The sequence below is a fragment of the Schistocerca nitens genome, chromosome 1 (genome assembly GCF_023898315.1).
Source record: "Schistocerca nitens isolate TAMUIC-IGC-003100 chromosome 1, iqSchNite1.1, whole genome shotgun sequence".
NCBI classification, from domain to species: Eukaryota; Metazoa; Arthropoda; class Insecta; order Orthoptera; family Acrididae; genus Schistocerca; species Schistocerca nitens.
This window is the reverse complement of record NC_064614.1, coordinates 1,192,303,624-1,192,447,802: the sequence shown is the minus strand read 5'-3', so window position 1 is coordinate 1,192,447,802 and position 144,179 is coordinate 1,192,303,624. Positions and strand designations below refer to the sequence as shown.

Genomic DNA, 144,179 nt, shown 5'->3' with positions numbered 1-144,179 from the left:
AAGGAGAAGTTCGTTCGCATATTTGTGGCGACGAACACGCTGAAATCGTTTCTTCAATTTCCTCAGGGTGGCACAACAAACTTCAGAGTTGATCGTTGCACCATCAGGGAGGAAAAACAAAATAACACCTTCAGAGCTGTGCAGCGAAGTGTTAGATTGTATTCCGTCGATCACCGCGAATGAGAGTGTCCACACGTTCCAACAGGAGTCACAGCTGTGTGTGGCCAGCCGGCACACGGGAAATCGGACACGTTTGCGCGGCCTTGTTGTGATCATTACAGACGCCTCGCCCAACGACTCGCCGTGCTTTTGTTCACTGCCGGGTCTCAGCAGACAGTCTGTAAGCGCCTATTAATATCTGCGATGCTCAGGTTTTCCGCCGAAAGAAAGTCAATGACAGCTCTCTGGTTGGGACCATGTACATTACAGACGCCATTTTGAGTGCTACGTATAACGCCGCCACCTATCGGAATTTGGTGAAACTATTCCGGCTGAAGTGGAATATTCCACCATCTCCGACAAGAAATTCCGCATTTATTCAACTGAAATTGGCAGAGGAAAAAAATGTTGCATTTCTTATTGAGTCTACCGTGAAAGTCTAACACGTCTTGAAAGATTTTAAGTGAGTGTTCAAACGAAGATCTGAACATTTTTCAACGTGATCCGTATACCAACTTTTCAAGTATGGAACTCTGGAAACGCAAGCTGCAACGGAAAATTTAGTTACTGACGTGTAAGAACCTTATCGACAGCCACTGGGGTTTTGTGAAGCATTTCTAACTTCCTGTAATGAACTTGGAGTTATAAGTTTGGTTCGTGCATCTGAAATGTATTTACCATGTTTTACGGTTATCACATGAAATATTACTAGACAATGAGCTGTCGTTGATCTGATATCAAATTACTGCCCCAGATTGCATCCCCGGAACTGCATCAAAAATGGTTCAAATGGCTCTGAGCACTATGGGACTTAACATCTGAGGTCATCAGTCCCCTCAAACTTAGAACTAATTAAACCTAACTAACCTAAGGACATCACACACATCCATGCCCGAGGCAGGATTCGAACGTGCGACCGTAGTGGTAGCGCGGTTCCAAACTAAAGTGCCTAGAACCGCTCGGCCACACCGGCCGGCCGGAACTGCATCATTTCACCTTATCCGGTCGCTGAAAAATACTATAAATACAGCTGCCACATGCACTGCAAAGTGAATAGGCGCCTTTCTTTCTAAACAAATCGCACAGGAAAATTTGACCAGGTGCCATGAAGCCACCTAGTATTAACGTGAACTGGCAAGGCCACGTGGCTGGATGTAAGGGCAAATAAAATGCTCTAATACAAGAAATGTGTGTACATAAAAAGTGAGAAAAATACTAGTGTGTTCAAAGCAATTGTAAGGAAAAAGACAATGTAAATCGTCAGTACAAGAGATGCACAAATTCACAGATTATATGACCAGGTAACGAGATCTGTAATGAAAGCTACAAAATGTTCCGTCGCTTTTTAAGAGAATGATAATGAAAGCTATTTATATTCACAGATGGAGTAATTATAAACGGATATTGCCACCAGCGTGTGCAAATTGCTTTGAATGGATCTCAAAGGATGACTAAATTCCTTTGCAAACGAACAAACACGCGGCACGAGAAGTTATTCCGAATAAATATGGCGTAAAACTACTCTTGAAATGCAAGAAATGTAAGGGAAGAAATGAACAGTTGAAGTCTACAGAATGCAGCAATGTCATCCAGAGGTACCACGCAGCATTCTGAAACCCTGAAAGAGCCACCACCATCCCCCAGAAGCTGGGCCCTTCAATAGAAGCTTCCCACTTCATATCATGTTGGTGCAACAAAATTTTGACGGGCTGCACTCTAATTAAAGGACACCAGTCGAAGTTCTGAAGTGACTCCCATCGATTCAGGAGTGAACCACCAAATGGCAGGTTTGTCTCACCGTAACTTATTGTTCCATGAAAGTTCGTCTCAGCAGGTCACGCCAGAGGAGAGAAAATGAGGTAAATATGTTTGTACTACCTACGTGTAACTTTGCCAATGTTTTACTTGAACATTGCATAATGTAGGATTTCAAAAGAGGAATCAACGAATTTTTCGTTGCCACTACTGCATTTAAGCTTTACTTTCGCATGGATGTAATTGTTCCAGTTGGTTCCCAAAATCAACAATGGCACATTTATCAGAAAATGGCGAAATGGAGCAAATCCCCGCAGGTGTTTCGCGGTAAATCCCTGACGACGATTCTTCAGTGATAACCCTCGTGAAAGATGACAATCAGCACGCACTGCGTGAGATTATCTCGCCCGAAAATATTATTCCGCTGTTTAAAACAAACATTTAGAAGAACCTTACTGGCGAAGCATTGAAATCTGTGCTTCTAACATCGACACCCAACAAAGAACGAATGGGAGAAGAATGCATGGGAAAAGAAAAGCTTGTTACTGAGAAAGAAAGACGTGCAAAAGAAAGAAAAGAGCGGGCTATTGGAACAAAACGACGTAAGCTGGATTTCATTGCATCAATGCCAAAAAATGGAAGAAAAGAGATCAAACAGCCAGTTAACTATTCTTCAGAGTCAGGTTCAGACTCCTCAAATATCGACAGTGGCTCAGATACAGATATGGACTTACTGTTTCGCGAAGAAGTATCCTAAGAAGAAGAAAAAGAGCCTGGGACTTCGAGGAATAATCTGAGCATCTAACAAAGCACACTACTTGCTAGTTGCCTAGATAAATTAACCTCAGTATCTGAACTCTTTCAGGCTACCCTACTAATCCTCCTTTCATGGAGAAGAAAGTATTTTTTGTGCAAGTGTTTCTAAGCATTATGTTCAAATTTACGAGACATTTCAGTTCAATATTGTGCTGGATAACTTAGCTGGAATACAACTATGTTACAAAAGGTTCTTTCAAGCGTTTTTATTATGTAATCGTCCATTTTTGTGTTTATCTCAAATGAGGCAAAGGCCCACATTGCTGGGCCTTACCCCATTTTCTGGTGTGTAACCCTCCAGTTTTTGTTTTAGCTACATTGTAAATACCTACGTAATTAAAATTCAGACAGAGCTTTAATTTGGAGAGGTTATAGGTAACAACCGAACCTATGAATTCAATTTGAAATCGCGGGAAAATTGACGAGAATATCAGAAAACTTAAAATTGCGGGGCTGCTCTATGTGTTACACTAAGTGGCGCATGGATAGCACCGCTGGCTGATCGTAATCGCTAAGCAGGCAACACTGTCAAAACAGACGACTGGCGTTCGGTGTACTTGTGTACAAAGTATGAAACATTGCACCTACGTGTTTCAGCCTGAAAAACCATCACAGATAGAACCACTGCGCCTTTATCACTCTTCCTGTGGTAGTCTCACAGGACAAAAATTAGTAACCCCCTCGAAGCCCGCCCGGTTAGCCGTGCGGTCTAACGCACGGCTTTCCGGATTGGGAAGGAGTGCCTGGTCCCCGGCACGAATCCGCCCGGCGGACTTGGGTCGAGGTCCGGTGAGCCGGCCAGTCTGTGGATGGTTTTTGGGCGGTTTTCTATCTGCCTCGGCGAATGCGGGCTGGTTCCCCTTATTCCACCTCAGCTACACTATGTCGGCGATTGCTGCGCAAACAAGTTCTCCACTTACGCGTACACCACCACTACTCTACCAAACATAGGGGTTACACTCGTCTGGTGTGAGACGTTCCCTGGGGGTCACCGGGGACCGAACAGCACAATAACCCTGAAAGGGTGGTTCGGTGTGGGGCAGCGGACGGGCGAAGTGAACTGCAGTAGTCGTCGTGGGGTTGTGGACCACTGCTGCTGCGGCGGGGACGGAGCCTCTCCCCTAGACCCCCGGCTAACATACAATATAATACAACCCCCTCAAAGGAGTACACTGATCGCTTTGCACTGATCTACATGGTGCAGAACTGGAACCAGGTGGCTAGGTGACACTCCATTGCAGTCATGAGTCATGGCACAGACGCCGATTGTATGGAATCAGCTCAGTAATTCATAAATACAGTTCCGCATATTTGCAACAAGATTACAATGCTGCCACGGAAAAAAAATCGCAACACCACGAAGGAGTTGTGCAACATAAACGAAAGTTGGTAGGCGTGTTTCTGAATCTGAAAGATGATATCTGTTCAAATGAGGTTTGCCTTAAATACACGCTGTAACGGCCGTGAGCGTCAGTTACCTTTAAGAATGGGCGTGGTGATTTGATGCTAGTCAAGAATGCCGTTAAGGCGAGGAAGACGCCATTATCAACACCTTACTGAGTTTGAACGAGGTCGTGTAATAGGGCTATCGGCAGCTCCATGTTCCTTCTGCCGATACTGCAGAAAGATTTGGGAGGAATGTAACTACTGTACATCATTACTGGCAGCGGTGGTCATGAGAATGTGCGGTCGTAAGAAGACAAGGCTCCGGACGGCCGCATGACACTACCGAGAGGGAAGACCATCGTGTTCGGCGAGTGACTCTGGCGCATCGTACTGCACCTGCAGCAGCAATCTGAGCAGCAGTTGGCACCACTGTGTCACAACGAGCTGTTGCAAATCGGTTCCTTCAAGAACAGCTCCAACCGAGACGCCCTGTAACGTGCATTCCACTGATCCCCAACTACTCCCATTTACGAGTACAGTTGTGTCAATCGAGAATCCATTGGAGGTCAGAGTGAACGTCTGTGGCATTTCCTGATGAAAGCTGATTCTACCTCGGTGCCAGTGATGGCCGTATGTTGGTTAGAAGAAAGCCAGTTAAGGGCCTGCAACCAACGTGTCTGCACGCTACACACACTGGACGTACACCTAGAGTTGTAGTCTGGCGTGTGATTTCGTATGACAGCAGGAGCACAGTCGTGACTGCAAATTTGTACGTGAGTCCGGTGATCCGATCTGTTGAGCTGCCATTCATGAATAGCACTCTAAGAGGGTGCTTTCCAACAATGTAACGCCCGCCCATATACCTCTGTTGTAACCCAAAACTCTCCACGGACTGTCGAAATGTTGCCTTGGCCTGCTCGATCACCAGATCTGTCTCCAATCGAGCACGTATGGGACATCATCGGATGACAACTCCAACGTCATCCACAAACAGCATTAACAAACCCCGTATTGACTGACCAAGTGCCGACCGCAGTCGACGAGCGGTTCTAGGCGCTTCAGTCTGGAACGGCGCGACCGCTACGCTCGCAGGTTCGACTCCTGCCTCGGGCATGGATGTGTGTGAAGTCCTTAGGTTAGTTAGGTTTAAGTATTTCTAAGTTTTAGGAGACTGATGACCTCAGATGTTAAGTCCCATAGTGGTCAGATCCATTTGAACCAGGCATGGAACTCGACGCCATAGACTGACATCCGTATCCTGTACGACACAATGAATGCACGTTTAGATACTTCCGTTCAACATCCTGCCGGTTGCATCGGTTTATTAATCCGCCAACATTTCACAGACGCAACAGCTTAGAATGTTAATCGCTTATGTATGTTACCTACACATACACCACTGGCCATTAAAATTGCTACACCAAGAAGAAATGCAGATGATAAACGGGTATTCATTGGACAAATATATTATACTAGAACTAACATGTGATTACATTTTCGCGCAATTTGGGTGCATAGATCTTGAGAAATCAGTACCCAGAACAACGACCTCAGGCCGTAATAACGGCCTTGATACGCCTCGGCATTGAGTCAATCAGAGCTTGGATGGCGTATACAGGTACAGCTGCCCATGCAGCTTCAACACGATACCACAGTTCATCAAGAGTAGTGACTGGCGTATTGTGACGAGCCAGTTGCTCGGCCATTGACCATTGACCAGACGTTTTCAATTGGTGAGAGATCTAGAGAATGTGCTGGCCAGGGCAGCAGTCGAACATTTTCTGTATCCAGAAAGGCCCGTACAGGACCTACAACATGCGGTCGTGCATTATCCTGCTGAAATGTAGGGTTTCGCGGGGATCGAATGAAGGGTAGAGCCACGGGTCGTAACACATCTTAAATGTTACGTCCGCTGTTCAAAGTGCCGTCAATGCGAACAAGACGTGACCGAGACATGTAACCAATGCCACGCCAAACCATCACGCCGGGTGGTACGCCAGTATGGCGATGACGAATACACACTTCCAATGTGTGTTCAACGCGATGTCGCCAAACACGGATGCGTCCATCATGATGCTGTAAACAGAACCTGGATTCATCTGAAAAAATGACGTTTTGCCATTCATGCACCCAGGTTCGTCGTTGAGTACACCATCGTAGGCGCTCCTGTCTGTGATGCAGCGTCAAGGGTAACCGCAGAAATGATCTACGAGCAGATAGACAATGCTGCTGCAAACGTCGTCGAACTGTTCGTGCAGATGGTTGTTGTCTTGCAAACGTTCCCATCTGTTGACTGAGGGATCGAGACGTGGTTGCACGATCCGTTACAGCCATGCGGATAAGATGCCTGTCATCTCGACTGCTAGTGATACGAGGCCGTTGGGATCCAGCACGGCGTTCCGTATTACCCTCCTGCACCCACCGATTCCATATTCTGCTAACAGTCATTGGATCTCGAGCAACGCGAGCAGCAATGTCGCGATACGATAAACCGCAATCGCGATAGGCTACAGTCCGACCTTTATCAAAGTCGGTAACGTGATGGTACGTATTTCTCCTCCTTACACGAGGCGTCACAACAACGTTTCACCAGGCAACGCCGGTCAACTGCTGTTTGTGTATGAGAAATCGGTTGTAAACTTTCCTCATGTCAGCACATTGTAGATGTCGCCACCGGCGCCAACCTTGTGTGAATGCTCTGAAAAGCAAATCATTTGCATATCACAGCATCTTCTTCCTGTCGGTTAAATATCGCGTCGGTAGTACGTCATCTTCGTGGTGTAGCAATTTTAATGGCCAGTAGAGTATGTATTTCCGAAATTTCATTCCTTTACGTTTATTTATTTATTTTTTGGTGTTGCGATTTTTTCTGCCAGTGTATTCTGAAAACTTTTGGAATAACAAAATAAATAGTTCCATGCATTAAAAACACATTTTCGTTTATGGTAAAGCTTTGTGTCTCCATGTGAGCCACAACACCATATGTTAAGTAAACTTTACGGAACAAATCAGGTATATACTGTATAAGGCAGTAACTGTCGGTAATAATCGTCTTATTTGAGACTTCACACCCGTTTGAAATCAAAACTGGCCTCAAACAAAATGATGGAATCTGTCCAGTTCTTTTTAACGGTGTCTTGGAAAAGGTCCTTTGAGAATGGGGTAAGAGAATGGAGGAAGCGAAGAAGAGGGAAATAAAGAACGGTCAGCCTGAAACTGTTATTCGTACATTGTTTGCTTGGCCCTTGCAAGTGACGTAGACATTTTTTCAGCAATATTAACTCAGCATTTGTAAAGACTGATCGATTGATAGATGAGAAAGTAGGATTACAGATCCCACTTGAGAAGACAAAATACATGGCCAAAATCAGCGGTAGATCAGAATGGATGGTTGGAAGACTAATCGTATACCCAGCAATGGTAATCCAACAGAATGGATAAGAACAGGAAGCGATCTACCTTAGGTTCCGCAAACTGCATCGAGCATATCACCTACCGAAAAACTTCAAGATTAAGAAGTCACTGAGCTCTGGGGCCAAGTTGCGACACTACGGTGCAGTTGTCAAACCAGAGGGATTGCATGTCTTCGGAGACTTTGACTGATAATAGACTAGGCCTGACGATACATGACTCAAAAGAGAACGCAGGCTATTACGGATGATTTTAGGCGACAGACAGATTAATGGGCACATGTGAGAACAAATAAAGAACTGTACAGAAATATAGAACCAGTACAATCATCGATTAAGAAGAAAAGGTTGTTGTTCTGTGGGCGCATCTTCAGAATGTCCAGTGTTCATCAAATAAAGAAAATCTGGAATATCATAAAGGTAAAGGCAAAAAAGATTGGGATAGTTCCAAGAATGTGATAAAGATCGTAAAGAGATCGGTATCCCAAATTCATGAATAGGAATGAATTTAGACAAATGGTAAAAACCTGCCGAAGTTTTGAGAGAAGAACTAAAAAGATTAAAGGGAACTCCTGGCAGACGACCGGAAGAAAGCACTGAGTGCTGGGATCAAGAGATACTGGCATGACATCAAAGCTGGCAGAAGAACAAGAGCTAAAAATGGAAAACGATATTGACTGTTAACTAATAGTTCATAGTGACTCAAATCAAATGTAAATAATAATAATAGTCTTTCATTTAACGCAGATTCCTATCCTTCATTGTGGTTCATTCGAAATGTCGTAAGTGTTTAGAAAAATATGCCAACTTCTGTATTAATTTTTATTATTTATTATTTTAAGCTTTTCCGCATTACAGAGGCTTAACTCCAATATAATAATTTACTCGAAAATTACAATACAAAGAATAGACGTTTTTAAACTATATTTTCAAAATATTCCTCCAGGTGTTTCGATCTTGTGTGTCCTTTCCCTCTGCGCCCATTCTCCTCATTATGTGCTGTACATTTTGGAGGCAGGTGGTCATAGGTCGTCCTCTTCTTCTTCTCCCCTCCGGTTCCCACTACAGTATCAATTTTGGTATTCTGGCTTTCTCCATTCGTCGTACATGCCCGTACCACTGTAATTTCTTCCTATCCATTACGTCATATATTCTGTATATTAATTTTTTAGTTCTGTCCATTACATTCCTGCTCCATAAGACTGAGTTAAGCATCCTAATGACCTTCCGTCCGCTGCTAATTCTTTTATTGATTTCTGACTCTGATTTTCCCTCGATTTCTAAAATGGATCTCAAATAACAGAAAGTGTTTTTGATTTTCTTTCCTTCAATGTATACCTCATCTGAATCATTAGTCAAGTATTCTGTTTTTTGGTAATCAATCTTCAAACCCCAAGTTTTGTATGATATTGCTAGTTGATTGCACATATAGGTAGCATCCTCCCCATCTTGTGCTACGACTACTTGATCATCAGCAAACAATAGATGATGTAAGTAAACTCCATCTCTTATTTCTAATCCCATACTATTACATTTACGAGACCATGTTCTAAGGCTAATATCTATATAGGTTTTAAATAATGATGGCGACATGGGACAGCTCTGTGAAAGGCCTTTGCTTGTTCTAAATTTCTGTGAAAGTTTATTACCAACTTTCACTTGGCAAATGTTATCTTTATACATCTGTTGTATTATTGTAATCAAGGAAGGGTTTATGTTTGCCATATGTAGTGCTCTACAAAGTAATTTTTTTGGAGCAATATCATACGCTTTTTCTAGAGCTATGAAAATTAATCCTATATTTTTTTTTTATTTTTCCCTATGTTTCTCCAAAATCTGTCATAATGTGAGAATATGGTCTACACATAATCTCCCAGCCGTGAGTCCAGATTGTTCTTCTTGGGTTCTCAAATTTTTTTCCAGTTTGTTTTTAATTGCTTTCGCAAAAATTCTCATTAATGTGTTTGCAACACAAATTCCTCGATAATTTGAACAAATTTTACGATACCCTTTCTTAGATATTGTATTAATGCAACCTAGCTTCATCTCGTTGTGTATTGAATCTCCATGTATCATTTTGTTGAAGAGCTGTGTTATGAGTTTCACAATTTTGTCACCACCATATTTAAGACACTCTAGATTGATATTTCCTGGTCCCGGTGATTTACCATTCTTTCCTGTTCTCAAAGCCTGAAGTACTTCACTTTCTAAAATCTGGATCTCATCATCTTCATGTCCTTTTTCTCCCACTGTTCCTTCTTCTAGATGTTCTTCTCTGTCCTCATTTAATAATTTTTGGAAATACTCTTCCCATTCATTTTGTGCTATCAGTTGGAGATTGGGACCTTTGCCTTTCGCGGGCAAGTGCTGTACCATCTGAGCTACCGAAGCACGACTCACGCCCGGTACTCACAGCTTTACTTCTGCCAGTACCTCGTCTCCTACCTTCCAAACTTTACAGAAGCTCTCCTGCGAACCTTGCAGAACTAGCACTCCTGAAAGAAAGGATATTGCGGAGACATGGCTTAGCCACAGCCTGGGGATGTTTCCAGAATTAGATTTTCACTCTGCAGCGGAGTGTGCGCTGATACGAAACTGCCTGGCAGATTAAAACTGTGTGCCCGACCGAGACTCGAACTCGGGGCCTTTGCCTTTCGCGGGCAAGTGCTCTACCATCTGAGCTACCAAAGCACGAATCACGCCCGGTACTCACAGCTTTACTTCTGCCAGTACCTCGTCTCCTACCTTCCAAACTTTACAGAAGCTCTCCTGCGAACCTTGCAGAACTAGCACTCCTGAAAGAAAGGATATTGCGGAGACATGGCTTAGCCACAGCCTGGGGGTGTTTCCAGAATGAGATTTTCACTCTGCAGCGGAGTGTGCGCTGATATGAAACTTCCTGGCAGTGCTAGTTCTGCAAGGTTCACAGGAGAGCTTCTGTAAAGTTTGGAAGGTAGGAGACGAGGTACTGGCAGAAGTAAAGCTGTGAGTACCGGGCGTGAGTCATGCTTCGGTAGCTCAGATGGTAGAGCACTTGCCCGCGAAAGGCAAAGGTCCCAAGTTCGAGTCTCTGTCGGGCACACAGTTTTAATCTGCCAGGAAGTTTCATATCAGCGCACACTCCGCTGCAGAGTGAAAATCTCATTCTGGAGTTGGAGATTGGTTTTACCTTTTGTATCCTGTCGAAGCCTTTTTAATACTGACCATGCTTCTTTTGCTCTCCCAAATCCTAGTTTGTTATTCACCTTGGCACATGTTCTTTACGATGCTTCATTTTTTGCCATTCTTATTTTTTTCATCACTTCATACTTCTTTTCCTTGTATATTGATCTTGTTTCTTCTGATTTATCATTCAACCATTGAAGGAACACATTTCGTTTTTCTCGAAAAAGGACCTCTATTTCCTGTGACCACCACTCTGCTACGCGGTTGTGGTTGCTATATTTTTTACCCAACGCCTCTGTTGCTATGATTTTCACATTAGTTTTTATGTATCCATATATTTCCTCTGTACTTCCTTCAAATGATTCAACCAGTTTCCTTTCCATCCTGGCCGCAAAGAATGTTCTGATACTTTCGTCTTGTAGGCTGTCAATATTAAAAGGTAAATTTTCATCTTTCTCAGTCTGGTTCGTTTTATTTATGTTACTTGTATCATTCCTTGCATTCTTCCATGGCCAAAAAGACTTAATTTTTACTAGATAGTGGTCTGATCCACACTGGGCTCCTTTATAATATCTCACGTCTACTGCCTTGAAACTACTTGTTTGCCTAATATTAATATAATCTACTATAGAACGAAGTTCTTTAGTGTTCCGTTGCAAATTTATTAATGAATGTCCTTATGTTTGAAAAATGTGTTGGTAATTTTTAGATCAAATTGTTCACAAATTGCAATCAATCGTTCCCCACTGTCATTATATTCGTCCTCTCCATGTTTTCCTACTATTCTACAGGATTCTCTAGTTTCTACCTTTCCATTCATATCTCCCATGATAATCACTTCCTTTCTTCTTGGGATTTTTTCAATAGTCTCCCTGAGGGTGGCCCAGAATGTATCTTTCTCCTTATCTTTTGTGTCGTTCGTGGGTGCATATACGCCAATAATCACAACTTCCCTACCAAATAATGTCATTTCAACAGTTATAATACGTTGATTAATGAATGTCCAATTTGTGATTCTTTGTTCCATGATTTCTTTATCATAATGGAGACTCCTGCTTTGGTTCTTACTGCTTTTGGCACCCCACTCCAGATATGTACATAATTACTCCAGATATGTACATAATTACTCCAGATATGTACATAATTATCCTGTTCTTCTTCTCCTTGGCCTTTCTTCTTTGTTTCAGAGAGTACGACAACATCCATGTTAAACATGTCAAGTTCTGCAGGTAGTAAATTTATTTTAGAGGAAATACCTTGCACATTCCAGCAACCAAACATCATTTTCCGTTTCTCATCGCCAGTTCGTCGTCGAAAGTCCCAATCTTTCCGAGGCATATTATTAGGTTTTTTAGCATTTCTATGTTTTTATGTGAGTGAGGAGCTGGCCCACTGCACAACACCCAATGTCGATCTAATCACACTGTCTAAGAAACTAGTAATAGTCTGTCATCTGAGTTGCTACCATTGTACAGGGTGAAACATACCCTTTGAAAAAATAGTACATGACTGTCCTTAAACTGACACACAATATTTTTAGCGCAACGCAATCTGACTTTCAAAAACCCCTACAAAAGAATGGCCCTGACTAACATTAACCTATACCTTTCACAAATCACTTACCTCACAAAAATCTTCGCTACTCAAGCTACTGCAATACAGCAAGCGCCACTACTGCCAGCTAAATAAAAGACTCAAAGTACTGAAGGCACTAACTACTGATAGGCATAGTTAGAAAATGAAAGATTTTTATAGAGAACAACCAATGTATTTACCTCAATAGTCATAATATATATAGCAGTTCATGACAAATTTCAAATCTCCACTATCTCTCTCCCCACATCCACCACTGCTGGCGGCTCACCTCCAACTGCACAACGCTACGCGCTGTTCACAGCCAGCTGCCTAACACTACAATGGCGAGTATTACAACAATGCAAAGCAGCCACAGACTGCACACAGCGCAGCCAGTGATTTTCATACAGAGGTGGCGTTACCAATAAAAAAACCTAAACAGCCTACTTACATAGCCCCCATGCTCCCCACAAAAAATTTTACAAATTGTTTTGGGCACTGGGCAATACATACTTGTTAAAAATTTTTCATAATCGTAATTACAATAACAAAGAAATCAAATGCACACACTTATTGATACAATGTTGGTCAAAAGCTAAAATTTTCTCACAGTCCATAAAGATAGTTCTGATCATTCATCATAATAGTAATTACAGTTTTTTTTTCACAAAGTCTCATTAGTAAAAGAAATTGCACACAGAAGTAGTGGATTTCCATGCAGTCTTGAAGAAGTAGTGTTGTCCTTCCAACGGAAAGACAGTGCTGACTCTTGACATGCTGACAGGTAATGGGCCACAACAGAGCAAACCCACGGCAGAGTCAGTCGAAGTTTTGAAGAGTATTGGTAGGTAGGTCATCACAGAGCAGACCCAATGTAGTCCTGGTAGAGATTACGGTACTGGTGGGCCACCAGAGGGGCAGACCCAGTGCAGTCCTTGTGGAAATAATGGTACTGGTGAGTCAGCAAAGGTGTAGACCCACTGTAGTCCTTGTAGAAATGGCCAGCAGCCATCTGTTGTGACTGTGCAGGTGCACAATCACCATTGAAGAGTCTTGCGGATAATATAGCAAGTCCATAAACCACCACTTGTGCACTCACAAAGTTTTTGGAATTGTCCTTAGAACCAGCAATGCTGTTATCCAGTCCCTTGCTGAATTATTAACACACATGCAAGCACTAACAGTCCCTACTTCTCACATATTGTCCCTATACTATGACCAACAGAAATGTGTGCAGTGAAATGTAACTTACAAGTTGCTTAATTTGATGAACTGGTGTCAATTACAATTTTATAACATGAGAATACAATAACAATGGTACAAAATACATCATTAAAGAACATAATAATACAGATAACATTTGTAGTACAGGCTTTACAAAAGAATAGAAGTAACATATACATCAGTGTTACAAAAATTATGACATAAGTAAATACATAAAAGATCAGAATAACTTTCGAAACAGCAACTTCACACATGAGCAGTAAAACAAAACAGAATACATAATGTCTAAACATCTTTACAAAGAAAATAACATATTATCAGAAAAATTCTACAACATAACTCTTATTAGCTAAACACATAAAGACAGGAAAAACACAAATATACAAGAGTACACAAACACATACCAGAATAACACAGGGGGAAAGGACAGGGTTTGTTTTACTGCAGTATTTTGCAAACAAAACTTTCTTTACTTCTTGGAGATCTCCCTTCATTCATCATTATTCCCAAAAAGTCCTATCTATACCTGCTTTCTGTATTCTAGTCATATTTTTTTTTTCAAAATAATTATTTCTCAGTGTACAATACTCATTTTGGCCCAAATATTTTTCATATAACTTCTCAATGCATTTTTTCCTATTGTCCATAGTCAGTTTCTTATGTAGTCTACCCCCTCTTAAGCTAACTTAAATCTACTGAGCTCAGATGCTAAACTAAGGGACGAGGCAATGCAGCAGCACAAAACAATTAACACAAACAGCAAGACAAAATATTCAAATTCGCAAAGCAAGCAGCAATATTACAACTAATATAAGGCAATGTGCAGCAAACAATAAAAATAAATCATTAGTAAAACTGGCTTAACAGAATAATACAAAGTCAAATTCAGTAACACTATGCCTGGCAAACAGCAGATATCTAAACATGACATAGCTCAAGCAGAAAAAATATTACACTAAAAATGGCCATGTCTAATACCTATGTCACATCTTAACACTAGAGTGATGCATCACGGGAAATTACACTAGCAGATAAGTTACCAAATCGTAAAGAAATTATTTATGCAATTCCTGTGAAGGGAAATGTCTATTTATGTGCCCTCGTTTTCTTGGAAGTAGATCATAAATTTCTTATTGACTGGATCTGTAGGCATAAAATAACTATATTAGTACATATTATTAAATTTTATTTTAACCAATGCTGCAGTGCAGCTAGAAACTAGATATTAAAGAAAATGAGCAAATAAGGACGGCATGAAACATCATTCATTAGCCATATGGCATTTCATAAGTTAGTAGCTCTCAACTCTCGTAGAAAGACACTTGTCATTATCAGGTTTGCAGATGTAAGAATATTTCCCATCAATTCATAAGCATTTCAGTAAGTAGCACAAAGTACGAGTAATCGTATGTTTTCAAGTAACGAGCATGTCATATTTGCAATGCTTTCTACAAAGGAACGTCAATAGCGAGGTTAATGGCCTCTTTTTTTCTCCACCTAATGGCTGTTTCTCCAGGTGGCTGGCACAGGTGGCCGCTCAAGACGCATTACGTCAAGGTCACTTACCTTTCTTAACGAAATATTTACGACAGCAGTTTCTGCTACAGTGACAGTCTCATATAAAATATTTTAACAGGTTGAGAATTTGCGTTACAAATCTGTAGAAACAAAATCCTGTAAATATAACAGTGTCCAAAAAATTTTCGGCGGCATTGTGATACATTAACGCATATACACACATTTCATAACTCTTAAAGTACGATTCTTGGTTTCCAACATCCTTTTCGTAAATCAGAGTCCCTAACCACTACTCATTATTCCTTTCCTTATTACACATATACATATTCGTCGACATTCTTCAATATTTCATCATTATAAATATGTAGCATAATCAAATTCCTCATGTAGCATCAGCTTATTGATCATAAATATACCTCAACAGCATAATACACATCGTCGTCGTAAAAACAACATCATAACACCTCAGTCAAATCTCAAAAACGTCGTGACTTTCTGCAATAATGTCAAAACCTAAAAAATATTCTCTGCTCATGTCAAAAGTGTCAGCTGCCTCAAACGTACTTTAAAATCATGCTCCCTTACCAAATACATCATTCAAAGCTCTTATAGTATCACAATGGTTCCGAAAAAATATGAACAGTTCACACAGTGCAAACAAAATACAATTTCATAAGTGTGAAATTATCCACCTGTGTAATTGCGTAAACATCTGTCACTGATGTAGTAAAAAAAATGTTTGTTTCTCTGTTAAATAATCAGGTAGCTGTGTATTTTGTGTTGGAGAAATATGGTACCGATGTGTAAAGTTGTATAAGCAAATACCATATTAGCTAGGGCTCCTTGTGCTTGCCAAACACATGGTACACAAAGTAGGCGTGTACCCCCCTGAGGATTAATGTAATTATACCCTCAGGTGTGACAGATTACAGCAATGGAATGAAATGTATCACGGAAAACCCTTGTATCATTGCACTTCAAATATCTTTAAAAAAATAAATGTTTTAAGTGCGAAATTAATCACTCAAATACGTGTCCTGTAGCGCTAAATGTGCGTCTTGTTGCAACATAATCTCTGTGGAAGTGTCGTAGTTATCGTCCTCCGAAAGCTATGTTCTGCAGAAGTCAATGTACTTACCTCACGATAAACAAAAGTGAAATGCTTTGAGTATAGATATCTTAGTTATTACGCTTATTGCCGTGATGAAGAAAGTACTGTGCTGTAACGTATTGTTGTGCTACAGAAAAGGCTGTCTCCTTGTAGCTATACCACAAAAGTTACTACTAAAATATGTTTTACTTTCCAGAAGAATTCAGAAAAACTGTGCAGATATAAAACAGATACACCGCAAAAGCAACAAGGTAAATTGTGTCACACATTAGTAGCATCGTGATATAGTCGTGTAGCTGTCAAATAAACTAACCACTGTGTCATCTAGTATCTCTCAGAAAGCACCTTGAATCCATAATGTATTTTCAAGTAAACCAAAATGTTGCATTAAAATCTCATTAGCAGTACTGGTAAATGTTCTAAGTATGTACGCCTTATAGTCGTTACGTAATCGTGCAACTAACATGCAAGAATGTACAAATAACAACACTGTGTCGTCTGTTCATTATAACAATGCAATCGTAATTTCTGTTTAAAAATGTTCCCTAGGTTCTAGACTGGATATTTAACTTCAAACATTGTTGCATGTTAACAGTGTCTCAGTGTGACAAATTGTACTAGTAGCGTGTAGTGAAAAATTTTATGGCAAAGACTAAGTTAAAAAACAGATTATCTCTCAGTAAGCGGTTTTACATGTGAAGTGTGGTGCAATCCTTTACTCTTCATAGTACTCAGAGTTTGAACTTGAATGCAATTATCATGCGGTATGCATCGGTAAAGAATACTGGAATTTTTCTGAAGGTTAGCATCTGTGTTATTTTTCTCTGAGCCAGCCGGCGCAGGTGGCTGCCTGCGGTGCGAGTCATTGTCTGCCACTTTGTTGGCGCGCGTCGTTATTGGGATTAGGAGACCTAACTTCTACAAATTCACCTTGCCGAGAGGGCCCTGCCCTGTTTAAATCCCGCCAGTTCTGATGCAATTCAGGTCTGTCGTTATGATCATATCGACTGTCGTCATGTCGGTAGATTCCATAGTTTCTTTCTTGTCGGTCATGTGGTGGAGAATTTCTCGTGGAATCGTAACTGCGCGCTGAACAGTTGCGTCTGAAGTTATTCTGTCTCCCTTGATAATAATTGTTTTGGTTCCCATATTGTCTGTTTCTAAGGTAATCTCTGTCATATTCATTACTACGGAAATGCGATCTTTCTCTGTAACTACACTCCTGGAAATTGAAATAAGAACACCGTGAATTCATTGTCCCAGGAAGGGGAAACTTTATTGACACATTCCTGGGGTCAGATACATCACATGATCACACTGACAGAACCACAGGCACATAGACACAGGCAACAGAGCATGCACAATGTCGGCACTAGTACAGTGTATATCCACCTTTCGCAGCAATGCAGGCTGCTATTCTCCCATGGAGACGATCGTAGAGAAGCTGGATGTAGTCCTGTGGAACGGCTTGCCATGCCATTTCCACCTGGCGCCTCAGTTGGACCAGCGTTCGTGCTGGACGTGCAGACCGCGTGAGACGACACTTCATCCAGTCCCAAACATGCTCAATGGGGGACAGATCCGGAGATCTTGCTGGCCAGGCTAGTTGACTTACACCTTCTAGAGCACGTTGGGTGGCACGGGATACATGCGAACGTGCATTGTCCTGTTGGAACAGCAAGTTCCCTTGCCGTTCTAGGAATGGTAGAACGATGGGTTCGATGACGGTTTGGATGTACCGTGCACTATTCAGTGTCCCCTCGACGATCACCAGTGGTGTACGGCCAGTGTAGGAGATCGCTCCCCACACCATGATGCCGGGTGTTGGCCCTGTGTGCCTCGGTCGTATGCAGTCCTGATTGTGGCGCTCACCTGCACAGCGCCAAACACGCATACGACCATCATTGGCACCGAGGCAGAAGCGACTCTCATCGCTGAAGACGACACGTCTCCATTCGTCCCTCCATTCACGCCTGTCGCGACACCACTGGAGGCGGGCTGCACGATGTTGGGGCGTGAGCGGAAGACGGCCTAACGGTGTGCGGGACCGTAGCCCAGCTTCATGGAGACGGTTGCTAATGGTCCTCGCCGATACCCCAGGAGCAACAGTGTCCCTAATTTGCTGGGAAGTGGCGGTGCGGTCCCCTACGGCACTGCGTAGGATCCTACGGTCTTGGCGTGCATCCGTGCGTCGCTGCGGTCCGGTCCCAGGTCGACGGGCACGTGCACCTTCCGCCGACCACTGGCGACAACATCGATGTACTGTGGAGACCTCACGCCCCACGTGTTGAGCAATTCGGCGGTACGTCCACCCGGCCTCCCGCATGCCCACTATACGCCCTCGCTCAAAGTCCGTCAACTGCACATACGGTTCACGTCCACGCTGTCGCGGCATGCTACCAGTGTTAAAGACTGCGATGGAGCTCCGTATGCTACGGCAAACTGGCTGCCACTGACGGCGGCGGTGCACAAATGCTGCGCAGCTAGCGCCATTCGACGGCCAACACCGCGGTTCCTGGTGTGTCCGCTGTGCCGTGCGTGTGATCATTGCTTGTACAGCCCTCTCGCAGTGTCCGGAGCAAGTATGGTGGGTCCGACACACCGGTGTCAATGTGTTCTTTTTTCCATTTCCAGGAGTGTATTATTACTCTGCCAGTGGTTGTCATATGGGTGGAGTGTGTTTTGGTCACGGTTTGCGTTGTAAGAATAGCCTTGTCGTGTCCAGTTATTGTTTCTGTCGTCACGGAATTGTGACGTATGAGACCTGTAGTGATTGTTTTCCTGTTTTCGCAACCGGCGACTGTCTGTGTCAATTTCTAATTCTTGTAGGAGTCCCTGAAAAGCTTCAATGTCGTCTTTGCAACGTCCTGCTAAAATAATGTGTCGTAAATGTTCAGGTAATTTGAGTAAGCAAATGCGGATGAGTTCTGAGGGGCTGTATGGGTTTGACAGGTACTGATTCTTATGCAACATGTCTTCAAAATATTTGACAAGACTGGAAAATTCTGATTGTTCAAAGTGTTTCATCATCATGATGCTATGTTTTACTCGGTCTTGTGTAGCTTGAGACCAATATGCTGAGAGGAAGGCATGGTAAAATTCTCCTTCACTGTGACAATCGTGAATGATCGACCGCATTCTTACAGCTGGTTCATTCTCTAAGTAGCCACACATAAATTCTAATCTGTGTTCTAACGACCAGTTGGGAGGAAAACAATGAGAGAATTGATGGAGCCACGCTTGTGGATGAATGTCGTTGGCAGAATTCTTAAACGCTTTGAATTTACGTGTAGTAATGAACAGCTTATAGTCAAAATCATCGTGTCGGCGAGTAGCATATCGGTCATTGTTACGTCGTGTCGGCGGTTCCATCTCAAAATTCGGTGTGCCTTGCCAATTTCTTTCATAATTTCCGAAGTGTCCTGTTGTGGTTGTTCCGTATTTCTATGTCCCTCTTCCCGTATTGGGGCGCGAGTGTCCTCTGAAATACGTAATTCTTGTATTACCTGTGTCAGCTGATCATGTACTTCGCGGATTTCTCTTTTGTACTGTGTATTGATTTGATTTTGATTTTGTTTGAATTTTCTAATTTCTTCATACTCTTCAGTGTCAGTGAAGGCTACAGGTGTTGTGTCATTCAGATCATCATCTACCTTTGTAGATAAGTTAGTGAACTGATCTGAAAGTTCGGCTACTTTATCCGATAGTTTATTTATTTCCTCAGTGTGTTTTTCTGAACCAAGTTTCAGAGTATCTACTGTGTCCTTTAAGTTTTCCTGAGTTTTTGCAAGTTGCGTAACCGAATCGGTAGATGCAACTGAGTCAAATTTAGCTTGCAAGGTCTCATGATTTTCATGAACAATAGTTTGCAGTTCTTTTATGGCTGCTTCGCGATTCTGTAATGCATTTTCAGGCCGCGAAAAAATAGGTTGAAAATGCTCACAAATTTGTGTTTTTACGTCATTACAGGCTTTTTGACATTTCGATTCAATGTTATGTAACTCAGTAGTTAAATCCTCACGTGTTTGTTCAAGAGTTTGCTCCAATGAGTCTAACTTTTGAAGCTGTTGCTGTGTTTGTCTCCGATTTAGTTCCATTGTGTCTAACTTTTGAAGCTTTTGCTGTGTTTGTCTCTGATTTTGTTCCATTGTGTCTAACTGTTGCTGTGTTTGTCTCTGGTGTTGTTCCATTGTGTCTAATTTTTCAAGTTTTTGTCCCATTTGTTGCATTAATTGTAATAACAATGCACTGGTGTCTGAAACATGTTCCTCAGTGCTTTTTGGCAGTGAATTTGCACCGGCAACATTCACATTTTGACAAGCGGAAAATGTGTCTTGACTCATTTGAGAAAACGGTGAGAACCCAAAACCTGAGCCTACAGTATTTGCAATATTGTGTTCTGTCATTCCCGATTCCTGAGGCGAGCTGTTGCCGACCGATCGATCGATAATGCTTCCCTCTTCACTAATTGTTTCACTGTCCACGTGATTGTTTGCCGCCCGCTCCATTTCCCTATGCACAATTACCAAATTACTACTTTGAACATCAGTTAATTCATTACTCGGTGACGCTAACACACTGCTTTCGTTTTCACTGTCATTTCTCAGTTTACTTTGGAGCCTAGTATTACGTTTTTCACACGCCATTATTGTCACAGTATTTCACACGACAACACAGAAAAACACAATTTGAAGAGCATAAATAAGAGAACACATTAACATAACACTGAAAATAATATCTAGTTAGTTGCAAGCGCAGCTGCGAAATACTTGGTGCAAATTTACATGCGTGCCATACCTGTTTTACTGTACAACAATGAAAGACTGCAACTACAAAGGAGATTATCTCTACAATTACGCGCTAGCAATAAACAAAATCTACACTAATTACACAAACTACAAGAAAAAATCAGAAGATTCCAGTGAGGCATCCCCGGCTAAGGGTCGACATATGAAACATACCCTTTGAAAAAATAGTACATGACTGTCCTTAAACTGACACACAATATTTTTAGCGCAACGCAATCTGACTTACAAAAATCCCTACAAAAGAATGGCCCTGACTAACATTAACCTATACCTTTCACAAATCACTTACCTCACAAAAATCTTCGCTACTCAAGCTACTGCAATACAGCGAGCGCCACTACTGCCAGCTAAATAAAAGACTCAAAGTACTGAAGGCACTAACTACTGATAGGCATAGTTAGCAAATGAAAGATTTTTATAGAGAACAACCAATGTATTTACCTCAATAGTCATAATATGTATAGCAGTTCATGACCAATTTCAAAACTCCGCCATCTCTCTCCCCACATCCACCACTGCTGGCGGCTCACCTCCAACTGCGCAATGCTACGCGCTGTTCACAGCCAGCTGCCTAACACTACAATGGCGAGTATTACAACAATGCAAAGCAGCCACAGACTGCACACAGCACAGCCAGTGATTTTCATACAGAGGTGGCGTTACCAATAAAAAAACATAAACAGCCTACTTACAAGGGTGCATCGGCTATAAGTGCAGATATTTCTGTTAGTGACAGAGGACGGTGTACTGAACAACATTGCATCAGTATTTACGTCATCTGCAGGCTATAATTATAGCTATAACAAATCGTGTGTTACAAAATTGTTAAGGCTTTCGTGGCCACTTGTTGACAAACTGCCTATTGGCTTCTGTCTCGGGTTCTTCGGCCGACGTTCATCTAATGATTTTTCTGACGTTTCGCCAGCACGAGTGGCTGGCATTGTCAAAGCTTCACCCTCCATTGCCGGTGGTGAACTGGAGGCGAGCTCGCGGCCGCAGACTATATGTACCTGGCGCGCCAACGTCCGAGGGCTTCTCCGCGGTCATTTCCGGTGCGGTTCTCCTCTTGCTACCTGCGACGGTCGTTCGCTGCAGTACGGGAAGCCAGGATCCGTTTACCTTAAGGCTTTCCTCTTTCTTGTTGAAACTGTTCGCGTGTTTTTGGATTTCTACAGCTTCTCTGAACAAGCGCGTGTGATAGTGCTTCTCTACAGCCAGAACTTCCGTGTCGGCGAATTTTATTACGTGGTCGGTCTCATTCAGTGCGTGCTCTGCCACGGCCGATTTCTCCACCTGCCCCAACCTGCAATGTCGCTTATGCTCTTTGATCCTGGTGTTAATGGATCGTCCAGTCATTCCGACATAAACTTTTCCGCATGTGCAAGGTATACGGTATATTCCCGACATTGCAAGTGGGTCTCTTTTCTCCTTCGCCGATCTAAGACACTCTTTGATCTTCCTTGTCGGTTTGAAAATCGTCTTTACGCCGTGTTTGCGCAATATACGGCCGATTCTGTCCGTCACTCTGGGAATGTATGGCAGAAAGGCCGTACCCGACATTTCTTTTTCTGGTTCCTTACTTCGCCGAGTGTTTAGCTCTGTTACACTTCTAATGTAATTTGTGGAGTACCCATTGCTCCTCAGAACAGTTTCCAGGTGTTGCATTTCTCGTTTGAGGTGTTGAGGCTCACATATTCGTCCTGCTCTCGTTACGAGCGTACTAATCATGCCTCTTTTCTGGCTCGGGTGGTGGTTTGACAGTTTGTGCAGGTATCGGTCCGTGTGTGTCGGTTTTCGATACACGCTGTGTCCCAGGTTTTCGCCGTCCCTTGTGACCAGCACATCTAGAAATGGCAGTTTCCTGTCCTTTTCTACCTCCATAGTAAATGTTATGTTGGCATGGAGGCTGTTCAAGTGTCTCAGGAATTCACCGAGCTGTTCTTCACCATGGCTCCACACCACGAAAGTATCATCGACGTACCTGTACCACACCTTAGGTTTGCAAGTCGCCGAGTCCAGTGCCTGTGCTTCGAATTGTTCCATGAAGAAGTTGGCCACCACTGGACTGAGAGGACTACCCATGGCGACGCCTTCCAGCTGTTCGTAGAAATCGCCATTCCACGTGAAATAGCTCGTGGTGAGACATGCATGGAAGAGCTTTTTGATGTCTTGCGGGAACATGGAACCGATGTGCTCCAGAGCGTCGCTGAGTGGCACTTTCGTAAATAACGAAACAACATCAAAACTGACCAGGATGTCGTTTGGCGCAAGTTTCAGTTTCTTCAGCTTCTCAATGAAATGTCCTGAGTCCTTAATGTATGTGTCGGTCTTTCCCACGTGTGGCTGGAGCAGAGAGGCCAAGTGTTTCGCCAGTTTATACGTTGGTGAGCCAGGAGCGCTAACGATCGGTCTCAGTGGAACGTTGTTCTTATGGATCTTGGGTAATCCATACAGCCGAGGTGGTAGGGCTTCTGTGTTGCGCAGGTTTCTCTGTATGTCCGCCGGCAGAGAAGACGCCTTGATTAATCGATTCGTATTCCGAGTGATACGCTGCGTCGGATCTGCGCTTAGTTTTCGGTACGTCGTCGGATCTAATAGGTCTCGGATCTTTTGCTCATAATCTTCGGTCTTCATTACGACGGTCGCATTCCCCTTATCGGCAGGCAGTACCAATATACTCTTGTCGGCGTTGAGATTCTTAATGGCTTGTACCTCTTCTTTCTTCAGGTTGCAAGCTGGTGGTTTTGCTCGGCGCAGTATCCTGGCTGTTTCAGTGCGTATTTCCTCTGCCCTTTCACAAGGAAGGGTCCGAATGGCTGCTTCGGTGTTGGCAATGATGTCCTCCATAGGTATAGTTCTCGGGATGATAGCGAAATTCCCTCCTTTTTGAAGGACTGACACTTCCTCTTCGGTCAATTGTCGTTCAGTGAGGTTGACCACTGTGTGTGACATGTCGGGAATCGCCTTGTCGGTCTGCTTCCGGCATCTTTCAAACTTTTTCTTTTGCCGCTCGGTGCAGCGCTCGAGTTCGTTCTGCATGCTCCTGTGAGTGATGCTGTCGATCTTGTCCCAGTCGTCTCGATGCATTCTGCTACTTAGTTGATAGAAAATGTCCAGAAGTTCCTGATCCGTTCTTGCCAAGTCTCTCCGTGTTGTATGTATTCGCTCACGAAGAAAAGCTCGTTCCATTCTGTCGTAGATACGATGTGCTTGGGCGGTGGTGAATAGGCGCTTGCATCTCAAGAACTTCGGTGTAGCACATTCATCTCGGCACCGTGACAGAAAGGCGAGAGAGGACATCAGTCGCGCTTTCTTCTTCCGTCGTTGGTCAAGGCGTCGGTACAATCTGCAAATCTCCTCCCCGTAGAGGCGTAATACAAAATTGTTAAGGCTTTCGTGGCCACTTGTTGACAAACTGCCTATTGGCTTCTGTCTCGGGTTCTTCGGCCGACGTTCATCTAATGATTTTTCTGACGTTTCGCCAGCACGAGTGGCTGGCATTGTCAAAGCTTCACCCTCCATTGCCGGTGGTGAACTGGAGGCGAGCTCGCGGCCGCAGACTATATGTACCTGGCGCGCCAACGTCCGAGGGCTTCTCCGCGGTCATTTCCGGTGCGGTTCTCCTCTTGCTACCTGCGACGGTCGTTCGCTGCAGTACGGGAAGCCAGGATCCGTTTACCTTAAGGCTTTCCTCTTTCTTGTTGAAACTGTTCGCGTGTTTTTGGATTTCTACAGCTTCTCTGAACAAGCGCGTGTGATAGTGCTTCTCTACAGCCAGAACTTCCGTGTCGGCGAATTTTATTACGTGGTCGGTCTCATTCAGTGCGTGCTCTGCCACGGCCGATTTCTCCACCTGCCCCAACCTGCAATGTCGCTTATGCTCTTTGATCCTGGTGTTAATGGATCGTCCAGTCATTCCGACATAAACTTTTCCGCATGTGCAAGGTATACGGTATATTCCCGACATTGCAAGTGGGTCTCTTTTCTCCTTCGCCGATCTAAGACACTCTTTGATCTTCCTTGTCGGTTTGAAAATCGTCTTTACGCCGTGTTTGCGCAATATACGGCCGATTCTGTCCGTCACTCTGGGAATGTATGGCAGAAAGGCCGTACCCGACATTTCTTTTTCTGGTTCCTTACTTCGCCGAGTGTTTAGCTCTGTTACACTTCTAATGTAATTTGTGGAGTACCCATTGCTCCTCAGAACAGTTTCCAGGTGTTGCATTTCTCGTTTGAGGTGTTGAGGCTCACATATTCGTCCTGCTCTCGTTACGAGCGTACTAATCATGCCTCTTTTCTGGCTCGGGTGGTGGTTTGACAGTTTGTGCAGGTATCGGTCCGTGTGTGTCGGTTTTCGATACACGCTGTGTCCCAGGTTTTCGCCGTCCCTTGTGACCAGCACATCTAGAAATGGCAGTTTCCTGTCCTTTTCTACCTCCATAGTAAATGTTATGTTGGCATGGAGGCTGTTCAAGTGTCTCAGGAATTCACCGAGCTGTTCTTCACCATGGCTCCACACCACGAAAGTATCATCGACGTACCTGTACCACACCTTAGGTTTGCAAGTCGCCGAGTCCAGTGCCTGTGCTTCGAATTGTTCCATGAAGAAGTTGGCCACCACTGGACTGAGAGGACTACCCATGGCGACGCCTTCCAGCTGTTCGTAGAAATCGCCATTCCACGTGAAATAGCTCGTGGTGAGACATGCATGGAAGAGCTTTTTGATGTCTTGCGGGAACATGGAACCGATGTGCTCCAGAGCGTCGCTGAGTGGCACTTTCGTAAATAACGAAACAACATCAAAACTGACCAGGATGTCGTTTGGCGCAAGTTTCAGTTTCTTCAGCTTCTCAATGAAATGTCCTGAGTCCTTAATGTATGTGTCGGTCTTTCCCACGTGTGGCTGGAGCAGAGAGGCCAAGTGTTTCGCCAGTTTATACGTTGGTGAGCCAGGGGCGCTAACGATCGGTCTCAGTGGAACGTTGTTCTTATGGATCTTGGGTAATCCATACAGCCGAGGTGGTAGGGCTTCTGTGTTGCGCAGGTTTCTCTGTATGTCCGCCGGCAGAGAAGACGCCTTGATTAATCGATTCGTATTCCGAGTGATACGCTGCGTCGGATCTGCGCTTAGTTTTCGGTACGTCGTCGGATCTAATAGGTCTCGGATCTTTTGCTCATAATCTTCGGTCTTCATTACGACGGTCGCATTCCCCTTATCGGCAGGCAGTACCAATATACTCTTGTCGGCGTTGAGATTCTTAATGGCTTGTACCTCTTCTTTCTTCAGGTTGCAAGCTGGTGGTTTTGCTCGGCGCAGTATCCTGGCTGTTTCAGTGCGTATTTCCTCTGCCCTTTCACAAGGAAGGGTCCGAATGGCTGCTTCGGTGTTGGCAATGATGTCCTCCATAGGTATAGTTCTCGGGATGATAGCGAAATTCCCTCCTTTTTGAAGGACTGACACTTCCTCTTCGGTCAATTGTCGTTCAGTGAGGTTGACCACTGTGTGTGACATGTCGGGAATCGCCTTGTCGGTCTGCTTCCGGCATCTTTCAAACTTTTTCTTTTGCCGCTCGGTGCAGCGCTCGAGTTCGTTCTGCATGCTCCTGTGAGTGATGCTGTCGATCTTGTCCCAGTCGTCTCGATGCATTCTGCTACTTAGTTGATAGAAAATGTCCAGAAGTTCCTGATCCGTTCTTGCCAAGTCTCTCCGTGTTGTATGTATTCGCTCACGAAGAAAAGCTCGTTCCATTCTGTCGTAGATACGATGTGCTTGGGCGGTGGTGAATAGGCGCTTGCATCTCAAGAACTTCGGTGTAGCACATTCATCTCGGCACCGTGACAGAAAGGCGAGAGAGGACATCAGTCGCGCTTTCTTCTTCCGTCGTTGGTCAAGGCGTCGGTACAATCTGCAAATCTCCTCCCCGTAGAGGCGTAATACAAAATTGTTAAGGCTTTCGTGGCCACTTGTTGACAAACTGCCTATTGGCTTCTGTCTCGGGTTCTTCGGCCGACGTTCATCTAATGATTTTTCTGACGTTTCGCCAGCACGAGTGGCTGGCATTGTCAAAGCTTCACCCTCCATTGCCGGTGGTGAACTGGAGGCGAGCTCGCGGCCGCAGACTATATGTACCTGGCGCGCCAACGTCCGAGGGCTTCTCCGCGGTCATTTCCGGTGCGGTTCTCCTCTTGCTACCTGCGACGGTCGTTCGCTGCAGTACGGGAAGCCAGGATCCGTTTACCTTAAGGCTTTCCTCTTTCTTGTTGAAACTGTTCGCGTGTTTTTGGATTTCTACAGCTTCTCTGAACAAGCGCGTGTGATAGTGCTTCTCTACAGCCAGAACTTCCGTGTCGGCGAATTTTATTACGTGGTCGGTCTCATTCAGTGCGTGCTCTGCCACGGCCGATTTCTCCACCTGCCCCAACCTGCAATGTCGCTTATGCTCTTTGATCCTGGTGTTAATGGATCGTCCAGTCATTCCGACATAAACTTTTCCGCATGTGCAAGGTATACGGTATATTCCCGACATTGCAAGTGGGTCTCTTTTCTCCTTCGCCGATCTAAGACACTCTTTGATCTTCCTTGTCGGTTTGAAAATCGTCTTTACGCCGTGTTTGCGCAATATACGGCCGATTCTGTCCGTCACTCTGGGAATGTATGGCAGAAAGGCCGTACCCGACATTTCTTTTTCTGGTTCCTTACTTCGCCGAGTGTTTAGCTCTGTTACACTTCTAATGTAATTTGTGGAGTACCCATTGCTCCTCAGAACAGTTTCCAGGTGTTGCATTTCTCGTTTGAGGTGTTGAGGCTCACATATTCGTCCTGCTCTCGTTACGAGCGTACTAATCATGCCTCTTTTCTGGCTCGGGTGGTGGTTTGACAGTTTGTGCAGGTATCGGTCCGTGTGTGTCGGTTTTCGATACACGCTGTGTCCCAGGTTTTCGCCGTCCCTTGTGACCAGCACATCTAGAAATGGCAGTTTCCTGTCCTTTTCTACCTCCATAGTAAATGTTATGTTGGCATGGAGGCTGTTCAAGTGTCTCAGGAATTCACCGAGCTGTTCTTCACCATGGCTCCACACCACGAAAGTATCATCGACGTACCTGTACCACACCTTAGGTTTGCAAGTCGCCGAGTCCAGTGCCTGTGCTTCGAATTGTTCCATGAAGAAGTTGGCCACCACTGGACTGAGAGGACTACCCATGGCGACGCCTTCCAGCTGTTCGTAGAAATCGCCATTCCACGTGAAATAGCTCGTGGTGAGACATGCATGGAAGAGCTTTTTGATGTCTTGCGGGAACATGGAACCGATGTGCTCCAGAGCGTCGCTGAGTGGCACTTTCGTAAATAACGAAACAACGTATAAACTGGCGAAACACTTGGCCTCTCTGCTCCAGCCACACGTGGGAAAGACCGACACATACATTAAGGACTCAGGACATGTCATTGAGAAGCTGAAGAAACTGAAACTTGCGCCAAACGACATCCTGGTCAGTTTTGATGTTGTTTCGTTATTTACGAAAGTGCCACTCAGCGACGCTCTGGAGCACATCGGTTCCATGTTCCCGCAAGACATCAAAAAGCTCTTCCATGCATGTCTCACCACGAGCTATTTCACGTGGAATGGCGATTTCTACGAACAGCTGGAAGGCGTCGCCATGGGTAGTCCTCTCAGTCCAGTGGTGGCCAACTTCTTCATGGAACAATTCGAAGCACAGGCACTGGACTCGGCGACTTGCAAACCTAAGGTGTGGTACAGGTACTTCGATGATACTTTCGTGGTGTGGAGCCATGGTGAAGAACAGCTCGGTGAATTCCTGAGACACTTGAACAGCCTCCATGCCAACATAACATTTACTATGGAGGTAGAAAAGGACAGGAAACTGCCATTTCTAGATGTGCTGGTCACAAGGGACGGCGAAAACCTGGGACACAGCGTGTATCGAAAACCGACACACACGGACCGATACCTGCACAAACTGTCAAACCACCACCCGAGCCAGAAAAGAGGCATGATTAGTACGCTCGTAACGAGAGCAGGACGAATATGTGAGCCTCAACACCTCAAACGAGAAATGCAACACCTGGAAACTGTTCTGAGGAGCAATGGGTACTCCACAAATTACATTAGAAGTGTAACAGAGCTAAACACTCGGCGAAGTAAGGAACCAGAAAAAGAAATGTCGGGTACGGCCTTTCTGCCATACATTCCCAGAGTGACGGACAGAATCGGCCGTATATTGCGCAAACACGGCGTAAAGACGATTTTCAAACCGACAAGGAAGATCAAAGAGTGTCTTAGATCGGCGAAGGAGAAAAGAGACCCACTTGCAATGTCGGGAATATACCGTATACCTTGCACATGCGGAAAAGTTTATGTCGGAATGACTGGACGATCCATTAACACCAGGATCAAAGAGCATAAGCGACATTGCAGGTTGGGGCAGGTGGAGAAATCGGCCGTGGCAGAGCACGCACTGAATGAGACCGACCACGTAATAAAATTCGCCGACACGGAAGTTCTGGCTGTAGAGAAGCACTATCACACGCGCTTGTTCAGAGAAGCTGTAGAAATCCAAAAACACGCGAACAGTTTCAACAAGAAAGAGGAAAGCCTTAAGGTAAACGGATCCTGGCTTCCCGTACTGCAGCGAACGACCGTCGCAGGTAGCAAGAGGAGAACCGCACCGGAAATGACCGCGGAGAAGCCCTCGGACGTTGGCGCGCCAGGTACATATAGTCTGCGGCCGCGAGCTCGCCTCCAGTTCACCACCGGCAATGGAGGGTGAAGCTTTGACAATGCCAGCCACTCGTGCTGGCGAAACGTCAGAAAAATCATTAGATGAACGTCGGCCGAAGAACCCGAGACAGAAGCCAATAGGCAGTTTGTCAACAAGTGGCCACGAAAGCCTTAACAATTTTGTATTACGCCTCTACGGGGAGGAGATTTGCAGATTGTACCGACGCCTTGACCAACGACGGAAGAAGAAAGCGCGACTGATGTCCTCTCTCGCCTTTCTGTCACGGTGCCGAGATGAATGTGCTACACCGAAGTTCTTGAGATGCAAGCGCCTATTCACCACCGCCCAAGCACATCGTATCTACGACAGAATGGAACGAGCTTTTCTTCGTGAGCGAATACATACAACACGGAGAGACTTGGCAAGAACGGATCAGGAACTTCTGGACATTTTCTATCAACTAAGTAGCAGAATGCATCGAGACGACTGGGACAAGATCGACAGCATCACTCACAGGAGCATGCAGAACGAACTCGAGCGCTGCACCGAGCGGCAAAAGAAAAAGTTTGAAAGATGCCGGAAGCAGACCGACAAGGCGATTCCCGACATGTCACACACAGTGGTCAACCTCACTGAACGACAATTGACCGAAGAGGAAGTGTCAGTCCTTCAAAAAGGAGGGAATTTCGCTATCATCCCGAGAACTATACCTATGGAGGACATCATTGCCAACACCGAAGCAGCCATTCGGACCCTTCCTTGTGAAAGGGCAGAGGAAATACGCACTGAAACAGCCAGGATACTGCGCCGAGCAAAACCACCAGCTTGCAGCCTGAAGAAAGAAGAGGTACAAGCCATTAAGAATCTCAACGCCGACAAGAGTATATTGGTACTGCCTGCCGATAAGGGGAATGCGACCGTCGTAATGAAGACCGAAGATTATGAGCAAAAGATCCGAGACCTATTAGATCCGACGACGTACCGAAAACTAAGCGCAGATCCGACGCAGCGTATCACTCGGAATACGAATCGATTAATCAAGGCGTCTTCTCTGCCGGCGGACATACAGAGAAACCTGCGCAACACAGAAGCCCTACCACCTCGGCTGTATGGATTACCCAAGATCCATAAGAACAACGTTCCACTGAGACCGATCGTTAGCGCTCCTGGCTCACCAACGTATAAACTGGCGAAACACTTGGCCTCTCTGCTCCAGCCACACGTGGGAAAGACCGACACATACATTAAGGACTCAGGACATTTCATTGAGAAGCTGAAGAAACTGAAACTTGCGCCAAACGACATCCTGGTCAGTTTTGATGTTGTTTCGTTATTTACGAAAGTGCCACTCAGCGACGCTCTGGAGCACATCGGTTCCATGTTCCCGCAAGACATCAAAAAGCTCTTCCATGCATGTCTCACCACGAGCTATTTCACGTGGAATGGCGATTTCTACGAACAGCTGGAAGGCGTCGCCATGGGTAGTCCTCTCAGTCCAGTGGTGGCCAACTTCTTCATGGAACAATTCGAAGCACAGGCACTGGACTCGGCGACTTGCAAACCTAAGGTGTGGTACAGGTACGTCGATGATACTTTCGTGGTGTGGAGCCATGGTGAAGAACAGCTCGGTGAATTCCTGAGACACTTGAACAGCCTCCATGCCAACATAACATTTACTATGGAGGTAGAAAAGGACAGGAAACTGCCATTTCTAGATGTGCTGGTCACAAGGGACGGCGAAAACCTGGGACACAGCGTGTATCGAAAACCGACACACACGGACCGATACCTGCACAAACTGTCAAACCACCACCCGAGCCAGAAAAGAGGCATGATTAGTACGCTCGTAACGAGAGCAGGACGAATATGTGAGCCTCAACACCTCAAACGAGAAATGCAACACCTGGAAACTGTTCTGAGGAGCAATGGGTACTCCACAAATTACATTAGAAGTGTAACAGAGCTAAACACTCGGCGAAGTAAGGAACCAGAAAAAGAAATGTCGGGTACGGCCTTTCTGCCATACATTCCCAGAGTGACGGACAGAATCGGCCGTATATTGCGCAAACACGGCGTAAAGACGATTTTCAAACCGACAAGGAAGATCAAAGAGTGTCTTAGATCGGCGAAGGAGAAAAGAGACCCACTTGCAATGTCGGGAATATACCGTATACCTTGCACATGCGGAAAAGTTTATGTCGGAATGACTGGACGATCCATTAACACCAGGATCAAAGAGCATAAGCGACATTGCAGGTTGGGGCAGGTGGAGAAATCGGCCGTGGCAGAGCACGCACTGAATGAGACCGACCACGTAATAAAATTCGCCGACACGGAAGTTCTGGCTGTAGAGAAGCACTATCACACGCGCTTGTTCAGAGAAGCTGTAGAAATCCAAAAACACGCGAACAGTTTCAACAAGAAAGAGGAAAGCCTTAAGGTAAACGGATCCTGGCTTCCCGTACTGCAGCGAACGACCGTCGCAGGTAGCAAGAGGAGAACCGCACCGGAAATGACCGCGGAGAAGCCCTCGGACGTTGGCGCGCCAGGTACATATAGTCTGCGGCCGCGAGCTCGCCTCCAGTTCACCACCGGCAATGGAGGGTGAAGCTTTGACAATGCCAGCCACTCGTGCTGGCGAAACGTCAGAAAAATCATTAGATGAACGTCGGCCGAAGAACCCGAGACAGAAGCCAATAGGCAGTTTGTCAAATCGTGTGTTGTTAGGTTGGTTAGTACCTCCAAGTACACGTGGCAAAAGTAAGCCAGTAAGGCTTATTTTTATCCTGGGCAGCAGGTCAGTTGTTGCAGTATGGACGCGTGGACACAATACGCTTAGTCTATACTGACTAGTGCAGCCCATTTAGTGGTTCAGTTGCAAACACGCAGAAACACATCAGGTCGTCAATCTTGTGACGTGTCTGTGGGAAGATTGCTCGACGCAGAAAAAAAACAACCTGCTCACTCATATGTGTACATACTGAGGTACCAAATCAAATAAATCTGCAGTTGTACCCGTTACGTCGTGTATATCCACTTACATCAGTTTTCATAAGAAAAGCACGAAGGCTTCTTCAACATAGACTTCAGAATCACGAACGTAGATTTCAGCAACGGGTTTGGGAAAGCGGACTGTGGATACTGTACTGCGTGGGGAAGAATAAATTCCTTGCGAGTGTGCACAGATGCAGAACACATCATCTCTCTGTTTTGTTGCACAAATGTCCTTCTGCGTATCTTTTGTCTCTAAATACGACAAGTAATGATTAAAAACGTACAAGTGGATGTAAAAACGTTGAACTTTTTCTGCGCAATAGTATTATTGTCTAAATGCCTTTTTAGCATATTATCTATGATTGTGTAAAGCGAATCTGTGGCGCGCAGGTTTACCGAGCACTCAACTGCCTAGATGAGAGCGCCTAACCGGCTAAATATGAGACCGAGGTTGAGAAGAAGCACTAAGTCTGAACGATCTGCGCTCCCCCTCAATCGCCTTCACTATCCAAATGATATGGCAAACAGCGGATGAGCTACTGCATTTCCTTACTGCGAAGGGACGCAAAACACGGAGTCCTATTTAGCTATTAACTTGTTTAAACAGTGATTTTCATTAATATGTGAAAATAGTAAATAAAATTCAGTTATAGCAGGTAGTATTTGCGTCTTGACTAATGTCTTTTGGTCAGTTAATGCCAAAAAAGTCGACAGTTCGTACCGCCTAAAATATCCATTATGGTCATTCGTTTGCATAGTTTTTGTTGTGAATTGGCAGGAGCCAATTCACGGGGTTTGGAGGAAGCCGAAAGGCACGCGTTTAAGCTCACGCAGGCTGGCGTGAGGTCTGGAACAGGTAAAGTAATTATACTATCAAGAAAAGTACGTAGCTTCAGGAATACTTAACTTTAATCCATAATTGGTGAACATCGGTCTGACTGTACATGCATCACAAGATAAATAGGAATTGACAATGGCGCCTTGCTAGGTCGTAGCAAATGACGTAGCTGAAGGCTATGCTAGCTATCGTCTCGGCTAATGAGAGCGTAATTGTCAGTGAACCATCACTAGCAAAGTCGGCTGTACAACAGGGTCGAGTGCTAGGACGTCTCTCTAGACCTGTCGCGGGTCCGACGTATACTAACGGACCGCGGCCGATTTAAAGGCTACCACCTAGCAAGTGTGGTGTCTGGCGGTGACACCACAGTTTTAACCCTAAGGATTTGGGACATCCTTTAGGTTGAAAACAAAAAGATTAGATCCAAACTGACTGAAGAACAGATCTACTGTTTCAACTGTTAATTCATACAGTACTAACAGTTCATATAGAAGATCGTTCTTCAGTCAGCTTTATGAACAGGATTTTCAGAGACCACAACTAGTCAAAGTGGATGTTATTAATGATAACATAAAAAGTCGAGATATGGAATCCTGGAGTAAACGAAAGCTTTCAAGAACTAAACCGATACTGTTAAGAGCCAACTGCGTTGCCGCAGTGGTAACACCGGTTCCCGTCAGATCACGGAAGTTATGCGCTGTCGGACTGGGCCAGAACTTGGATGGGTGACCGTCCGATATGCTGAGCGTTGTTGCCAAGCGGGATGCACTCAGCCTTGTGAGGCAAACTGAGGAGCTACTTGATCGAGAAGCAGCGGCTCCGTCTCCTAGACTGACATATGGCCGAGAGAGCGGTGTGCTGATCGCATGCCCATCCGCATCCAGTGACGCCTGTGTGCCGAGGATGACACGGCGTACGGTCGGTACCGTTGGGCCATCATGGCCTGCTAGGGCGGAGTTTAGTTTACTTTTTAGTCGATGCTGTCACACTAGAAAATCCGTAATTGTCAGTAGTATGTATAAATCTGACTGTTCGGTAGCTATGTCTTCGCAGTTTTACACTACTGGTCATTACAATTGCTACTCTACGAAGATGACGTGCTACAGACGCGATATTTAACCGACAGCAAGAAGATGCTGTGATCTGCAAATGATTAGCTTTTCAGGGCATTTACACAAGGTTGGCGCCGGTGGCGACACATACAACGTGCTGACATGAGGAAAGTTTACAACCGATTTCTCATACACAAACAGCAGTTGACCGGCGTTGCCTGGTGAAACGTTGTTGTGACGCCTCGTGTAAGGAGGAGAAAAACGTACCATCACGTTTCCGACTTTGATAAAGGTCGGATTGTAGCCTATCGCGATTGCGGTTTATCGTATCGCGACATTGCTGCTCGCGTTGCTCGAGATCCAATGACTGTTAGCAGAATATGGAATCGGTGGGTTCAGGAGGGTAATACGGAACGCCGTGCTGGATCCCAACGGCCTCGTATCACTAGCAGTCGAGGTGACAGGCATCTTATCCGCATGGCTGTAACGGAATGTGCAACCACGTCTCGATCCCTGAGTCAACAAATGGGGACGTTTGCAAGACAACAACCATCTGCACGAACAGTTCGATGACGTTTGCAGCAGCATGGTCTATCTGCTCGTAGACCATGGCTGCGGTTACCCTTGACGCTACATCACAGACAGGAGCGCCTACGATGGTGTACTTAACGACGAACCTGGGTGCACGAATGGCAAAACGTCATTTTTTCGGATGAATATAGGTTCTGTTTACAGCATCATGATGGTTGCATCCGTGTTTGGCGACATCGCGGTGAACGCACGTTGGAAGCGTGTATTCGTCATCGCCATCACCCTGCGTGATGGTACGGCGTGCCATTGGTTACACGTCTCGTTCACCTCTTGTTCGCATCGACGGCACTTTGAACAGTGGACGTTGCATTTCAGATGTTACGACCCGTGGCTCTACCCTTCATTCGATCCCTGCGAAACCCTACATTTCAGCAAGATAATGCACGCCGCATGTTGCAGGTCCTGTACGGGCCTTACTGGATACAGAAAATGTTCGACTGCTGCCCTGGCCAGCAAATTCTCTAGATCTCTCACCAACTGAAAACATCTGGTCAATGGTGGCCTAGAAACTGGCTCGTCACAATACGCCAGTTACTACTCTTGATGAACTGTGGTATGGTGTTGAAGCTGCATGGGCAGCTGTAGCTGTACACGCCATCCAAGCTCTGCTTGACTCAATGCCCAGGCTTATCAAGGCCGTTATTACGGCCAGAGGTGGTTGTTCTGGGTACTGATTTCTCAAGATCTATGCACCCAAAATGCGCGAAAATGTAATCGCATGTCAGTTCTAGTATAATATATTTGTCCAATGAATACCCGTTTATCATCTGCATTTCTTCTTGGTGTAGCAATTTTAATGGCCAGTAGTGTATGTTGTCATTAGCATCATCAAATAATTATATTCCCATATTGTTACAAATTTCGTCTGTTAACATCAAAGACTCACCCAGAGAAACTTCGTGCGTCCCAGACTGAATTTCCGGGAAGGTACGTTCCGAGAAGAATCGGGCAGCATTTACATCCTAGTACATACATTTCGCGGAATGACCACGACGCAACAATCAGGGAAATTGGAATTCATACGGAGGTTTACTTGAAAGTCGTTCCTACCACGCACAATTCGCGAATGGAACAGGGAATGGGGAGGTGGTATTGCTACCAGAAGTACCTTGCGTTACACGTCTCAGGGTGACTTGCAGGGTACAGATGTAGATGGAGAGCTGGTACATCACACACGGGCGACGATCTACATTATACACTATCTCATCAAAAGTATCCGGACTGCACCACGTAATGCGGAACTGACCACTATGTCTCGCAAGAGCCGGACCCGCCAGCAAAAAGGGAGGCATGGTGTATAGTCTTCTCAGATGAGAAGCGGTAACAGCAGAATGAGTCAATTAGGAAAGCTCAGTGATTTCTAACGTGGACTGGTCCCTAGCTGTCACCTAAGTAAAAAAACCATCATAGAATTTTCCAAAATCTGTGAATGAGGGCAAATAACTGTATTATGTATGATGTTTATTTTATGCTGTGCACTTGCGGGAAAATATTCTCCATTCAGTAATGTATTTGGGGATTTCATTTAAGTAGTCGACTAAAAGCTACGTACTTCGTAAGGACCTTTGGGTCAGTCCCTTCGTGGTACATTTACTCGTAGATATAGGTAGTGCTTTCCTTACAGAAGACATCCAGTGCCAGCTGTATAAATTAAAAGCCCTTGTGTACAGATATTCTAGGAAGAGAAACATTCTGCATGACGTCAATACACTGAGATATTACTTTTGCCCTTCTAAGAGCGTTCATATTTCATTCATTGTAAATTTATTTTACTTTTCCGTATGTGATCCATTAATTCAGTTGAAGCAGTTACACTGGGCTATATTTTCCAGATGCGGAAACTTCAATTTTGCATTCAGCGTTTCTCAAGTACAACGTGTGTCTGCCTGAGAACTCCCAAACTCGAGTAGTTTCAGTGGTCCCAGCCCGAGTGCTTCCAATAACTGACGTTAACACCTGGCTCTCTTGGACAAAAACACTTCCCCGTTCGCTTTATCGATAGTTTGCCACTCAAGTACTAGGTGGTTATAATTAAATAGCAGCTACTCACAGAAGTCCATTGTGGGCTGTAATTACCGAAAGTGGATAGACATTCTTATGTGTTGATGTGGAACTGATTTACACTAGAAAAAAATTAGTTCAATCTCGTCGGTGCTCGTATTGGACAAACTGTGTAAGCGGCAGTTAATAATAACACCAACATTATGCCTTTCGCATATGTTTGACCTTTTCTGCCCAAGTCCCGTACCTAATCCATTACATACGGAAACATTTCAGTACATCTTTCTTGCATTCAAAGCGCCAGATTTGCACATGGTGACCAAAATTGGAACTAATTCTTTTCCAGCGTAGATCGGTTATTCATTAACGCATTAGAATATCTGACGAGTTTCGCTGCCACACGGGGATGACAGCCGACACTGGACCTCTGTAAGTGCACTTTAATTACACTGAAGAGCCAAAGAAACTGGTACACCTGACTAATATTGTGTAGGGGCCCCGCGAGCACGCATAAGTGCCACAACACGACATGACATGGACTCGACTAATGTTTGAAGTAGTGCTGGGGGGAACTGACACCATGAATCCTGCAGGGCTGTCCATAAATCCGTAAGAGTACGAGGGGGTGGAGATCTCTTCCGGACAGCACGTTGCAAGGCATCACAGATATGTTCAATAATGTTCATGTCCGGGGAGTTTGGTGGTCCACGGAAGAGTTTAAACTCAGAAAAGTTTCCTGGAGCCACTCTGTAGCAATTCTGGATGCGTGGGGTGTCGCATTGTCCTGATGGAATTGCCGAAGTCCGTTGGAATGCACACTGGACTAAATGAACGCACGTGATCAGACAGGGCGCTTGCGTACGTGTCACCTGTCAGAATCGTATCTAATCGTATCAGGGGTCCCAACTGCACACACCCCACACCATTATAGAGCGTCCATCAGTTTGAACAGTCCCCTGCCGATATTCAGGGTCCATCGATTGATATGGTTGTCTTCATACTCGTACACGTCCATCCGCTCAATTTGAAACGAGACTCGTCCGACCAGGCAACATGTTTCTTGTCACCAACGGTCCAATGTAGGTGTGATGGACGTAGGCGAGGGGTAAAGCTTTGTGCCTTGGAGTCATCAAGGGTACACGAGTAAGCCTTCGCCTCCGAAAGCCCATATCGATGATGCTTCGTTGAATGGCTAGCACGCTGACACTTGTTCTTGGCCCAGCATTGAAATCTGCAGCAATTTGCGGAAGGTTATCACTTCTGTCACATTGAGTGATTCTCTTCAGTCATCGTTGGTCCCGGTCTTGCAGGATCTTTTTCCGGCTGCAGCGATGTCGAAGATTTGATGTTTTATCGGATTTCTGATATTCCCGGTACACTCGTGAAACGGTTATGCGGGAAAATGTCCACTTCATCGCTACCTCGGAGACGCTGTGTCCCATTGCTCGTGCGCCGACTATAACACCACGTTCAAACTCACTTAAATTTTGATAACCCGCCATTGTAGCAGCAGTAACCGATCTAACAACTGCGCCCGACACTGTTTGTCTTATATAGGCTTTACCGACCGCAGGGCCGTATTCTGCCTGTTTACATATCTCTGTATTTGCATACGCATGCCTATACCAGTTTCTTTGGCACTTCGGTGTATAACCACGGTGTATTTGGGCACTGAACGAGGTGGCGCAGGGATGAGCACACTGGACTTGCATTCGGGAGGACGACGGTTCAGATCCCCATCTGGACAACAGATTTGTGTTTCCCGTGATTTTTTTAATCGCTCCACACAAATGCCGGGATGATTCCTTTGAAAGCGCGTGGCTGACTCCTTCCCCATCCTTCTAAATACGAGCTTGTACCATTCTCTAGTAACTGCGCCGACATTGAACTCTAATCTTCCTTCCTTTTTAAGTACTGGGGCGTCTTCACACAATAATGGGACTCCTTTACAGGGAACGAATCGCTGTACTGTCTTATTTTCATCTGAACAGCTTATGGTGTGCTGTTTGAACTGACCCATCTAATTTTGTCTCTATGAAGTCAGTGCAACAGATTCGAAACTTGATTAATAAAAAATAGGGAAACGCTAAGATGGTGGTTTCAATACTTCATGTGTTGTACATTGTCTCCCGCCACTTGAGCACAACGCACAGGACGCTCATACAACCACGTGAATCTGCCAGGAAATGCCTCCTTTGGGTTGTCAACTCGCGCTTCACATTCACACCTTCCGTCTTGGTGAACCATCAGAGACCCATTCGGCACTTCGTCGTTTTGTGTGGGTTGGTACTAATAATACCAAGTCTCGTAACCTGTGATGATCTTTTCTGATGATTTTTTCCGAAAAGAATTGTCTGTGTTATATATTTCAGACAAGTTATTTTTGTTCAGAAGTCAAAGTGTGCGGGACAAACTTTGTACACAGGTCTCTATTCTTCAAAACATTCCTGAACACTTCAGTTAGAGACGTTGCTACATTGCGACTTGCGACACGACATCGATGCCACACTATGGCAGCACATCCACAACTTAGCATTGGCGGTTCACTAATGACTGACTGAATACACATCTGTTTTTACAGTTGTTTATCCAAGCTGCCACCGTAGTTACTGCGCTGATGAACATAATCAGTCTCGGAACTTTTTGGACAGGCGGTGTAGACGGTTGGTTGGTTGATTTGGGGGAGGGGACAAAAAGCGAGGTCATCGGGCCCATTGGCACGGGGAAGGACGGGGAAGGAAGTCGGCCGTGCCCTTCCAAAGGAACCATCCCGGTATTTGCCTGAAACGGTTTAGGGAAATTTCGGAAAACCTAAATCAAGATGGCCGGACGCGGGTTTGAACCGTCGTCCTCCCGAGTGCGAGTCCATTGTGCTAACGACTGCGGAACTTCGCTCGGTCGGTGTAGAAGTATCGCTAGGTATCTTCAAATAGCATAACATCCATATTCGCTTAATGGTTATAGCAAGAGATGAGATAAATGCACCGAGACATACCTCCTCTTTGTTCGTCCCGCTGCACAAATTATACTTGAAAGAGTCTAAGTATGATCAGCTTTCCTCGCCCCGTGGACACCTTTGCTTTACTTCACGTATATAAATTAGTAGCTAAAGATATATTTCTTGCGCAGTTTTGGGTAATAGCATAAAATTTGTTGAAAATTTCAAAGTAATTTTCCTCTCCAAACGACTCTAAGCATTTCTTCTTGTTTCTAAGACGATAAACGTGGGTTGATCACTTACATCTCTGTCAACTGGATTAAAATTAAGGTTGCCTGTAGTTTCGTTAAGTCGGGTATTTTGAGACTGAGCTGTTATCAGACATGCACATGAAATGAACATTGAAGAGAGAAGCACACCTGCACTTGTATTAATCCCAATCGTTTTGCTCGAATCTCTTTTGCACTTCAGTTTACGTACTTCACACCTTTACGCCTCGCTGTCGTGATTATGTTGCTTTTGTATGTGTCGCGATATATTTTTCTTTTACATAGAACATTGTGCACTTCACTCTATCTCTCTGTCCACCTCCTCCACCACACACTTCCCGTCCATCTGCTCCTCCCTCTCTCTCTGTCTATGCACGGGGTCCCGGGTTCGATTCCTGGCGGGGTCAGGGATTTTCACCTGCCTCGAGATGACTGGATGTTTGTGTTGTCCTCATCATTTCATCATCATTCACGAGAGTAAATTGGACTGAGCAAAGGTTGGGAATTTGTACGGGCGCTGATAACCGCGCAGTTGAGCACCCCACAAACCAATCACCATCATCATCATCATCATCATCATCATCATCTCTCTGTTTATCTCCTTCTTCCCCTCTAAGTCCATCCACTCCTACCCTTCATCTACTCCTCCCCCTCTCCCTATGGTCCATCAGCTCTTCACTTCCTCTCTCTGACCATGTACTCCTCCTGCTCTGCCCTTCTCTTCGTCCCTCTAGCCGGCCGAAGTGGCCGTGCGGTTAAAGGCGCTGCAGTCTGGAACCGCAGGACCGCTACGGTCGCAGGTTCGAATCCTGCCTCGGGCATGGATGTTTGTGATGTCCTTAGGTTAGTTAGGTTTAACTAGTTCTAAGTTCTAGGGGACTAATGACCTCAGAAGTTGAGTCCCATAGTGCTCAGAGCCATTTGAACCATTTGAACCATCTTCGTCCCTCTGCCGCAGTCCATCTTCTCCTTTCTCCTTACTCTGCCCGTCGCCTCTTTTCTGTCCTCCTCCCCCCTCCCCCGTTTTGTCCATCTCTTCCCTTTTTCTGTCCATTTCCTCCTCCCCTCTCTCTATACCTCTTCCCCCCGTTTTTTTTTCCATCTACTTCCCCTCTCTGTCTCTCCACCTACTCCTCTTCTCTTCTCTCCCCAAATTAGCACCCCACCCCAATAGGAAGTTGTTGGTTCTTGTACCCATACTATTTCTTTTCAGATAGTAAGTCATATGTGTTGGTTGAAATCGATCCAGGGGTTTGGTTCAAATGGCTCTGAGCACTATGGGATTTAACTTCTGAGGTCATCAGTCCCCTAGAACTTAGAAGTACTTAAACCTAACTAAACTAAGGACATCACACATATCCATGCCCGAGGCAGGATTCGAACCTGCGACCGTAGCGGTCGACCGGTTCCAGACTGTAGCGCCTAGAACCGCTCAGCCACCCTGGCCGGCCCAGGGGTTTAAGAGGAGCTTTTTAGACGTGGCTTTGCCTGCATGCGCACATGTCTCATATATTTCTCATATAACGAACATATTTCACCCATATTTGTATACACATTTCCCCTCTATCTGGATCGAAATTCGCCCTGCTGTTTCGTTTTCACGCAGCTCAGTATTTATTACGTCATAACTCCTAAACTATGTGCCGTGCAGCAATTTGCGATAGAGTTAGCAGCAAAGAAGCTATAGATTAAAACGTCATGCAAGATGCGGCAGTTTTTCAAGCATCTCAGTGTTTATGACGTCACATCTCCCCAACTATGCTTTGTATAGTCACATAATTTTCGTAATATATTGTCTGCAAAATGTGTCCACAATACTGTTAGTAATAAAGAAATAATGAATTAAAATGGCATATCTGATGGGGCAGTTTTATTGCATGAACAGCGAACATGTAGTAAGCGATAAACTTTTTTCCTTTCATCATTTTGTGGGGGTGTCAAATACTGGATGAATATAGTCTGACGATTTGCGCGTCGTGAGATACGCTACTTTTTCACCCTCCCCCCCCCCCCCCTCCTTTAACAGGAAGGTGGTTCTTAACCTCACAGCGATTCTTTCAAGACAGTAAATGATACGTGTACCCAGTATGGTTGAAATCGGTCCCGGGTTGTTTTTTTTATTTTTTTTAATTTTTTATTTTTATTTTTATTTTTTTAGGAGACGTAGAACATACACACATACAGGGGGCCAGTTATCGAACTATATTAAATAAAATCGTCATAACTTCTGAACGGTTTGCGTTAGGACGTTCAAACTGTACGGCTGGCCGTGAGTCATGATGGGAATTTTTATACGAATATGGTTTGGTTTAGCAACGAAGCCCACTTTCATTTGGATGGGTTCCTCAATAAGCAAAATTGGCGCATTTGGGGGACAGAGAGGATCCGGATTTCGTGATCGAGAGGTTTCTTCACCCTCAACGAGTGACTGTGTGGTGTGCAATGTCCAGTCACGGAAAGATGATTTCATCCGCATTATCCAAAGTGACCCCAGTTTCGACAAGATGTGGCTCATGCAAGACTGAACTCGACATCATCGAAGCAGGAGAGTGTTTGAAATCGTGGAGGAGCACTTCAGGGACCGCATTCTGGCTGTGGGGTATCCAGAGGCCACTGGCATGGGCCTCGATTGGCCGCCATATTCTCCGGATCTGAATACATCCGACTCCTTTTTGTGGGGCTACATTAAAGACAAGCTGTACCGCAATAACCCCAAAACTATTGCTGAGCTGAAAACATCCCTTCAGGAGGTCATCGACAGCATCGATGTTCTGACAGTTCAGCCGTTCTGCAGAATTTCGATATTCGTGTGCGCTACATCATCAACAATGATGGCAGGCATGTCGAACATGTCATAAGCTAAATCCGAATATCTGTAGTGACGTTTACACGTTGAATAAAGTCTGTGTGGGCCGTGATCTATAACTAATTTACGTTTTTTCATATAGTTCATTAATTGTCACCCTTTACATACGTACATCCATCTTCGTAATTTGTAAAGTTGCGTATGGAGAACACAAAACAGGAAACTAGTAGGAATTGGAACAAAACTTGACTGGTGCCCTTAAAAAAAAAGAACTATTAATTTGTCGATGGTTCTCCATCCCAGAAAACATGCTGAATACTCCTTATCAAGAATACTTCTATCCTGTCGCAAATTTCGCATGACACATGATATGATCGAGCTTTCGAGAGTAAGCAGTGGTGTGCTGAGTGCAATGCTTTTTGGAAGTCACGAATTGCTGCGTCTCTCTGGCTGCCTAGATCCATGGCTTTCAAGATGTAAATGACGATAGCGCGAGTTGAGTTTCGCATGATCGTTGTTTTCTGAATCCATGCTGGTTGGCATGGAGAAGATCATTCTGTTCGAGATACGTCACTAAGTCTGGACACAAGAGTATGGTCTAAGATTGTGCAACAGATTTGTGTCAACGATATCGGACGAAAGTTCAGTATTTTGTCTACTTTTTGGTCAACATTTGTGTGTCAATGAAGGTCAGTTGAAAAAAAAATTAGGTGGTGTAAATCGACATTTAAGAAAACTGAAAAGTAACAGAATACTGGACTGCTGGTGAAAGAAGACAGCCCGCAGAGCGAAATGACCATCTGCGGGAAGCTGTCGGGGCATCCCAGCGCCTGCAGGCGTCCGTAACCTTGATGGCGCTTGCCATTGACCGCAGCTCGTAATGACGTCACGGGCCCTGACCCGGCCGGTGGGAGCCGAGCGCCCGCAGGTAAACTAACTGTCTTCCGAGTCCAGCTCTCCGCCAGGCGCCGCAGTGGGAGGTGAAGACGATTGGCGGCTCGCAGTTGTGCATCAGAGATGGGCTCCGGAACGATTGCCTTCGTAGTGCTGGCAGCGTGCGCCACGGCCAGCGCTATCGTGTTCAGCGAAGACGCCAAGCCCTCCGTATACAACGGTGAGTGTTGTTCCGGAACATTTGTTGCTGCTACGGAACATTTCACTGTTCGCTATTGAGACTGCGGCCAATGACCTTGAAACTATGTAGATGACGAACGAATCAGTTCCTTATTTAAACGCCACGCGGCGCTGTAACCGGCATCTCTGCCGTACACAACGTCTAAATGACATGCGTTAGAATACTATGGAACACGTAAGCGTGTTTCGCTAAAAAGGCTGTTTAATGTGACGCTGAAACAGATGAACGGGCCAGTGCGTGTAGCTACGTACCAAGTGCCGCAATCTAAACAGATATTTCGTACGAAGAACGTAATTAGCGAAACTGCATCGGTATTCATAGCTTCCTAGCTCTACACGTCAATGCAGAAATCGAATTCAGCGATTGAAATGTTCGGAGACATTCGCCATCATGCGCTGTGCACGCTATAATCAGGTGTAAGAGGACAGAATTAGTAATTTGAAATAAAATAGTTCAGACATGTGGTCTACTTCTCGTGGTGTCCGAGATTGTTGTTGTGGTCCTCAGTCCTGAGACTGGTCTGATGCAGCCCTCCATGCCACTCTATCCAGTGCAAGCCTCTTCATCTCCCAGTACCCACCGCAACCTACATCCTTCTGAATCTGCTTAGTGTATTGATCTCTTGGTCTCCCTCTATGATTTTTACCCTCCATTCTGCCCTCCAATGCTAAATTTGTGATCCCTTGATGCCTCAAAACATGTCCTACCAACCGATCCTTTCTTCTAGTCAAGTTGTGCCACAAACTTCTCTTCTCCCCAATCCTATTTAATACCTCCTCATTAGTTACGTGATCTACCCACCTTATCTTCAGCATTCTTCTGTAGCACCACATTTCGAAAGCTTCTATTCTCTTCTTGTCCAAACTGGTTATCGTCCATGTTTCACATCCATACATGGCTACACTCCATACAAATACTTTCAGACACGACTTCCTGACACTTAAATCTATACTCGATGTTAACAAAATTCTCTTCTTCAGAAACGATTTCCTTGCCATTGCCAGTCTACATTTTATATCCTCTCTACCTCGACCATCATCAGTTATTTTGCTCCCTAAATAGCAAAACATCCTTTACTACTTTAAGTGTCTCATTTCCTAATCTAATCCCCTCAGCATCACCCGATTTAATTTGACTACATTCCATTATCCTCGTTTTGCTTTTGTTGATGTTCATCTTATATCCTCCTTTCAAGACACTGTCCATTCCGTTCAACTGCTCTTCCAAGTCCTTTGCTGTCTCTGACAGAATTACAATGTCATCGGCGAACCTCAAAGTTTTTACTTCCTTTCCATGAATTTTAATACCTACTCGGAATTTTTCTTTTGTTTCCTTTACTGCTTGCTCAATATACAGATTGAATAACATCGGGGAGAGGCTATAACCCTGTCTCACTCCTTTCCCAACCACTGCTTCCCTTTCATGCCCCTCGACTCTTATAACTGCCATCTGGTTTCTGTACAAATTGTAAATAGCCTTTCGCTCCCTATATTTTACCCCTGCCACCTTTATAATTTGAAAGAGAATATTCCAGTCAACATTGTCAAAAGCTTTCTCTAAGTCTACAAATGCTATAAACGTAGGTTTGCCTTTTCTTAATCTTTCTTCTAAGATAAGTCGTAAGGTTAGTATTGCCTCACGTGTTCCAACATTTCTACGGAATCCAAACTGATCTTCCCCGAGGTCCGCTTCTACCAGTTTTTCCATTCGTCTGTAAAGAATTCGCGTTAGTATTTTGCAGCTGTGACTTATTAAACTGATAGTTCGGTAATTTTCACATCTGTCAACACCTGCTTTCTTTGGGATTGGAATTATTATATTCTTCTTGAAGTCTGAGGGTATTTCGCCTGTCTCATACATCTTGCTCACCAGATGGTAGAGTTTTGTCATGACTGGCTCTCCCAAGGCCATCAGTAGTTCTGATGGAATGTTGTCTACTCCCGGGGCCTTGTTTCGACTCAGGTCTTTCAGTGCTCTGTCAAACTCTTCACGCAGTATCTTATCTCCCATTTCATTTTCATCTACATCCTCTTCCATTTCCATAATATTGTCCTCAAGTGCATCGCCCTTGTATAAACCCTCTATATACTCCTTCCACCTTTCTGCCTTCCCTTCTTTGCTTAGAACTGGGTTGCCATCTGAGCTCTTGATTTTCATACAAGTGGTTCTCTTCTCTCCAAAGGTCTCTTTAATTTTCCTGTAGGCAGTATCTATCTTACCCCTAGTGAGACAAGCCTCTACATCCTTACATTTGTCCTCTAGCCATCCCTGCTTAGCCATTTTGCACTTCCTGTCGATCTCATTTTTGAGACGTATGTATTCCTTTTTGCCTGCTTCATTTACTGCATTTTTATATTTTCTCCTTTCATCAATTAAATTCAATATTTCTTCTGTTACCCAAGGATTTCTATTAGCCCTCGTCTTTTTACCTACTTGATCCTCTGCTGCCTTCACTACTTCATCCCTCAGAGCTACCCATTCTTCTTCTACTGTATTTCTATCCCCCATTCCTGTCAATTGTTCCCTTATGCTCTCCCTGAAACTCTCTACAACCTCTGGTTCTTTCAGTTTATCCAGGTCCCATCTCCTTAAATTCCCACCTTTTTGCAGTTTCTTCAGTTTCAATCTGCAGTTCATAACCAATAGATTGTGGTCAGAATCCACATCTGCCCCTGGAAATGACTTACAATTTAAAACCTGGTTCCTAAATCTCTGTCTTACCATTATATAATCTATCTGATACCTTTTAGTATCTCCAGGATTCTTCCAGGTATACAACCTTCTTTTATGATTCTTGAACCAAGTGTTAGCTATGATTAAGTTATGCTCTGTGCAAAATTCTACAAGGCGGCTTCCTCTTTCATTTCTTCCCCCCAATCCATATTCACCTACTATGTTTCCTTCTCTCCCTTTTCCTACTGACGAATTCCAGTCACCCATGACTATTAAATTTTCGTCTCCCTTCACTACCTGAATAATTTCTTTTATCTCGTCATACATTTCATCAATTTCTTCATCATCTGCAGAGCTAGTTGGCATATAAACCTGTACTACTGTAGTAGGCATGGGCTTTGTGTCTATCTTGGCCACAATAATGCGTTCACTATGCTGTTTGTAGTAGCTAACCCGCACTCCTATTTTTTTATTCATTATTAAACCTACTCCTGCATTACCCCTATTTGATTTTGTATTTATAACCCTGTAATCACCTGACCAAAAGTCTTGTTCCCCATGCCACCGAACTTCACTAATTCCCACTATATCTAACTTTAACCTATCCATTTCCCTTTTTAAATTTTCTAACCTACCTGCCCGATTAAGGGATCTGACATTCCACGCTCCGATCCGTAGAATGCCAGTTTTCTTTCTCCTGATAACGACGTCCTCTTTGAGTAGTCCCCGCCCGGAGATCCGAATGGGGGACTATTTTGCCTCCGGAATATTTTACCCAAGAGGACGCCATCATCATTTAATCATACAGTACGAGATTAACGCACCCAATTGTTTACTAGTTCTCGTTTTTTATTCCTCATGATACAAATTTTTCGTAATACGTGCGTGAAAATGCAGGTCACCTCGGTGAATTTCACACATTGTATCTTCTCGTGTTAGCCATGTTGCAGCGTCCTCTTGAAGCAACATTGCAACGACTTTCCTGCTTTTTTATCTTCAGGTACAGCGTCATAGTTTACACACCATTTTGAAGCTTCGTTGGATTTCCCCCACCCCCAACCGTAAGGGGAAAGTAGGCTTTCTCGGCAAATAGACTACTTCTGAAGGTGACTAGCAGGAAGTTCGAAGGAGTGCTTCCAATCGTTAGGTTGGCATATGACAAGATTCGTCAGGTTATAATGCATTTTAAACAGTTGACAGTCAGTGTTCGGAAAAACTACAATCAACTTGTCTTATTTAATACTTGTGTTCGTTTATGAGGGCAGCTGTGACCATGTTGCGGCCTGCATCACGGTACTGGGAATTCATCGCAGTCAAAGCTGCATTTTAAGCGCATATGCAGACGCAGAAACCCACTTTAGAAAATTTACACACTATATTCTACACATCGCGACAGGCACCGTTACTTCATACATAACCGCGACGTTTTAACGTTAGCACTCAGAGTCCTATTTATTACGACAGACTTATATTGTTCTCGCTAAAATTATACCTCAAGTGCACCAAAAGATTCGTTCTTTCATGAAGTTTCAGCATTTAAATGCCGTACTATTTGTTCTGCCGCAGTTTTAATATATTTTTAAAACATATAAATGACGGACATCTAACCGATTGCTTTGGATACGGCGAATTGCAAGCTCCAAACGTACAATTTAAGGGTTTCGTCCCTCTGTCTGTAAAAATGCTCTGAGGGTTCCACACAAACTTGATTAAGTATATATACCCATAGGTGTCCTAAACCTCGACAATTTTTGCCGTTTATCGATAACGATTCTGGCAAGATATCGGTCCCGGAAATTTTAAGATTTTTGAAAATGTTTTAATTTTAAGTTAACATTTCTGGTTTATTTTAGCATTTGATACTGTAATTGTATAGCCACGAATTAACAATTCTCGGATTTATTCTTTTACTTGCTCTGTAAAACCTTGCTTCTTGCAAAATTTCACAGTTCTAGGTCAACAGGAAGTGCTCTATAGGTTTTAATGAGTGGGTTTGTGAATATCAAAATAAGTGACATATAGGGTCGTATCTTTTAATTGCATTGACTTGGAAGCTTAAATTTTCACACGGCCTAAGCGGCTTCGGCATAGATATGGAAATAAAAAGCTGAATTCAAAGGGAAAATTTATACGACACTGACGATGCGCTGGCATTGTTTCTCAATGGGATGTCACGCGGTTGTTGAGATCCTAACCAGACGATCAGGCACATCAGAAAAGACTGCATCTTCCAATACTATTAAGGCAACTTGATATATTTCCTGAACGCATAACCAGCAGTCGTGAATCAGATTGAAAAACTGAATATTGAGATGTATTTATTCTGTCACTGTTTATCTACTAAATTACTTGGGGCTTTTAAACATTGAATTCGTAACTGCTCTGTTATATTTTGAAGCACTTCGCGTTTGGCCAAAGAAAGAAGAATGTGTATATATGTCAGGAAATACACTATGTGATCAAAAGTATCCGGAAACCTGGCTGAAAATGACTTAAAAGTTCGTGGCGCCCTCCATCGGTAATGCTGGAATTCAATATTGTGTTGGCCCACCCTTATCCTTGATGATACCTTCCACTCTCGCAGACATACGTTCAATCAGGTGCTGGAAGGTTTCTTGGGGAATGGCAGCCCATTCTTCACGGAGTGCTGCACTGAGGAGAGGTATCGATGTCGATCTGTGAGGCCTGGTACTTAGGCGGCGTTCCAAAACATCCGAAAGGGGATCTATAGGGTTCAGGTCAGGACTCTGTGCAGGCCAGTACATTACACGCATGTTATTGTCGTGTAATCACTCCGGTACAGACCGTGCATTATTAACAGGTCCTCGATCGTGTTGAACGATGCAATAGCCATCCTCGAATTGCTCTTCAACAAAGCAAGAAGGTGCTTAAAACATTAATGTAGGGCTGTGCTATGATAGTGCCACGCAAAACAACAAGGGCTGCAAGCCCCCTCCATGAAAAACACGACCACACCATAACACCATCGCCTCCGAATTTTACTGTTGGCACTACGCACGCTGGCATATGACGTTCACCAGGCATTAGCCATACCCACACCCTGCCATCTGATCGCCACGTTGTGTAGCGTGATTCGTCACTCCAAACAACATTTTTGCACTGTTCAATCGTCCAATGTTTACGCTCCTTACACCAAGCATGGCGTCGTTTGGTATTTTATCGGCGTGATATGTGGCTTATGAGAAGCCGCTCGACCATGAATTCCAAGTATTCTCACCTCCCGCCTAACTGTCATAGTACTTGCAGTGGATCCTGATGCAGTTTGGAATTCCTGTGTGATGGTCTGGATAGATGTCTGCCTATTACACATTACGACCCTCTTCAACTGTCGGTGGTCTCTGTCAGTCAACAGACGAAGTCGGCCTGTACGCTTTTGTGCTTTACGTGTCCCTTCACGTTTGCACTTCACTATCACATCGGCAACAGTGGAACTAGGTATGTTAAGGAGTGTGGAAATCTCGCGTACAGACGTACGACACAAGTGACACCCAATCACCTGACTAAGTTCGAAGTCCGTGAGTTCCGCGAAGAAGCGCTCCATTCTGCTCTCTCGCGATATCTAATGACTACTGAGGTCGCTGATATGGAGTACCTGGCAGTAGTTGGCAGCACGGTACCCCTGGTATGAAAAAAGTATACCTTATCCGCAGATATAATTTCACGGAAACAGAATTGTTCAACGCAGTCAAATTCAGAAAGCCATTGTGGTTACTGAATAAGATGGCAATCAAGAAACTACTACTGTCCACCAAGGTAGAAGCAACGGAGTTATGACAGGCTTGGTACATGTTCACTTTCAAGAAGACAGGATAAGAAACTTTCCGTGGCCTTGCTAAAGAAGCCGTTCTGACTTTTGAATAAGCAATTTAAGGAAACAGTGAGAGATCGAAATTTGTTTGGTCGGTAGGGTAGAAGATTAATTATGCTATCCACGAAACATACAAGTGTTTACCAATAAGTAAGTGGCGGAAAATTATGGGCATAGGACGGCTTAAACATGTGGAAAATGAGATTTTTATTATTCACTGACTGTATTTGACATTTATTATTCCTTTAAAATCGCACAACAACTTCAATAAAACACAGTTTAATCATTCACACGCTTATTTCACAATTATTTCACTTTTAAACTGCAAATCCTCTAAGAGCTGTTTTGAATCTTCACGAGTCTCTCTCAACAGCCTTGATGTGGATAGATACGTACAGCAACCAGTAATCAGAGTCAGAACTGTGTCTGCAAAAACACAAGGATTACTAAACAATTGTTGCTGTCATTAATTACTAACAATATAATTGACAGAGTAGATTGCTAATATTTGCTATAATGAATATCACATTTGCAAGAACGATCTCACTGAAGTAATTAAGTCCATCGAAACGCTTAGAAACTAACCTCTCGTCTGACGAAAACGGTCTAAAGACGCAGTGGCAATTTCTTCAGATCTGTTGACAATGATATTTTGAGTTACCACTTTACTGAGTGACTGAAATGTAGTTCAGGTACCTATGAACATAACAATATGTTAGAATTCATTTTCTAAATACGAACTATTACGGTACTATACGGCTACTTACATATTAATTACACTATTAATATTTTCACAGTTGTTTCTTTAATACAAAATTAAAGCCAACGGAAGAAAAAACGTAAAACATACTTGCCAATGACAGGTTTGTTGAGATGCAATTTTCTGTGTTGACAGATGTAACTTTTTCATACGGTGGTAAGTCGCAGAAATCGCAGAAGTCACAGAAATCGCAGAAATCGCGGAAGTAGCAGAAATAGCAGTGACGGAGGGATACACGACCTATGTTCCTTAACTGCGACTCTTAACTGCGACAAATCACAGTTAAGAATAACAGATACTGAAAAGTAGCATTCACAGAAATCACAGATATCGGAAAATCGCAGTTCAGCCCATCACTACAGCTTACACCAGCCATTTTCCAGTGGCATTGTTGGAGCAGTGAAGTATTGTTTATTTTCGGCGTGTCTCATGTAAATTTGGTCAGCTTTGTTTTGCAAGGTAAGTGCTACTATAAGTTGCTTTAATGTAATTCTTGCATATCAACTACTAACCCTAGATGAAACCTTTAATTTAATTGTAGATTTGGCCCGCTATTTGAATTAGGTGCCGAGTTATGCTTAGGTTAGTCATCAAACTTACAGTGGGGTAATGCCACGCAGCTGTTGAAGTGCGTGGTATTCCCCCTTGCACGCTATATTTTCGATACTAACGAGGTCTTTTTTTTTTTAATTTCAGATGGGTAGATGTTATAAAAGAAAAACCCAGAAAGCAAAATGGACGCAAGAGGAACTTTGTAAGGCTCTTGATGTCATCAAATCTGGAAGAAAAATAAGAGAAGTATCAAGAGCTTTCGGGATTCATGAACGAGAATGGACGTTAAAAATACCGAGGGTCCAAAACTTGGAAGAAACTCAACATTTTCGACAGAACAGGAAAATGAGATTAGGGATCATGTTATTACAATGTCCAAGCTGTTCTATGGCTTTACATGCATCCAGCTGCGAAACATTGCATTTGAATATGCAGAGGCTAACAACATTGCAAACAATTTTGATAAGTCATATAGGTTAGCAGGAAAGGATTGGCTAGCTATATTTTTAAAAAGAAACCCAAGTGTTAGCATGAGAAAACCTGGAGCAACCAGCATTAACAGAATACAGGCATTTAATGAAGAAGAGGTTAATGCATATTTTAAAAACTTAGAAGATGTCTTTGAAAAATATAAATTTAAAGAGGGGCGAGTGTTCAACGTCGATGAAAGGGGCATAAATACTGTACAAAAGTCCGAGAGAATTTTGGCTCCTAAATGTGTTAACAAATAGATGGGGCCACGTCTTGGGAAAGGGGGAAAAAGGTGACTGTGATATGTTGTTTCAGTGTTGCTGGTACCTACATCCCCCCTATGTTTATCTTCCCCAGGAAGAGGATGTCAAATCTCTTAAGTAAAGGTGGACCAGTTGGAGCGATATATTATTGTTCCGTCAATGGCTGGTCCAATGAGTCATTATTTTTCAAATGGATCCAACATTTTCAGAACAGTGTAAAATCAACTATTGATTACCCTGTGCTGCTGATTTTAGATAATCACAGCAGCCACATTTCACTTGAAAATTTTGAATTTTGTAAAAAAACATTCTATTGTCATGGTAACCATACCTTCACACACTTCTCACAAGCTTCAACCAATAGATGTTACATTCTTTTCTTCTTTGAAATCAGCCTTCAATCGTGAATGTGACATGTATATGGTCACAGGTGTATCAAAAAATTACACCATTTGAGTTAGCAGAACTTTTTAATAAGGCATTTATTAAGGTCGCTACCATGGACAAAGGGCAGTCAGGGTTTAAGGCAGGTGGGATTTGCTCTTTCAATCCAAACAAATTTCAGCATGATGACTTACAACAATGTGAGATCTTCAGAGATGTTGTCCTTGAAGATGAACAAGTTCCGAATGCTACAAATGGAAATGAAGTGGTTGCATCTGCAAACGAGCCACATATCCCCGAAAGGAGTCAAGAACAGATTCCTGGATCTCCAGCAGATGATGTTCCACTTCTAGTAGGCCTAGAAGAGGTCACAACATCAACTAAGAGGGCATGTGTTAAGCACGTTGGTGTATTTGACATATCTTCTGTTCCTAAACAAAAACAACTTCTTCCTAAGACGAAAAAAGCCAAGGGAAAGTCAGTGATCCTTACAGCAACTCCAGAGAAGAATAAACTGCTAACAGAGTTATCAATAAGGAGCAAAAAGAAGCCATGAAAAAGAAAGCTGAAGGAAACAAGAAAGGAAATATTAAGGATAAAGCAGATAAGAGCAGAAATCTGCAACTTACAAAAGTCTCGAAAAAGAAACAGACATGTAAGAAGAGAGACCACCAAGAAAGTGAAAGTATCAGCGAGGATGACCTAAATCTGGACTTGCAGAACATTTGTGATGACGATGAAATGGACGATATTGATCCATTGGCGACTTCAAAAGATGTCTGTTTAGTTTGTGGAGAGTTTGGTATCGATGTATTTCTTGCAGCAGATGATGAAGAATGTAGTGGCTGGAAGACTCCAAAAGGTTACAAGTGCGATCTTTGCTGTATGAGAAAATGAACTCTTTTTCACAACAATAAAAATGTAAAAAAATAAAATTATAAGAGATGTTTGTAGAATTACATTATTTCGTTCTTAAATATACTGTTTCCTATTGGGGTGGGGAATACCACGCATTTGCACTTTTTTTTATTTTAATGTTCAAAATTAAGGTACTGTTTATAACTATTTACAGACGATTGGAATATGTGGAGAAATGTCCATTGTATGGTATGTACTTATTTTCGTAGATTTAATGACGTAACGAATGGTTCACATCGATTTTTCCTTAGGTGCGTGTATTTCCCCCGCTCTCCCCTAACACTCAGGCCTTTTAAAGAGGGCATTATGGCGACTTTTCTTTTTCTTGTGTGAGTGATAGGCCTACACTACGGCAACGGGTCAAAATTGGTCTACAATAAACTGGCCTCCTAGTAAATTGTTGAATCGTGGAGAAAAAGTTTTGCGCCGCAAGAAACTCGTGGATCTGAAAACATTTCTACTACCACCTTCTAACTTTGGACTAATGAAAAATATGATGAGTGGCCCAAAGATGGAGAATTACGCACGTATCTCTGGGAGGTTACCTCACCTATCAGAAGCGAAATTCAAAGATGGCGTGTTTGTTGTACCTGACGTTCGAAAAATGTTAGATTCCAGCTTTGAATAAAAAATGAATATGAATGAGAACAAGGACTAGGTATCAATCAAGGATGTCGTTACTGTGTTTTTAGCCTGCAAAAAGGGTCCATACTATTTTTCTGTGCAGGCAACTAATTGGAAAAATCCAAGAAGTTACACTGAATCACGAGGCTCAAGATCCATCCTTGGAACAGTAACCTTGACTTTTTCCGAAAACTGGGGCGATGCCTGTGAGGAGGGGACATCAAAGCGATCTAAAGACAATACCAGGGTCTCCGGAATACCAGTATGATGGGAGACGGCTGTTGATCATTTCACTTGCAAAACAAATTCATGGGAGAAAAAGCTACATCTGATGCTTTAAAAAGAGAGAAAAGAAATATAAGCCAGTGAAAACACAATTCCTGTTTAATGAAGGTGTTTTCACCTTTGTTGTTGTTCTGGTCCGGTCCTATGCAGCTTTTCGCACCACTCTATCCTGTGCAAGCCTCTTCATCTCCGAAAAACTACAGCACCCTGCATCCATTTGAGCCTGCTGACAATATTCACGCCTTGGTCTGTTCCACAATTTTTACCCCCCCCCCCCCCCCCACTTCCCTCCATTATCAAACTGATGATTCCTTGATGGCTCAGGATGCGTCCCGTCAAACGATTCGTTGTTTTAGTCAGTTTTGCCATAAATCTTTTTCTCCCAATTCGATTCAGTACCTCAGCATTAGTTACTCGATCTATCCATGTAATCCTAAACATTCAGCTATAGCACCACATTTGAAAAGCTTCTATTTTCTATTTATCTCAACTATTTATTTCCCACTTTTCACCTCTGTCATGGCTACACTTCACATAAATACCTGCAGAAGAGACTTCCTTGTGTTTGATATTTATCTTTTCAGGAAAGGCTTTCTTGCTATTGTCAGTATGCATTTTATACCTTCTCTACTGTGGCCATCACTAAGGTATTTTACTAACCAAATAGCAAAACTCATCCATTCCTTTTAGTGTCCCCTCTCCTACTGTCATTCCTTCAGCATTACCTGAGTTAATTCGACTACATTTCATTAGACTTGCTTTGCCTCTGTCGATGTCCATCTTATAACCCTTTTTAAAGACACTATCCATTCCATCCAAGTGCTCTTCAGATTACTTTTGTGCCTCTGATAGGATTACAATTTCGTCAGCAAACTTTATGCTTCTTCTTCTCCTTGAACCTTAATCTTCTTTCCAAATTTCTTCTTGAATTTTTTAATCTTCTTCAATATCCAGATTGAATAACATTGGGTACATGCTAAAACCCTGTCCCACTCCCTTGTGAACCATTGCTTCCCTTTCATATCCTTAGACTTTCATGTTCATACCTCAATGAAAACTTTGTTCATATTGACAATTCCACAGTAGGACATTTAAGCCCTGATATGGAAGCTGTATGAGAGGTAGTCATAAAATTTCTAATCTGGAAAAATCAAGCTGTGACCCTGAAACTTGGTGGTGGTGTTAATCCTTCTCTGCACATTCACCCTTCAGTGAGTCATTTTTTCCCAAAGATTGACGGTTTGTTGGAGACCTTTGTTGTATAAAGCATGGATCAGAATATCAAAGTGATTGATAGTTGAGCATGGGAAGGAGGGATATTGTCAGTTGGCTATTAAGCGTAAGCGCAATATGGTAGCAGCATCTGTGATCTCCGAACTGAGTACGTTCATATGTTCGTTGTTAACGTGAAGTATGGAGTTTGCTTTGCCTGGTCATAATAGTGTTCCCTAAGCAATTTCTCAGTTAGCTTCACACATTCCGTAAAAGAAAGAAACCGCACAAAGAAACAAAGGAAAGAACAATCACAACAGTTATGTTAATACACCGTAATTATTGTCCACAGTTGAGTAGCAGAGCGATGTGACAATTGTGCGCAGGACAGAGGATGTGACCAAACAGTGCTCTGCTTGTTGCTATGACAGCTGTCCTGTAAACACATAGCTGTCAGTCACTTTGTTATTCTGATCCTGGTTATAGAAGTCTGCATTTCGACTGTTCAACTCAGTTGTCAACCTGGAAATGTCTGTCGTGCAATTGTTTCTTCATCTGAGGGAACAGGGACAAGTCATTGAGTGCCTTATCAGGAGAAACGGGATTAGGCAACAAAATGATAGCTCAAGATGCAGCATGTGTGACTCCTGTACAGAATGAGGAGGAAAAGCACACCCTCGGACAATTCTCTGCCACGTTACATCATTACATCCTCCTGTAACTTCAGGAGATTGGGACAGTAACCTCCCGTGACAGTTTACCTCTAAAGAGCAATATGTTTTAGCATCACATCATAGTGTCCCAAAAAATTAATGAATAACCACTCCACTTACTACAATGTTTGCTGGGCGTGGTGGCCGAGCGGTTCTAGGCACTTCAGTCCGAAACCACGCGACTGCTACGGTCGCAGGTTCGAATCCTGCCTCTGGCATGGATGTGTGTGATGTCCTTAGGTTAGTTAGGTTTGCTTAGTTCTAAGTCTAGGGGACTGATGACCTCAGATTTTAAGTCCCATAGTGCTCATAGCCATTTGAACCCTTTTACTACAATGTTGTTTGTCTTGGTCCACGACTGGTTGTGGCGACTATGGCGAAACAAATTTCTAGTGGATCTCAGAGCAACAAATAATGCTTTACCATACCACAATTTTCGCCAACGGCCTTGCCGCAGTGATAACACCGGTTCCCGTCAGATCACCGAAGTTAAGCGCTGTCGGGCTGGTCTAGCACTTGGATGGGTGTCCATCCTGTCTGCTGAGCGCTGTTGGCAAGCGGGGTGCACTCAGCCCTTGTGAGGCAAACTGAGGAGCTACTTCACTGAGAAGAAGCGGCTGCGGTCTCGGAAACTGACGTACGGCAGGGAGAGCGGTGTGCTGGCCACATGCCCCTCCATATCCGCACCCATTGACGCCTGTGGGGTGAGGATGACACGGCGGCCGGTCGGTACCATTGGGTCTTCATGGCCTATGACCTGTTCGGGAGGAGTTTTATACCACAATTTTCAGATCCATTAGAAAATGGCTGCAATATGAACGCTGCAACCAGTCTTGGACCAAAATAAACATTGTAGCAACTGGGCCAGTTATTCATTAATTCAAAATACAGTTGCAGAGCGCCAGCGCTTCCCAAACATGGGTAAATTGACGATAATACTCCCAAAGGACACTCAGCATCGTTTGCCAGTTGAGTCCACATGGTTCCATTGCTATCTTTGCTGTAGAGTCTTCCATTCTTACACTCAGTACTCGTTCATGGCCAAAGGTGGATAAAGACGTTACCTGATCTGGACTGACACAGCTGCAACATTTCTGCTGCTGGTTGGTTCAGAGGGCAATTTGAACGGGTGTGAGCTGGTGCCGTACTTTATATTCAAAATGTGCAAAATGTTACAAACTGATTCTTACCTGATTCTCGCTTTTTTCCGATATCGTCTCAATTATGATACACAGATCTTAGACCAGCTAGGCTTCCATTTCTCTTACGATTACTGTATCTTCGGAGGTGGTCTGAAAGTTGGTCACTGCGCATGAGCCACCTTATCCCCTGTGGACAGAATAAGGTGGCTGATGCGCAGTGACCAACTTTCGTCCAGAGCTCTGGGCGAGTACCTTCGTTTGTTTGGAAGAGGAGGCCCACAGTGTTCGCCATCTTTCGGTCAGTCAGCGATGACAGACTCAAGGTGCACCTTCTCTAATCTTTCTCAAATGATTTTACAGAAACTATCGTAAAAAAACATCTTAGCGTTACTTATAGCCTTATATGTCGGCCTCATGATGATGCACCCATCATTTCCTTAATGGCCATAGTTATTGTGATATTTACATGGAAGTAACAAACTGCCCGAAATTTGAAAAAGTATCCAATGAAAAATGGGGGCCGCTGTTATTTTATATTTGGTGCATATTACATAATATGTTGCTGCATATGAAATTTAGATAACATATCGAATTTTTTTCAGACTTGTGTAGCGGTCTCTGTCACCAATCTCGAGAAAATTGATCTGATGTAGCACACTGATGCTATTGCGTGTGCCAGCGATAAAGCCATAATGAAATATCCGCAACATTCCTCATATTTCGTAAACGGTTTCAGGTATCGAGATGAGATTTTGGCAAAGTATAGCACACAAAGAAGAGAGTATTTTACCATACGGTTATTATTCAAAACTTAATTATCTGCCATGTTATTACACTATCATCATACTTTTTTGATGGTAGAACGTAATTTTTGGGGGTCATTGATAGTTCGTGAGTTGACAAATGCTATGGGTTTTCGAACAACATAACTGAAGAGATTACATGTTTATTTTGTACTGAGGATGTGCTTTTTTTAATAAGCTACTGATCTTACTTTTTCTCAGTTCCTCACTTAATAAACCACTGTTTGAAAATTCTCTCGCAGTTGCGTCTGCACAACATGTAAGCTCCGCTGTGTTCTGGCAAAAAGAATCAAATTTTAACGTGGCAGCAAGAGAAATGTCTAGGTTTTACTCAAAATTCGCCACTCATGGCTCTTCTCTGGAAGTTAAAAATTGTTAAGAAGCCGAGAGAAAATGGATCGCTGCATTTTCAGCGGAATTCTTTTTAGATGTTAATCAAAGCAGTGCAAGTGCAAGTGCGGGCGCATCGGAGCTCCACTTAATATTTAAAATGTGAGCGCAAGCTTCAGTTCAGAGCGGCACCTCCCCTCCAGCTCTCGTCTTTTCCCTTACAGCGTCTGCCCGTAACCCTCACAACTACTGCTCTCCACACGCGACCTGCGGACTGCGCATCTATCGGCCACGGTATTCTGCGTGGACTCTGCTTTGATCTTCGTCGTCAGACTTGTCTGACAACACTGGAAGCGTCCACGCCACAGAATTAACACATATTCACGACACAGCTGCTCATTTTTGTTATACTATGCGACTGCAGCGCTCCAAGTGGCCAGCGAGCTTCACTTCTGAACACGATATCACATAAGTGCAAGTAGTATCGCTTATATTGATTCGTAACATACAGCATCATCATCGTGTTTGGACCTAGGGCAGGTCTTGTAGCTCTCCATGCACTCCTGCCTTCGTTTTCTCGTAATTGCTTTCCACCCTCATACTATCCACCACCTAATATCATCTATGTTTCCCATTTATCGTTCCTTCCACAGCATCGCCAGTAAACACTCTTCTCATCTAATGTCCAAGCCAGTCGTATTTCCTCTTCCTGTATCTAGTTCTGGTACTGATACTGAGTAAGAACCCCTTCTAGCTGGACAGATATTGCCCAATCAGCCTTACTTGCTCAAATGCATGATGAGCAAGCAGTTGTGTTGGCTCTTGAGTCTCGGGGCCCTTTGGCTGCATCTCAGGGCAGTTTTTGTAGAGGCCGCTACACTACTGATAATTGGTTCACCTGGAGTCCACCATCCAGCTGCCCTTTGCACTTCATTGCTGCCTTTTTTCACCCACAGAAGGCTTATAACACTACATGGTGTCACCACATCATAACTACGTTACCTGAATGGGATCTCAGGGGTCCACTCCCTATTTTTGTCCAGGACTTCCTGTCACACCATACATTCCATGTTCAAGTGGGCGCTTCACTCGGTACCCCCTATATCCAAGAGAAAGAGGTCCTGCAGGGCTCTGTTCTGAGTGTACCCCTCTTTCTGGTGGCCATCAATAGTCTAGTGGCAGCTGTAGTGTCTTCGGTATTGCCCTCCTCATAAGCTGACGATTTTTGCTTTTATTGTTGCTCTTATAGTACGGTTGTCGCTGAGAGTCATGGGCCCTCACCCATGGCTTTCAGTTTTCAGCTGCCAAGACTCATGTCATGCACTTCTGTCACTGCTCTGCTGCCCACCTATACCTAGAGCTTTTCCTAGACAGTCATTTACTTCCTGTAGTTGAGACACACCACTTTTCTGAATGGTCTTCAATTCCCAGCTGACATGGCTTCCCCGCCTTCGCCAACTTCAGCAAAAGTGCTGGCGACATCTCAATACATGTCGCTGCCTCAGTAGCCCTAGCTAGGCTGCAGACCACTCTGCCCTTTTGCAGCTCTATAAAGCCCTGATTCAGTCCCTTCTTGACTACGGGAGTCTTGCATATGATTCAGCATCACTCTCAGCATTGCTGCTACTGGACCCCATTCATCATTCGGGGGTCCCAATTGCGACATGAGTCTTCCATACTAGTCCTGTGAACAACCAACTAATCGAGAATGGAGTCCCTTCATTACTTCTCAGGCGCCAACAACAGCTGCTGAATTATGCTACATGCATTTGTAGCTTCCTTGAAGATCCCAACTACCATGTCCTTATCCCTGGAAGGGAGCTTCACCTCCTGCAGCAGCGACCCAGAAAAGGGTTTGCAATTGCTGCATGCCTCCATTGTCTCTGTTTGGCACTGCAATGTCCTCTACTGTCCCTTTTGGTCAGGGAGACATAGCTCTACCCCAAAGGCTTGTGCCCCGATCTTGGATTTGCCTTGAAGTCTCCTTTGGTCAAAAAGATTCCGTTAACCCCACGATTTATCGCCGCCTGTTGTCGGCGTTCTTGAGAAGTGACTGGGTTTGGGATTCACTGATAGCTCAACAGTCGATGGATGAACAGGCTTTGCATACACACATGCACAATGCAGTGAACTCCACTCTTTGCCAAACAGCTGCAGTGTCTTCACTGCTGAATTGATGGCCATTAAATTAGCCCTTAACTTCAGCAGCCTTCACCCACTGGTTACAGTTATCCAGGATGTTGTCTCTGACCACCATCAGACTAGGCACCCAGTAGATTTCGTTGGAGCCCTGGTTATGTTGGGATTTCAGGAAATGAACGAGCTCACCAGTTGGCCAAGCGGGCCACCAGGGGGTTGATTCTGGAAATGCGGCTCCTATAACTAGACTTTTAGTTGTTTATATCCCATTGATTTCTGGAAGTGTGGAACTGGTGATGGTCTGCCCTGATCTCCCAAATAAACTCAGGACAATTAAGGAAACTATTACCACGTGGCAGTCTTCCCTGTGTGCTTCTTGCAATGAATCCTCTGTCCTCTGTCCTCTGTAGACTCCACAATGGCAATACTTGGCTGACCTAAGACCACATTCTCAGACATGCGGATCGCCCTCACTGCAGATGCGGAGCCCACCTGGCTGTGAATCATATACTGCCCTAATTCGGTTGCTTTGAGGTGGCACCTTAATCTTCCTGACACGATTCCTCTGGTGCTAACTCAGCCGAGGTGTTACGTTTTGCCAGCGAAGATGGTTTCTATTCATCCCTGTAAGGTAGGGCTTTTTGGGATCATTGACAGCCTATGGTCATCCCTCTCTGGCTCCCCCCCCCCCATCCCCACCCCCTACGGGTCACTTAGTGGCCCTTGCTAGTTGGCCCAGACTGACCTCTACCTTTCCATCTTTTTCTTCTATTTATTCCTTATCATTTGTTGGTTTTAATGCCTTGTCTTGGCTTGTCTGTGTTGTCTTTTCTCTGGGATTTTTCTCTGCTTTTTATTGTACAGTCTTAGTTACACTTAGTTTTTCCAGGATTTGCCTTTCGCTTCCTTCCTTTGACTACTACTCCTAGTTTGTCAGTTACTGGATGAAGGGACTGATGATCTTGCCATTTAGTCCTTTCACTCCAGACCAACCAACCACATGTTTTTCATTTTAAATAACTTTAAAACTTGAACACTTTCTAGCAAAATTCATACAACTGCTAATCTAATGCATTAAAATTGTTTGCAGAGCGGCACTTCATAAAATCAAATCAAATAATGCGCAGTTAACTTACTCTAGTCAAGGGAACATTGTGCATGACTAAGAGACGGAAATAAAAACATTTCTACTACAAATAACTTAAAACTTATATTACAACATCCCATTATAACACTTTCTAATAAATTCAAACAACAAATGAGCAAAATACTCTGGCTGACAAATAAAGTGAGCCTAAAATAATAATTAGCCTATCAAACACACTGCCCGACACGGTTATAGGCTCTATTGTATTTATAATCTTTCAGTAATCAACACGTTTCTTACCTAATCACAGCACGCCGAGACATTTAATCAGTTATTCTTCTTGCTCCTCACACGCAAATGGAACAAAGAAACGCTAACACATAATGCAACAATAAGTACCGTCAGCCATGCACCTGACAGCATTAAGAGTTTAGATGTAAATGTAGAATATGGAAACTCGTAACGTATGGTTAAATTAATGATGTCACATAAGTCGTATTTTCATTCCGCCAATACCGACCTAAGTTCCCTTTGATTTTCCTTAATCTTCCTCTGAGAACGCAGAAATCTGACTTCGCGTGGAAAACTGCAAGGACTCCATCTTTTGTGACATTTCTATGGATTAGGGATGGCGGTTATCGCTCATACAACCAACATTCGGTTATATCGTTTTTTTTTTCAACGCCAGTTTAACGTGACTGTTAAAATAGCCCGAAATAACCGTTTTCTGAAATAAACTATTTTCTGTTTTTTTTATTATTATTTCCTATTATAAACGCAGAACTCCAACAAAGATTGAAAAATTTTGGGTCCTTCACTTTCAAGATATATAGAATAAAAATATTAAATTAAATACGCATATAAAAGAGCAGTCCGTTCACTGTTCGATTCTCGAAAGGTGATAAGTGGATGAATACTGCAAAAAAACCACAAGTATTCTCCTATTGATTCTAACTTTTTGAAACTCCTCTCAAGAACAATACTGTAATCGAGGATCATACCACTGTTTGGGGGTTATGAATAATCATGCACGAGGATGACAATGAGTGTGCAGACCTATAATTTTCATGTTAATTTGACAGTTTTCAAAGAGTATAACCAGATAAAAGTATATTATGTAGACACAGGCTGCAGATGAGCTACTTTCTATTTGTATCGTAAAGTACGAATAAATTGTAAAATTTTAAGTTTTATTCTCGCATGATGTCGCAAGTTTGTCGTGGCTCCTCCTGTTTTTAATCTATTAAAGCAAATTGAGCATTGTACTTCACCGATACCGCACTTTGCAAAATACTTCCAGATTAGGTATAGTGCCATTCCGATGTCCGACGATGGCAGTCAGAGCATATGGGGGCAAATCTTGCACACCCCATGTACACGCGTATCATCTAATAGGCTATGCCACAAGGTACCCGATATACTCTCAGCGACGCTGTACCAATTCTTATCCCATGTGTTTGTCGGCATCATTGTTAAAATAGCATTGGTTGCTTTTCCCATTTTCTATTATAACGCAATATTTCAAAGGAATGTAAATTGTACGAATCAAAATTACACCTTTTCTTTAAAAAAAAAGGTTTATTTAAAAACAAAAAAGTTAAGCACTGCTGTTATTGCTTATTGATACTTCGGTTTTATCCACAGTTATTAGTAAAAAAAAGGAAAAACACCCATTATACAAGAGACCACACAAATACCGAAAATACCGGTTATTCAGACCTAAAATATCGGTTTTAAGCGGTCGGTTTTTCCCATACTTACTGTGGATTCGGTCCCTCTGAAAAGTGTTGTTCTCTATCCACACTTCGAAAGGGCTAAAACAGTATTCTGGTAACAGTTGCTCTCGCCTATCTAACAGCTTCCAAGGACAACAAAAATTACATTATCAGTGTTTCATTTAACTAATGACCGAAATTCAAAAATTTAAAACGGTGTCATAATCAGCTCATTTCTAGCTGCAAGTACGCTACAGGCCGTTAAAATTGCTACACCAAGAAGAAATGCAAATGATAAACGGTTATTCATTGGATAAATATGTTCTACTAGAACTGACATGTGATTACATTTTCACGCAATTTGGGTGCTTAGATCCTGAGAAATCAGTACCAAGAACACCCACTTCTGGCCGTAATAACAGCCTTGATACGCCTGGGCATTGAGTCAAACAGAGCTTGGATGGCGTGTGCAGGTACAGCTGCCCACGCAGCTTCAACACGATACCATAGTTCATCAAGAGTAGTGACTGGCGTATTGTGACGAGCTAGTTGCTCGGCCACCATTGACCAGACGTTTTCAATTGGTGAGAGATCCGGAGAATGTACTGGCCAGGGCAGCAGTCGAACATTTTCTGTATCCAGAAAGGCCCGTACAGGACCTGCAACATGCGGTCGTGCATTATCTTACTGAAATGTAGGGTTTCGCAGGTATCGAATGAAGGATAGAGCCACGGGTCGTAACACATCTGAAATGTAACGTCCACTGTTCAAAGAGCCGTCAATGTGAACAAGAGGTGACAGAGACGTGTAACCATTGGCACCCCATACCATCACGCCGGGTGATAACGCCAGTATGGCGATGACGAATACACGCTTCCAATGTGCATTCACCGCCATGTCGCCAAACACGGATGCGACCATCATGATGCTGTAAACAGAACCTGGATTCATCCGAAAAAATTACGTTTTGCCATTCGTGCACCCAGGTTCGTCGTTGAGTACACCATCATAGGCGATCCGTTACAGCCATGCGGATAAGACGCCTGTCAATTTGATTGATAGTGATGCGAGGCCGTCGGCCTGGGTGGCCGAGCGGTTCTATGCTCGCAGGTTCGAATCCTGCTTTGGGCATGGATGTATGTGATGTCCTTAGGTTAGTTAGGTTTAAGTAGTTCCAAGTTCTAGGGTACTGATGACCTCAGAAGTTAAGTCCCACAGTGCTCAGAGCCATTTGAACCATTTTGATACGAGGCCGTTGGGATCCAGCACAGCGTTCCGTATTACCCTCGTGAACCCACCGATTCCATATTCTGGTGAGAGTCATTGCATCTCGACCAACGCGAGCAGCAATGTCGCGATACGATAAACCGCAATTGTGATAGGCTACCTTCCGACCGTTATCGAAGTCGGAAACGTGATGGTACGCATTTCTCCTCCTTACACGAGGCATCACAACGACGTTTCACCAGGCAACGCCGGTCAACTGATGTTTGACTATGAGAAATCGGTTGGAAACTTTCCTCATGTCAGCACGTTGTAGGTGTCGCCACCGGCGCCAACCTTGTGTGAATGCTCTGAAAAGCTAATCATTTGCATATCAGAGCATCTCCTTCCTGTCGGTTAAATTTCGCGTCTGTAGCACGTCATCTTCGTGGTGTAGCAATTTTAATCGCCAGTAGTGTATAGAATTACGTTAAATTTATAAGATTAAGCCAAATATTAAAGCTAGAAACGGGGTGTACGCATTGAGATAGCATTAATTACAGCGCGCGAATGCCCTGTCGACATTCATCCAGTAGCTGAGAGTGAGAGAGCCCTTAGCAACTTCCAAAAAACGGTAAACATAATTTCAAACCCGTTCTATAATTTTTCTCGTCTACACGCGTAACGTCACATATTTGACACATTAACTCATTTGTGAAGTTATCAGACGCCTGAAGGTATTAAACACATCGCAGCATTCGTCAAAGAAACGGGGGGTGCATGTTTACTGGTAGTATACTGTCATCAGACAGCGAGGTCAACAAGGGAAATTCCGATGTAGACTAGCCGTTAGGCGGCTTCACACAACTTTCGATCACACCTCCCCGTAGTCCACGAAATTGCCAGACGTCCAGAATATCAGAATCTGTCGCAGCGCACTGGGGTCGGGAATTCCAGAAGTGTGTCTCCTTATAGTGGTGTCGAGCGCGCCCGGTTCTCCTGGTCGTTAGCGAGTGACGCACGCGATACCATAACGGCTCCTGCTTTCCTGTGTTTCTTCACACGTGTGCCACCAGAGTTACTCTGTCCACAGTTCAGAAGCTCCACAACCTGGAGAGTGTCTCGTGCCAGTAAAACGCCTGGCTTCGTTCACGTTTCGGACCGGAACCCCCGGAAATCGGTATCACGTGACTAGCTGCTGTACGCGCCTGCCTGTAATGACAGAACACATGACGCGAAACTATGCTCGCGTGGAATATGACTGTATACCAGTAGCTTTAAAATTCGTTTACTTTTTCTCGTTTTGACCCCTCAGTTGTCTATATGCACTAAACAAATTAGCGAGGATACTGTAATGGCTAGCTCCTTTTAAAAGGAAAAGTATGGTGCCAGTTACATTTCAGTTGTGCTTAAGGATTTTCGCCTGACAGGCAGAAAGCATGTGATTGCTACTTTTGTAACACATGTGTGACCCCGCTGTTGAAGTAGACTCAATATTGAACAGTAGTCAACATTTGTCGTAACGTTTGTGGTAAAGTTAATTATCACTGTGCAGTAAATATTGAGAAATGTGTTACTCTATTGAAGCTTTTCCCGAAAAATTAATACAAGAAGACCATACCACACGCTACTAATACACTCCTGGAAATTGAAATAAGAACACCGTGAATTCATTGTCCCAGGAAGGGGAAACTTTATTGACACATTCCTGGGGTCAGATACATCACATGATCACACTGACAGAACCACAGGCACATAGACACAGACAACAGAGCATGCACAATGTCGGCACTAGTACAGTGTATATCCACCTTTCGCAGCAATGCAGGCTGCTATTCTCCCATGGAGACGATCGTAGAGATGCTGGATGTAGTCCTGTGGAACGGCTTGCCATGCCATTTCCACCTGACGCCTCAGTTGGACCAGCGTTCGTGCTGGACGTGCAGACCGCGTGAGACGACGCTTCATCCAGTCCCAAACATGCTCAATGGGGGACAGATCCGGAGATCTTGCTGGCCTGGGTAGTTGACTTACACCTTCTAGAGCACGTTGGGTGGCACGGGATACATGCGGACGTGCATTGTCCTGTTGGAACAGCAAGTTCCCTTGCCGGTCTAGGAATGGTAGAACGATGGGTTCGATGACGGTTTGGATGTACCGTGCACTATTCAGTGTCCCCTCGACGATCACCAGTGGTGTACGGCCAGTGTAGGAGATCGCTCCCCACACCATGATGCCGGGTGTTGGCCCTGTGTGCCTCGGTCGTATGCTGTCCTGATTGTGGCGCTCACCTGCACGGCGCCAAACACGCATACGACCATCATTGGCACCAAGGCAGAAGCGACTCTCATCGCTGAAGACGACACGTCTCCATTCGTCCCTCCATTCACGCCTGTCGCGACACCACTGGAGGCGGGCTGCACGATGTTGGGGCGTGAGCGGAAGACGGCCTAACGGTGTGCGGGACCGTAGCCCAGCTTCATGGAGACGGTTGCGAATGGTCCTCGCCGATACCCCAGGAGCAACAGTGTCCCTAATTTGCTGGGAAGTGGCGGTGCGGTCCCCTACGGCACTGCGTAGGATCCTACGGTCTTGGCGTGCATCCGTGCGTCGCTGCGGTCTGGTCCCAGGTCGACGGGCACGTGCACCTTCCGCCGACCACTGGCGACAACATCGATGTACTGTGGAGACCTCACGCCCCACGTGTTGAGCAATTCGGCGGTACGTCCACCCGGCCTCCCGCATGCCCACTATACGCCCTCGCTCAAAGTCCGTCAACTGCACATACGGTTCACGTCCACGCTGTCGCGGCATGCTACCAGTGTTAAAGACTGCGATGGAGCTCCGTATGCCACGGCAAACTGGCTGACACTGACGGCGGCGGTGCACAAATGCTGCGCAGCTAGCGCCATTCGACGGCCAACACCGCGGTTCCTGGTGTGTCCGCTGTGCCGTGCGTGTGATCATTGCTTGTACAGCCCTCTCGCAGTGTCCGGAGCTAGTATGGTGGGTCTGACACACCGGTGTCAATGTGTTCTTTTTTCCATTTCCAGGAGTGTACATTGAAGATTGCTTTACATACATTTATACAGATATTTTAAACGCAGTTATTATTTTGAGCCCATAAATTACTGTAACGTTGAATGATAGTCCATTTAAATCAAGTACAAAAGCCTTCAAATTTCATAAACACTTCTCTGTTAACGCTTTGGGTAGGACACGAAACTATCATATTGTTTTAGGCGTTTGTATCACTGGTAAGGGTAGTCCATTGACATCTTCATCCCAGCGAAGTTAAAACTTAAAACTTTCAGTCTAAAACAGAAATCCAGATTAGTACCACATGTAAGGACATGTGTGTGTATCTCACGCCTTTGTGATAATGACTCGTCCAACTTTTGTTCACTTTTGGAATAAGACATCTTTTTAGCGAACAATGATAATATAGTTAATGTTCTAAATCATTGAGTGGCCTTTATGATTGTCATATGCAGTGCCGAATACTCCTTTGAGAGAAATATTAGTGTACAGAATAGTTTCCGCATAGATAATACAAACAAGAAAATGTCAATAGAATAAAGTGTATGTAAGCAACTGTTTTTCACTTATAACACAGTCACTACTCCCTCTGGTGTGAAAGTTGTTGACAGCTGGAGCGACACTAGCGCTCCAAGCGGCGAGAAAGCAGTCACATGTGTCATAAGGATACTGCTCGTTTTTAAAAATCTTCTGCTTCATTAACGGAATAATGGTTTTTGCATTCCATGCGTTAGTAAGTTATAAAGAGACGTAAGTTATTGTAAAATACATGAAAAAAAGAATCACACTGATTCAGTGACAAAAGAAGAAATCATTTCGAATATGTCTGTATCTGCAGTTTATTCCGCTGAGGGCAACAGAATATAAACACATATCATGCGTGAGAAACATATTTCTGTTGTCTGTTGTTAATATCATTGGCTTTTTCCTCGACACGTAAACTTTTTATGGAGTCCATTTATTCGCCTTTTTTTTACACTTCACTTGATTTTGTGCTACACGAACATTGTTGTAACTGTAATTGCTTTTGCTTCGAAAGGGAATGTGTTGAAGATTCTTGCCCTTTGTGCCTCAGACTTTGCGGCAACTGTAGAATTGTTTTCCCCTATGTAGGGAAACAGTTTTATTGCTTTTAACGATTTATTATCACGTCTATGTCGTTTTCCCTTAAGCTATAGTTGTGATGGCGTATTTAATACATTAAATAATGTAGGTATTACATTGATATAGGTTTCCTTCGTTCCACATTCACTGACTTGGCTGAAAGTGTAGGAAACAAAACTCTACTTTGTTGGATGGATATATGACGTCTTTCTTTAAAAGGCCAGATTTTTTGGCGTTTACTAGCAATTTTTTGTTATTAAGGGAAAACTACATTATTCAGTAGATGTTTGTACGTTACAAGGGAATCGCAAAGAAACTGTCCTTTATGCACCGTTTCGTATCACCCAGGGTCCTTAGAAAACTAAATAATCAGAAACGTGCTGTAATTTTTTATTTATTGTCGACTTTTATGGCACTAAATACACTCGCTATTATAAAAATTGTGATACAAATCAATATAAACGTTAGTACTCTCACTCTTCCAATATCGTATTCAGAAATGTTGCTTTCTGGTTGCTTGGGTCACTGCTATCGCTAGTGGTAACAAAACAACACGTAGTGACGCGACTCTTACGTTACACTGCGATTCCTGATTCTGTTAATAGCGTGTTACATACTTTGTGTGTGTGTGTGTGTGTGTGTGTGTGTGCGCGCTCGCTTACCATGTCAGTTTGAGATCTGTGTGTATGACCACCGTTTGACTCAGCATACTTATTCGGTCACTGAGTTTGTCATGGAATATGTAAATAGCAGCAGCCTCGATGTTATTTAAAATATGGATGTCGTATGAAAAACAATTAAGAGTACCTGTTATGCCTACTTTCTTTCCCACCTTAAATATGGAGTCATATTCTGGGCTAATTTGGCAGCAGCTAAAATGAGTTTCCGGAGTACAAAAAAGGCCATTAGTATTACAAAGGCCGGCCGGAGTGGCCGTGCGGTTCTAGGCGCTACAATCTGGAGCCGAGCGACCGCAACGGTCGCAGGGTCGAATCCCGCCTCGGGCGTGGATGTGTGTGATGTCCTTAGGTTAGTTAGGTTTAATTAGTTCTAAGTTCTAGGCGACTGATGACCTCAGAAGTTAAGTCGCATAGTGCTCAGAGTCATTTTATTCTACCTTTATCTCGTATTTATGTTTTGGAGACCTTCGTTCTTTTAAACTAACGTCATGGGTAACAAATTGCAGGATATTTCAACAATCACAATCCTCACCATAGGAACGTTGCTATTCTAATCGTTATCTTCAGTCCAAAGACAGATGTGATGCAGCTCTCCGCGGTATTGTATCCGATGCAGGCCTCTTCATCTCCGAATAATTACTGCAATGTTTGTAAGCTATTTCCTTTGCTGAAAGACTGCATCGCTTCAGGATTCTACCAATAAACCGCAATCTAGAGTTCGCCTGACCCGTTACTTGAGTAATCTGATCATTCCATTTGAGATCATCTCGAATAGTCACACCCAGATGCTTGACGGATGTTACCGCTTCCAAAGACTGGGCATTTATTCTGTACTCGTACATTAATGGGGATTTTCGCCTTGTTATATGCAGTAGGTTACACTTACTAATATTGAGAGATAACTGCCAGTCATTACACCACACATTTATTTTCTGCAAATCCTCATTGATTTGTTCATTGATTTCGTGTGACACTACCTTCCCTACTTTCCTGTAGACTACAGGAACATCGGCAAGCAATCTAAGGCCGCTGTCAATGCCACCAACCAGATCGTTTATGTAAAACGTAAAAAGCAGAGGACCTATTACGGTGCCCTGGGGCACACCTGATGTTACGCATGTTTCTGTTTAAGTCATCCCGTTCAGGACGACATACTGCTCCTTGTCTGTTGGAAAAGTTTCTATCCAACCACATATGTCATCAGATAGACCGTAATAATAATAATAATAATGGAGGCCCGGGATCCCCGTGGAGGCCCGGGAAAAGAATAGGCCTCCGGTATGTTCTGCCAGTTGTAAAAGGCGACGAAAAGAACAAACCACTAATAGGGCTAACCCCCCTTTTAGTGTGATTACTTGGTTCAGGACAGAACTAAAGAAGCCTCGGACAAGCGCCGTCATGGTCTGGGACGATGCTTCAACCCTATGCCCGCCCACAATGGTAACGACACTGCTAGCCAACTGGAAAATGATTTAAATCCAAATAGAGGTGTTTTGCAGGATATGCTTCCTGCAACCACTCTAGAAGGAAAACAAAGACAGAGGATGAGATGGTCAAATTAAGTTAATTGACACCTCATGTTCTGTTATTACCAAGCAACAAACCCAGGAACCAACACAACTGGATACAGATCACAAGTATACACAACATTTATTACCAGATACCCGGAATTAAAATTTTTAACACAACATCGACTAGCTGATTAGATCCGTGTAATAATAAAAAATAACAGGATACCCCAGTCAGAATTAGAAAACATCAAACAACAAGTACAACAAATACTGGAACAAAATTATGTGCAATCAGAAGAAGAAGAAAATACAGTAATGGACTCAAACATCCCAGAGAAAACAAACAAAGAACAAAACGCGTCAATTAAACAATCTGGTTCTGCCTTGCTCTGAACCCACTATCCAACATGCTAAATAATATATTGGACAACGAAGTGACACACATATTAGATATAGAAGAGAAATTTCAGCTGACATATATAGAATACAAAGACACAAATACAGACATTAGACCAATCTTGCATAGACCACCAAATAACCCACAAGTCGAAACAACAATAACAACTATCAACACAATCATACACAACAAAATAAATGAAAATACAACTATGGGAGAGTTACAACTACTGGTTTATGTAGGAGCACTCACTACACTAAATATACACTCTAGGCAGAGATCAGTACCAACCAACACACAGAAGAAACCCACAAAACCAGCATGGCAACACAGGCTACAGATCAGAATAGAAAAACTGAGAAAAGACATCGGACAGCTAACACAATTTATAAGAAATGAAATATCAGACAAAAAACGAAAAAGGTTAGGTAAAATCTCACAACATGAAGCAATAGAGCAATTAGATGAAAAGAAGCAGAAATTACAAGCATTGGCCAAACGACTTAAAAGGTACAAAAAAAGTGAAAATAGAAGGAAACAAAACCAAACATTCAACACAAACCAAAAGAGATTTTACCAAACAATAGATAACACACACATTAAAATAGACAATCCACCAAACATAACAGACATGGAACACTTCTGGAGCAACATATGGTCAAACCCGGTACAACATAACAGGCATTAACGGTGGATACAAACAGAAACAGACTCATACAAGATGATACCACAGTTGCCTGAAGTGATAATTTTGCAACATGAAGTCACCCAAGCAATTAATTCTACGCACAATTGGAAAGCCCCTGGAAAAGATAAAATAGCAAATTTCTGGCTAAAGAAGTTCACCTCAACACATTCACATCTAACTAAATTATTTAACAGTTACATTGCAGACCCATACACATTCCCTGATACACTTACACATGGAATAACTTATCTGAAACCTATAGATGAAGCAGACACAGCAAACGCAGCTAAATATCGCCCCATAACATGCCTACCAACAATATACAAAATATTAACTTCAGTTGTTACACAGAAATTAATGACACGTACAACACATAACAAAATTATAAATGAAGAACAAAAAGGCTGCTGCAAAGGAGCACGAGGATGTAAAGAGCAACTGATAATAGATGCAGAGGTGACATATCAAGCTAAAACTAAACAAAGGTCGCTACACTATGCATACATTGATTACCAAAAAGCTTTTGATAGTGTACCCCACTCATGGTTACTACAAATATTGGAAATATACAAAGTAGATCCTAAATTGATACAGTTCCTAAACATAGTAATGAAAAGTTGGAAAACCACACTTAATATCCAAACAAATTCAAATAATATCACATCAAAGCCAATACAGATTAAGCGTGGAATATACCAAGGAGACTCATTAAGTCCTTTCTGGTTCTGCCTTGCTCTGAACCTACTATCCAACATGCTAAATAATACAAATTATGGATACAATATTACTGGAACATACCCACACAAAATCACACATCTGCTATACATGGATGATCTAAAACTACTGGCAGCAACAAATCAACAACTCAACCAATTACTAAAGATAACAGAAGTATTCAGCAATGATATAAATATGGCTTTTGGAACAGACAAATGTAAGAAAAATATCATAGTCAAGGGAAAACACACTAAACAAGAAGATTACATATTGGATAACCACAGTGACTGCATAGAAGCAATGGAAAAAACAGATGCCTGTAAATATCTAGGATACAGACAAAAAACAGGAATAGATAATACAAATATTAAAGGAGAACTAAAAGAAAAATATAGACAAAGACTAAAAAAAATACTGAAAACAGAATTGACAGCAAGAAACAAGACAAAAGCTATAAATACTTACTCTATACCAATATTGACCTACTCATTCAGAGTAGTGAAATGGAGTAACACAGACCTAGAAGCACTCAATACACTTACACGATCACAATGCCACAAATATAGAATACATCACATACATTCAGCAACTGAAAGATTCACATTAAGCAGAAAGGAAGGAGGAAGGGGATTCATCGACATAAAAAACCTACATTATGGTCAGGTAGACAATTTAAGAAAATTCTTTCTAGAACGAGCAGAAACTAGCAAAATACACAAAGCAATCACTCATATAAATACATCGGCTACACCACTGCAATTTCATAACCACTTCTACAACCCTTTAGATCACATAACATCAACAGATACGAAGAAAGTAAATTGGAAAAAGAAAACACTACATGGCAAGCACCCATATCATCTAACACAGCCACACATCGATCAAGACGCATCCAACACATGGCTAAGAAAAGGCAATATATACAGTGAGACGGAAGGATTCATGATTGCAATACAGGATAAAACAATAAACACCAGATATTACAGTAAGCATATTATTAAAGATCCCAATACCACAACAGATAAATGCAGACTTTGCAAACAACAAATAGAAACAGTAGATCATATCACAAGTGGATGTACAATACTAGCAAATACAGAATACCCCAGAAGACATGATAATGTAGCAAAAATAATACGTCAACAGCTTGCCTTACAACATAAACTTATAAAACAACATGTTCCCACATACAAGTATGCACCACAAAATGTACTGGAGAACGATAAATACAAATTATACTGGAACAGAACCATTATAACAGAAAAAACAACACCACATAACAAACCTGACATCATACTCACCAATAAAAAGAAGAAATTAACACAACTAATCGAAATATCCATACCCAATACAAAAAATATACAAAAGAAAACAGGAGAAAAAATTGAAAAATACATCCAACTGGCTGAGGAAGTCAAGGACATGTGGTATCAGGATAAAGTTGACATTATACCAATTATACTATCAATTACAGGTGTCATACCACACAATATCCACCAGTACATCAATGCAATACGGCTACATCCAAACTTATATATGCAAGTACAGAAATCTGTAATTATTGACACTTGTTCAATTACCCGAAAGTTCCTAAATGCAATGTAACGTATACCGTACAGTTAAAAGGAAGTCATGCTTGATCAAGGTCCGCGTCACCTTCCATTTTTAACCAGACATAACGTCTGAGACAAGAAAGAAATAATAATAATAATAATAATAATAATAATCATAATCATAAAATCTGATTATGCAGGGTATACAAAAAAAACGGTCCAACTTCAGTTCATCAAGATATTACAAAAAGTTGATATGAACGCCGGTCCGAAAATCCTTATAGGTGTGGAAAGAATTCCCTCATGTACTCCTGGTTGTGTAATATACATCAGATTTAGAATTTTACTCACTTTTTCGTTTACCCTTTCTACTTTACCCGCGATTACAACTATGTGTTAATATTTTATCCATCTTCAGCAACTGTAGTTGTATGTATCGAAATAATCAGCAACCTGCTGCATAAAAGACATTTAATGTCTTAAACGGTTTCAGGCACTTAGTGCCCTTACTCAGAAGGTTATAACTATCGCATTATTTGCGAGTGTCAACAATAAGATCCATGCAGCATATTGCTGTGATCATGTGGTTCACAGTGCCTGTACTAAAATATGTTACATGCGTGTTATTTTGAAACGCGTGCAAATAGCACGATAGCTGTAATCTTCTGAAGAAGAACACTAAGAGCCTGAAACCCGTTAAGAAATTAAATTTCTTTTATTCAAGTGGTTGCTGATTCTTTCGATATACTTATGTATTTACTTCATTTGATGTCCGCCACAAGTTGCTACATCCAGCTTGATATCTAAATCGCTCGTCGCATTATCACAGTAGCTCTTAGATAGCATATCACGGGTCTCCCTTAAATCGTGCGCTTAAATAGTTTTCCCATTCAGAGATTGTGATGCACAAAAATCAACGGTCGCGTAGACAATACAGCCTTAGCCTGTGGCCTACATTGCTACAGGCATTTAGGACACGGATAATCAGAGCGTTATGGACAACACTGAGTAGTTAGCGCTTTCCTCCCTTCCATCGCTTCTTAATGGGAATGGGATTATGTAAAGTAAACTGTAGGAAACCAAGGAAGGTTGCAATACCACCATGGACATTCAGTAGTGGTATATTCTTATGATATGAGTGCCACAAAGAAACCAAACTCAGATGGGAAAAAAGGTATTTTGCAATACTGATGATGGTTGTGATGTTTCAGCATTGGTGCTCTGACTATTTATCAGGGCAAAACGTTTGCTTATATCGAGCATGAATGTATTATAGCATCACGTACTGTCTTGATGAGAGATGAAGGTGAGTAATGATGTTGGGTATTGCGTTCGAGTTTCTCATTGTGCAACGATATGATGTAAAAACTGCTGGAAAAACAAGAGACTGCTGATATTTGAGACAGATATCGGATGGGACAGGGCCTATGGGCTAGAATTGTAATGCTCTCTGCAACAATCAGGTGGAAAAATAAACTTAAATTTACAATTGTTGGGCAAAAATATGGAAACAGCGTGAGAAATGCATACTTAGAAATAAACGCAGACGCTGTTGTAACTAACCACGAACGGCATCTGCGCAGTGGCCTTAATACGTTGCAATAATCTGTCGTGGTCACCACAGCGTTCCCGGTAGTTGTGAGTGCGTTACGTCGGAACTAAGTGACTTTGAACGTAGGCAAATTGTTGATGCTCCTATAATGAGTGCTTCAGTATCAAAGATAGCCGAAGTGTTATGTGTTTCAATAGACACCGCATACAGGAAAAGTGGATAAACATCTTCCGCTAAGTCACATCGCGGATGAAAGTGAGTTTTTGAGTGATAGCGACGGACGGTTACTGAAGAAGATCGTGACGAAAAGAATAAGAGGACTACAGCTGCAAATGCCATGTCGCGCTCGAGAACCCAGTCAGCACAAAAACATGAAGGGTGCTCCATAAGCAGGAAATTGTAGGTCAAGCTGAAATTCCAGAACCACTATCAGTGACGCAAATGCCCGTAACAGGATGGTGATGTTTGGTTTGTGGGGCGCTCAAGTGCGCGGTCATCAGCGCCCATACAAAGGTCCAATTTTTTCACAGTCCAATTTTTACACAGTCCGATCGAGCAACTGTCACGAATTATGATGATGATATGATGACAAAACAAGCACCCGGTCCTCGGGCAGAGGGAATCCCCAGCCCGGCCAGGAATCGAACCTGGGACCTCATGATCCAGAGGCAGCAACGCTAGGCACTAGACCACGAGCTGCGGACGCCCGTAACAGGAAAATGTTTTGCCGAAGCCATCAAACCTGGACTGTGGAGCAGAGGGGAAAATGTAATTTGGTCGGATGACTCTCATTTCACTGTTTCCAACCTCTGGCACAGGTTGATTAATTTTTGTGACTGCTCAGCAAGGTCGCATTACTGCCAGAGACTGTTTTGGCTGGTTAGCTGCATCCCAAGGTACAACGTTCGTTCCCCAAAGGTGACGCTGCTTTCCAAGACGACAGAGCGCCTGTTCACACAAGTCACATCGTCCAGAACTGATTTTGTGAACACGAGCATAAATTTTCGCATCTCCCCTGGCCACCCCTGCTAGCGGATCTCAATATGGCAGAATGATATAACATCTACATCTACACTTACATCTACACGGTTACTCTGCAATCCAAACTTATGTGCCTGGCAGAAGGTTCATTGAACCACTTTCATACTACTTCTCTACCATTCCGCTCTCGAATGGCGCGTGGGAAAAAGGAACACCTTAATCTTTCCGCTCGAGCTCTGATTTCTCTTCTTTTATTATGATCATTTCTACCAACGTAGGTGGGTGTCAACAAAATATTTTCGCATTCGAAAGAGAAAGCTGGTGATTTCGTAAATATATCTCGCCGCAAAGAAAACCGTCTTTGTTTCAATGACTGCTACCCCAACTCGCGTATCATATCAGTGACACTCTCACCCCTATTGCGCGATAACACTAAACGAGCTGTCCTTGTTTGCACCTTTTCGATGTCCTCCGTCAATTCTACGTAGTAAGGATCCCACACTGCGCAGCAATATTCCAGCAGAGGACGCACACTTATGTAGGCTGTCTCTTTAGTGGGTTTGTCGCATCTTCTTTCTGCCAACAAAGCACAGTCTTTTTTTTTCGCCTTCCCCACAATATTATCTATGGTCTTTCCAATTTAAGTTGCTCGTAATTGTAATTCCTAAGTATTTGGTCGAATTGACAGCCCTTAGATTTGTGCGATTTATCGTATACCCAAAATTTATCGGATTTCTTTTAGTACCCATGTGGATGATCTCGCACTTTTCTTTGTTTAGTGCCATTTGCCACTTTTCGCACCATACAGAAATTCTCTCTAGATCATTTTGTAATTGGAATTGATCGTCTGATGATTTTGCTAGACGGTAAATTACAGCGTCATCTGCAAACAATCTAAAGAGGCTGCTCAGATTCCCTTGAAAACAAAATAGGTCCTATATTTATTCTTTCCAAGACGACTGGAAGCTGTTTCGTATGCCAACGGTTTTCCTACACCGTATTAGCGATGATGATGTGTTGTGGTTGTAGTGTTCCTTATTTTTTTCCAAACTCTGCAAATTCTCCTCGCACAGAGAGACTAGTTTCATTCAGTAAGTAGACGTAAGAATTAGCTTCTTCGATATGTTTGATACATATGCACCAATTCCCTCCTCCCCTCCTTATAAAAACAATTGCAGTTATCTATCAGTATTAAAACTTATAAATAATGAGGCAGCTTCAAAAATTACAAAAGGATTAAAGCAGAGGTGCTGCTTGTCTCCTACGTCGTTTAATATATACGTGCAAAAAGCCTTACACTTGTGGATTGCTGCTGTCATGGACTCTGCGGCTGGTCCCGGCAGAGGTTCGAGTCCTCCCTCGGGCATGGGTGTGTGTGTTTATCCTTGGGATAATTTAGGTTAAGTAATGTGTAAGCTTAGGGACTGATGACCTTAGCAGTTAAGTCCAATAAGATTTCACACGCATCTGAACATTTGAACTTGTGGAGTAGGAAATGTGCAAGAATGCGCGTTCGGACAGCGAAGGAGCCATGGTTGTACACATTGTATACTTCGCAGATCACCAGGTAATCGTGGCTATGGAAGAGGGTGATATCTGTTTTATGCAAAGGGAATTATTAGAACAATATTATAAGAGAGGATTAAAAGTAAATTTTCGAAAGACTGAATACCTTCGCAGTAGATAAAGTGCAGGAAACATGATAGTAGATGGCCAGCACATAAAGACAGAAAGGCAAGAAAAAATTTAAATATTTGGATAGCATCCTATCGGAAGATGGAACAAGTAATTGGGGAATACAGCAACGATAAGCCCTTGAGAAGACAGTAATCCAGAAGCGAAATCCTATGTCATGGACTTCTAAGGTAAGTTAGAAAGTAAAGAAGATTAACTATAGAAGTACTGTAGCGCCTTTAACAACTTATAGACGGGAGTGCTGGGAGCTTACTGGAGAAAAAAAACACAGAGTGAGAGTTGTAGAAATGGACTATCTCAGGAGACCATGTAGGATATCTCACCTAGACCATGTAAAAACTGATACTACGGACATGAGGCAAGCTTGAGAAAGCAACACAGGTATGGTAGAACAACGGCAGCTCGCCTGGAATTCTCATACAATGCGAATGACAGAAGGAAGATACAGTTTACGTACTGTCCTTAGAGGAGAAGAGGAAGACCAAATGTTTACTGGTAAAGGAAGTCATGAGGAAAACAGAAACAGAAGGCAAACCATCGAAAGATAGAAATCGATGGCAACAGATGTATGTGGGTTGCGGCGACAGGTAAAGGAACCCAACAGAAAAGAAAAAATTAGCCAGCTCATCCTTAAGTAGAACAATGTAATCAATCCGCTAAGGGTGGCAGAATGAAGTTCTCACAGCTCTTCCACATTTACCTACAGATAGAAGTGTGTTAGGGATCATTTTGCACCCATGGGTTAATTAGTAAAGTGGCAATTTTAGTCTTGCCACCTTCCTCCTCTGAATAAATTTCCGCGTACGACCATGCATATTGCTAAATAATTAATGCAAAAAAAAACAAGAACAGTACTGTTTGTTTGGTTGTGTTCATTCAGAAGACAAACCACATTCTTTTTTTCGTCAAATGTTCTCCGTCGCCCATTTGTTCACGTCGTAGTATCTTCGATCAACTGCGACGTGACAAATAATGTTCATACTTTTAAGGTTCACTGGTTTCTATAAAATTGCTGAACATTCTCACGAAGTTAAATGCTATTTAGTATTTTGCTGTTCGAAGAGTGGTATGATACAATATTAGCGAGAATTTGTCGTAAGTCCCAGAGGGAGAGTTAAATGTGCGTATTAGTGCATCAGTGCCTCACCGTTGGTTTCGGGATTCCCCACTCCGGTACGTGGGTCGCTCTTTACCGATGACGCAAGAACTGGGAACATGCTCGCGATAAACGGGGCCACCTTTCCTTAACGCGAAGGCAGCCATACGATTCTTGGAACGATGCTACAGAGCTAGATGATACTTAACTACGTTGTCCGATGCTTCTGTTTCCGTGAACTCATCTCGAAGTCTGATATTCTTCCTTGCAGGCTTCCCTCTTCGTCCCTTGTGTTGAGGTATTCACGAAGGCACCTGGGCTGGCGTGACACGATTACGAGCTAAGCAATATTGAAAAGTCGGCTTGTACTATGATTTGGTGCATCTGTGGTGGCTACAGATAAACACTACTGAAACTGCTAGCGACGTTTTGGGTAAACACAAGCGACCAAGCCACCAAAAAATTAATTTAAAACAAATTTCACAAACCTTTGTTTCACTTATTGATTTTGTAAAGTTGACAAGTAATAGCAAAGATCGTTAAACATTAATCATATACACCAGTTGAACCAACTTGGCCAAGCTGTCTTGAAAACTTGAAATTAGTAAGCGTAACATCAAAGACTTTAATATGAAGTCTAACACAATATTGAATTTAGTAATTATATAAGACTATCGTCATAGCAGTTCGGAAGACAGTTCCGTCTTCACCTATGCTCATGGACACAACTTTTCAAATGGTTGGATACAGTTCGATAATACAACTAAAACAGAGAAAAGATAAGTACACTGTAAAATAGTCAGAACGTAAAGTTTTTAATGCAAGCGAACATTAAGCAAAACAATCCTGATACTATATCTCTAAAAACAGAGTAATTACCCAACCACAAAGGTTATTCCATTTTAATTCTCTCTTCAAATCAGCATTGAACTGAAGCTTTAAACCAATAGCTTAAAACATTAATGTATCAAAACCATTCTAGTTCTGTAGCAGAAATGACGAGAGCACTTATAACAAAACTGATAGCTCAGGCTATGGAACAGTTTTATAAACCTTTCTTTTCTTTATTAGCACAACACGTAGCGTAACAACGAGTGACTTTGCAATACACTGTGTACATTAAATGGTAATGCCTTATAAGCACTTGCATGAAAAATTATGATGAATTTAAAAAATAGCCATTTAAAAAAAATCTAAACAATTTTATCTAGTAGAATCTGGATCGGCTAAGGCATTAACCTTTAGTTATACTCAGAGGGTCATTCAATAATTAAAGAGACAAATTGCTCTGGAGAAAAAAGCTGTTATTTTCACAAAACAATACTTTTTCTACTTTTCAATATAATCCCCTTGAACATTTATCCTTTTTTTCCAATGGGCTACAAACTTTTTTATTCCGGCTGCAAAGAACTCTTTATCTTGATGTTTGAACGAGTTTCCCACAAACTTTTTCACGTCCTCGTTGTCCTGGAACCTCTTCTCACGTAATTCCTCCTTCAGTGCACCAAACAAATGGAAATCACTCGGTGCTAAATCAGAACTGTAAGAGGGATGAGGAAGTAATTCCCAGCCCATTTTGTTGACGGTTCCACGGGTTAGTTGAGCAATACGACGACGTGCGTTGTCTTGTTGGAGAATCACACCTCTCCTCTAAGATCCACGACATATATCCCTCATGGCTGGCTTCACCTTGTTTAAAAGCAAATCCGAGTAGTATTGGCTGTTCATTGTACGCTGCTCTTCGAGATAATAGCAAAAGACTGGACCTTCAGCATCCCAAAACACCGTCAACATGGGTTTTTCCTGCTGATGCTTGGGTTTTGAATTCTTTCTTGAGAGGTGAGTTGGTGTGCTTCCCCTCCATGCTTTGTCTTTTTGATTCTGGCTCACAATAGTGAACCCAAGTTTCATCACAAGTTAAAATTTTGTTGAGGAACTTCTCACCTTCTCTTTCATAACATTCCTTCACTCTCAACCTTGTTTCCTTGTGTAGTCGCGTCAACTTCTTTGGGACCCATCTTGCACATGTTTCGCGGTACTTAGCCCGTTACAGATAATATTATGAACTGTACCAGTACCAACTCGAACCTTATCAACTATCATTTCCACAGTCACACGGCGGTCGGCACGAATAACGTCATCAATTCCACTTTCAAGTGAGGGAGTTGAAACTGTAACTGGTCGGCCAGAGCGGTGTTCGTCAGTCACTGAGTCGCGACCATTTTTGAACTGCTGTACCCACTTGTAAAAGTTTTTCACGATTCATACAACCTTCACCATAAACTTTATACATTCTACAGTATATATTCACTGGTTTCTTGCCTTCTGCAAGTAAAAAACGAATAACAGAATGTTGTTCGACTAATGTCGACGTTTTATGCGGACTCGCCATCTAGAATTGTATTTTTGAGGTTATAAACAAAACATTGTTGATATATCAGCTGATCAGGGCTCATCCCAGTGATGCCATCGTAAAGCCATAAAAGTACCAAACTTGCCCTGCTAACAGTTTTTCCCCCAGACCAATTTGTCTTTTTAATTATTGAATGACCCTCGTATTAACATGCAGATGCATCGAACACACAAGATGCTCAGTTTTGTGTGCATTTCAGTGACTTCTCCCAAAACCTGTACCAATCATCAACTGTCAAAATGCTGTGATGACTGCAATAGGCATCAAATCACTGCACACGTGGTCGGGTACATCCTGCGCGACCAGAAGTTATTTCGCTCCACTAGACATCAGTCGTATCACACAAATCATCAAATGATGCCGGGTAAACGGATCTGTACTGTAGTTAATAACAGATAACCTCTGAAGGTGGACGTCTGCCGAACTTGGCTACCACAGTCCACACCAGACAGTCTTGTGGCGATAACAATCATAATGATGACCACGCATTTTTCAGACATGCGATCTCACTGCGGCACCGTTAAATACTCGCTGACACTCAGAATAGCCGTCTTAAGTCACTGGGGCTGAGGCATCTGGCTACCGGTCGAGGCTGCTAGAGAGCATCGCCGCTGGTGACATGGAATCATCATCATCTTCGAATGCTAACGACACGTCAGCTAGGCGGTCTCTGCAACGCACGTAGGCTGTTGATAATGTGCAGAGATGATCGTAATCGATTCATTGCACTGGAGACAGTACCAACACAGTCTAACAACGGTCGCAACAATCCCTCTGTTTTTGTTGCCCACAGCGACAGCAGCACCCCAAGCGGCTAGCAAGCGACACTTCTGAATAAGATATTGGATGAGTGCAAATACCGACGTTTATTTTGATTTGTAACATAGTCTTTTACAATATGGATTGTATTTAGTGCCATAAAAATCGACAGTATCCGAGAAAAGACATCACATTTGTCATTCTTTAAGTTTCCTAATGTGCTGCTGGGTGACTGGCTCACCCAGGTTTTAGCTAAGAGGTCCGTCAGTCACGATTACCTACTTGTTTCACTTCGATTTCTGTTCTCTTTTCCTTGTGTTTTCTTTCCTTTTTAGTGCGCTTCTTCTCCTCTTGTTTTGCCTCTGCATGTGAGGATTTGGAACTGCGTCAGGTCTGTGTCTTTTGCCGTTCTCCTTGTTCGCTGTCCCGCTTCGTCCCTTCACCGCATGTGTTACTGTTTCTATGCGTTTGGGCGCTGATGACCATGCTGTACAGATATTTACTGAATAATGTCGTTTTCCTTTAAGAACAAAAAATTGCTAGTAAACACCTGACCCGTTGCAGGAAAACGTCATTTATCTAGCCACCAAAGCAGTGTTTTGTTCGCTATACTTTCCGCCAAGTAAGTAAATGTGGAATGTAGGAAACCTATATGGAATGAAATACACTCCTGGAAATTGAAATAAGAACACCGTGAATTCATTGTCCCAGGAAGGGGAAACTTTATTGACATTCCTGGGGTCAGATACATCACATGATCACACTGACAGAACCACAGGCACATAGACACAGGCAACAGAGCATGCACAATGTCGGCACTAGTACAGTGTATATCCACCTTTCGCAGCAATGCAGGCTGATATTCTCCCATGGAGACGATCGTAGAGATGCTGGATGTAGTCCTGTGGAACGGCTTGCCATGCCATTTCCACCTGGCGCCTCAGTTGGACCAGCGTTCGTGCTGGACGTGCAGACCGCGTGAGACGACGCTTCATCCAGTCCCAAACATGCTCAATGGGGGACAGATCCGGAGATCTTGCTTGCCAGGGTAGTTGACTTACACCTTCTAGAGCACGTTGGGTGGCACGGGATACATGCGGACGTGCATTGTCCTGTTGGAACAGCAAGTTCCCTTGCCGGTCTAGGAATGGTAGAACGATGGGTTCGATGACGGTTTGGATGTACCGTGCACTATTCAGTGTCCCCTCGACGATCACCAGTGGTGTACGGCCAGTGTAGGAGATCGCTCCCCACACCATGATGCCGGGTGTTGGCCCTGTGTGCCTCGGTCGTATGCAGTCCTGATTGTGGCGCTCACCTGCACGGCGCCAAACACGCATACGACCATCATTGGCACCAAGGCAGAAGCGACTCTCATCGCTGAAGACGACACGTCTCCATTCGTCCCTCCATTCACGCCTGTCGCGACACCACTGGAGGCGGGCTGCACGATGTTGGGGCGTGAGCGGAAGACGGCCTAACGGTGTGCGGGACCGTAGCCCAGCTTCATGGAGACGGTTGCGAATGGTCCTCGCCGATACCCCAGGAGCAACAGTGTCCCTAATTTGCTGGGAAGTGGCGGTGCGGTCCCCTACGGCACTGCGTAGGATCCTACGGTCTTGGCGTGCATCCGTGCGTCGCTGCGGTCCGGTCCCAGGTCGACGGGCACGTGCACCTTCCGCCGACCACTGGCGACAACATCGATGTACTGTGGAGATCTCACGCCCCACGTGTTGAGCAATTCGGCGGTACGTCCACCCGGCCTCCCGCATGCCCACTATACGCCCTCGCTCAAAGTCCGTCAACTGCACATACGGTTCACGTCCACGCTGTCGCGGCATGCTACCAGTGTTGAAGACTGCGATGGAGCTCCGTATGCCACGGCAAACTGGCTGACACTGACGGCGGCGGTGCACAAATGCTGCGCAGCTAGCGCCATTCGACGGCCAACACCGCGGTTCCTGGTGTGTCCGCTGTGCCGTGCGTGTGATCATTGCTTGTACAGCCCTCTCGCAGTGTCCGGAGCAAGTATGGTGGGTCTGACACACCGGTGTCAATGTGTTCTTTTTTCCATTTCCAGGAGTGTAGCTGCATTATTTGACGCACCAAATAAGCCATCACACTCGTAGCAAAAGGGAAACCGACACAGACGTGATAATAAATCGTCAAGAGAAAAAACAGTTCCTATCAAAATGCAGCAAAAATCTCATGTATTCAGTTTTGGAGCAAAAGTAATTACATTTGCAAACATATTCGTCTAAGACAAAGTCAAGTGAAGACTAAGAACGGTCGAATCATTATGCTCCACACTTTTTATTTTTTTTATTTTTACTGTTAGACAGTGCCTATGACAATAACAGCAGACAACAGCAGAAATGTGTGCTCCTCATGGATGAATAATGTGTTTACATTCTCTTGCTTTCATCGGAGTAAGCCGCAAATATACACATATTCGAAAGTATTTCTTCTCGAAAATGTTGTAGCTTACGTCACTGAGTCAGAGAGATTGAGCTGTTTCTACACGTTTCACGATAATTCGTGTGTTGTGGCACATTACTACTGACTGTAACCCTAAAATATAACAACTGTTTTGCTAATTACGCAGAAAATAATGAAAAACGAACATTATTCGTATGACGCATGGGAGTATGTGCTTTCTTGACGCTTGGAACGCTGGTGACACTGCAGCTATCAAACGGGAATAACTTTTGCACCAAAGAATGTCGTAACTGTACGTATTAGACTCTGGTACCAGACTGGCCCACTTACCATGGTTGCTGAATCAGAACCAAGACAGTAGTTTGTCTTTGTGATTTTGTTACCAGCACCTGCACTTTAATTTCTATATTATTTTCATAAACGTCATCAAGTAACCAAATATCTTTTAGTACGGTATCTGGACAAATCACAAACCAATGCATATACATTTTATCAAAATAATGATGTAACGTTTGTTGTGTAACGCTCACCTGGTAAGATGGATATTCCTGCCGTTTCCACTGTTACAGAGAAATTATTCCGCAGTAGACTAGGTGGTAGGTTTTATTTGGAGCCGTTGTTTGGTGAAATCAGTTTCGTAGCTGGGTATAAAATTTCTCAACATATATTGAACACACGTGCATTGTTAATTTGCTCCGGTATTTCAGCTATGCTTCCTTTGTGAGTTGAACTTATTATTGTGTAGACGTCATTGTGGACCGAGCGAGCTGGCTCAGTGGCTAACACACTGGATTCACATTCGGAAGGCCGCCGGTCCAATACCGCGTCCGGCCATACTGATTTAGGTTTTCCGCGATTTCCCTAAATCGCTGCAGGCAAATTCTGGGATGGTCCCTTTGAAAGAGCACGGCCGGCTTCCTCCCCCGTCCTTCCCTAATCCGATGAGACCGATGACCTCGCTGTCTGGTCTCCTCCTCCAAACAACCCCAACCGTCATTGTAGAAGAATACCTCACGTGTTACAAAGAAGCAGATGCTTGGTGCAGTTGGATTTAGGACAAAAAGACGAGAGCGATGATGGCTAGCATTTAGACGATTCTTTAAGTCCTGGGAGAAGATCACATATCAGATTCAGACACTATGCATCCGAAATAGATTAGAGTGATCTTGTCTTCTCCGAGAATGAACGAGGTGGTGATGACTGCTTCAAAAAATGGCTCTGAACACTATGCGACTTAACTTCTGAGGTCATCAGTCGCCTAGAACTTAGAACTACTTAAACCTAACTAACGTAAGGACATCACACACGTCCATGCCCGAGGCAGGATTCGAACCTGCGACCGTAGCAGTCGCTCGCCTCCAGACTGTAGCGCCTAGAACCGCTGGCCACTCCGGCCGACGATGACTGTTTCAGAATAGGGGATATGAAGAGAACTTTCACTTGGAGTTAGTGCCCAATTGTACTACTAAGATGCTACACAAAAATATAATAAATAATAGATTCTTTGTGGTTAGGCCCTACCAGTCGGTTAGGTAATGGTCCAGACCAAGAAGAAATATGACGTTTATTTTTTCAGCTCTAAGATTTTGGATGAGACCATATACATACCAACCCAAAACTGCAACTCGTAAAGAATAAACTCCAGAATCCTTCCTCCTCCAACTATAAAGTTACAGACATGGCTGAAGTTTAGGCATTGGCAGGTTTGATTGTTCTGTGTTCCACTTTAAAGCCTGGACGTGAAAACTAGGCATCATTCTTTGCCGCTGAATGTACTGGACGTCCTATTTTTCGTACAACCGTGACCCAAGAATGATAAGTTTTACTGGTGAGTCTCAGATTTGACAATGCATCTACTTGCAAACAAAGGAACAGAGATGATCTTGCAACAACGGTGCCCAACATTGTCATCATCTTTTTGTGTCAGAAGGTATGTTCCATGGGGATCATGCAGGATTTGAATCTCATCTCATTTAGGGCATATCCCAAGTTAAAATGTTTATACACAAGAAACCTGCTAAATACGGCATAAGTCATGTGCCTCACAGATGCACATATCTCATTTATATAATGCTTATATCTGAGGGGAAGGACAGTGATGGAAGAACATTGTCTGAGGAACAGAAAAGATCCAAAAGCCAACACAATCTGTGATTTGCCTTTCCAATTGTAGGGCATATATGTGGAACAAACAATAATATCAAGGCAAATATTTGTACTTTCAACACTGCAGCACAGACAGCAATCGTGATAATCTAATACATAAGAAATTATCAGCCTCGATTACGGTAATGAAACCAAAAAACCAAGCTAGTTTAAAAGATTCACGTGCGTTGCCTGATAAGTGGTAGACCACCCTTAGCTCAAGTGCGATAATTGAGTGCATAATGCCTGCTCCATGTACCATGGATCTTGTCGTTGGTGGGGAGGCTTGTCCGCCTCAGCGATACTAGTGTTAGACAAATTGTAGATTCAGGTATATCTTCTGAAGAAGGCTCAATTATTTGGGCTGGTTGGTTTCATTACCGCAAATCGAGGCTGATAGTTTCTTATATATCAAAGCAAATAATTGGTCTTCCTCCTCTGAATTGCTAAGCAACTGCTCAAAAACAAGTTGACATCGTTGGAACTCTAAAATGGAACAGAATGACAGCATACAAGTACGTGAAATGTGACGAACCAACTGCTTAGTGCTCCATGAAAATTTACATAGGAAGTTTGTAATTTTTTCCTTTTTATTCTCATGATATCTGAGAATAAACTTCAGATACTATTTCATGTGAAAAACAAGTTGACAAAAGAAAGAAGCAGTTCCCAGTATTTATGGTTTTAGTAAGGAACTTCCATAATTGCCTATTGTTCCAAAAAATTTAAGCCAGTTATAGTGCTTCGTTCACTCCACCACCTTGCATATACTTACGAAGAAAGCGACAGACCAGAAATTGCGTTTGCAGAATGGCACAAAATGTGGCGTAGACGCTCTGGACATGAAGTGCAGTAAGTATTCAGGTAACCGGTCACTGGCAGTATTTTACCTTCCAATATTAATGAGCTGCGCAAATGTTTGTTATGTGCAGAGGGTTGACAAAAATACAGAAGTACCAAAACCGCGACATATTTCTATGCCTAATATGGTCTAAGAAAGCCGTTGTCATTCAAAGCGGCTTCCCGTTGTCTCGGAATGGATAAATGTCCTGTTTTGCTTTCAAGGGAATATTATACCACCCTTCCTGCAACATAGTAACGGTAACGGAGGTGGAAAGCGATGACGCATACATCTCACCACAGTAGATCACAAAGGCTCAATAATATGATCTGCTGGCCAGGTGAGATGCGACAGTACATCCTCGTGGTCACAAAACCAGTTGTGAACAATGTAAGCTGAGTGAACAGGGGCACTTGAGAAGAAGATGGAAACCGTGTGAAACAATTCATCTGACCAGATGACTTTCTTTCATTACTCCACAGTCCAGTTTTAATGGTTTAGGCACCACGTTTTCCTGTTATGGGCATCTGCAGTACTGGTGAATGGTTTTGTAATTCCAAATCGCCTACAATTTCCTGCTTATGGAGCTCCCTCTGTGATATTTTGGTGGTGTTAGGATTCAAAAATGCGACATTCATTCTGAGTGGCTTTTGCAGCTGTCGTCCTCTTATTTTTCGTCATAGTCCTTTCCAGTGACAGTCCTTCAGGATCACTCAATCAATACACACTTTCTTCCACATTGTGGTTTTGCTTGTAAGCGTTGCTTCTTGGAGCTCAAAATACTTTGGTTACCTAGCACCCACTAAATAGGAACCGGTAATTTCCAAGAATGATTGCCAATCGAAGTCGCGGGGTCCAAACTATACATATCGAACGCACAATCCTAAATCGATCACGCGACTGTGGTGGCGGGCGTTATGATCAATTATTTGTGATCGTCATTTTTATCTGCTTTCCGTCGTTCCTTTAATTGCTGTGAATTACATACCTCCCAAAATTAATGGCAAAAAGGGAATTGTTCGTGTAGCGTACACATCACATGGTCTTTCGCATGACAACACCAACGACGAGCAGGTAAGTCATCTCCTTTGTAATTACAAGTATTTTTGTAACGGTCTTCTTTTGTCATTGCTGTAGTGACCACCGTAAACATACTCATAACGCCCGCCACCAGAGTCGCGTGATCGATTTAAGATCGCACGATCCATATGTATTGTTTGGACACAGCGACTTAAATAGGCAATAAATATTGGAAATTACCCAAGAACCAACAATTTGCCCTCGTTTGACTTAACTTAGTTTACATGATGCACTCAGAACTGCTCAGGAAACTTGGCAACGTACTGAGGTCACTGTTCAGGTGCAGTTCGTGGTCAAACACAACAGTGCAACGTGCAGGCCACATCTGAATTTGTGTTCAAGCATGCATTTCTCGCAGTCGTTTCCGTAATTTTGTTCAACTCCTGTATCTACATAGAGGTACGACGTCAAGATATGAGTTCATGAAGAGTGTAGGAATGAGCTTAGAGGACATACGAAGAGAGAGCTCCAGATTCCAATCTTGCCGGAAGAACTCAGAAAATCTTTCAGATATTTTGGGCGAAGAGCAAAGAGATGGTGATCCAGCAAAAAGAGAAACAAGCGACAAGCAAGAATAGAGAAAAAGCTGTCTTTATCGAAGAGGCAGACTATAAACAGAGGATGCGGCACGTTAAATTAGCGCTTCCTGCGTGCCACGTTGCGCTATTAGCTGCTATATTTTCGAAAGTCAAACTGTGGTTGTTCTAAAGGCGAGGTGGTACGTGTGCGAGCTTGTATGATACGCAGTTGCCAAATTTCTTTTCGGTATCATGCCCATCGTTTGCCCAGTGTATAATTGCACGCACAGAAGCAATAACAAATATTTCGTATTTCAAGTTAGCTCTGTTTTACTGGTGGACTGATGTTAAATACTTATACGGCTACTGACACTGTCGAGAGACGATTATATAAAGTAATAGTGCTATGCAAACGCCACTGCTCTAGGTCGTTAAGTGAACGCTGACAGCTACTGCATTGCGTGTGGTGAGAGATAATGCTCGGAGTTTAGTGTTCTCAGTGCACTCTTGACACTGTGGATCTCAGAATACTGAATTTCCTAACGATTTCCAAAATGGAAGATACCATTTGTCTAGTTCAGACAACCATTCCACATTCAAAGTCTATTAATACTCATTGTGTGGCCATAAACGTGCCGGAAACCTTTTCACACGAATCACCTGAGTACAAATGACAGCTTCAGGAGGTCGACAGTTCAATCCTGCATCCGGCCATCCTGATTTAGATCCGTGATTTCCCTAAATCACTCCACACAAATGCCAGGATGGTTCTTTTGAAAGGGCATGACCAACTTCCTTCCCCGTCCTTCCCTAATCCGATGAGACTGATGACCTTGCAGACTGGTCTCCTCCCCCAACAACAACAAATGACAGCCCCACCAATGCACTGCTCATTTATACCTTGTGTACGCGATGCTACTGTCATCTGTATATGTGCGTATTGCTATCCCACAATTTTTGTCACTTCATTCCGTATTACAGAGATGTTGTTGTTGTGGTCTTCAGTCCTAAGACTGGTTTGATGCAGCTCTCCATGCTACTCTATCCTGTGCTCTCCCAGTACCTAGTGCAGCCAACATCCTTCTGAATCTGCTTAGTGTATCCATCTCTTGGTCTTCCTCTATGATTTTTACCCTCCACACTGCCCTCCAATACTAAATTGGTGATCCCTCGATGTCTCAGAACATGTCCTACCAACCGATCCCTTCTTCTAGTCAAGTTGTGCCACAAGTTCCTCTTCTCCCCAATTCTATTCAATACCTCCTCATTAGTTATGTCATCTACCCATCTAATCTTCAGCATTCTTCTGTAGCACCACATTTCGAAAGCTTCTATTCTCTTCTTGCCTAAACTATTTATCGTCCACGTTTCACTTCCATACATGGCTACACTCCATACAAATACTTTCAGAAACGACTTCCTGACATTTAAATCTATACTCAATGTTAAGAAATTTTTCTTCTTCAGAAACGCTTTCCTTGCCATTGCCATTCTACATTTTATATCCTCTCTACTTCGACCATCATCAGTTATTTTGCTCTCCAAATAGCAAAACTCCTTTACTACTTTAAGTGTCTCATTTCCTAATCTAATTCCCTCAGCATCACCCGACTTAATTCAACTACATTCCATTAGCCTCACTTTGCGTTTGTTGATGTTCATCTCATACTCTCTTTTCAAGACACTGTCCATTCCGTTAAACTGCTCTTCCAAGTCCTTTGCTGTCTCTGACAGAATTACAATGTCATAGGTAAAGCAAAAACGTAGGTCACATAGCACACTGTCAATGGATTGCCACTATGTCCATGCAGCATTTCTTAGGCCAAAGGGCATGGTGATTAGTATCTGTGTTAATGCTTTCATGCAGTCAAGGATGCTAAACATCAAAGTGCCACTGAAGAAATGGTTAAAATGGTAGAAGTGTGAGACTGGTTATTTATCAGGGGTGGTGAAATGATTGAGGGCACCAAACTGCATCCTCCTCCAGTACTAGGAGGAGAGCACTATGGGCTGCTCAAACGCCAATGATGCCATCCCAAAGCATAGCCTTGATTTCGGCTTTAGCAGCTGCAAGTCGGTTTGGTGTGAGGCATCATGGTCTGCTCAGAACTGGAAGAACAGACGTGATGTGAATGTGTTGGACTACACTGTGCTGTACCTCTCACAGTGCTCCAAGTGGGCATACAATGGCTGGGGAATTGATCAAGAAGGCTCTGGTACTGCCCTACATTAGCTTCAGAGCAGATGGAAGCTTTTTTCTACTTTGCTCTGACAAAATTTAATTTCTTTATCGTTAGGTTATTACACTTTGATGCATACATTATTCCTATTTGCAGTGTTATTAGTTGGCATCTGTTGATTATTTTACTTCATAGATAAAATTCTTTTGTCTCTGTTTGATATCCTGAGAACAAAATGTAATAGTAGTGTACAAGACTAGTATACAAGACCGTTAAGATTAACACAATGAATAAATATTTATGGACTGATTTTAGTATCATTTTTTCACTACATAGCTTAGACCATGAGCTACAAATATTACGGATCAACTACTCCAGTTCAGTCTGTAAACATAACTGTAAACATAAAAATTACTCAGATCCAGGATTGCGATCAGATAGTATGCTGTAGACAGATGGCTCATACTTCAGTGTTTGATTTTAATAAATACGTAAAACATTGTAAATAATTTCCTGTTAAAAATATTGTTGCTGTTAGTATAACTGATAGTGATAAGCTGGATTCTTGAGGTTAATCACCATTCTTTTTCATGTACATATCCACAGCCATTGTAAATTCCTTCAAGGAAATAATTTTACTCTGTAGACTATTATTTTATTTTGAAACAAACACTTTATTTCATTATTTAGCAGTTAGTTAATTTCTCGCCCTTGGGGATACAGTAAAAATTTTTATTTCCATAACACATCAGTGGAACATATTGTCTATAAATAATAAACAATAATTTTATACAGGAAGATGACTCCTTCAACTTAGTCATTGTTTTAATGGCTTTTGTCAGGAGAGAAGAAATAAACTATCCATGTTGGCCTGCAAATGTTAGAAAACTGATTCACTGTGTTTGAGAGCAAGTGTAATTGCTGATTGATTTTTTTAGCTCTTTCTTTAAGGCAGCTAGTGGAATTATAATTGAGAATTATGTTGGAAAATAGTGGGGTGGTATGAAACTTCCTGGCAGATTAAAATCGTGTGCTGGACCGAGACTCGAACTCAGGACCTTTGCCTTTTGAGGGCACGTGCTCTACCAACTGAGCTACCCAAGCACAACTCGCACCCTGTACTCACAGCTTTACTTCTGCCAGTACCTCGTCTCCATAGAAGCTCTCTTGTGAACCTTGCAGAACTAGCACTCCTGGAAGAAAGGATTTTGCAGAGACATTGCTTAGCCACAGCTTGGGGGATGTTTCCAGAATGAGATTTGCACTATGCAGCAGAGTGTGCACTGATAAGAAACTTGCTGTCAGATTAAAACTGTTTGCCGGACCGAGACTCGAACGCGGGACCTTTGCCTTTCACGGGCAAGTGCTCTACCCAATCACGACTCACACCCTGTTCTCACAGCTTTACTTCTGCCAGTACCTTGTCTCTTACCTTCCAAACCTCACAGAAGCTCTCCTGCGAACCTTGCAGAACTAGAACTCCTGGAAGAAGGAAGGAGGTAGAGCACTTGCCCATGAAAGGTAAAGGTACCGAGTTCGAGTCTCGGTCAGGCACACAATTTTAATGTCCTAGGAAGTTTCACAGCGGTGCACACTCTGCTGCAGAGTGAAAATCTCATGCTAGTGGGGTGGTATTATATTGGTGACAGTAAAGCATCATAACAATATCATTGTTGCCATCCTGTGCAGGGAGAAAGGAGATGCAGAGGTCATCTAAAAGTGGATGAGTGAGGAGGTGGTAAGGAATCATATTTTGTTTGATATTTGTGTGCATGGGTAACTGAGTGAGTGAATATGCATTATTTTCTTACTTCACCAATTGCACTGCCACCATCCATTGGCAAGGCTGAGCTGAACACAAGGCTACTAGCTAGCTGCCAGCAAATTAAACTGCATTACCTAGAGTAAAGAAACAGTGTTGCTTCTTGTTGTACAGTCAATAGTAAACTGTAGGTCCTCCTATACCTGGTTGGGTAAGTCAGTTAAAAGGTTGGAGAGATGCAAGGGCATTATTACCATGCCTAAAAAAGCACTGATATGTTCATTTTCAGATTGGGGCAGCTTTACCTTAGTAGGAACTTGCAGTACATATAAGAAAAATTTTTTTTATTTAAAATGTAATAAAAATTGTTTCATTACATGACACTCTTGATAAGTTGGGATATCAAACATATTGCCAAGGTTGAGTTAAATTTGTCATAGCAGAATATCTAATTCCTTTCTCTGGAGGAAAACATGCATTTAGGATTGCTACTGATAAAAATTTATGATGGTGCCTGTCATACTTGTATTGGTAGTATTTTGGCATGTGGTTGTGTTGTGCAGACTTGGTGTGTCAGCTGCCCGATGGCTCTGGTGGTCTGTGTCGTGTTGCCAGTGACTGTCCGTCAGCATCCTCTGCTGAGGCATGTGTTGCCAAAAGCCTTGTCTGCTGCCCCAGCACCACAACATCCCCAGCACCTGCCACTGGTGTTGGCATCAAAAGCAGGCAAGGTATGTGTCTTCACTGTAATATTGCCTTTTCTTTTATGCAGTTATTTTGCTTGAAGTACTTAAAAGAGCTTATAACTCTCCTAATTTTATTTGCATTAAATTGAATGTGAACTTCGTTCTCATCTAACTAAGACTGAGCTTTCCCTATCTCAGTTTTTCAGTTGAAGCGAGTAATTGGAATATGTAATAGATTGTTTCTTTTCTAATAATTTTTCTATGAAAATATTGGTAAACATTTCAGAAAATACTTTTTGAGTGGAGATTTCAACTTCGAAAGTAGTTGTGTGTGAGCATAATTAGAGGTTATCAATTTAAATACTCGTTTTGGGTATTAGGGCACATCTCTCTCTCTCTCTCTCTCTCTCTCTCTCTCTCTCTCTCTCTCTCTGCCCCAGCTGTTGAAAGAACCCACTTTTTAGCTAATGTAAGGTATGAAAAAATACAAATCAGTCCATGTCAATGGTACAGTTGCACTAATGAATTTCATTGCTGTTTTACACCCATTCTAGAATAATTCTGTTCAGATCATTATATCGCATGTTGTTCATGTTTTTCCTAACTGTGAAGTGACTAAAATCTGACTTATATTGCCGCTCATGCATGCATTAATTTAGCAATGGACCAGCAGTGAATATTATTTTGTAATAAAAACTGTACTGAGATGCCAGTCTGCCCCAACATTCCCATGGACTCATCGTGTTCCTTTGATTTTAAATGAAGTGATTGGCTTGATCTGGAGACTTCAGAATTCAGTAAAACACTGATTATTTAAATTCTGCTTGAAGGCAGATTTATGTGTAATTTATTCTGAAGTTTTCTTAGTATGTAACTCATTATGTTTAACTATAACTAATTCTGTAAAAATAGTTCCAGGCTCAGTGAAAGAGTTGTAAACATTGTAAAAACATATAAAAAAAGTACTGAAATGTAAAGAAATTCTAAAAGTTTCTTACTTGTTCATAACAAATGTAACCCAGAAGTTGAAAACGATGGATTATTTGACCCAGTTTGAAGTCAGCAGGACAATACTCTGAAAGAGACTGTTGTCTGTTGTCAGCACTATCTGACGCAGAACATAGTTTTGGGCTGCCATATGTCTTCATTCCAACACTTTTTTCTATAAAATGTTCTTGTTGCCCTTCCAAAAATACCTAGAAAATGTAAACCATTTCACTTAGTGCCTTCTACACAGAGAAGTGCTTGCTTATTTACATCTAGGTGTACTAACTTAACACAGGATTGGAAGATTAATGCAAATTTATTTTCATTACAGAGGTAGTGTAGGGTATAATTCACATATGACAGTTTTGTCCCTCAATAAATCATACTTGTGTGTGTGTGTGTGTGTGTGTGTGTGTGTGTGTGTGTGCGACCTTCATTAAACAATCCACTCCACTTATATAAAGATGTCTGAGTTCTCTTTAAAAAGGTGGTTATTCCATTAAAATTCATCATTGTTTTTTATTCTTCCAGACTGTAACATGAAACAAGCAGTTTAATTATGATATCATCATGAATGAACCTCAAAAGTTCCATGTGTGTTGAGGAATGTTTTGTCAGTGCAGTTGCAATACATAATTAAAGGATTTTGAATACCCTACCCAAAAATAATTAAGCACAATGTAATTAATTATAGGATAATTTTGTGGGTTACTATCATTAGTTACTAAATCATAAGTGATTACTGACATGTATTATGTGAATAAGCCTTAAACGATAGGATTCTTGAGAACTGATGAATGAAGTTTCACAAGTGTTCACTGAGGCTGGCAAAAGCAATGGGGCAAAGATATATTTCTGATAAAAACAGTGTAGCAAAAGGCATATCAGCAGTTCAGTTATGGTATGGCTCAGTGGAAAAAGCAAACAACTTCAGTCCATAGTATTTTTGTCTTATTTTTGTTTATATAGAATGTGAAAAGAGTGCACAACTAGCTACAGTGGATGAGTGCCCACCTATTGAAATGACTCCTGGCAAGAATATAGCAGTACCAGGCCTATTCCCCTACCTAGTGAGTATGCTTGGAACATTAAATTTGTAATTATTGTCACAATTATTTATTGATTTATTGTTTTTAGTACATACTCTTAATATTTTATGTAAATGCAGACTTCCTTGTCAGGCCATTATCACAATATGTTTCTTATGCCATAACCTTTAAAAATCATGAAATCTTTGTAGAAAGAAATGTCTTCTCTGTTTCAGGCAGTACTAGGGTATGGTAATCTAAGTGACAGCAAATGGCTTTATGCTGGTGTGCTAGTGAGTGAATCTTCTGTGCTCACCTCTGCACGATGCCTAGGAAATTGTGATCTGTAAGTATTAAGTCATCAGGTACATTATAGCTTTCTACAAAAATAAAATTAAGTTAATATAATTTGCCACACATTCCTTGAAGTCTGCAGTCAGATCCAGTCATACCCATGGCTCAGATATTGACAGTCTCAGAAAAATGTAATCAATATGATAAAAATCTCTATTTACAAGTTCTGCCAAGTAATTTGTTACTGATTAACAAATATTGTTAAAACTGTACACTAGCAATCACAAGAATCACTTCATCATCCATTACAAATTTAATAAACTGTTACCTTCTCCCTACCCCCTCACATGAATACTCAGTTCAAAAATGAACCTGGAAATTTGGCTGCCAAAGTTAGTAGAAATGTATGTATTTATTAAAAGATTGATGTGTCACATTTACATGAAAGATCTTGCCAAGAACCTAAGAAAAGTATGGTCCTACATCAAGTCACCCATTGACCAGTCTGGTTTGGCAATAGGAGACAGAAAAAGGAAAGCTGAAGTTTTACATTTCCCCTTCAAAAAATCATTCGGGCAGGAGGATTTTGCAGATACCATCATTTGACTGTCAGACTGACTGCCATGTGGAGTTAATAGTAAGCAATTGAAAGAGTTGAAACAAATAAATCACTAGGTCCAAATGGGATACTTTCTTATTTAATGTAATTGGACAGTTACTTATTTAGCTCTTCTTGGTTGCTTTCATAGTTTAATTCTTATATGCCTACAGTTTTAGTAACTGTAAAGTACAGATGCACACAATCTACAGTGCAGTTGTCATTTCTTTTGAACAGCAGCTAAATGGCTCAGTATGGTGCTGGCCTCCATTGGTGACACATTTCGAGAGTAATATGTTATATATTTTGCTTTCTGCATGTGCTTTTATAATTAATTCTTAAGTTAATAGTACTAGGGTAGATAGAGCAAGTGGATACAGGACTAGTTGGCTGCAGCTCCAAACAGCCAAAATCTCTTTCAGCCATAGTCAGCTGTCTTCAGCCTGATGCCTAAAGGTGTTGTGGTTGTGGAGAATGTGTTGCATCACTTGGGACACCTCAGGTAATTACTTATTTAGCTCATGGGCTCTGCTGCAGGGTGTGCAATGTAGGGAAGCTGCCATCACTGCAAGGTGACTGGCAGGTGGAATACACTTGCACCACTTGAGATGGAGAATGAAGGAGGCGGTCTGGCCCGCCCAGTCACCCTTTGAGTGGACAGGTGGCCACTCCTCCAGCAGAGTCTGAGCAGGCACATGGGGACAGGTTTTTTTTTTTAATTTTAATTTAATTTAATTTAATTTTTGTTCTTTTTTTTTTAACTCGAATGTTAGGCTTATTACGGAGCCAATAAGAGAAATAGCAAAATGCAATGTATTCTCAGTATGTCTGTATGGGGGTCTCATCCATGGTGTGGAGGAGATCCTATCAGCAGCTATTGAGGATGCAGGGTACTGTTGTCTGCAAGTTGTGGCTCTCGTCAACACCAATGACATCTGTCACTTGGGTTATGGGATCATCCTCAGTTCATATAGGTGACTGGCAGTAGTAGTGAAGACTATTGGCCTTGCTCATAGGGTATAACTCAGTTTTCAGCATCATAGTCTAGGTTGCAAGCAGAACTCAGTTTTCAGCATCATACCCAGATTTGGTTGGGATCATTTGCTTTGGGGCTGACAAGAGGGTCTGAACCAAAGGCTCCACGGGTTGTGTGAAGATCTTTGCAGCTTTCTGAAGCTGCATTATGGGCTGAATTACTATAGAACTCAGTCATAGTTCAGGAATTCACTACACAAAGAAAGCAGCTACATGTATAGCAGGGTACTTGTAGAGAGCATAAGGGTTTTTTGTAAGCTAGGCGGTAGATTGACATCCTCCACACACTCACCAGGCAGTATGCAGAGTGAAATTAGACTGTATATAAAGTAAAGACACTGTAGCAGTCAAAATTTTAACAATAAATTGTGAAGTATTTGTATCAAAGAAGCAGAATTTACTTCCTTTCAGGAAATTTGTTGCAGTCAAATTATTCTCAGAACAGAGAGCTGGCTGAAACCCAGAGTAGAAAGCTCTGAAATATTAATTATGGCATGGAATGTGTATCAAAAAGAGTGATTAGATGGCATGGGGGTGGGGGGTTGTTGGAGAGAGTGTTCATTGCGGCTGACAAAAATATTGTCTATCAAGTTTGAAATTGAGTCTGACGGTGTAGTTATCTAGACATGAGTAAAAGGCCTGTGGGAACTAAAGTTAGTTCTTGGATGTTTTCACCAGCCACCCTATTTTACCCTGACATTTTCAGAATCATTCAAAGAAAGGGTACACTCAGTGGTGCAAAAATACCCAAAGTGTGCAAAATTAGTTTGAGGCAATTTTAACCTATTCAATCTATGGATTAATTGCAGATGGTGTAGTCTGTCAGTTTTGTGAAGCAGTTTTGAACAGTTTCCTGAAAACTGTCTTCAACAGCTGGTTAGATAGCCCACATGCAATGAAACTATTTTAGACCTTGTAGCTACAAACAGGCCTGACCTTATTGACAGTGACAGTAGAGACACACAGGTTACTTATCATTTCATTGTTGTGATAGTGGTTAACGAAGTTAATAAAGCCATTGAGGAAGCTGTGAGAGTATTTCTGCTGGAAAGAGCAGGTAAGCAGTTGTCATTATTTGTGAATGGTGGATGTGAAGGAATTATGATTAAAGTTTAAACTGATTGTAAATTACTCTCTGAAGAAGTTGATGTATTAAGCACGGAAGAGGCTCACCATGGTCTATTAGACTGGTTTATTAAACTGGGAAAAAGCTGAGGAAGCAAAGGCCATTGCACTCTCAGTTCAGAATAAGATGTGAAAATGACAACAGGCAAAAGTTAGAAATAAGTGTGTTTGTAAAAGGACTAATGTGTGAAGCTTACAACTACCACCATCATACCTTAATGAAATATCTTCCTGAGAAGCCAAGAAAATTCTGGTTCTACATAAAATCACTACACAGATCGAAAGCTTCTATCCTATCATCCATTGCCCAGTCTGGCTTGCCAAAAGAAGACAGCAAAGGGAAAGATGAGGATTTAAATTTTCCATGTAAGAAATCATTCACACAGGATGATTGTTAAAAATACCATTGTTTGAACATCACACAGACTGTTGTATGGTGGACATTTCACTTCACTTCACTTCACTTCACTTCACTTACTATGGTAAGAACCATCACTGGCGTAGAGAAGTAACTGAGTTGAAAATAAGTCACCACGTCCAGATAGAACTGAGTTTGGATTTACAGAGATTACTCTGAGATTGGCCCCTTACTTGGTCTGCATTTATCACCAGTCTCTCATCTAGCACAAAGTCCGCAAGGACTGAAAAACAGTGCAAATGACTCTTGTATATAAGAAGGGTAAAAGAATGGACCCACAGAATTAATGACCAATATCATTAATTAGTTTGCTGCAGATTTCTTGACAATATTCATATTTAAAGTATACCTAAGTCAGAAAAGCAGTCAACAAACTAGCACAGGTTTAGAAAGCACAGCTCTTGTGAAACTCATCATGTCATTATCTCACATGATATCTTGCTAACAATGGATTAAGACCAATGGGCAGGTTACAAATCTCTAGATTTCTGGAAAGAGTTTGACGCATTGCCCCCCTGCAGACTGTTAGAAGTCTGAGCATACTAAATAGCTTCCCTGATATGCGAGTGGCCCAGTGAAGTGTGATACGAATGCTCTTGTTCTCTATATACATAAATAACCGGATAGATTGAGGTGAACAGAAAAATGCACCTCTTTGCTGATGACATGGTAGTATATGGGAAAGTATTGTGGTTGACTGGCTGTGGAAGAATAAAAGGTGACTTAGGCAGAATTTCTATTTGGTGTGATGAATGGCAGAATGCCCTAAATGTAGAAAAATGTAAATTAGTGCAGAAGAAAAACAGTCATGTAATGTTCGAATACAGGATTAGTGGTGTGTTGCATGCCAGATTGATTGAATACAGGGTGAAGAAAAAATGCCACACTTGGAGACCAGTATGCATTTCCTCATCCAGATTGAAGATAAGTTTATCTAGCAAAATCATATTGGGTAAACGAGGAGATGGTAACACTGTCACATTGTGCAGCACATTGGAATGTACAGGGGAATGTGTATCATCCCACACTACCGTACCTGCTCTCGTAGCTCACTGAGTGGGCTGCTGGAGCATCAAACCCATGTCCACCATCAGACTATGGTTGAATTCTTGTCACGATCATTTTCTATTTTTTAGACATCCAATCTGTAGTCCTCATCATTTATAAGCAGGCCACCATGTCAAATGACAATAGCCTATCACAAGACAGTGGAATTCATGAAACTGTAACTGGTCTTGTCAAATTCATATGGGGCAGCTTCCTGATGGAGTATACAAAGGATGAATACATTTCAATATGCTTTTCATGCTGGGTGCATCTAATAACACTTTAACCAACACCAGCAACTGGAAAACCACATTCAACAAGTACAGTTTTGTGAATGACTTTCACACCAAGTGGAAGATAACAAACATTTTATAAACAACGTGATATGGACTGATGAATCTAGCTTCACTCGTGAAAGTGTTGTCAACCTCCACAACAGCTGTTATTGGTTGGAACACAATCCAAATATTGGCAGCCGAGAGGACGTTGGTGGTGCATTTCTTGCAAGTCTGTCTTTGGCCTCTATTGATCTTCTGGCAACCTCTTTGCTGCATGGTGTGCTGACGCCAGCACGGAAGGCATTGCATTTTCATGTGCTGGTGCAATGCTCTTGTGGTTGAAGAAAGGAAAATCAACAAAACACCATCAATACAAAAACAAACTCCATAGAACACTAAAGATCAAATAGGCATTTGTAAGCAGTGCCATGGAAGACTGGTGCTGTGCGTGTGCAACTTCTGAGACTTGTGAAGTATATTGCAAGAAAGCTATATGCAAAATGTATGTGTGACTTGTATACGTGGGAAGGTCCGCAAGCAGAATGGGTGAACTTTCATATGAGATAATGTGTTGCCACATGCCAGAGAGACATGGTGCTCCTACAAGCTGTGATAGATGTATGTTAGTGTAAACATACCTTTATGTATAATCTTAAACTGTTCGCATATTGGCATTATCGCCTGCACCCTTTGCTCTGTGGCTTCCAAGGCACTCCCATTGCACTCTATCAATGGTCTGAACTGACATTTTATGCACAAAATCTGCACGTATGACAAACCAGAGTGCACACAGTAGGATGCTCCACACTTGACTATCCAAACACCTTTTCTGGTTTCAACGGCCTAAGTGGTTAGAATGGAGTAATTCCCATTCCATAGAAAGTAGTTTCTCACAGGTGTAAAATTTACCAAACTATCTGTTTAGTAATTCCAGCTTGCAAAATACTAATGTGAATTCTTTACGGGAGAATGGAAAAACTGATACAAGCAGACCTTGAGGAAGATCAGTTTGATTCTGGAAAAATGTGGGAACATGCGAGGAAAAACTGATCCCATGACCTATCTTAGAGAATAGTTTAAGGAAAGGCAAGCCTGCATTTATAGCATTTGTAGACTTAGAGAAAGTTTGTGACAATGTTGATTGGAATGCTCTCTTTTGAAATTCTGAAGGTAGCAGGGGTAAAATACAGGGAGCGAAAGGTTATTTACAACTTGTACAGGAAGCATATGGCAGTTATGAGTTGAGGGGCATTAAAGGGAGGCAGTGGTTGGAAAGTAAGTGAGGCAGGATTGTAGCCTTGTCCTGATGTTATTCAATCTGTACATTGAACAAACAGTAAAGGAAACCCTAGAAAAATTTGGAGCAAGAATTAAAGTTCAGAGACAGGAAATAAAAACTCTGATGTTTGCCGATGGCACTGTAATTCTGTCACAGACAGCAAAGGACTTGGAAGAGCAGTTGAGTGGAATGGATAGTATATTGAAATGAGGATTATAAGATGAACATCAACAAAAGCAAAAGAATGATAATGGAATGTAGTTAAATTAAATCATGTGATGCTAAAGGGTGCAGATTAGATGAGTTTTGCTATTTGGGCAGTAAAATAACAGATTATGGCTGAAGTAGAGAGGATATAAAATGTAGACTGGTTATAGTAAATAATAATAATAATAATAATAATAAAAACCATTTCTAAAGAATAATAAATGAAAAGCACCAGTTTGCTTTTGTTCTACAATATTATTTTTATTGCTAACCGGTTTTCGGCTTAGAAGGCCATCTTCAGACATTAAATGTTAGCAATAAAAATAATATTGTAGAACAGAAGCAAACTGGTGCTTTTCATTTATTATTATAATGTTGTTCTACCAAGAACCGACAGAAGATTCTGTTAATATTTCTAAAGAAGATAAATTTGTTAACATCGAATATAGAATTAAGTGTTACAAGACCTTTCTGAAGGTATTTGTGTAGAGCGTAGCCATGTATGGAAGTGAAACACTGACGATAAACATTTAGATAAAAAACAATAGAAGTTTTCAAAATTTGGTGCTACAGAAGAATGCAGAAGATTAGATCAGTCGATCACAAAAATAATGAGAAAGTACTGAGTAGAATTTGGGAGGCAAGAAATTTGTGGCATAACTTAACCAAGATTGGTTTATAGTTCACATTCTGAGACATGAATGGATGGCCAATATTTCTGTTGGAGGGGTGTGGAGGTTGTAAATCATAGAGGGAGACCAAGAGATGAATACAGTAAGCAGATTCAGAAGAACATAGGTTACAGTAGTTACTTGGAGATGAAGAGGCTTGCACAAGATAGAGTAGCATGGAGAGCTGCATCAAACCAGTCTTTGGACTTAAGACCATGACAACAGCATCAACAACAACAAGTGGCCAGAAGCTGAACATGTTACTCTACAGAATAGAGATGTTGCAGCACAGTGGGGATGTCTAAATAGCATTGTGATGTTAGCATGACACCATCACTCTGATACACAACCCTGTTGTGCAGTGTGTAGTCTTGAAGCTTTTCATGAAATAGGGCACCAGATGTGCAGAAATTTTGAGGAGGCTTCAGGTACATTTTGAGGAAGAAATCCTTTGAAAGACACAAATGTATGAATGGCATAAAACATTTGTAACAGGGCAGGTAGCTGTGGAAAGTGCACCCCACAAAAGGTGACCATGGACAAGCATCACACTAAACATTCGTCCCATACAAGATCTTATTGCAAAAGATCAGTGCTTAAACCTTTCAAACGTTGCTTCTAGAGTAGGAATAAGCTATGGAAGTGCTCAAGCCATTATTGCTGATAAGATCAACTACAGGAACTTGTCTACTATGCAATCTGATACTTTAATGGGGGAAAACAGTAGGAAATTCAATTAATAACTGTGGAACGTCCTCAGAGTCCAGAGTCATGATACTGCATTACCCCATGTTTGGACCACTGAAGGAATGACTTGGAGGACACTGGTTTGATGACACTGCAGAGGTTTAGGAGTTCATGCACAAGTCACTGTGCACATGTTTTTGTTCTTTCTTGGGGGGGGGGGGGGGGGGGTACTATTAAAAAAGTGCCAATGTGATGGGAAAATTTTTGTAAAAAATTCAGGACAGTACGTAGAAAAAAGAAGTGGTGTTCAGAAATGTAAAACTGAGCACATCACAGAACGCAAATGTGTGGCATGCTGCAGCTACAATATCAATGAGAGATAAATGGAATCAGTTAACTCGTATAAATACCAGGGTATAATTATTTGTATGGATGTGAAAATGTGAAATAGAATGATAACATCCATCTACATCTAAATGGATACTCTGCAAATCACACTTAAGTGCCTGGCAGAGGATTCATCAAACCACCTTCACAATAATTTTGTATTATCCCAATATCAAACAGTGCGCAGAAAAAATGAACACCTATATCTTTTCATGTGTGCTCTGATTTCCCTTATTTTATTATGATGATCATTTTTCCCTATGTAGGTCAGCATCAAAAAAATGTTTTCACATTTGGAGGAGAAAGTTGGTGACTGAAATTTCGTGAGAAGATCCCACCACAATGAAAAACGCCTTTGTTTTAATGATGCCCACCCCAAATACAGTATCATGTCAGTGACTCTCTCTCCCCTATTTCATGATAACACAAAACATGCTGCTCTTCTTTACACTTTTTTGATGTATTTCGTTAATCTTGTCTGATAAGGATCCCAGGCTGTGCAGCAGTACTTAAAAAGAGGATGGAAAAGTGTAGTGTAGGCAGTTTCTTCAGTAGATCTGTTGCATTTTACAAGTGTTCTGCCAGAAGCCTACAGTCTTTAGTTTTCCTTCCCAACATCATTTTCTCATTGTTCTTTCCAATTTAAGTTGATTGTAATTGTAATTCCTAGGTATTTAACTGGATTTATGGCATTTAGATTTAATTGACTGATTGTGTAACCAAAGTTTAATGGATTCCTTTTAGCACTTATGTGAGTGACCAATTGACAATTTTTGCACCATGCAGATCTCTTTTTCCAAATGTTTTGCAATTGGTTTTGATCTTCTGACGACTGTACTAGATGATAGACAACAGCATCATCTGCAAACAACCTAAGACAACCGCCCAGATTTTCTCGTAAATTGTATATATACATCAGAAACAGCAAAGAGCTGGACACTATCATGGGGAGTGCCAGAAATCACTTCTGTTTTACTTGATGACTTTCCATCAATTCCTACAAACTGTGACCTCTCTGAGGGGAAATCACAAATTGAGTCAAATAACTAAGATGATATTCCGTAAGCACCCAATTTCGCTACAAGCTGCTTGTGTGGTACCGTGTCAAAAGCCTTCTGGACATCTAGAAATACAGAATAAATTTGAAATCCCTTGTCAATAACACTCAACACTTTGTGAGAATAAGGAGCTATTTGTGTTTCACATGAACTATGTTTTCTAAATCTGTGTTGACTGCGCGTCAATAGACCATTCCCTATGAGGTAATTCATAACATTTGAGCTCAATATATGTTCAAAAATCCTGCTAAATACTGATGTTAATGATATGGGCCTGTAATTTAGTGGATGATTCCTACTACCTTTCTTGAATATTGGTGTGACCTTTGCAACTTTCCAGTTCTTGAGTATGGATTTTCCGTCAAGCAGGTGGTTGTATATGATTGTTAAGTATGGAGCTATTGCATCAGCATACTCTGACAAGAAACCTAATTGTTTTACAGTCTGGACCAGAAGTGTTGCTTTTATTAAGTGATTGAAGTTGTTTCACTACTGTGAGGATGTCTACGTCTACATTACTCATGTTGGCAGCTGTTCTTGATTCAAATTCTGGAATGTTTACTTAGTCTTCTTTGGTGAAGGAATTTCAGACAGCTATGTTTAGTAACTGTGCTTTGGCAGCACTGTTGTTGATAGTATTTCCATTGCTGTTGTGCAGAGAAGGCATTGATTCTGTCTTGCTGCTAGCATACTTTAAACACTACAAGAATCACTTTTGATTACCTGCCAGGTTTTGGGACAATGTTCTGTTGTGGAAACTATAATAACTATCTCACATTAAAGTCTGCAATAAATTTCAAGCTTTTTTGAAAAATTGCCAATCTTGGAGATTTTGCATTTGTTTAAATTTGGCATGCTGATTTTGTTCTTTCTGCAACAATTCAGTAAAGTTTACAAAAAAGAATTCAGGTTTGTATTTGGTCTCCATTTATACATAGAATTTACAGCTGAGTTATCAACACCCCCCCCCCCCCTTCAAATCATAATATACCACAGATATCTTGAACAAAAAATTGTGCACAGTAGTTGGAACAAAGCACAGGTCACACCAGTCTATGAGAATGGTTGCAGAGAATCTGAGGACTTATTCTGAAGTCACATGTAATGAGGTATCTCATCGAGAATGACTTCCTCCACACTAGCTAGCATGGATTCCAAAGACATCACTTATGTGAAACATACCTTGCCCTTTTCTCACATGATTTCTGAAAATCATTTGGCTTACCAATGCTTATTAACAAAACATCAATGATCTGACATCAAACCAAATTTGTGATAGGATTCAGGATTTCTTGTAGGGAGGATGCAGCATGTCATTTTGGACAGTCATTACCAGATGCAGAAATAACTCCATGCATGCCCCAGGGGAGTGTGTTGGACCCCAGTTGAGTGCTTTATATAAATGACTTAGCAAACAAAAGTAATCTCAGACTTTTTGCAAACAATACATTTAACTATATGGAAGTGCTGTCAGAAAAAAGCTGCATGAAAATCAAATTTTGAAGAGATTTCAAAGTGTTGGAAAGACTGGCAACTCGCTTCAAATGACCATAAATTTGAATTTATGCCCTTCACAAAATGCAGAAACGGAAAATTGTAGCACTTTAATCTCATGAGTCACAATTGGAATCAGACTCTTGGGTGAAACAGTCTGTGGGTACATGAAATGGAATAATCAATCACATGGGCTCAGATGTAACTGAAGGTGATAGCAGTCCTCAGATCATGGATAGGATATTGGGGAAGTAATTCCAGTTACTTAGGAAACTGCTTACTCATTGCTCAAGTGTGTGGAACCCATACCTGATAAGACTGACAGGGATTGTTGTTGTTGTGGTCTTCAGTCCTGAGACTGGTTTGATGCAGCTCTCCATGCTACTCTATCCTGTGCAAGCTTTTTCATCTCCCAGTACCTACTGCAACCTACATCCTTCTGAATCTGCTTAGTGTATTCATCTCTTGGTCTCCCTCTACGATTTTTACCCTCCACGCTGCCCTCCAATACTAAATTGGTGATCCCTTGATGCCTCAGAACATGTCCTACCAACCGATCCCTTCTTCTGGTCAAGTTGTGCCACAAACTTCTCTTCTCCCCAATCCTATTCAATACTTCCTCATTAGTTACGTGATCTACCCATCTAATCTTCAGCATTCTTCTGTAGCACCACATTTCGAAAGCTTCTATTCTCTTCTTGTCCAAACTATTTATCGTCCATGTTTCACTTCCATACATGGCTACACTCCATACGAATACTTTCAGAAATGACTTCCTGACACTTAAATCAATATTGGATGTTAACAAATTTCTCTTCTTCAGAAACGCTTTCCTTGCCATTGCCAGCCTACATTTTATATCCTCTCTACTTCGACCATCATCAGTTATTTTGCTCCCCAAATAGCAGGGGATATTGAATGCATACATAGAAGGAAGCACAATTTGTTTCACTCATAGGAGAGCCTCATGGAAATGCATCTGAACTGCCAAACACTTGAAAATAGAGGCACAATTTAGAGGACCAGTATAAAGAGAGGAATATACTAAAACCATCCGTGTTGTACCCAATGGTGCCATAAAGACAAGATTAGACTAATCATATTGTGCAGTTAAGTGAGCACTTTTCACACTCTGTACTCAAATGCACTGTATTGTATTGTATGTTAACCGGGGACCTAGAAACGACGGAGAGGCTCTGTCCCCGCCGCAGTCGCAGTGGTCCGCAACGCCACGACTACTACCGCAGTCACTTCACCCCTCCACCGCCCCACGCCGAACCCAGGGTTATTGTGCAGTTCGGCCCCCGGTAGACCCCCCAGGGAACGTCTCACACCAGATGAGTGTAATCCCTATGTTTGTGTGGTAGAGTAATGGTGGTGTATGTGTACGTGGAGAACTTGTTTGTGCAGCAATCGCCGACATAGTGTAACTGAAAGCGGAATAAGGGTAACCAGCCCACATTCGCTGAGGCAGATGGAAAACCATCCACAGTCCGACTGGTTCACTGGATCTTGACACAAATCCACCAGGCGGATTCGTGCCAGGGTCCAGGCGCTCCTTCCTGCTCAGAAAGCCGTGCGTTAGACCGCATGGCCAACTGGGTGGGCTACCATACATGGTACTACAGAAAGTTCCCTTTTCCACACAATTCCATAGTTTAAAATGAGCGGTTGTAGCTGCAGATATTTTTAGGTTGGTTGGGTTTTCTTAAAAATGATGCTTTATAAACAAAACAATTCTACAGAAAAAATACGCAGTTGACTAATTCCACTGTGGAATGCCTACCAACATAACAGAAACAAAACTTCATTGATATCAATGTCATATTTGTGAAAGGCTGAAAGGGACAATAAAAAATGGGAAAACTCACTTTGCAGCACCAAATTCTCTCTTTTCAGGAAACTCTCTCCTGGCCTGGTTAGCTGAATTATAGAGCAAGTTCACCTTAAATATTACAAAAACTAATAATGTATTTCATTATTTATGAAACAGCAGTTTCTCACAAAGTATCAGTACATCATACATACCTTGGACAATGTACAATACTTTGCTGTGAAACAATCTTTCCATCACTCTCCATGGTGACATACTGTTGCACAGACTCTCATGTGTATTTGGGGTCAGAAGTTACATGCTCCTTGTAATATGCAGTGAAGGAACAAAGTAATGCAGTGTGTTACACCACTCATCAGGAAGGGGGACGTTTGTCAACAGACCTGGATCAATTCTTGTCATGTTAGAACAACCATAATATGGTTACCAGCTCCAGTTTGCCACTAGAAAGAAATTGTTTGTTACCATTAACTATACTCTGCTCTTCAACCTCTTCCATCATCACTGCCTCTAGCTTGGTAATAGCACCATAAACTTAAACCCTGCTGCTTATTAGTTACATGTGCACACGCTTACCTGAAACATTTACGTAAACAAAATCCTATATAACTGCACAGCTATGTTTCACATGCTGGAAGAATTGTTCTATAGATCATTGTGAATCACAAATAGATATCAACAATATTTACTGCTAGACATCATAAACTGCACCTAGAGGCCCATGGCTTACCTCCCAAGTGCATATGGTCTGCCAGCCTACTTCTGAATTTCGTAAACTCCAAGAAACTCCTGAAATCGTTCAAATATTGAGACACTTATTTGAAATTCTTTCTTGTATTCAGCCTTGGAGTTGTCAAGCACACTATTATTCTCATGATGTGGCAAAAAAATTTCATGACCTCTTAATTTAGAAGCAGTGTAATAAAGTTGGCCAACCTTTAAGTCTCTCTGCATACTTCAAATGGTTCAAATGGCTCTGGGCACCATGGGACTTAACTTTCTGCATACTTCCTTCTGCCTTCTGAAAATCTTGTCATATCACCTTTATCTTACAAAACGTGAAGTGCAGGCCAAGTGAACAAAACAATATTATTTGCCAAGAAAGTTACAGTGCTCTAACTTTTTCTAGGCTAAATTTGTAACATGTAACTCTGGTTCACTGGCTTATTGGTGTATTCTCTGTGATGTGCATGGGTGGGACAAAGATAAAAAGTTATAGAATAAAACTATTTTTTTCCTATAAATAAAAATACCTTATAACACCATCTTAAGCCTGAATATCACGACACAGTCTCAAAGTGAAAATGCCACCCATGAGAAAACAGACAGTTATGGACCAGTATATTACAAAAAATAAGCTCAAAGAAAGTTACAACAACACACTTACTTGGTTAAATTTCAAGCCATCAAATGCAGCAACAAGGCAAGTTATTAATGGGCAGATGGATGAAAAAGGACGGAAAAAAGTGGAAATTGCGAACATTTCAACAGAAGAAGGGCAGGAACCCACATATGGTGAACCAGCAAGCCGTATGTCAAACACCATGAATGCCATCCCTGGAAAACATCAGGATTTTTTTCCACTAAGTACACAAACTCAAATAAGTGAGGTAAGTGGTCAGGCAAGAAATGATTTACTCCCTGTACATAATTTGAAATTACTCCATCAAAATGTTCATTCATTCTCAAATAAACTAAATGAAATAGAAATAATGTTAAATGACCTAAAATATATTTCTGTACTGTCTTTACAGAACACTGGCTCAAACAAGATATGTTGGAGCAAACACACATTCCTCAGTTCAAACCTGCAAGCATGTTTTGTAGGAAAATATTGAGTCATGGGGGTACTTGTGTATTTATTAGAGAAAATGTTGAATTCAATAGTGTAACTAAACACCATAAACTGTCCTTTGATAAAGATGTGGAACATTCTACAGCTGAACTACTGAGGCAAAATACAGTTATTATTTGTGTATACAGATCACCAGATGGAAACAAAAAAGTGTTTTACAATTGCATGGAGGAGCTCTTGGAAGAAATTCACTCTCCCAAGAAGAATATAAATATATGTGGCAACTAATATTGATTTCTTGAAATCCAATAATTTCAGAGATGACAATTTAAATCTACTACAATTGTTCAACATCAGTGCAACAGTAACTGAACCAACTCAAGAAACACCAATCTCTGCATCTATTATTGATCAGATCTTGATAAATAGTGCAAATATGCCTATAACATACAAGTTGTAAACACAAGTTTTAGTGATCACAATGCTCAAATTTTTGAAAAAGAATATTTCAGGACACTCAATTCCCAGTAGAATACAACACACTGTAAGGAATTTCAGTACAAAAAATTTGGAATATTTTTGTTCACTCCTGAAGGGTGGAAGTTGGAAAGATGTAAATGACTGTAATGATACCAATGAGAAATATGATAAGTCTATGGCTACATTCAAACATTTTAATGGCTTTTCCCAAGAAAATACCTACATCTAATTCTACTCAAAAAACAAACAAGAGGATTACAAAAGTGATAAGGATATCATGTCAAAATAAAAGGAGATTGTATGAGTACTCCTAGGAGAATACTAACCTGACTTTATTACATATTTCAAAAGATACAAAACTAAAGCAACCTGGCAAATTGTAAGGAAAGAAATGGGCACCAGGCCAGTTAATCACAGTAATATAGAGCTGATTATGAATAAAAATAAACTAATTGATCCCAAACATGTAGCTAGTACTTTCAACAATTATTTCTCTAATATAGCAGAGCAGTTTATAAATACACACCTTGACAAACAGCCAGCCAGTCATTCAGATCAAAATATTCATCCAAACACATTATTCATGTATCCAGCAACACCTAAGGAACTGTCAAGAATCCTAAAAGAATTACCTAATAAATATTCAGTGGGTGTTGATGAGAAACCAGATGCTATTATTAAAGTTAGTGCAACATTTCTTGTGGAACCACTAACAGACATAGTAAATTCATCTTTTGAGAGTAGTGTGTTTCCAAATAATATAAAAACTGTAAAAGTAACACATTTGTGTAAGAAGGGTGCAAAAAGTGATATTATTAAATATAGGCCAGTTTCAGTATTGTCAAGCTTCATCAAAATTATGGAAAAAATGTTCCTTAGGAGATTAACAGTTTTCTTAAATAAAGAGAGGCTAATAAGCAACTCCCAACATGGGTTCAGAGCTGGGAAGTCAATGCAGACAGCAAATTTTGCCTTCTTAAATAATATTAAAATCAGTGGATGATAAGCAACACGTACAGTATCAGGGATATTTCTGGATCTAAGTAAAGCGTTCAGTGTTATTGATCATGGCATTCTCTTGGGTAAATTAAGTAACTGCGGAATTAGAGGCCAGTCTGAAAACGTGCTCCTGTCGTACCTCAGTAATCATCAACAGATTACAGAAATAAAACACAAAGTTAGTGAAACACAAAAAATTTCTAGTTTTTATAGTGATGAGGAGAAAATAAAGTATGGAGTCCCACAAGGGTTAGTTTTGGGACCTGTCCTATTTCTGCTGTACATAAATGACTTGGTTCATAAAATACATGATGGAACCACTGTACTCTTTGCAGATGACACTAATATTCTAATTAAATCACAGAATGAGTAAAATCTGCAGGAGGCTGCAATATCAGTTATGCATACTGTAGTGCACTGTTTCAGACCAATAGGCTTATCATAAATTCTGAAAAAGCTGTGGCAGTTAACTTTCATACCACCCACAACCTCCAGCCAGCAAACCCTGTTTTCACTATCGAAGAAAAAAAATTGTGTGAAGGTCAGTCATACAAAATATCTAGGCATTCATGTCCAGGCAGAGCTGAAGTGGAAGGTGTACCTACACAATTTAAATTAGAGATTGAATTCATTAACATATGATGTTAGGATCCTCACTCAGAATACAAGCTGCTCACCAGTGCTGACAATGTACCATTGTAACATACTGTCGCTACTTATGTACGGAATAATTTTTTGGGGGAATTCTACAAATTCTACAAAAACATTTAAAATACAGAAAATGATTATCAGTGTGATAAAAAAAGCTAAATGCAAGAATTCCTGTAGACCATTTTTTTAAACTCAAAATGCTGCTGCTGCCTTGCTTGCACATATATGAAATACTAATTTTCACAAAAGGGAGTATCTTAAAAAAGGAAAATCTCTTCAGGCACAGCTATGATATACACACATATGAAACTAGGCAGTAGATGAACCTATACATGAACACAGTAAATACAAACTTATGCAAATAGGAGTGTATCATACTGGAACTATGTTACATAACTATTTGCCTTCTTTCATAAAATGCATACCAACATTAAATGTATATAAAATAAAGTTAAAACAGTTCTTGCTTGACCACTGCTTCTATTCTTTGTCTGAATTTATGGAACATCGAAACAAGTAAACCTTATTTACGAAATTTTTCCAATTGTCAATTCATAATATAGTTTACATTGTGCTTATCATGTCACCTTATTACTTGATTACTGCTATTATAACATACAGAAGCAATGTAGTACACCAGCCTACACTATTATGCATTTTGATTATGTCAACAATGTAGTCAAAATGACTACTGTATTGTAAATTAACTACTTTACCACTGTTCTATATCACACATACAAACAATGTACTAAAATGATTCTTGGACAAATAAACAAATTTAAGTACTAAAATTATGGGGAGAGAGAGAGAGAGAGAGAGAGAGAGAGAGAGAGAGAGAGAGAGAGAGTGAGTGAGAGAGAATTATCTGAATGACCTATTGTTACTAAGGAAGGGCTATTTTTATTTGTTTTTGGTTATAAAAAATTACTGATAAATGTGGAAGACTGGAATAAGGCCTGTTGATAGCTTTATACAAATATTTATCATTTTACAATCAGCAGAGACTAAAATAAAATTCAATCTCTACAGTGGTATTGTGAGACGTGTACGCCTGGGTGATGTTGACTTGACAACACCAAATGGTGACGATGAAACTGTGCAGGTGATCAATGTTGACAAGGTAACGCCACATCCCTTGTACAAAGAGCTAAGAGTGTTCCATGATGTGGCTGTCCTGCATCTACAGACACCAGCTAAACTTAGCTCACGAGTTCGTCCTGCTTGCTTGAATTCATTAACACAGCTCCCAACAAATCGAGTAATTATTGCAGGATTTGCAGCAGAAAGCAATCGATCAACAGAATTTGGTAAGTTAAAAAAGTATTTAAAGTGCCACTTTTCTGCAAGAATATTATTGTAAGAGGATGGCATTTAAAAAAGTTAAAAAAAATTGTTTCTATTCAGAAAGCATCTTTGTGATCTACTTTTGAGTGTATTATTTGTTACTGAAATATAAACTTCTCTCATTACCTACAGTCACCTAGTGGAAATCCAATGCAAATATTTCTTTAAATTTTGTGGTACGTCTCCTGTATCTTTTCAAGGGCTTTCCCTATTTCATGTGCATTTTCTTCACTTCGTTTATAAATATAGACACTGACACCCATTACTGTTTATTCTAAAAAGTATAGATCTGTATCATGTATTTGCATTTGTTAGAAAACATACATACATCCATAAAATATAGAAATTATACTATATCTTATTTGCACGTGACAAATGATATTCACCTTCAGCTACTGAAGTAGCAGAAGGTGGGAAGATGAAAAGTTATTTGTTCTCCTTTGCCAACCTCTTTGTCTCAAAGGACGACTTGCACCTAACCTCCTCACTTAATTTGTTTTGTACATCTTACTTCTGTCTTCCGATACAGTTTTTAACCTCTACAGTTCTTGCAAGTAACATGGTAAGCTACCCCTTAATGGCTTACATAAGTCATATCATCATGTTCTTCCCTCTTGTCAATGTTTCCTGCAGGTTCCACTCCTCACTGATTCTGCAGAGAACCTCCTCGTTTCTTATCTTATCCCTCCATCTTATTTTCAACATCCTACTGTAGCACATCATCTCAAATGCTTTGTTCTATTCTTTTTTTGTTTGTCCCACAGTCCATGATCCACTTCCATACAGAGATGCTGTGCTCAAAACATATGTTCTCAGAAATTTCTTCCTCAAATAATGTTGTATGTTGGAAACTGGTAGACATCTTTTGGTGAGGAATACCCTCTTTGCCTGTGCTAATCTGCCTTTTATATCCTCTGTGCTTTGTATGTTGTGTAATTTAGCCCCCAGTTTTCAAAAGTTTACTGCCGATCACATTTCTGCTACTCGTCATTATTTTCATTTTTCTTGGACTTTCTCTCAATCTGTATTCTGTACTCATTAGACTGTTCATTCCATTCAACATGTCCTGCAATTCTTATTCAATTTTACTGATGATAGCAATGTTATCAGCAAATATTATCATTGATACCCTTTCAGCCTGATTTTTAATCCCACTTTTGAACCTTTCCCTTATTTCTATTTAGTCATTTATATTTATTTATTAATTTATCTATTGATATCAATATAATAGAGGGAAACATCCCACGTGGGAAAAATATATCTAAAAACAAAGATGATGTGACTTACCGAACGAAAGCGCTGGCAGGTCGATAGACATACAAACAAACACAAACACACACACAAGCAGATGTCTGCTTGTGTCTGTATATGTGTGGATGGATATGTGTGTGTGTGTGAGTGTATACCTGTCCGTTTTTCCCCCTAAGGTAAGTCTTTCCACTCCTGGGATTGGAATGACTCCTTACCCTCTCCCTTAAAACCCACATCCTTTCGTCTTTCCCTCTCCTTCCCCTCTTTCCTGATGAGGAAACAGTTTGTTGCGAAAGCTTGAATTTTGTGTGTGTGTTTGTGTTTGTTTGTGTGTCTATCGACCTGCCAGCACTTTCGTTCGGTAAGTCACATCATCTTTGTTTTTAATTTATCTATTTGTTGATGTAGCACACATTTTATCACATTAATGTTGTAACACTTGTAAAAATAGAAGCCAGTATAAAAATTTAGAAATTTACATTCATGTACAAAATATAGGCACATCTAAGTTGTAATATTATGTTTAGAATGGTAGCTTCTTTATAAACACAACTTGATGGGTTGTAAACAAAAATAAAAAAACAAAACAAAACAAAAAAACACTGTTCTATTTACATATACAAAGTAAAAGTCTATGTACATACATACAGACAAAAGATGCATAGCTGAAAAGTTACTGCTACATATTGACTGATTTTACTGAAGTAAGAAATATGCTACTTAAATTTGTATAAAAATGCAGAATTTGATGTCTGCATAGAAGGGTAACTACACACATCAATTAACAGGGAGTACGTTTGGAAAAGGAGTTTAATTTTTTCTGGAAATACTTTGATAGATATAAATTTCTGAATACAGAAAACACGAGGCAGAACCCACAAATTTGAGTAATATTCCAAAATCCATTAATGGTATAGTAGTTGTGGATTATTAGTAGACCTTTCACCTCTCTTTTAAATGCATTAAAGTTTGGTATTCCTTTGATCTTATCTGGCAACGAACTGAAGAGAATTTTTGGTTTATATAATACACTGTATTGGTATATTGATTTTGTGAAAGTAACTTCTATTCCTTGTTGCATAATTTTTGGCATCACTGAATGATGTTGAATACTCTTGAGTCCTAATGGAATAGATACTCTCAAGAATAAATTTAGACTGGAGGATAATAATTTTAATTTTTTAAGAATGCCTCTATATGATTCTTTGAAAGGAACGCCTTTTATTAATCTTACACCTTTCTTCAGAAATATAAATTACTGTTTTACAAATGTGGCATTGTGTCATTGATGCTTTGATTCATACATTGAACAACAGTGGCAAAAGACTGCAACCCTATCTTACAACCTTCCAAATCTGAGCACTTTGTTCTCGGCCTTCCATTCTTATTTTCACCCCTAAGTTCTGGGATGTATCGTACACTGTCCATCTTTAACTGTAACTTACACTTACAAGGTGTGTTCAAAAAGTAAGGTGACTTTATATTTTTATGCAAAAAATATTTATTTATTCATGTTGTTGCCCTCAGGTACAATACACTTGTGCCAACGCTTCTTCCAATTCTCGAAGCACTTCTCACAAGCACTTTTTGGTATAGCTTTGAGTACTTCCAGTGATGCAGTTTTTGTTTCCTCAATCAGAATCTTTGTCCTTTCAAAGGTCTCTTCAGTTTTGGGAACAGGAAAAAGTCACAGGGGGGCAAATCCGGTGAATATAGTGGCTGAGGCATGATTGTCATGTTGTTTTTGGCAAAAAATTTCTCACAGGCAATGATGAATGAGCAGGTGCACTGTCATGCAAAAGCCATGAATTGTTTTTCCACAATTCCTGAGGTGTTTGTGTATCGCTTCTCGCAAACGGCACATAACATCAAGGTAATACTCATTGAACAAACGACCTTGAGGCAAAAAAATCATGATTCACAATACCTCGGTAACTGAAAAAAACAGTGAGTAAAACTTTGACATTTGATTGAACTTGGCATGCTTTGACTCTCTGCGATGTTTCCATTGGGATGGTCTGACTTTGGTTTTGACGTCATAACCATAAACCCATCTTTCGTCACAAGTTATGACCCTTTTGAGCTAATCACGATCATCATTGGCGTCATTCAAGAGTTCTTGAGTGATGCTCATGAGACGGTTCTTCTGATCAAAATTGAGAAGTTTTGGAACAAACTTTGCTGACACACGTCTCATTCCCAACATATCCAAAAAAATTACATGACACGAGTCAACTAATATGCCACCATCCTCAGCAACTTCTCTTATGGTAATTCGATGATCTTCCAAAATTATTTTCTTCACAGCTTCAATGTTATCATCTGTTGTTGATGTGCTGGGGCGTCGAGAGCAAGGTTCATCATTGGCATCTTCTCGGCCATCGTGGAAGAGCTTGTACCACTTGTAAAAATTTTTGTTTCTTAACTTGGAGCAGACTCACCGTATGCCATTGTCAACATGTAAAGTGTTTTAGAGCACTTGATTCCATTTTTCACACAAAATTTGATGCAGATTCTTTGCTCCATTTTTTATAATAATTGAAAATTGCTGAGCACACTAAAACACTCCTAAACTTTCTATCTGTCAAAAACAAATAAAGTATCCTGTACACTTGAAACTGTGAACATATGTTTGGGACATATGTACCAACATACTGAAAAAAAGATCAATAATCGAATTATGTTGGCCATGCAATTTGAAAAGTAACCTTACTTCTTGAACAGGCCTTATATTTTTCTGAGATATTTAGCCATCTTGCACCATTTTAAATTTTCACACAGTTTCTAGGTCAACAAATAATATGAATTCATCTTGATTTTTCGTAAGTCTTGGTCCTATTATCAAGTGCAGCATCAGAACCGCCTTCACCTTTCATCAGTCAAACTGATCATCATGTAACAGATGCTCAGTTTTGTTTTCCATTCATCTAGACAGCTTTGTTCATAAAATGCTTTTGTCATTGGCTGAACTAACAAAGAGGCTCACCGTTAAGACATTAGTACATGAAATCAGTTTTTCTTGGATATTGAGACATTCAGAGAATCTCTAACAAGTTGGAATGAGGTTTCAATCAGATTGACAATGTTGACGGCATTTCACATAAGTGATAGTGTTACTTCCAAATACTCATTAAATAATTCTGCCATGTTGATGAGAAGAGATTTGATTCATGAGTCCTTTAGCTGTATCTGAATAATTGGTGAAGCAGCTGAGAATGGACTATTTGGTCATGTGTACAACTTACTCAAAAATTATTGTTCGAGATTTCAATAATAGATCTTATACTTCATGCAGCTTGTTTTTATATTGTTCACACTACTAATCATCTAGTGTGTCAACAACATTGTATCATTATTTCTAGCTACTTTAAATTAATTTAATTTAATATAAATTTTTATTTATATTATTTAATTTAATTTAGTATTAATTTTTATTGTTATAAATACTTTACATGGATCATTAAATAACATTAAAGTCTATAAATGTTTACATTATTGTAAACTTACAGTTGATTGATAAATAGACTTTATAGCTTTTCATAAACTTTATCACTGAGATAATATTAGTTGATGTAGCCTACAACTCATACATTTCTATATATTTAAACAACAGGGCATAAGGTCCTGCTAAAATAGGTTGATTTTTTAAAAATACATCCTTTAAAATTTGTAATTCATTTTGTCTAAGTTATACTCACTCACTTCTTTCATACAGGCACAGCACGCTATGTGGATGTCACTGAAATACCTGCATTACAGTGCCAAAAAGCACTCCCACAACTGACTCTCATGGGTGTCAAAGCTAATGAGTCACTGATATGCGCTGCAGATGAAGCTGGTGGCCGTGACTCTTGCAGGGTAAGATGGCTCTCATAAATGCAGTCATGCTTTCGTTCATCTGTTGAAAACATATGTTGTTTCATTGATCACCTCATGAAGTAAATTTTGTGTGTGTGTGTGTGTGTGTGTGTGTGTGTGTGTGTGTGTGTGTGCCTGCGCCCATGCACACACACACACACACACACACACAACACACACACACACACACACACACACACACACACACGCACACACACACACAAACACACCAGTATTTATTTAGTACTGCTTCCTGGATATTTACTGATATGCGCATATAATTGTGAAAGAGGGAGTTATAATAGATGGGGGAAAAACTACTTACAACTAATTATCGCTGGTTTAAAGGAGATGTGTAAACCTAAATGTAATTAATCAAGTGATTTATGAAATGGATGGGTTAATAATTTGGTCATATAATTTACATTGAGGATTCCCAGTCTGTTGCTTTATGTCCTTGGACAGGGTGAAGAGACCTATTGTGAATATTTTTGGAATTAACTATGTTAATGCCATTATAAACTTCATGTCAAAATAAGTATTATGGATGCAAATTTATAAAAAAGCTTTTCGATTGTTTTTATGTACAGTATATCTCAAGATGTGGGTTTGCCAAAAAGTATTAAAATCAGAAGTGAATAGCGTGCGATAAATTCATAAATTAAAAAGAGGAAAAATATCCAAAATAGTTCCATCAGTTTCCCATAATGACACAGCATTTTCAACAGTTTACGAAAGAGCAGTTAGCATGGAGTAAAAATGCAGAGAGATTTTCACATTGACAAAATAAGATAATTTATGAAATATTAGAACTTTCTGCATTTCGTTATAGAATAAAGTAGTCCAAAACTGCTCCATCACATCTGACCAAATTCTAGATTTAAGGGTTTTGATGCTGTTGTACTGCAAATCGAGAAACACATAACAGATCAAGGGGTAATGAGCCACTTATATTTCATTTTCACAAATGATAATTTATTTCAGGATTTGGAAAACTGAACATATTTTTCATTACATTTTGTTTCAGGATGATTTGGGAAGCCCCCTTCAAGTTCGGCTTGACAAACCTCACTGTCAGTTCAGTGTTGCTGGATTACGTTCTTTTGGATCAGTGCTCTGTGGGAAGCCAGGTGTCCCTGCCGTGTATACTAGCATTGCTGAATACTTAGAGTGGATAGAGTCTGTTGTTTGGCCTTAAATATTGGGTATCAGTGTGAGAGATGAAAGTATTATTCAGATATGAAAAGTGGTACTCAGCACTGCAGACAACTCTTGACAGTTTACTGTGCAGTGTATTTAATGAACTGCAGATGAATAGGGTGGAGTGTTAAAAGTATTATTGGATGACAGTAAAAATGCAACTGTTGCATCTGTGACTTGGAATTTATTATTGGTAAGCAAAAAACCAGAAAAAAACCTCTGTCAGATATTTAATATGGGCTCATACTTATTTTTGTAGCCCATTTCTACACTGCCATTTCCATGTCAATTTTTACAGCTTTATGGTGACTACAGCAAACACTAAATAAAATTTGAGATAGAGAATGTTTACAAGAAGCAAAGTAGATACTAATGCAGTGGTTTCAGAAGTTATAAAGCTCATAAAAGACCATGATATTTCAATCACATTGCTTTACCAGTTCTTACAATTTTGTAATTGAATTAAAAACTATTGTAAATGGTGAATGTGAATTTCTAAATAAAGGAACTGAATCCTTGATCTTTTTTTATTGTGACTTTCCACCTATTTTGTTCTTCTACATCTACATCTACATCTACATCTACATCTACATGATTACTCTGCAGTTCACATTTTAAGTGCTTGGCAGAGGGTTCATCGAACCACAATCATACTATCTCTACCATTCCACTCCCGAACAGCGCGTGGGAAAAACAAACACCTAAACCTTTCTGTTCGAGCTCTGATTTCTCTTATTTTATTTTGATGATCATTCCTACCTATGTAGGTTGGGCTCAACAAAATATTTTCGCATTTGGAAGAGGAAATTGGTGACAAAGTTTGTAAATAGATCTCGCCCCGACGAAAAACGTCTTTGCTTTAATGATTTCCATCCCAACTCGCGTATCATATCTGCCACACTCTCTCCCCTATTATGTGATAATACAAAACGAGCTGCCCTTTTTTGCACCCTTTTGATGTCCTCCATCAATCCCACCTGGTAAGGATCCCACACCGTGCAGCAATATTCTAACAGAGGATGAACGAGTGTAGTGTAAGCTGTCTCTTTAGTGGACTTGTTGCATCTTCTTGTTTGAAACTGCCTACAGTTTATTTTGCACAGCAAGCAGTTGCTTTATACCTTAACATTGTAAAATTTTCTTCCATGTGATTTGGGTTGACTGAGGGGGATGCAAAAATTGTTGACTGCTTGGTGAGAGAAAAATAATTTAATAATTTTGAAAATCAGAAAGACCTCCAGTTTGAGGATGATTCTTAATGGAACAATTAATCACAGCAAATGAAAGGGATTCGCAGTAGTGAGAGAGGTATGAATGGGTTATCTCCTAGTGCCATATTTCATGATTATGGTTAGTTTTACGATCTAGGAAAAAAATAACCTGCCTCACTTTAGATAGGTATGCATGAGGCAGAGGGCTTCTCTGATGAGCTGACCTGGAGAAAACTATTACTCCTTTTATGTTCTGACTATGAATTTGGGAAGTTAAAAACTGCACACTCTTGAAAAGTGTGAGAATGACTCTCTTAATTTTTACATAATGCACCAAGGACCATTTTCACACAGTTCAAGCCAGCCAGGAATGAAACTGATTTCACTTACCTCCTTTTACAGATATGAACAACTGCTAAATTGCTTCATCTTCTCTACTGTGAAAGGTGCCACAGGACTATAATGATAATTATGTAACCTAATTTCTTCACTTGAGTGGTTATTATTAAATATGAATGGACATACTCCCCTCTGCCCAAATTCTATTCAACACTAAAAATGTGAAGATACCAGAACAATGCAAAACAAGATGAACCATAACATATACACTGTTTTACTACAGAGATCATAATATTCCATCTAGCACTGATATTATTTGTTGTAATGTTTCACCATATACATCTAATAATTATCAAGACTGATTTCCCTGTCAATTGGAAGTTGTATAGGCTATAAATTACATCAGTCATATTCTTAGGATCCTATGACAAGTGATCTCTGGGACCTGGAGAGGACATATATTTTATTTGGGTCTAATATACGAAATTACTTAGCACTGTAAATTCTTTAGTATTATAGTGCAAATATTAAATACAGCATACCCTAAAACATTAATTTTAAATTCTGGGAGGATACTATTACTAGAGTAAGAGTTGTTGAATTGAAAATTCTTTATTTCAATGTTAAACTTGACCAGCTAATTCATAAGATCATTTTAAGATCTGCAGACTGTTAAATACACTTGTACCATGTACATGATTTCTTTCTGTAATAATATTAAGCCCTTAAACTTGTTGTAGCTGTCATAGTATTTTGTTCATGCTCTATTTTTACAAAAATGAAGTATTGGCAATATTAAAGAATACATGTCTAGTGAAACAGTTATAAAAATATAAGTATTTGTATTTTGAAAGAACTATCCTTCAATGTTGAATTTCCTCAAGAAATTATTCCATGTATGTACTATGATGTATCTCAGTTGTTGTCCCCCCCCCCTTTTCCCCCTCCCAAACCTTTGGAAGAGGAGGAGGAGGAGATTAGTGTTTAATGTCATGTTGACAACAAGGCCATTAGAGATGGAGCACAAGCTCAGCTTAGCGAAGGAAGGGGAAGGAAATTGGCTTTGTCCTTTCAAAGTAAGCATCCTGAAATTTGATGAAGTGATTTAGGGAAGTCACTGGAAACCTAAATAAGGACGTCTGGGCATGTGTTTGAATCATTGTCCTCCCAAGCCTTTGGAATACATAGATTGTGCCAGTGTTTGCCTGAAGGGTTGAGATGGAGCAAACCATTGAACAGTGTTGCACAGACAAATATTGTATACATTGAACAAATCTGCAATGGAGGCTGTTGATATTATCCGAGAACTTTACAAGGATTCTGGAATCACTTACAGTCTGAGTAGCTTCATTGAAGTGCCTCAACAGCCTTGCAGATGCTGACTTACTTATCTACACCCACACATACATCTACATGACTACTCTACAATCACCACTTATGGGTTTGTCAGAGTGTTCATAGAACCATTTTTACTATTTCTAAACAATTCCACTTTCAAACAGCATGTGGGGAAGAAATTAAAATCTAAATTTCTTTATGAAGCTTCTGAGTTATCTTGATTTATTAAGATGGTCTTATTTCTCCCAACAAAGGTGAGAGTCAGCAAAATACAGAAAGATTCAGAAAAACAAGAAATTGAAAGACTGTTTTAAAATCAATTTATTCATGGAAGAAATGCTATTTCAGAACACACAATGTAAATTTATCTCTTGGGAGATATCTCGCAACTGAGCTTCACTTTTTTTACAAACATTCCTGCACTCTGTTAGATAAACTATGCTTGGACCAGAGCAATATTTCAAAAGAAATTCTGACAATGGCTTCTTGGACCTTAGCTTTCAATTCTGATGTAGCTGATGGACTATGATACACTGAATTTTTAAGGTAACCCCACAAGAAGAAATTGCATACTGCTAGCTGAGGGGATCTGGGAGGCCAGGGAAAGTCCCATTTCTTGAAATTATATGATTCTCAAACAACTTGCATACAGCAACCACCAATATTTAGGTTGTGTGGGATGTTGATTTGTCTTGCTGAAACTGAACATTGTCAATCATTTGTGGAGATTTCTGTAGTTTCTGCACAACAAATTTTTTGAGCATGATGACGTACAGATCCATTGCAACTATAGTTGTAAGGCCATTGCCATCATAAAAAAATAACAGCCTGTTATACTATATGATGACACAGAATGCCACACAGTAACATTGCTTTTGTGCAATGGACATTGGTGTAGCTCTGTATGATTTTTTTGTGCCCAGTAGTGAAAGTTCTGCATAACAAATCAACTAAGATAGAAATGGGATTCATCTGACATCCAGAGGTTGTTAACAAACTCATTGTCATTGTCTATCTTTTCAAGCATTCATTCACATAATTGTCATGTAAGATGATCACTGAGTTTCATTTTCCAGACATTCTGCAACTTGTATGGATGGTAATGTAAGTCCCATACCAATATTATCTGGAAACTTGAACTATACAACCGTTAAGGTGATGCATGGACTGAACAATGTGATTGTCTAAGACAGCAGCTCAAACAACATCTACAGTGCCTTGTGTACGAGAGATTCACACATAGCTTCAAGGTTTCTTTTTCATTACTATACCTGTTTCCTTAGGTATTGAATAGAATTGGAGAGAAGAGAGATTTGTGGCACAACTTGACTAGAAGGTATAGGTTGGTAGGAGATATTCTGAGGCATCAAGGGATCACCAATTTAGTACTGGAGGGCAGCATGGAGGGTAACAATCATTGAGGGAGACCAAGAGATGATTACACTAAACAGATTCAGAAGGATGTAGGTTGCAGGATGTACTGGGAGATGAAGAAGCTTGCACAGGATAGAGTAGCATGGAGAGCTGCATCAAACCAGTCTCTGGACTGAAGACCATAACAACAACAACAACAACAACAACAACAAGTCATTGTGTGTGAACTGGGAATTATAATTGATCTGTGTCATAAAATATATTAATAGAATTATTTACGATGAGGGATCAATGTGTTCTTTATGTAAACAAACATAGTATTCCGTATGCTTTCGAGACTTTTATTTTTACAAAACAATGAAAACTTGGGATTGTAGTTACGGATGTTGTAAATAATTAGAATGATAATTTTTATGAAATCTTACATATTCGTGTATTAACTGTTAAATGGACTTGTATTATGAAATTTATCATAGAAGTGCCTTTTGATTTACTAAACAATTAATTAAGATCGATTATTTATTCCTGCTGAATAGGTTGTCCCATTTAAATTGCTTTGCAAAACTAGTTACCACTGTAAATTATGAACTGGAGTTATAACACTGCAGAAATAATTTCACATTGTTATGAATGTAGGTACATCAGGTCAAGTTAGGGCAAAACAGGTGGGAAGTGTGTTGGTGATTGTTCAGCGGTGTGTGGCAGAGGAGGTGGTTAGATTTCTGTTTATCAGTTCAGTTTCACCCTGGTACCATGATGCAACAAGGATCTGTGAACCACTGAGGTATATAGCTTTCCATAGCTGAAGAGAAATTCTTACTCGTTACTGTGAGGTAGTGAGGAAGTAGTTACTGAAGTCATGTAACCAATGTATCAAGAAAAAATTCATATATTCACATTTCCTTTGAATCAAACACACAAAGTACTAACAGTCCAGCAAAATTGTTTCCTTTCCACGGCACACAGCACAATTCAGAATCAAAATCCTATTCAGTTCCCTAAATGCTGCTTCCATTAAGCATCAGCTGGACCAATCGAAGATAGTTTAGCTTGCCTAAGATTTGGAATTTTAATGCTCTATTCACCGCACCAATTTTAATGCAAGTAGCACATAAAACTCACTCAATGGGAATGGGTGAGCTAAAAATTTGTCTTCTGTTTACATGAAAGTTCAGTTCTACACATTACACATCATGTACAACTGTAGTCCCTCTCACAATAGCTTAGCTCCATCACATAAAACCATTTCAGGCCTGCACTCACGGTTACAACTATCATCACTGCTAGGCTGTGACAGACTGACATTTCCTGGCCAGCTGCAACACACTATCTTTCTGATCTGCCGGGGCTGCTTATACACTATATTCTCCAAATGAAATGCTTTTTGACAGCCCTTGCACCTAGTTAGATGCCTCAGAAGCACAGTTCTTACTGCATTAAATTTCTAATACTTCTCCCAATTGAGATTTTATCTATTTCTTAATTTCTTTGTGATAGGTGTATGCTTAAGGAACATCCTGTTTAAATTTTGATTCTCTATCACAATAAATATAGCTTGTACAGTATTTTACATACAACTTTGTGTAGTCTGTCCTCAGACCTGTGCTTTATATTGTCTCTGTACTCTTTAACAATTAGATGCATCCCTATAATTTTATAGCCAGAATATGGTGTTATGATATCTAGATCATAAAGACTAGACAATTCGTTGCACTATACTACATTCTGGACCAAAATACATGTACTTTTGAATAACTTTGAAAATACTGAACATAATAGTATAGAAACTTTCATATCAAGTTTTAGCTAGTATTACAATTTAAACACTCTAGTTCATATTTCATTAGATGGGGAACTTGTTTAAAACATGGATTTTTGTGGAAATTATAGAACTGAGGAGGTTAAGACTCAGTTTTAAGTATATTTACATGTTTCTGGACCAAATGACTAAAAAATGTAATGATTTTGAATTACTGAAATTTTCATCTACATCCATACTCTGCAAACCACCATGAAGTGCATGAAATTTTTAGTAGGCTGTTGCACAAGGGTATGACTACAGTCAGACAACAGTTCATGTATTTGTTGTGACCAAAGAATGAGGGAAGGGTGAGGGTAGTTCTGCTCTCTTCCAGTGTTAACTCAAACCTGCTTACAGTGATCCACCATAATTCCTTCTACACACCAACTCCTATTTACTTTTGGTACCGTACCAAACCTTGAAAAAAAAAATTATTTTTGAAGTAAGTGTAATAAAATGCACTTAAATGAAATGATTTGGAAAAAACATGTACCCATACTATACACAAAAGTTTTCACACAAAAAAAAAAGATTTTCTTTATCACTATAATCATTCAAACAAAAACCATTGCAATTAAAAAATTCTTCTGTGAAAAAATATGAAATTTAAGAAATTTTAGAACCTGTGCACCTGCAATTTATTCTTTAATATAAGAAATTTGTTAAATCAGAAAATGGAAAATCCAGGATGGAATGTAACAATAAAAGAGAAGGAAAGTTGCTACTCACCATATAGCAGAGATGCTGAGTCGCAATAGGCAAAATAAGAAGATTCACACAATCAAAGCTTTTGGCCATTAAGGCCTTTGTCAACAGTAGACACAAATACACACAGCTCTCTGAGACTGCAGACGTGTGTGCAAGTTGTGTTTACGTGAGCGTGCGTGTGTGTGTGTGTGTAAGTGTGTGTGCGTGTGTGTATGTATGTCTACTGCTGGCCGAAAGCTTTGATTGTGTGAATCTTTTTATTGTGCCTGTCACAACTCAGCATATCCACTATATGGTGAGTAGCAACTTTCCTTCTCTCAAATTTGTTAAATCATCTTTTACGGGTGATGACACTTTTTATTGCCTATTATTACCCACAAGAATTATCTCCCAGCAATGGTTATTTTGGATGGTCATGATCTTGAAAGACAGCCTAATAAGTTCCCAGAAATATTCTCGCCTTGTACTCTGCATACACTAAAATAACATTCTGACAATATTTCTGTTGGCACCTGCCATTGATTCATCTACTTGACCTTCTGTACTACTGCAGTAGTATGTGCTTCTCTAACTCATTTCTGAGAAGAGTGTGACGGAGGGTGTGGGTGGATGGGTGGGTGCATACATGCATGCATGTACCACTGCAATCAGACAGACAGTTCAGGCACAGACCTGCACCACAGACTTAAACATGATCTTGATATTTTGACAAAATCAGTTCCCATTAGCATGTGTGTATGTGTGTGTACTGCTGACAAAGGCCTTAATGGCCTCTTGTATTATATGACTTGGTGTTACCCCATAGAACTTATTACTCGTAATCCAGTCATTGGCATTACTGGTAACGTATCTCTGCTACAGAAGGAATCAAACATGCCTGGGATAAAATGATTGCCTCACTGCCACTTCCAGAAGACAACATATAATAACTCCTGATATATTTAATTCTGTTACAGAGTGACTCATCTTATCATGAACAATGAATTCATTATGCTCATCCTGTAAATCCTGCATGATTTGTCTCTTGCTGAAATTACATCTTACAAGAGTAATAACATTTATATTAACAGGGTTTTTGACATTTGTTTCTTCAGCTGACTTCTGCAATCTGTCTGCTAACTTTAAATCACTTAATAACTTTACCACTGTTGACTTGCTCCCTATAAACCAAAATTTTTCCACTTAGTGAAATGGTCTTCCTCCATCCCACTGCTACGAATATCATCTGCTAGTGCCTCTCTTTACAGATTATCACTGCCTATTATTTCTTTGGCATCATTAGCTTCATTAGCCCCATAATCTGTTTTTTCCTCATCTTCAAAGTCATTTAACACTTTGTCTATTTCCTCAAGAGATATGTTAGGCTATAATTCACCATCATTGTCAAATATCTTCTGGTGTATCCACAAGTGCCATAACAAAGACGAAGATCACAAGACCAGAGAAGGAGGTGAAATGACGTTAGCCAATGGTGCTCTGATTAGGACCGCACCACAACAGGAGCAACACCTGCAAGAAGTGAATATAAGTGCCACTCCTGCCAGCCTCAGCTGCTCAGATCGGCTCAGTATACGGACATTAGTGGACAGCATTAGCGCAGCCTAAAAGAGAGTGCTACAATCTATATCCATAGCTTGTTTGGACTTTATCTATAGAGACGAACATTATTTGTTTGCATGTCACCCATCACATGTGACTATTCCTTGTAAATCTTCAAGTTAAGTATTGTCAAATCTGCTTTATAGAAATAAAAGTACTAATGTTATTTGCTTGAATTGTTGTTCTGAGAATGAAGCATCCCTTAGGCACCCTGTATGAGACAGGTGGCCAAGACTTTACAAAATATATAAGGTTGTACCTCCTCCTCCTCCTCCTCCTCACTGTCGACTGAGCACATTTCAAATGAGTTCTGAAGTACCTCCATCCTGTTGTTAATGACGTTTTCCCTGCCTTATTTATCCAACTTTTCTTGAGTCCCAAATACTAACTTGTTCATGTACGTGGTCAAGAAAAACCTCCGTATTACTAGAATCTACAGACATGCAATTGAAATCTTCTGTCTGTATACCTTTACATTAGTTCAGGATGGTGATTAATTGCTGGCTCTAATCTGACCTCTGCCTTGTGAGTGTCAGATTTCTCATGGACAGGAATTGGTTTTCTTGCCATTGTACACTATTCTCAATCATATTTGATTGCTGACTAATAGCATTTTCCTCCTTTATTGGACTTATAGGCACAGCTTTCCTCTGCCTCTACTTATTAAATCTCTTGAATCAATGTGGCTGTTCACCTGTTCTTCTGCCACCCCTGCCATGATGATTACTATGTGTATTTCTAACTTCCAGTCCTCTAACATTTACTTTTCCACCTTGGTCTGCTGTGGTATTGCTATTCTTATTGTAAGGCCTTTTATGTGTTTGCTCATTACTAGCAGCCACTCTCTCTGACTCACTTCAACACTCAATAAATTTATCTGCAGTAATGATTTTCTTCTTCCAGTTCTGGAGCAGTTTACCTCCTAAGCCAATTTATGGTTTCATGCTTTCTGTCAAATGTGACACATGTGAAACACATCTTGCAAACTTTTTGACTCACAACTTTCTCCTACTACAAAATTCTCTGAGCACATTAGTTTTGTGTAAGACCAATACTCATTTGAAATGCTGCTTTAAATTCAAAAAGTATTTTACCATATAACATTACACCAGCTGACCATAACAATGCCTCACTAGACAAGTGACTAAGTATAAATGAAATTTTCTCATGATCAGACCACCACCCCCACAGCATCATCTCAAACTCATTCCAAAGTTCTAATGGGTGTTCCTGATTGTCTGGATCAAATCCTAAAAATTGCCAACATCTGATGAAAGTAGCATCAACAGAAACATGCTGCACAAATATGTTAGATAAGCTTTTTTTCTCTTTAATGTTAGTAATATCACTGCTCAAAGCTACCATTTCATTTTCTACTGATTCTACTTTTCTGCCAATTGCACCAATCAGTGCACCTACTTTTTCAGCCAGCTTTTCTCTGCTCTCTGCTTCACAAGATATCTTTTTATCTGATTGTGCAGATTTGTGAGTACTAACAGTTGTGACCTTCAAAATCTCTTTCTGACAAATAATGACTTTTTTATCTGCTTCTGCAATGTCTCTGAGAGCAAAGTTCAGACATTACGTCCATTTTTTGCTGTTAACCTTATTTCTATCAATCCTTTGTCCACTTTGCATTCTTTATGAATGTCACTAATTTCCACCTTTAAATTTTTTTCTAGTTCAGTTAACTCTACTTCAGATTTGAACTTCTTTTTACAGCGCATCACCTGCTCTAACCCAAAGGGCATATGGCTGCCCTTGCAGTGTCCGGCATGGCTCTTGCCCATCCCACATTTTTATTCTTCTTCTTCCATGACATTTGACTGTGTTAATGTCTCATCAGTATTGTTCTCTTTCCCGAGATTCTCTCAACATACCCACATTGCTAGGTTTTTTGTGATGTATGGTGAGGAAACACTGGTCAGATACAGAGGAAGCATCTCCTGTGGCATAACACGTCCTGGGGGCCTCCAGCTGTTGAGCACACTAACCCACCTTATTCCTTCTCACACTTTCTCACTTCTATTTGCTTCTCATTTCTTGGCTTTATTGATTCTTGGTTGCAATCAGGTTCATCAGGGTTCGCATTCTGTGACCTTTCTCTCTGAGGACTGTTTCTAGCTTGATGCAAATAGGCTGGAGGGGCTGATGGCCTCATAGTTTGGTCCCTTTAACTCCATTAGTCCAGTCCAATACTTACTACAGGGCTCCATTTTAAAGTTCAAACTGCTGATTTCCAATTTCATTTCCTTCTTTTACTGGATTCCATTTTAAAGTACTCATCTGTAATTTTACTTCATTATTGCCAGCCTGAATTTTGGAACACAGTTACGGGATCCAGTATGGCATTCCCACATCCTAATTTGGATTTCAATCCATTGTAATGGATTTTCCTGCATTGTTTGACTTGTCAGTAATCCTGACTAGCCAAATTGCTTTGAAGTAATATCAAATGATATGAGTAGTCTTTTCTTGACTCATGTTGTCTGTATTAATATGTGATGCTGGAAGGATACACCAGGTATCGTGTAGCAAAGTGACACATGATGGAATCAGCAGCAGCTGCTGTGGCAGTGCCAAATGGTTCTGGTATCACATACTGCAGTAACAATGGGGGAGGGGACTGCAGCAGGTGATGGCAATGTCTCCAGTTCCCACAGCTCTCGGTATTGGTGGCAATGACAGCAACTTGTTTTCTTCCTCCTTCTCATAACGTTAAAGGTCATTACAGGTGACAACCACAGTCAAGTTGAGACACTTGCAAGAAATTACTGCCTGTTTCAACTATTTTATCCATTTTTTGCCTCATTTTTGCATGATCTGTATAATTCTCTATGCTAGCCCAGTTCATTTTTTTAACTCACTATTTGTACTATGTTCCTGGTCATTCGGCACCACATATGGTGGGGCAAGGGGTTAGATTTATATCTTATCTATTCAGTTTTATCCCACTACCTACTGTCCACCATGCAGCAAGGACCTGTGAACTACTGTGGTAGGTAACCTGAAAATAGCTGTATACAAGTTACTTGTCATGCGCATTTCTCTTGTCAACATTTACAGCTCTCCATAGCTGAAAAGAAACTTACTTGCTACTATGACATAATGAGGAAGTAGCTACTGAACACTGTTTCCTTTCCTCAACATCTAGCACAGTTTGGAATCAAAATCCTATTCTCCAAAGTCTGCCTCTATTAAACATCAGCTGGACCTGTCAAAGATAGTTTAGCTTAGCTAACAGTTGGAAGCTTAATGCTCTATTCATTATGCATATTTTGATACAAGCAGCACACACAAACTCACTAAACTGGAATGGACGAGGCAAATATTCATGCAAAAGTTCAGTTCTATAAATGGTGCATGAAGTACAACTGTAGTCTCTCTCACCACAATTTAGTTCCATTGCATACAGCCATTTGAAGTCTGCCACAAATCACTACACTGCGAGGCACGGACAGATTGATACTCATTCCCTGACTGACAGCAACACGCAGTCTCTCTGCTCTGCTTATGTATGGCCCCAGTGTGGATGGCAAATGAAATGCTTTTTGACAGCTTTAGCACCTAGATAAGCACTTGAAAAGCACCCTTATACTGCAAAAATTTCTAATGCCTCTCCCAACTGACTTTATCTCTGTTGTTTTATAGCCAGAGTACAGTGCTGTAATATCTAGGGCACAAAATGATCATAAAGACTAGATGCTATTATGCTTCACCACATTCACAACCAAAATCTATCATTTTTGGAATAACTTTGAAAATATTGAACATAACAGTATAGAAACTTTCATATATTGTTTCAGTGATGTGAAATTTTGGTAAACCATTGATAACCTGTAAACTACTTAACAAGTTCTATAGAAACTTTTATACAATAGTTTTATACTAAACTACATTTTCTATTAAAATTCAACTTAGTATCTTCAAATTTCAGCATACATGAAACTGTTTATAACAATTTTTTTTAAGAAAAACTGTTGAACTGAGGTGGTTCAGACACAGGATTGATTACATTTACATTTCTGGACCATCCAAGTAAAACAAATCAAATTGTTTTGTTATCAAAACTTTTAGTATGCTGTTGTGAAAGTGTGTGAAAGCCCATACAGGAATTCATGTGCTTGGCTAAGCAGCAAAGTATGAGGGAAAGGGGGAGGGGGGGGGGGGGTCAGTAATTGTGGGAAGTAAAGATGTAATGTTCAAATTTTATTTGTTTGTAGAAGAGTCAATTTACATGGGAACCCCCATGTTACTTGATGTTACATTATTACTTTCTCAAAGAAATTTGGCTTTCAGTGTTTCATCTCACAAAATTGGAGATCCACATAATAGAAATTTCCTCAGCACATTAGAGCTCTTGAGTCACTCTAATATCCTTGTTACAAAATACATTAGCAGGCCTTAGATGGGAAAGAAGCTGTAAAGGATTACAAGTGTGTCATCTGTCAATTGATACTAAGAATGGATTTATTTCTAGTTATGCTCATCACAGCAGGAATGCCATTTTGGAACAGAGGAAAGATGAGCACTATTACTCAATTTCTGTTGATGCAACTTGTAATTCATATGATGCTGAACAGTCCACATTCATCCTGCGTTATATTTGCTTCAGTAAGGAAGTCTACAAGTATAAATAAGAAAAAAATGAATGGGTTCAGAATTCATAGATTGTAATCACAAACAGGAGTTACTATTGCACATTTAATCCAATCCATACTTTTGAAACACTCAATTCCTATCAGTGAATGCCATGGATAAGAATATAAGAGGGTGTTATAAAGGAGATCAGACACATTTCCTTCAGTGGAGTTCTCTTGCAAAATTCTCTCTGTCTGCTTGTCATCACTTGTATGCAGTGTAAATGCAGCTGACAGTTGTCATGAAGCAGATACTTTTTTTGGAGTGATTCAACTTCTATACGGCCTGTTCAGTTGCAGTGCACAATGATGGGATATTCTGAAAAAGTATGTTGGCAGTTCTTCATATTCCATGTCTGATACCCACTGGAGTACTGAGGTTGATGCTGTAAGATCAATTGCAGCTGACTTGAGTAAGATTGCCACTGCTGTTGAAACTCACAATAAATTAAGCTCAATTTGTGAGCTGAAAAACATTCTGTAGTACAGGTTTCTTTGGGTTATAGCGGATCTTTCAAATGTTTAATCATGACATCAATTTGGGTAAAGTTCTTGGCACCAATTCACCACGGAATCAAATTGTTACAAGCTCGAAATACTGCCATCGATATTGAGGTGAGACACCTTGACAGCTTATTAACTAAAATATCTTCATGGAAATTGGGACAGTACTGTCACTGAATATAAAGTGTTGTCAGTGTATTTAACACTTATCCTAAATTTCTGGAGGTGTGCACTAAGAAGAGGAAATCATTTCATGATGAAACTAGGTATGAAGTCACAGAAGATAGTGCAGACAGACTTGGCAGGAATGTAGCCACTGTACATGATTTCTGGCAGCAGGAACCATGAGAATGTACAGTTGCACCAAGACCAGGCTTCAGAGGCCCACATGGCGATACCTAGGGGGAAGTTTATATTTGTGTTTGGCATATGGTTCCAGCTCATCATACTGCATCTGCAGCAGCAATTTATGCAGCAGTTGGCACCACAGTGACACAACAAACTATTACAAATTGATTACTTTAAGGACAACTCTGAGCCACATGCCCTATAACATGCATACCACTGACCCCAAACTACTGCTATTTGCGACTTCGGTAGTGCCAAGCAAGAGCTCATTGGGAGGCACAGTGTAGATCTGTTGTGTTTCCTGATGAATGCTGGTTCTGCCTTGGTGCCAGCGATGGCTGAAAGAGGCCAGTTGAGGGCCAGCAACCAACCTGTCTGCATGCTTGACGTACTGGACATACATCAGGAGATAAGGCCTGGGGTGTGATTTCATATGACAGCAGGAACACATTCAGGTTATTCCCAGCATCCTTATGCAAATTCGTTCATTAATGTGGTGATTTGACCTGTTGTGCTTCCATTCATTTACAGCATTCCAGCAGATATTTTCCAACATAACAACAATCACCCACATACCACTGTTGTAACCCAACATACTCTGCCCGTCATGCTCAATCACCAGATCTGTCTCCAATCAAGCATGTATGGGACAGTGTCAGATGACAACTCCAGTGTCATCCACAAACATCATTAACTGTTCGTGTAGTGACTGATCAAGTGCAATATGCTTGGAACTCCATCATATACACTGACATCTGGTACCTGTACCACATAATGCATGCACATTTGCATGCTGGCATTCAACATTCTGTTGGTTACACTAGTTATTAATGTACCAGCTTATTACATTTCCAATTTCTCATCTCATGCTTACATTAACCTGTTAGCTTGCAACGTTAATCACTTAAATATGTTACCTAGACAAATGTATTCCTGAAACTACATTACTCTACATTATTTTTTGGTGTTGTTATTTTTCTCTGTCAGTGTATTTTAACCTAAAGAAAATTGCAGAGACATTTATAAACATTACTTAAATTTGTAGGTACCTCAATTTGTTCTAATTCTGACTTAAAATTTATGTGAAATCACAAATGAGAACACAGAAAATTTTCTTGAAAAAGCATATGTGCTGGAGGCGGAAATTTAACTTTCAGTGTCACTGCTGTAATTAGGAAACCTGTCTTTCTGCACTTTCATAGAAAAACAAAATTATGAATTTTAATACCCAAAAGAAAGTAAACATCGACATCTACACTCTATAAGCCGCCATGACATGCGTGTCAGCAGGTACTCCCATTGTACCAATTTTAGGGTTTCTTCCTGTTCCATTCATGTATGGAGCATGGAAAGAATGATCGTTTCAATGCCTCTGTGCATGTAGTAATTATTGTAATCTTATTCTCATGATCCCTATGTGAGCAATACATAGGGAGTTGTAGTATATCCTTATAGCAGTCATTTAAAGCCAGTTCTTGAAACTCTGTTAATAGACTTTCTCTGGATAGTTTACATCTGTCTCCAAGATCTGCTAGTTCAGTTCCTTCAGTATCTCTGCGAGACTCTCCCATGGATTAAACAAACCTGTGACCATTCATGCCGCCCTTCTTGGTATATGTTCAATATCCCTTTTAGTCCTATCTGCTATAGGTCCCACACACTTGAGCAGTATTCTAGGATGGATTGTACAAATGACTTGTAAGCAATCTCTTATGTGGAGTGATTTCACTTTCCCAATATTCTACCAATAAACCAAAAACAACCACCTCCTCTACCCACGACTGAACTTTTGTGATCATTCCATTTCATATTCCTACAAAAGTCTTACACCTGGGTATTTGTATGAGTTGGCCAATTCCAACAATGACTCATTGATATTATAGTTATAGGATACTATGTTTTTTCATTTTATGAAGTGCACAATTTTACATTTCTGAAAATTTAAAGCAAGTTGCCAATCTCTGCACCATGTTGAAATCTTATCAAGATCTACCTGGATATTTATGCAGCTTCTCTCAGATAGTAGTTCATTGTAGATAACTCTATCATCTGGAAAAAGCCTCATTTAATATTGTCTGCAAGGTCATTAATATACAATATGAACAGCAATGGTCCCAACACACTTCCCTGAGGCCATTCAAAGTTACTTCTATGTCTGACGATGACTCTCCATCCAAGATAACATGCTGTGTCATTACTACTGAAAAGTCCACAACCCACTCACAGATTTCACATGATACCCCATATGATCATATTTTTAACAATGAGCATGGGTTTGGTACTGGTTCAAATGTTTTTTGGAAATCAAGAAACACTGCATGTACCTGACTGCCTTGATCCAAGGCCTTCAGTATGTCATGTCAGAAAACTAGGAGTTGTTTTTCACATGATTGATGTTTCAAACTCCATACTGGTTGGTATCGAGGAGGTCATTCTGTGCAAGATACCTCATTATGTTTGAGCTCAGAGTATGTTCTAAGACTTTACAACAAACCTGTGTCAAGGATACTGGACAGTAGTTTTGTGGCTCACTTCTACTACCCTTCTCATAGACAGGTGTGACCTGTGCCTTTTTCCAAGAACTGGGAATGGTCTTTTGTTAAAGGGACCTACAAATTCAATACAGAATTTGAGAGGGATTCCATCGGGGCCTGGAGCTTTGTTCAGTTTTAACAATTTCAGCTGTTTCTCAACACCACTGACACTAATACTGATTTCATTCATCTTTTCAGTTGTATGAGGATTAAATTGGGGCACTTCTCCTGAGTTTTCCTTTGTAATGGAACATTTCAAACTGGAATTAGTTCCTGTCTCATTCACTAGGGACTGGACACTAACTTTGGTGCCACTAACAGCCATTACATATGACCAGGATTTCTTTGGATTTTGTAAAATGTCATTTGACAATATTCTGCTATGGTAACCACTGAAGGCATCACACATTGCTCTCTTGACAGCCAAATGCATTTCATTCAGCATTCTCTACCTATAGCCCGATGCCATGTTTTACACCTCTCTGTTTCTTTAGAAGTTTCCTTACAGTGACTGTGTACCATGGATGTTACTTCCCATTATTAACTGCTCTGCTGGATGCTTACAACCAAGGGGAGACCAAAAAAACTGGAATAACATTGCAGTGGGGTGACCTTGTGCATTTTTTATAATGGCAAGTTTAAGTGAACAATGTTCAGCTGTGAAATTTTATTTTCTACTTGGTAAAAATGCTGCTGAAACTGTTTTAATGCTGAAAACAGCTTACGAAGATGGCACTATGAGAAAAACTAAAGTGTCTGTATGGTTTGCTTGATTTAAAAATGGTGACATGTCGATTGATGACAAACCTCATTCCGCATTTCCATCAACTGCCCGAATTGACGAAAATATTGAAAAAATTTGAGAACTTGTGCTCGCAGACCATCGACAGAGAATTGATCAACTGCCAGAGATTAGTGGGTTATCTTGGAGCTTGGTTCAGCGTATTTTAACAGAAGATTTGGGTAAACAGGAGACTGATTCTTCCACCATGACAACGCACCAGCATGCACAGTCATCTCTGTTAGACAGTTTTTGGCTAAAAATGGCATGGTTCTGCTGCCCCATGAATCTTACTCACCTGACCTGGCTCCAAGCAACTTTTTATTATTTCCACACATGGAAAGGGGCACGAAAGGACACCAATTTGACAACATCGAAGGAGTCATTCCAATCCCGGGAGCGGAAAGACTTCCCTTAGGGGGAAAGAAGGACAGGTATACACTCACAAACACACACATATCCATCCGCACATACACAGACACAAGCAGACATTTGTAAAGGCCAATCCAATCTCTTGGATTCCCACCTCCGGAAAGGCAACTCACTCACCCTTCACAACCTTTCCAGCAAACCTCAACCTCCTCTCATTGCACACAGACCCAGTCTCTCCCATCTACTCAATCTCCCACTTCCAGCTCCACTCCCCCCAAAACCTCAAAATTCCAATCAACACAATCTGGCACCACAACACCCTAATTAAGTAGTTAACCTTTCCTCCAAACCTCTCCCAATCCGAAACCTCTGCCCTATCCAAAGGCCTCACCTTCAGCCCCACTCTCAGATTCAACCAAACAGCCCTTGTCAAAGATTTACTGTCCTACACCCGTACTCTCTGCTGGAAATATCACTTTGCCACGAAGAAAAATGATCCTAATCCTACTCCTAATGATCCAACTCCCCAAGACATTATCCAAATTGAACCCTGCCTGGAAAAGTTCCGTCCTCCATCACAGCGGGACCCACCTTCTCTTCCTCAAAATCACCCTCTCCAAACTTTCCAGGAATTTCTGACTTCCAGCCTTGCCTCTCAATCCTTCTTAAAAAAACCTTAATCCTACTCCCGACATGACCACTGCTGAAGCCCAGGCTATCCGTGATCTGAAGGCTGACCGATCCATCATCATTCTTCCGGCGGACAAGGGTTCCACGACCGTGGCACTTGATCGTCGGGAGTATGTGGCTGAGGGACTGCGTCAGCTTTCAGACAACACTACATACAAAGTTTGCCAAGGTAAACCCATTTCTGATGTCCAGGCGGAGCTTCAAGGAATCCTCAGAACCTTAGGCCTCCTGCAAAACCTTTCACCTGACTTCATCAACCTCCTGACCCCACCAACACACCGCACCCCTACCTTCTACCTTCTTCCTAAAATTCACAAACCCAATCATCCTCGCCGTCCCATTGCAACTGGTTACCAAGCCCCCACAGAACGTATCTCTGCCTATGTAGATCAACACCTTCAACCCATTACATGCAGTCTCCCATCCTTCATCAAAGACACCAACCACTTTCTCAAACGCCTGGAATCCTTACCCAGTCTGTTACCCCCGGAAACCATCCTTGTAACCATTGATGCCACTTCCTTATACACAAATATTCCGCATGTCCAGGACCTCGCTGCGATGGAGCACTTCCTTTCAGCCAATCACCTGCCACCCTATCTAAAACCTCTTTCCTCATTACCTGACCCACAACTTCTTCACTTTCGAAGGCCAGACATACCAACAATTAAAGTGAACAGCCATGGGTACCAGGATGGCCACCTCGTACACCAACCTATTCATGGGTCACTTAGAGGAAGCCTTCTTGGTTACCCAGGCCTGCCAACCCAAAGTTTGGTACAGATTTATTGATGACATTTTCATGATCTGGACTCACAGTGAAGAGCAACTCCAGAATTTCCTCTCCAACCTCAACTCCTTTGGTTCCATCAGATTCACCTGGTCCTACTCGAAATCCCATGTCACTTTCCTTGACGTTGACCTCCACCTGCCCAACGGCCAGCTTCACACGTCCGTCCACATCAAACCCACCAACAAGCAACAGTACCTCCATTATGACAGTTGCCAGCCATTCCACATCAAATGGTCCCTTCCCTACAGCCTAGGTCTTTGTGGCAAACGAATCTGCTCCAGTCCAGAATCCCTGAACCATTACACCAACAACCTGAAAACAGCTTTTGCATCGCGCAACTACCCTCCTGACCTGGTACAGAAGCAAATAACCAGAGCCACTTCCTCATCTCCTCAAACCCAGAACCTCCCACAGAAGAACCCCAAAAGTGCCCCACTTGTGACAGGATACCTTCCGGGACTGGATCAGACTCCGAATGTGGCTCTCCAGCAGGGATACAACTTCCTCAAATCCTGCCCTGAAATGAGATCCATCCTTCATGAAATCCTCCCCACTCCACCAAGAGTGACTTTCTGCCGTCCACCTAATCATCGTAACCTCTTAGTTCATCCCTATGAAATCCCCAAACCACCTTCCCTACCCTCTGGCTCCTACCCTTGTAACCGCCCCTGGTGTAAAACCTGTCCCATGCACCCTCCCACCACCACCTACTCCAGTCCTGTAACCTGGAAGGTGTACATGATCAAAGGCAGAGCCACGTGTGAAAGCACCCACATGATTTACCAACTGACCTGCCTACACTGTGAAGCTTTCTATGTGAGAATGACCAGCAACAAACTGTCCATTCGCATGAATGGACACAGGCAGACAGTGTTTGTTGGTAATGAGGATCACCCTGCGGCTAAACATGCCTTGGTGCACGGCCAGCACATCTTGGCATAGTGTTGCACTGTCCAGGTTATCTGGATACTTCCCACTAACACCAACCTGTCAGAACTCCGGAGATGGGAACTTGCCCTTCAGTATATTCTCCCTTCTCATTATCCGCCAGGCCTCAATCTCCGCTAATTTCTAATTTCAATTTGCTGCCGCTCATACCTCACCTGTCTTTCAACAACATCTTTGCCTCCAGGCCTTTACAAATGTCTGCTTGTGTCTGTGTATGTGCGGATGGATATGTGTGTGTGTGCGAGTGTATACCTGTCCTTTTTTCCCCCTAAGGTAACTCTTTCCTCTCTCGGGATTGGAATGACTCCTTACCCTCTCCCTTAAAACCCACATCCTTTCGTCTTTCCCTCTCCTTCCCTCTTTCCTGATGAAGCAACCGTTTGTTGCGAAAGCTTGAATTTTATGTGTATGTTTGTGTTTGTTTGTGTGTCTATCGACCTGCCAGCACTTTCGTTTGGTAAGTCACATCATCTTTGTTTTTAGATATATTTTTCCCACATGGAATGTTTCCCTCTATTATATTCATATATATATATCCAATGACTGTTAGCAGAATATGGAATCGGTGGGTTCAGGAGGGTAATACGGAATGCCGTGCTGGATCACAACAGTCTCCTATCACTAGCAGTCGAGATGACAGGCATCTTATCCTCATGGTTGTAACAGATCGTGCAGCCACGTCTCAATACCTGAGTCAACAGATGGGGACTTTTGCAAGACAACAACCATCTGCATGAACAGTTCGACGACATTTGCAGCAGCATGGACTTTCAGCTCGGAGACCCTTGACGCTGCATCACAGACAGGAGCGCCTGTGATGGTGTACTTAACGACGAACCTGGGTGCACGAATGGCAAAACGTCATTCTTTTTTGATGAATCCAGGTTTGGCGACATCGCGGTGAACGCACATTGGAGGCGTGTATTCGTCATCGCCATACTCACGTATCACCCGGCGCGATGGTATGGGGTGCCATTGGTTACACATCTAAGTCACCTCTTATTCGCATTGACGGCACTTTGAACAGTGGACGTTACATTTCAGATGTGTTATGACCCGTGGTTCAACCGTTCATTCGAACCCTGCGAAACCCTACATTTCAGCAGGATAATGCACGACCGCATGTTGCAGGTCCTGTACGGGCCTTTCTGGATGTAGAAAATGTTCAACTGCTGCCCTGGCCAGCACATTCTCCAGATCTCTCACCAACTGAAAATGTCTGGTTAATGGTGGCTGTGCAACTGGCTCGTCACAATACACCAGTCACTACTCTTGATGAACTGTGATATCGTGTTGAAGCTGCATGGGCAGCTGTACCTGTACACACCATCCAAGCTCTGTTTGACTCAATGCGCAGGCGTATCAAGGCCGTTATTATGGCCAGAGCTGGTTGTTCTGGGTACTGATATCTCAAGATCTATGCACCCAAATTGTGTGAAAATGTAATCAGATGTCAGTTCTAGCATAATACATTTGTCCAATGAATACCCATTTATCATCTACATTTCTTCTTGGTGTATCAATTTTAATGGCCAGTAGTGTATCTCAGTGGATTTAAGTTTTCTTTCTACTGTGACAAATACACCACCTTCATTCCCCATTTGCCTCTCGTTTTGATATATACTTAAATGTTTCTCTAAAGTCACGCTGCTATCAATTTCAGGTTTCAATCAGCTTTCTGTACCTAGTATTATGTGAGCTTCATTGCTTTTCATGAGCATTGGAAACTCTGGCACTTTGATGCAAATGCTTTGGCAGTTTACCATTAGGATTTTAATACTCTCATCTGTGGGAGACATTTTTTTCGATCTTACTCTGATACTTCTGGTTTTCCTACAGCTATCATTATATTGATTGTATGGAGAGTCGCCTAATCTAAAAAACCTTCATGCGCACCCCACACACAGCCAGCTACCTGAATAGCAGCCTATGACGTGCACCTGACCTATTTAGAGGGATCCTACAATTCTGCACCCTATGGCTCAAGTCCAGGAAGTTGCAGCCTAGGTTGTCACAGAACCTTCAAAGTGTCTGGTTCAGTCCTTCCACTTGACTCAGAACCAAAGGGCCATGATCAATTCTGGGACAATGCTGCTAATTGTGAGCTTCATTGAAACTCCACGCGCAAGGCACGTCCTCCAACTTTCTCTGCCAGTTGTTAGAATGACCCAGGAATGACTTCAGAGCCCAGATGATGAGCATCATTTGTTCCAATGTGTGCTACAATCTGCAGTTGGTTGCAACCTGTTCCCTCAACGGCTGCCTCTTAAACATGTTGAATGATGCCCCAAGGCATACATATTGAATGCACCTGGTATCCTTTCCTGTTCCTTGCTGCCGTTTCCCTAAAGGAGTTCCGCCATTCATCATACCTTTGAACTGCCATCAAATAATGGACCCCTACTCTTTTCTTTTGCCTCCTCCTGACACCAGACAACACAGGTTTGCTCAAAACAGGTGAGTACTACTCGCTCAGTTTCAGCTTCAGTGAAAGACAGCACCACAAACTTGTTGGTTACAGGGATCGGTACAACACCTTGAGTCCTCCCTGGTCCACCCTGTACAGGATGCCTAGATCTACCATTGACACGCCACATGCAGTCAAGTGGATATGTAATTACAAAACCTGTACTTTCTGCAGAGGAGACAGGATTCACAGGAAAGGATAGTACTTGATGTACCTCTGGGACAGGTATCACATGTACACAACTCTCGGGAGCTCTTCCAACACACTGATTTGCAGCAGGTGTCAATCCATAATGAGATTTTCACTGTGCAGCAGAGTGTGCACTGATATGAAACTTCCTGTCAGATTAAAACTGTGTGCCGGACCGAGACTCGATCTCGGGACGTTTGACTTTTGCGGGCAAGTGCTCTACCAACTGAGCTACCCAAGCACGACTCATGCCGCATCCTCACAGCTTTAACTTTGCCAGTACCTCATCTCCTACCTTCCAAACTGGAA

General features: G+C 41.5%; 1 protein-coding gene and 1 pseudogene across 1 annotated transcript; both read left to right on the top strand.

Annotated features, from left to right (window-relative positions):
- The first annotated feature begins 44,110 nt into the window (after nt 1–44,110).
- On the top strand, nt 44,111–121,656 carry LOC126200889 (serine protease snake-like). The gene is made up of 7 exons (XM_049936744.1): nt 44,111–44,269; nt 95,107–95,274; nt 97,186–97,286; nt 97,481–97,590; nt 114,611–114,888; nt 119,892–120,034; nt 121,062–121,656. The coding sequence occupies exons 1-7, from the start codon at nt 44,173–44,175 to the stop codon at nt 121,230–121,232; spliced, it is 1,068 nt and encodes a 355-aa protein (XP_049792701.1). The 5' UTR covers nt 44,111–44,172; the 3' UTR covers nt 121,233–121,656.
- Nucleotides 57,413–57,530, top strand: LOC126212856 (5S ribosomal RNA; annotated as a pseudogene).
- Nucleotides 121,657–144,179: the final 22,523 nt, after the last annotated feature.

What these genes read in the sequence shown, in the direction of transcription:
- LOC126200889 (XM_049936744.1), top strand. Translation starts at nt 44,173, where the DNA reads ATGGGCTCCGGAACGATTGCCTTCGTAGTGCTGGCAGCGTGCGCCACG. An exon ending in CAAGCCCTCCGTATACAACG is followed by an intron (nt 44,270 to 95,106) that starts GTGAGTGTTGTT and finishes TGTGTTGTGCAG; the next exon opens with ACTTGGTGTGTCAGCTGCCC. An exon ending in GTGGCCGTGACTCTTGCAGG is followed by an intron (nt 120,035 to 121,061) that starts GTAAGATGGCTC and finishes ATTTTGTTTCAG; the next exon opens with GATGATTTGGGAAGCCCCCT.